This window comes from Suncus etruscus, chromosome 8, assembly GCF_024139225.1.
Source record: "Suncus etruscus isolate mSunEtr1 chromosome 8, mSunEtr1.pri.cur, whole genome shotgun sequence".
In the NCBI taxonomy this organism is placed as follows: Eukaryota; Metazoa; Chordata; class Mammalia; order Eulipotyphla; family Soricidae; genus Suncus; species Suncus etruscus.
The window spans coordinates 22,041,853-22,162,979 of record NC_064855.1 but is presented as its reverse complement, the minus strand read 5'-3'; the positions used below and the strand labels follow the sequence as shown (position 1 = coordinate 22,162,979).

The following is a 121,127-nucleotide window of genomic DNA, read 5'->3' as shown; positions in this document are numbered from 1 at the left end:
GATTTTGGCCAAGGGAAATGCCTATTACAAAAACTTTAAAGATGGGAACTCAGCTAGGAGATTGAGCTTCCTTCAGTATACACTAACAGATAAAGTATGAAATATATAAACTACACATATGTATTAGAATATAAGAAGGCAGAGTGGTTAATAAAAGTAGAGAAATTTATGCATAGATTTGTCTTAAATGCACTTGGCCAAGAATTGACAGACTTTTTTCCATAATGATCAAACAGTGAGTCAGGCTTCAAATACCATGTTCTCTAAGACTGTTTACCACTGCCCCCACCTCCACCCTGTGGAATGAAAACAGCCATCAGCAATATGTAAGTGAAGGGATGGATGTGGCTGTATGCCAATAAAGCTTTATTTACAAAACGTCAGCTGGCCTGATTTGACCTGTTGGCAATTTGTTGACTATTGCTCTTAAGGGAAATGAATAGTTTATTAAGCAGTAAATCCTGGTATAAATATAAGAAATAACAATTGTACTTCAGTAAACTTTCAGAGAAAATCTATTAGTTACTGTTGGTCTTTCAAATATTTTGATAGTCATACGAAAGCATCTTACTTCGTTTTTTGTTTTTAACTTGATCCATTACTTAGTAGACATTTCTTGTTTGGCCATGCCAAAGGATTCAGTGAGAAATGTTTTAATAAATATTGAATTTCTTCCTGAACATTACATTTCTGTTGATAAGTGAGAATAACCCTTACCTGCCTTTGTTCTTTAAGGGTCTCAGAGATTTTTTTAAAATTCTGTACAATCTGAGAACATAGAACCACAAAATATTTCAAAAACTTATCAAGTTATATTATTCTGATGCTCTTTTGTACTTCTTAAAAATAACATCTGCCCTTCTTCCAAAATGATTTTAAAGAAGATACTTTGTAGTTCCAACATATTAACTTTGTTCTGTAAGATTAAAATACTGAGTAGTGTGATTGTAAGCTATGATGTGAGTGCATTTGCTGTCTTGTGGATTTCTATAAGAAACAAAGTATAACCCTGCTTTCTCTGTTTAAACTTCTACTAGAGATTTCTTTTACTACACCTTAAGACTGTCCGTGGTGAATAGTATTAACATGATCATGTGTAATTTTTAACTCACTGGAAATACACACTGCTGAGCATGTTTATTATAACATACAGTGCTTTATAAATTGTGTTAACATCATAACTTTCCATAAATACATTAAATAGTTTTGAATATTGCTACTCACTTAAGTAGTTATGCTTTCTTTTAAATTGGAATAAGACTCTAACCTTTTTACAGTACTTTTTTAAATGGTTTTAAATGATTACTTATAAAATTATACCTGCTAACTTCCTTTTCTATTTCTGTTACATCATAGTAATAGCTTTTTCACTAAGATCTTTAAGCTTTCGGAGTTTAAAAAATGTAAGAACCATTTGGCACTTTTTGAAAAGTCCGTGCATGCTTTAGTTTTATGAGATTTATAAAATATAATATTCCTTAAGCCATGTATCAAACAATTTCCTATCCAAATATTTCAAACAAGTAACATTTTCCATTTATTAAATTTTATGACCCTTTCTTAAAGCACTTTGTCTCAAAGTTAAAAAACACTGAATAATAGAAATTTGTTTTTATAAAGAAACTGTTTTAGATTTCCTTCATGTTTTTTTTAATTATAAATGTTCTGGTGAATATTGAAATAAGACACAAACATTTCTGCAACGATAGCATTACAAATAAGGAAGCTTACTTATTTTAAGTTTTTTCTCCCAAATTTAACTGTATGCTGATAGTCCTTTCTGATTTAAAAGTAAAACGAGATAAAATGAGATATCTATTGATAAACTGGTATGATTGTATTCTCTGGCGTGTGTATTTCTTATGATTCTTACAACACCAGAAAACAAAATGTTAGACCTACAGAAAATCATATTAAAACAGGAATATGATTCTGCCATGGAGAAAAAAGTATTAAAATTTCATTTTTGTTATAGTTGTTTCTGTTTGCTAAAGAAAATGGCCCTCGTGCAGCAGCACAGGTGCTAAATAAAAGCACCCTCTAATTTAAGGCTTGCTTGCAGTGAGTTCTTATGAAATTATTCAGTATCAATGTATTAGACCTCTAGGTTGGCCAAAGCAGTAGCTCAGCATGTAGGTTGTTTGTCAACTTGGGTTTGATCCCCAGCATCCCCTTTGGTCTCCCAAGCCTGCCAAGAGCAATTTCTAAGCACAAAACCAGAAGTAACTCCTGAGCGCTGCCAGGTATGGCACCAAAAAAAAACTAATAATTCCCATGAAGTCCTTACTGTTCAAATAATTTTCTATTTGTGATTTCACCTATGCTGTTTCTGGCTTTGCTGTAAAGTAGTGCTCCATGTCCTGAGACTTTCTAGTTTTCTTTGCTTCTTGCATGAATCAATACCTTAATTAGTAAGAATTTAATATCTTGGGTCTAAGAGATAGCACAGCGGCGTTTGCCTTGCAAGCAGCCGATCCAGGACCTAAGGTGGTTGGTTCGAATCCTGGTGTCCCATATGGTCCTTCATGCCTGCCAGAGCTATTTCTGAGCAGATAACCAGGAGTAACCCCTGAGCACTGCCGGGTGTGGCCCAAAAACCTAAACAAATAAAAAAGAATTTGATTTCTTACTAATAGTTCCCTTGAGTTGGTTCACTTCCCATCTTTCACCACCTCCAAGGAACTGAAAATATTGTATTTCAGATATAGTCACATTCCAAATTGGAGGACTGGAGACATAATACACAATTAAGGTACTTGCCTTCATGTGATTGACCCAGGTTTGATCCCCAACACCCCATATGGCTCCCCATGTCCTGCGATTCCTGAGCACAGTCTGATATGGTGCACAAAAAAAAAATCTGATAGGGTCTAACAGTTATCATGATTTCACATACTTATGCTTCTATGCTAGAGATAAAAGTTTTGTTTTGACCTATTAAAACTTTTCAGACTTGCTTTCCTGGGTTACATATTTTTCTAAAATTGCTGTTAGCCATGTCCCAATTTTCCTCCTCTGCATCTTCACCTTTTCCCTACCTCTCTACTTTGCTTCTCTTAAGTTGCTTAAATTAACCAGGTATTATATTTATATTGGATAGTTAGTGGACAGAAAACTAGCTATCAGATCTTAATCCGAAGTCACTCAACTAAGGAGAGTGATTCAAGAATCTAGAATATTAGCTTGGGCTTCAAGAATTACTTGACACTATAATATATACTATCTCCCCCAACGTATATATTATACTTGATACTATAATATATACTATCTCCCCCAACGTACTACCTTTGTCTAAAAAGGAAGAAGTCACACACATTGATGAACCAAGTAATATTTGGGGTGGGAGAAGACTATAGCATTCACAGAGATGAATTAATTTAAAACAAAAATTCCTGGTTAGGCCTCATTAGTTAAACATGTATATGTATATATAATATCAGTGTCTCAATCTCAGGTGGAATTTTTTGGTTTTGTTTTTGTTTCTCTTGGCTCTGCACTCGGAAATAAATCACTCTTGGCAGGGCTCAGAGGCTCAAATCTAGGTTGGTTGCATACAAGGCAAGTGCCCTACCCACTGTAAATGTTATCTCTCTAGTGCCTCCGACAGAATTTTAAAATTATGAAAGTTCATTGGTTTTCTTAAAGAATTTTGTTTTGAAGCAACAATTCATAGTGCTCAAAGGCTATTTCAAGTGATTCCCAGCAGTGCTCAGAGGATCATGTGATTTTGGGTCTGTATGTGTATGCATGATGCTGGAGATGAAAACAAAGACCTATATGGCTCTGGGTGTGTGTGTGTGTGTGTGTGTGTGTGTGTGTGTGTGTGTGTGTGTGTGTGTGTGTGTGTGATTCTGGAGATGAAACCAAAGGCTCAAAATTGCTCTGCCACTAAGCTGTATCCCCAGTCCCTAAATAAGAAATTTTAAAATGACATTTTAAAACATACGTTTCCTTTATGCATGCAGCCATCAACCTAGGCATTAAAAATATAGCCACATAAAGATAAGAAAGTCAACCAACACAGGTCATAATTTTATCATCTCCTAGGTTGTTATGACTAAGTCAAGCCTTATAAGCTAAGGCAGTTTCAGAGTGTATTAGTCATCTTTATGTAAATATTGGGTAGCTAGACATATAGTGATTTTCAGATGTCCTCAACAGACCTTTCAGCATCTGTATGGCTATGCTATGAAAGAGTTTGATTTCTAACAACCTGTATGTAGTGCGACATTTTAAGGTTCTTTCTAAACTGATATTTTTTTTATAATTTTTTATTTTTCATTATGAGAACAAAGATGCAAAGAAAGAGGACAAGGTAAAGTTACAGTGGAAAGACAATCATCCATAGCATAATTCTCAGAAGTCCCCTTGCTGATATCTTAACTTTGAAATTTCAGTCAAAGAACATTAAGATAAATAAGACAGAATCCATGTACAATTACTTTGTCCCTCAAGTCCCCAGATTGTAACACATTATAATATTTCTTAACAGCACACAAGGCAATCTAAAGCCATACAACTTATGTAACTCCTTAAACATTACAGGCATAGTATTTTTCTACATTTCCATGTACATGCATATTAGCTTAAGTTAACCTCAAATTTTAAGTGGGTTCTTTTTAAGGTTTAGAGTCAAAGGAGCACAGTAAAAATGGTGTTAGAGTGGCAATTGTTCTAAACTGATATTTTAACTCCTAAAGACTCTTCTTTTTGTGGAGGAGTGGTGTTGCTTTGGGCCACACTGAGTGATGATGCTCAGGTGTTATTTCAGGCTCTGCACTCAGTAATGTATTGTGTTCAGGCATCACTCCTGGAGGGGCATTGGACCCATATGGGGGTGTCCCTTAAGGATACATCCTGGCTAGGCTGCATGCTCCACATGTCTCTGGTCCTTTTTTTCATAGGTTGATATTTTTTAATTGTTTTATTTAAGCAAACTACAAAATTGTTCATAGTTGGGTTTTGTCATATAATGTACACCATCCTTCACCACTACACCCTTCCCCATTGTCTCCCATATCTCTCCCACCCCCACTTGACTCTGGGGTAAGCAATCTGCTTCTCCCCCCACACACTCTCTCTCTTTCCTCTTTTTAACACTGGTTCCCCTATTGTTAATGAAGGGGTTCCTTGCTTGGCACTTTTTCCCCTTCCAGCAACAAGCTCTTGTCCAGAGTGATCAGTTCTAACTAACATTGTCCTAGTAGACCCTTCTCTAGTCTAACTGCACTCACACTGCTCTTTGTGGCAAGCTTCCTGCCCTAGGCTAGACCTCCCTGACCCTATTGTCTCTGTTGTCTCTGGAAATTATCACCATACTATTTCTTCTCACAAATCAGTGAGATTGTTCTATGTCTATCCCTTTACCTCCGACTCATTTCACTCAAATCTCAATGTCCATCCATGTATAAACAAATTTGTTTCATTTTTCTATGAAAATTAACTAAGACCTTGATGTCATACCTAAAACTATAAGGTACATAGAAGAAAACTTAGGCAGAACACTCCATGACTTCGAAGCTAAAGGCATCTTCCAGGATGAAACACCACTGGCCAAGCAAGTGGAAGCAAAGAAAAACAAAAGGGACTACATTAATCTGATCCTGCAATACCACTCCTAGTGCTATAATTTAGGAACACAAAAACACAACACAAAAAATACCTTCTGCACACCTATATTCATTGCAGTCTACTTACAATAGCCAGAATCTGGAAACAACCCAGGTGCCTGACAACAAATGAGTGACTAAAGAAACTGGTACATCTATACAATAAAATACAATGCTGTTGTCTTGTTCTTCTTTTTATGTGTAAACAATCTTGACAAATACAAAATCTCTTTTAGTAGAGGGAAGGATAACCCAGATATCCCAGGACTCAGGCTAGTTAACCATGATACAGTGGTGAGAGCGCATGGAAAACCCATATCCCATAAACTGTTAGAAAAACTAGCCAGGGGCTGGAGTGGTAGCACAGTGATAGGACATTTGCCTTGCACGTGGCTGACCCAGGATGGACACAGGTTCAAACCCCAGCTTCCCATATGGTCCCTGAGCCTAAGCGCTGCCAGTGTGGCCAAAAAGAAAAAAAAAAAAAAAAAAAAAGGAAAAAGAAAAACTATCCCAGGATTTGGTAGGAAACTAGAGTCTGGACTTTGGTCCCTCTCCTTAGCATCTTGGCAGTTTTGATAAAAAGCTAGGGTACTGAGGGGCCAGAGAGATAGCATGAACATAGGGCATTTGCATTGCATGCAGAAACACGGTGGTTCGAATTCCCGAATTCCGGCATCCCCTATGGTCCCCCAAGCCAGGAGCAATTTCTGAACACATAGCCAGAAGTAACCCCTGAGCATGACCGTATGTGGCCCAGAAACCAAAACACACACACACACACACACACACACACACACACACACACACGGCAGATGAAGACAAGTTGGTTGCATGCTTTACATATGTGAAGCCCAGGTTTAATCCCTGACACCTAAAGGTCTGGGCACCAACAGGTGTGACCCCAAAAGCAAAATATCAATTTATAATTAGAACCCCTGCTATTGAAAATGCTCTCCACAAACAATACCTTCATGCTGAAGGATCTATCATTTATTCTTGCCATATTTTGAGTTAAAAATACAAAAACTAGGGCCCGGAGAGATAGCACAGCGGCGTTTGCCTTGCAAGCAGCCGATCCAGGACCAAAGGTGGTTGGTTCGAATCCCAGTGTCCCATATGATCCCCCGTGCCTGCCAGGAGCTATTTCTGAGCAGACAGCCAGGAGTAACCCCTGAGCACCGCCAGGTGTGACCCAAAAACAAAAACAAAAACAAAACAAAACAAAAAAACTAATCAGGTGGATGAAACAAATACCTTCCTTCTCGGTTTCCCAGGAGAGCTAGTAAGACTAATTCCCAAATCACAAGAGAGACAATGTTTAAAATGCACTTCCTGGGAGGGAGCAGTGTGGAGATGCTTCAATGACTCAGCAGGAAGGAGCACAGGCTTTACTTACAGGAGGTCAAGTAAGATCCCTGGCACCGCCTGGTTGCCTGACTACCACAAATGTGGCCCCAAAATTCAAACCAAAAATAAAATGCGCTTCCAATTTAACAAAACCTGTGTCCTTTGTTTTTTACTGAATTAATCCCTCTGGTTCAAACACCAGAACACTGGGGAGACAAGGATCTGGAAGCAAACATTGACGCAAGAAATAACCCACACAATGAAAAGGTACAAGAAAGGTTTCAGGAAATTCAGCACTCAAGCCAGGAATCCAACCACACAAACTTTCTGCTCCTAAAAGAAACACAGCTCAGTAAAAGAACAAAGAATGAGCCTCTCCCTTCCTCAAGACCCCTGCTTTTATTGACAAGAATCAGGCCACATTCTGGGGTGGGAGAGGAATACCAAGTAGAGAACAATCCAATATCCCATCACCAGATCACACCCTAGGGTGGTGTATGAATACTGATTAGGGTGGGACCAGTAAACCAACAGTTTTTATTTTACTTGTTTGGAACATACTCAATGATGCTTACTTGGTCACTCCTGGCTCTGAACTCAGGAATCACCCCTGGCGGTGCTTGGGGGACTACATGGGATGCCCAAAATTGAACCCAGGTTAGCCACATGTAAGCCAAAGCCTTACCTGCTATACTATAATTCTGGGGCCCAAAGCCTATACCCTCTCTTCCAGAGGTGAATTTAGTACAATCTCAGAACAAACCAGTCATACTCATGTATCTCAACAATGCCACTGCTGGCACGGATGACACTTGGTCTTTTAATCATCTCAGTCTTCAAAGTTACTTCCCAAGTGTTGCAAGTCAGCCCCTGAAAAGGTTGACTGATGGAGGGATGGAGGATGAGGTCTTTCCCCTCCAGCTCGGAGCACGCGTCGGCCACCCTGTCAGCCGACGGTTCTGAGGTGAAATGGTGGGTAAACAGCTCGCAGACAGTCAGGCTTGTGGAAATATTAGCTTTATTCAGTAGACAAGACTGAAGTCCAAAGTCTCAGCCTCAGTTCCAGCCAAAAAGCCCCTCGCCTTCCATAGACCCTTGTTTTTATCCCCCCGAATCAGCTACCACCCAATGGTGGGATCAAATACCACCCAATGGTGGAAGCAGAATCAGGTACCACCCTAGGGTGGGGGCAGAATGCCAAGTCACACCCTAGGGTAGGCCACAATCACCAATCAGGGTAGGGTCAGTAACATTATAATCCCATCAAATGTTTTCATGCACAACACCCAAGGATGTAATTATTCAACATAATAGTTTCCATGTCCATCCATGTATTCTGAGTGAAATAAGTCAGAGGAAGAGAGATAGACACAGAATAGTCTCTCTCATCTGTGGGATTTAAGAAAAATAAAAGACAGTATGGTAATAATACCCAGAAATAATAGAGATGAGGGCAGAAAGGACCAGCCCACAATATGAAACTTACCACAAAGAGTGGTGAGTGCAGTTAGAGAAATAACTACACTACCAACTATCATGACAATGTTAATGAGTGAGAGAAGTAGAATGCCTGTCTCAATTACAGGCAAGGGGTGTGGGAGGAGGGAGATGGAGGGCATTGGTGGTGAGTAAGTTGTACTGATGAAAGAGGTGTTCTTTTTTTATAACTGAAACCCAACTACAAACATGTTTGTAATGATGGTGCTTAAAGATATTATTATAAAAAGGATGTAATTATCCATTTGAATAAATTTCATATATACATGTGGAAGTCAAGAAAAATGGAAAATAGAATTTTGTGACTACATGAAGAGCTATTTAATAAGCTCCAGAGATTTGAGTTTGCAGTGTATGTAATTATATTACTCAGATTAAGACAAACACAGGTGCACTGGTGAGAACGCAATAACATAAGAACATCACTATGCACATGCTCCTTGGACCCATGCACATGGTGTCCATATGTGCATGTGCATATGGACACATATCTTCTCTCTTGAGATGTGGACTTTCCTACTTTCATCCTGGGCCATCTTTGGGGATCTTTACGCCTTGGGAGAAGTTCACATTCTCTCAATCTTATCCTCTCCTTTCCTTTCCTCAGTACCCCTGAATAAAGCCTGTTTTAACTTTAGGGAAAGAAAACGGGGGTGGGGGGCTCGAGAGATAACACAGCAGTTAGGCATTTATTTGACTTGCACACGCCTACCCTGGATGGACCTAAGTTCAATCCTCAGCATCCCATATGGTCCTCTGAGCCTGCCAGGATCGATATCTGAGCGTAGAGCCAGGAGTAAGCCAAGTGTGGCCCCAAAAAACAAACAAAACAAAAAAAGTGGCTATGCTCACTTCGATTTTTTTCTCTGGTTGAGTAATTTATTCAGCAATTATTTAATTAACAGTTGCTACAGTGATAGCTGCAAAATAATAATACTGGAAAAGAACTATGATTAGTTCCATTACATAGGCAAGGGATATGTTAGCTATTATCATACATGACTTCAACCCTGGAGATCACAGTCTAAAGAAGAACCAAAAATGTCATCCAGGAAATTTGCAATCAAGTGATAAAAATTTTGCTCAAATGGGAGGGTTGGACAGAGAAAATAGCTTTGGTTCTTTTGGTCATGGAGACTGATTGTTTTTTCGAGCATGAACTGTAAAGCAAGGAATGGTAACTAAGACGGAGGTTTAGAATGGTCACATTACTGAACTCAGGAAGAGAGATGGAGATGAGCTAATGGCTCATTCCTTGTTTCACTTTTCCCTAACCCTCACCCTGATTTGTTCTCCATGCCTGTTTCCTGTAGGTAGGAACATGATTATCGCTCCTAAAGTTATTTAGGTTTGCCTCCCCTTGAAAATAGGCAAGTACAATTTTTATGAAGACCAGTAAAAATACCAAAAGATTTTCCAATAGCAACCAAATGGCAGACCACAATTTTATTGTTTATGGGAAGAAGTGAAGTGTTTGTTTCTGGGCCAAACCCTTCTGTGCTCAGGGCTTACTCCTAGCTCTGTGATCAGCGGTCACTGCTAACAGGGTTCAGGGGTGCCATATATTGTGCCGGGTCTTGAACTCAGGTCCACAACGAACTATCACTCTAGCTCCTCAGACCACAATTCTGAAGAGGAGAAAACCAGAGGTCAGCAGTTTTTCTTTTCTCTTTCGCTCTCATTTCTGGGCCACACCCAATGGCACTCAGGAATCACTCCTGGCAAGACTCTGGGGACCATATGGCATGCCGGGGTTCGAACCTGGGTCTGCCGCATACAAGGCAAAGCCTCAGCCACTTGAGTCCGTGGTCCCCAAGATAGTTCCCTTTCAAACATCCACGGGGTGTCAGAGTATCTGACTCGCAGGAAGAACCAGTTCCACCCTTGTGGCTGAAAGTGACCCCCAACACAAGGCGTTGAGCCCCCCCCCCCCAAAGTCGGTCTGTCGATGCCCTCCTGAAAACCTGTCTTTGCAGACCCGGCCCTGAGGCCCGGCGGAAACTCTCCAGGAAACTTCGAGGCCCAAAGCTCAGCCTGGCCTTGGCCTTGACCAGGGCTCTCACTAGACGGCCCACACAGGTTCTCCAAGAACAGCACCCAGAAGAGAAGACCCAAGTCCTCTCAGCCCTTGGGGGAATTCTGAGGAACCCTCAGAGTTCGCGCCTCACAGCCACGTCCACTTCTCAGCCAGGCACCCACCCCAGCCCTTCATCCCCTTCCTCAGCACCCCTTCCCTGACTCTGACCCCTGGCCCATCTTAAAGGGTGGTGGGTGGGTGCTGTCTTGACCCACAAGAGGAGGCCAAGTTAAGGAAGAGTTGTGTCCTTGGTGACTGCAAGAAGGTTGGGGTCAAAGATGGAGCACATGCAGTTCATGACAAAGGAGAACCCAGTGAGGTGCAGGGTGCCTGTGAGTGGAAGGTGGCAGGGCAGTTTGAATGCGAATGACTTTTTAAGAATTGATGAGTGTTAGGGCTTGAACAAAATTTGCCTGCGCATGGCCAACGGGGTTCAATCGTCTGCATCCCGTATGGTTCCCAAAGCCACTGTCTTCACCAACCCCATCCCACCTCCTTCCCAGAAACACAGAGCCAGGATTAATCTCTGAGCACCTCCAGGAGTGTTGCTCCCTCACAATTTTTTGTTTGTTTTTGTTTTTTGTTTTTTTGGTTTTGGGGTCACACCTGGCAGCGCTCAGGGGTTATTCCTGACTCTACCCTCAGAAATTGCTCCTGGCAGGCCTGGGGGACCATATGGGATGCCGAGATTCAAACCACCAACCTTCTGCATGCAAGGCAAACTCACTACCTCCATGCTATCTCTCCAGCCCCCCCAATTTTTTTTAATGTTGAGGGTATTGTGTAAATGAAGCCAAACACTAAGAATTATCCACTGTGCGGCTGCATTCATGGAAATAAGCAAGCCCATGAAATTTCTCGCCTCCTCAGAACTTCAGGTACTGCTCGATCTTGAGCAAAGTTGGTTTTTGGTTCTATGCAGGCAACACTGATACAATGCCAATTGTGAAGATGTGTCATGCTGTGCACTGACCTATCAGTGAATTTTATTTCAGTGCAAAAAACATTTGAATTTACTGGATTTGCTCTATTTAAAAGTCCTAGTTAGATGTTAGCTTGTGCAAAAGATAATAACTTCTACCCACAGCAAACTGCACCTCTTAAATTGTTTTAAAAGCCAACCTTTTGGGGGCTGATTTATGGCTGGCATTGATTCATCTTGTGTTTTTTACTTAGAATAGAAATGAGTATACTTCATAACCATTTGTTCCCTCCCCCCACCAAGACTGTGGGTTAGGAGAAGATATTGATTTATAAGAATTACTCATACTGTCCGGCTCCAGATTAGCAAAGGACATCTAGCTGACTCACATAGCCTTGAGAACATTCAGTGCTAAGACTGAGGAAGCCAATAAATAGAACTTATCTCAGCAAGTACAGATCAAGGGACTGCACAGTGCATATTTCTCACCCCACCATCAGCCACAAGCTGATGAATTTGGTAGAAATGCAGACTCTTGAGCCTCGCTCCTGACCTGAGAATCAGAAGTTCTGCTTGGAGCCCAGCCTATTTTTTGTTGGGTTGTTTCTCATTTTCATTGTTATTGTGGGAGGATCATATCCTACGCTGCCCAGGCACCTCTAGGGCTATTCCCTAGGAATGTGGGACATGCAGTACTGTGAAAAGCATTGTGTTATCATTTGAGGCCCATGACAGCCCTATTTGGATTCTATTTGTTTGGGGGTGGGAGTTGGCGCAGCCATACCCAGCAGTGCTGAGCAACTATGCTCCTGGCTCTACACTCAAAAATTAATGGCCCCCAGCGGTCCTTGAGGGACCATATGCAGTGCCAAAAACGTAGAGTTTGTCCCATGCAAGGCAAGGCAAGCATCATACTTTCCATACCCTCTCTCCTGTCCTGTCAAGATTTTATTGACCGAACATTCATTTGAAATATTTTATAAATGTTTCAGCATTATTATATAACTTCTCAGCATCTGATTTCACAAGTCCCCGGATTGTTCTGATGTTCTGTTGTTCTCACAAAGCGAAAACCACTCCACAAAATCAATTGACAATCAAAGCAAAAGAATACTTCTCAGCCATAACATCCCCTCTATTTCAATTTATCCAGTACTGGAGAATATGTGTTTAGACATGTGTTAGCTGTGCTTATAATTCTGAATTCCACATTAGTCAGATTTAATCTTTTCATGAGGGAGCCCTCTAGCCCCAGAGCACAGGATGGTGAGACCATAGCATGTCCTTCCCCCGAAAGAAGCAGAAAGAACAATGAGAAAGGACTCCTCTCCGAAACACATGTTAAGCAGCTCACATCTTCCAGGGTCATGCGCCATGCTCCATGTGCAATGCTGAAAGTGGGGAGGGCTTCCACCAAGCCAATTCTCAAGTTCAAATGTAAATTCTTAGGGATCAAAATGATTTATTGTTTTCCCCCCTTTGGGACCATATCTAGCAGTGTTCAAATCTTACTTCTGCCTCTAAGGAATCACTTCCAGTGGTGCTCAGAGGACCATATGGAGTGCTGGGGATGGACTCTAGGTCAGCCATGTGCAAAGCAAGTGCCTGCTCCAACTTCCACTTTCTCTTTTGTCTTGCTTCACCAGAGCTGAAGCAGGCCTGTCAATTTGGAGGAACTGGGATACTCCTGTTCATGATCCTGGCTCATCTAGTGAGAATGGATATTTGTGTAAAATGACTTCTTGTGCTAAAGAATAAACTCTTCCATAACTCCATCTGTCCTAATGACAGTGTGAGCCACCAGGTATCTGCCCTGTACAGAGAACCCGAGAAGAAATCCAGCCTATTGAATGTAAAACTTGAGACCTTGTGTATTAATGACCTCAAAAGGCCTTTGATCTGTCTTTGTCTTAATGTCTTAGTAACTAAAAAGTGGACTTAGTTCCTCACACACCCTTTTAGACTACCAGAAGTCTACTCTTTTGCATTGAAAATATGCTACTAGGGGCCCGGAGAGATAGCACAGCAGCGTTTGCCTTGCAAGCAGCCGATCCAGGACCAAAGGTGGTTGGTTCGAATCCTGGTGTCCCATATGGTCCCCTGTGCCTGCTAGGAGCTATTTCTGAGCAGACAGCCGGGAGTAACCCCTGAGCAATGCGGGTGTGGCCCAAAAAAAATAAAAGAAAGAAAAGAAAATATGCTACTTGTCTGAAGATACAATGAATCAGAGGTCCAGGGAATCAAAGTGACTCATCCTGGGTCTCACCGATAACTAATAACAGAGCCTTCCCAGGTTTGATCCATAGTCATGTACAGGTCTACCAACATGCCCATGATCTTCCAGCTGTACAGCATGATATTTGGGATTCTTCCTTTTCAGTATAATTGAAAATAACTGATAAGTTGCCATGTCTTTTTAAGTAATTTTCTCTGACTCATCAGTCATGGCCAGACTGATGTGTTGAAAAGGTTTTCTGGTGGTGTCAGCTAGAAATGTGGTACAGGGTGGCCACAGCCCACACATATCACTGACCATGAGTCGAGGTTTATCTGATGGGTCTATTAAAAGGTGAAAGTAAGAACAGAGTTGGCAGACTGGGCACCGTCACTGAGATGGTTATCTGATCAGGGTTCAAAGGGATCCTCAGGACAACTTCCTCCACTACTTCCAGTCAATGATGATTTTTAGTCATATAAATCTTTCAAAGACTGACAACCCTGCTGAAAGTCCCTCCTTACATCATGCCCCCAATGTATACTTCTGTTCTCCAAAATGAAAAGGTTTATAAGGAGACACCTGAGAAACAACTCTTGGCTAGAAACCAAGGTAAAGTGTGTAGTTATCACCTAAGTTCTAAAAATGCCTGACAGCCAAAGATTTCAAACAAACTATCCAAATAGTTTAGAAATAAACACTCTTTTGCCAGAGTAAAAACAGTACCACTGCCAATGAAGATGTTTGCGTATGATTAACAGTTAGACTTCATACTTATTTTTACTGAGAAAAACATCAGACCAGATGTTCAATGTCATATTATATTGTGTGCTGTTTTTTTTGGAAACTCACTAAGGGATAGTCTCATTCCCAGAAAGTAAGTATCCGCCACTGATCCCAGCCGAGAAAATTATTAAAGGATGTAAGAGTGACTATTAAAATAGCTGTCACCCAATTTTCCACACCTCAGCCCTTGGACATTCAAGACACTTCAGAGTGCCAGGAATAGTGTCACCTGATGAATTAATAATGCTACTTTGCATCCCAGGTCTACCACTGTATTCTTCCAACTTCTTTCTCTGCAAAAAAGCTATCTTCAAATCAATACTTTAGGTGTTTTTTGAGGGATTCAGTTCGTTGGTTTTTTGGGAAGGAGGGTACTTGTACCATACCCAGAAGTGCACAGGGGCTGTTCCTGATTCTCTATTCATGAACAATGCCTGGCAGTGATCCGGGAACTATGTATGGTGCTAGAGACTTGAAGCAAGATTGTGGTCACAGTCACATGCAAGGCAAGAGCCTTACCCCTATACTATCTCTCCAGTTCTCAAACCAACACTTTGTGACCTCAGAGAAGGTAAGAAACTGAGATGTGGAGAACCAGTGCCTAGGTGATTAGAACAATACCTTAAGAAAGTGATCTCTTTCTATTTACTGTCAGGATGCAAAACTAAGTGGAAAGGACGGAAGCACCAGGCTGATGTTAGAATATATTTATTGCTACATTTATATACAAGTATACAAACAGCCCAGACAGGAAAGGGAATGTGGCATTGATACCTCCAGATTCCACAGATGTGCAAAAAGTGATCAGAGCCATACATCACTTGAGTATGCTTTCAGTTCTAAGCCCAAAAGAAGTCACATACTTTTGTTTTTTAGTGAAAAATTCTTGGAAATTCTTTCCATATATCCCTCTTTATAAGCTAGTCATGCAAAGAAAAAAAAAAGTAGATTCTGAAAAGCTGATGCCTTTATTTGAGGATGAGGTGGGGATGGTGCTGTGAAAAAAAAAAAAAAAAAAAAGAATGCTGACTTGGGACTGTAGGGTTCAGTCAATGCAGAAGTCCCAGGTCCATGCCCATCTTTCCAAGGTCTTACCTTAGGAAAGGCAACAAAGAGAGTTAGCTAGAAAGGGAAAAACAACAGTATACTGAGATGTGGAAAGAACCATCTGCAAAAGCCCTGGTTGAGGGAACACTCATCCATCTGCCGCAATTCTAGACTTGGGAGATACACATTCAGAGCATCAGGCATGTCTTGGTAGGTCTTTATATTCAAGTGGCCAAGTCAGGTGCCAGAGACCTGCATGAAACACAGAAAGTAAACAGGAAAGTTGAGGCAGAGAAAGGAAAACACAACTTGAATATTCCCCTAAAGGGTTGGAAAGGATATGACCCTAAAACACATTTCCACCCCATCATAGGAAGAAAGGATGAAATGCTGTTGAAGAAATAATGACAGGAGCTGAAGAGAGAGTACAGTGGGGGCTCTTGTCTTGGGCAACCCAAGTTCCTATATGGTTATTTAGCATTATCAGGATTGATTTCTGAGAGTAGATCAGGAGAAAGCCTGGAGCACTGCCAGATGTGCTCTTCCCTCCAAAAAATAAATTTTTTTTTTGGTTTTTTTTTTTTTTTTGGTTTTTGGGCCACACCCGGTTGACGCTCAGGGGTTACTCCTGGCTATGTGCTCAGAAATCGCCCCTGGCTTGGGGGGGACCATATGGGATGCCGGGGGATCGAACCACGGTCCTTCCTTGGCTAGCGCTTGCAAGGCAGACACCTTACCTCCAGCGCCACCTACCCGGCCCCAAAATTAATTTTTTTAATAAAGAAACTAATGGGGCCAGAGAGATAGCATAGCGGTAAGGCAATCCTTGCACGTGGCCAACACAGGACAGACCCCAGTTCAAATCCTGGTACCCCATATGGTACCCCAAACCTGCCAGGAACGTTTATGAGCATAGAGCCAGGAGTAACCCCTGACTGCCAGGTGTGGGAGAGTGGGAGGAGTGGGAGTGAGGAAGGGAAGGAGGGAGGGAGAGTGGGAGGAAGGAAGGAAGAGAGGGAGGGAGGAAGGAAGGGAGGAAGGGAGGGAGGGAGGGAAGAAGGAAGGGAGGAAGGAAGGAAGGGAAGGAAGGAAGGAAGGAAGGAAGGAAGGAAGGAAGGAAGGAAGGAAGGAAGGAAGGGAGGGAGGGAGGGAGGGAGGGAGGGAGGGAGGGAGGGAAGGAGGGAGGGAGGGAGGGAGGGAAGGAGGGAGGGAGGAAAGAAGGAACGAATGAACAAACTAATGACAACAATGGGAATGAACTGAAAATGCACTAAAAAAGCCTTTTTTTTGGGGATCAATACATCAACTATGGGAGGGAGTAGGGCGTGAGAGTCCCTCAGAAGTTACAAATGACATGACATTTCAAGCTGAAGGATGTATATACTGCCAATTCTCTTGATCCTTTAATACATTTATCTCTGGATTTTAAGCCTCTTCATTTGATCTTGACTTTTCTGGTGAATCATGCAGAAAATTTTCTTTGCCTACTCCTGACAACAATAGCACAGCATCAAACTGAAAAGATTTGTTCCCCCCCAAAAAAAACAAAAAACAAAAAAAAACAAGAACATTATCAAATGAAAATCAGAAAAAATATAATAAGTAGAGCCTATGGCTGCAGCAATAGCACAGTGGATAAAGAACTTGCATTGTAGGGCCCGGAGAGATAGCACAGTGGTGTTTGCCTTGCAAGCAGCCGATCCAGGACCAAAGGTGGTTGGTTAGAATCCCGGTGTCCCATATGGTCCCCCGTGCCTGCCAGGAGCTATTTCTGAGCAGACAGCCAGGAGTAACTCCTGAGCACCGCCAGGTGTGGCCCAAAAACCAAAAAAAAAAAAAAAAAAGGAGAGTTGGGACCGGCGAGGTGGCGCTAGAGGTAAAGTGTCTGCCTTGCAAGGGCTAGCCTAGGAAGGACCGCAGTTCGATCCCCCGGCGTCCCATATGGTTCCCCAAGCCAGGAGCAACTTCTGAGCACATAGCCAGGAGTAACCCCTGAGCGTTACCGGGTGTGGCCCAAAAACAAAAACACAAAAAAAGAGAAGGGTTAAAGATGGGTAGCTAATGGCGCTGGAAAGATAGTACAATAGTTAGAGCCCTTGCCTTGCATACAGTCAATCTGGCATCCCATATGATCCCTGAGCTCTGCCAGGAGAAATTCTTGAGTGTAGAGTCAAGAATTACTCCTAAGCATCACCAGGTATGCTAAAACTAAAAATAAAACTAAAAACAAATAAAAATAAAGATGGTTATCAAAGAGTTTTAGTTTTATCTATGGAACATGATTTAACCAAAGATAAAATTCAAATATCAGAAATATGAGTAATTAGATTCTGTGCATTCAGTCAACTAAATCCCTTTCCAAACCAATGAGTTTGTTTTTATTTATGACATAAATACATGTCATACACCCTTCAAGTGAATTTTGAAAAATTTTTTTGTTTTGTTTTATTTTTGGGGGGCCACATCCTTTTGACACTCAGGGGTTACTCCTGGCTATGTGCTCAGAAAAGGCTCCTGGCTTGGGGGGACCATATGGTATGGCAGGGGATTGAACCATGGTCCATCCTCTGAGGTCCATACTAGGCTAGCACTTGCAAGGCAGATGCCTTACCTCTAGTGCCACCTCTCTGGCCCCGAATTTTTTAATTCTTGACAATGTTTTTGGTTGTATGATGGTAAATTTATTACAGAATAAGCACCTTTCAAGTCAAAAAAGGCAAATAACTTTTATTTTAAAATCCTACATCAACATTCTGACCATTTTGCCACATAGAACTTTAAAAATTTAAATGGACATGTATTCCATATCATAACGTTTTTTTCTCAAATACATTCAAAGGGGCCGGCGAGGTGGTGCTAGAAGTAAGGTGTCTGCCTTGCAAGCGCTAGCCAAGGAAGGACCGTGGTTAGATCCCCTGGCGTCCCATATGGTCCCCCCAAGCCAGGGGCAATTTCTGAGCGCTTAGCCAAGAGTAACCCCTGAGCATCAAACGGGTGTGGCCCCAAAAAAACAAAAACTAAACTAAACAAAAACAAAAACAAAATCAAATACATTCAAATAAAGCTAGAGTTAAGTTTATAAAACTATGGGAGGCTTAATGGTAAATTGAAGGAACTCAAAAATTCGATTCAAAAATCTATATGGCCAACTTCGATTCAAAAATCTATATGAGATGCATAAAAAATAATATCTTTCAAGGGTTGGATATAGAAATCATTAAGAATATTTGCCTTGGGCCGGGCGGTGGCGCTAGAGGTAAGGTGCCTTCCTTGCCTGCGCTAGCCTTGGATGGACCGCGGTTCGATCCCCCAGTGTCTCATATGGTCCCCCAAGCCAGGAGCAACTTCTGAGTGCATAGCCAGGTGTAACCCCTGGGCATTACTGGGTGTGGCCCAAAAACCAAAAACCAAAAAAAAGAATATTTGCCTTATGTGTATGAAACCCTGAGTTCACACCTAGCACTGGGAAGGAAGGAAGGAAGGAAGGAAGGAAGGAAGGAAGGAAGGAAGGAAGGAAGGAAGGAAGGAAGGAAGGAAGGAAGGAAGGAAGGGAGGGAGGGAGGGAGGGAGGGAGGGAGGGAGGGAGGGAGGGAGGCAGGGAGGGAGGGAGGGAGGGAGGCAGGGAGGGAGGGAGGGAGGAAGGGAGGGAGGGAGGGATGGAGGGAGGGAGGGAGGGAGGGAGGGAGGAAGGAAGGAAGGAAGGAAGGAAGGAAGGGAGGGAGGGAGGGAGGGAGGGAGGAAGGAAGGAAGGGAGGGAGGGAGGGAGGGAGGGAGGGAGGGAGGGAGGGAGGGAGGGAAAAAGGAAGGAAGGTAGGAAGGAAGGAAGGTAGGAAGGAAGGGAGGGAGGGAGGGAGGCAGGGAGGGATGCAGGGAGGCAGGGAGGGATGCAGGGAGGCAGGGAGGGAGGGAGGTAGTTCACTAAGATTCCAGATAAAACTTCATTTTATTTATCAAACTATTCCTCTTAAAATCATTCCAAGGATGAAAATATCCTTGACCGGCAAAGACCCCCGGGGAGCTAAACAAGGGAGGAAGGCCTAAAAGAGTGAAATCCAATGCTGTTATGGCAGGTGTTACTCAGAGTCAGCTCCTTGGGAATGGACTCAGACCTAAATTGTGGGTGAACAAATGCAGCAGTGCTAGGTTCCTCCCAGCATAATGGCCTGAGATGAGCATGGCAAATATCCTGATAAACTGGGCCTGCTCTGGTCACAGCAACTAGTTGTACTTACCTCATGAGGGAAGGAGGCTTTTTCTTCCTACATTTGCTTTATACTGCTTTGGCAAGAACGCATCTGGAACAACGCATATAGTTTGGGTCCCCACCTTTCAAAAGAGACATTAAGAGGTTAGACATGATATAAAAAGAACAGAAGGGAGCCAACTAGTATGTACTAGTACGGCAGAAACATCCTCATCACAGAGGTTTGTGTAAGGTCTCCTTGGTTACCAAGTTCCAAAATGACTGTCTCCCTAATACCGAATGCCCACCTTGTTTTTCTAAACTACTTTTGAATTTCCAATCTTACAATGTAGAATTCAGAATAATTTTAAGGTTATGGATATGGCTCAAGTGGTAAAGCACATGCCTAGCACGTGCAAGGTCCTATGTGCAATTCCTGGCGTCGCATGATTCCAGAGCACTGTTGGGTCCTGGTAGTCCCCAAGCATTCCTGGACGTGGTTCCTATTTAAAAACAACAACAAACAACTTTAAACCCACTTTTAAATAGATACTAGAATTCGAGTTGTCATAACTCTACACAAATTTCACAAGAATATCGAATCCCAAAGCTATATGCACTAAGTTTTGCAACTATTAGATAATGATCAAATTTTATATGAGGATTCTCTTCTGATTAATCAATGAACTATAAAATATGTCTTTCATGCACTAGACAGACTCATGAACCCAATTATACTGTGGTGCTAACTCTGAAATCAAGAGCTGCTATGTTTGAATAAGCAAATTCTTTTATTTATTTATTTATTTATTTATTTATTTGGTTTTTGGATCACACCCGACATCGCTCAGGGGTTCCTCCTGGCTTTATGCTCAGAAATCGCTCCTGGCAGGCTCAGGGGACCATATGGGATGCCGGGATTCGAACCACCGTCCTTCTGCATGCAAAGCAAACGCCCTACCTCCATGCTATCTCTCCAGCTGAATAAGCAAATTCAAAGGATTCAAGTTCTATGGACTAAAACATGGGGGAGGGGTGTTAAGAAACAAAACTACCTCCCTTGCAGCCATATTGGTACTACAGTGGTTAAAGACTTAAAGTCTCTCAACCCTGTTTTCTCTGGCTTGTCTATGTGAGCTGACTACCCTGCCACTCTCATTTATAGGTCTTTACTGTTTGTGCAGTCCCATCTCAAACCTCAGTCACAGTTAACATAAAATGCCAAATCAGCCATGCTTTTCTATATGTCAGTTTTCTGGGGATAACATTTCTGTGTTATGCGATTAGAAATTAAGTTACTGTTCTCTCTGTCTTTTTTTTTTTTTTGGTTTTTGGGCCACACCCGGCGGTGCTCAGGGGTTATTCCTGGCTGTCTGCTCAGAAATAGCTCCTAGCAGGCACGGGGGACCATATGGGACACCGGGATTTGAACCAACCACCTTTGGTCCTGGATCAGCTGCTAGCAAAGCAAGCATCGCTGTGCTATCTCTCCGGGCCTGTGTTCTCCCTGTCTTATAGGAAAAGGGTGTCTGTAGGGCATGGTTTTCCCCTTGGCAACCATGAAAGCAATGATAGTTCTGTCTCCAAGCAATTTAACCCATAGTGAAAAACTAAATCTTTGCAGTAAAGTATAAGCCAACCCCAGCCCCAGATTTTTCAAAGCTAGAAACAAAGAGACAATGAAATTTCCATTTTTAATCATTTTTATTTAATATTTAAGCTTGATATTCAGTGGGTGGAATTAGTTAGAAGATGATTAAGTAGGAACAAAAATTTAAGAACATCTGCAGGGAACTTTAAGTATTTTCAAGGACCTTGAAAGTAATCAAAGCTGCTACATATTGTGTTAATGTCATTTTTGAATGTATTGCTGTATTTTTTTCCTCTCTTAGTCACCAATACTACTCTAGCCATGAGTAATCATAATTAAAGTACATTTATACTCAGAAGAACAAAGGAAGAAAATGAATTATTTGTATTAAAATAGTGAGAAATTTTGGAGAGCAAGAGATATAGTATGGGTATCAAGTGGGTAAATAGAAGGTACTGGAAAAAAGAGAATTAAACAAGGGATTACAAGGAAAACGACAGACGTGAAAGAAAATGAAGTTCAATAATTGATCAGAAATTCCCCCTAACTGCCACCAGGTGGTGCCATGACATTAGAATACGTAGGTTCAAGACAAATCCCTGAAAGGGAATTTGGGAAAACACCTAAAGAGGGGCGGAATAGTCAAAAAAACTAAACTCAGGATTAATGGAAGTGGGGACATATATCGTTATCCCAGGAACACAAACTTGGTTTACTATTAGCAAATTTAGCTACTCCAATATTCTAGTAATCAAAAGAATACACAAGGACTGGAGTGATGATAAAGTAGGTAGGCATTTGTCTTGCCTTATGTGGTCGGCCTGGGTTCAATCCCCAGCAAATCCATATGGTTTCCCGAGCCTGCTGGAAGTGATTTCTGAGTGCAGAGCCAGGAGTAATCCCTGAGCGCTCTCAGATATTCGCCCCGCCCCCAAATAAGCACATACACATGGATATACATTTCACAAGTTTTTTTTTTTTTTTTTGGTTTTTGGGCCACACCCGTTTGACGCTCAGGGGTTACTCCTGGCTATGTGCTCAGAAATCGCCCCTGGCTTGGGGGGGCCATATGGGACGCCGGGGGATCGAACCGCGGTCCTTCCTTGGCTGGCGCTTGCAAGGCAGACACCTTACCTCCAGCGCCACCTACCCGGCCCCTACATTTCACAAGTTTTAAGTATTTTTAGATTTAAAAATAAAAGCTCTTGGGGTCGGGAAGGTGGCGCTAGAGGTAAAGTGTCTGCCTTGCAAGCGCTAGCGTAGGACAGACCGCAGTTCGATCCCCCGGCGTCCCATATGGTCCCCCCAAGCCAGGGACGATTTCTGAGCGCATAGCCAGGAGTAACCCCTGAGCGTCAAATGGGTGTGGCCCAAAAACCAAAACCAAAACCACAAAAAATAAAAATAAAAGCTCTTAGGGTTTGAGGAAATAGCACACAGGTTAAGGTGCTTGCCTTGTACATGGTCAACACTGGTTCAACCACCAGAACTGTTTATGGTCTCCCAGGGGTACCTGAGCACTGCCAGATGTGGTCCTATAACAAACAAAACTCTTAGCAAAATATTCCTGTTGCTTTGTTTCTTTGGGGGACATATTTGGAAGTCCAGGCTTACACCTGGATCTGTGCTCATGGATCACTCCTGTCAAAAATGAAGTTCTAGAGACAGAATCTAGGTTCACTACATGCAAGGCAGGCATCTTACCCATTACTATCTCTCTGGCCCCCAGCATATGGATTTTATTAAAAGAAGTCCTGTTAACATGAAAGGAAACAAGTACCAACATTTACAGCAAAGAGAAGTAGCACATGATAAGGTGTTAGAAGCAGTCAGTAATGTCTACAGCTAAAGTTTAAAGTCAGTAATGGGTTGCTACTTACAGTCAATACTGTACCGCAAGTGAAGTCAATCATTAAGATGAGAAAAAGAAGTGCAAAGTGCAAGTTATACAAATTAAGAACACAAATAGCTGTGATTATTTATTCAATCTGGTCATGTAGAAGACCTAGAAACTACACAAACTGTGATAATACTAAGAATTAAGCAAGGTCCCTAAACATAAGGTTGGCAAACAGAAGTCAATTTTATATCTATGCACATGGACAGTTTTAAAATGTAATTCTTAAAAAATAGAATAAAAATTTAAAAATCAAGCTTTGTAGTTAAGCCTAACAAAAAATTTATGGAAAATTTTAAAACAGCTTTACTAAAAGTGCTAATGATATAATGAAACCAGCGTATTCTAACTTGGGAGTACAGACAGAATTTCTTTTGCTTTGGATCACACCCAGCAGTGCTCAGGGTTTACTTCTTGCTCTGTACTTAGGAATTAATCTTGGTGGTTTTGTAATCATGGTGCTTATGTAAATATTTTAATAAAAAATATCTTGGTGGTGCTTAGGAAACGATTTGGGATCTAGGGACTGAAACTGGGTCAGCCTCATGAAAGGCAAGAGCCCTACCCACTGTACTTTCTCTCTAGTCCTATAGATGAAATTTATTCCCATTTCTTGGGGTCAGAGCGATACAAGTAAGAGTGTTTGCCTTGCATGTAGCTGACCTGAGCTTGATGCCTAGCATCCCATATGGTCCCGAGCCTACCAGGAGTAAATTCTGAGAGCAGAGCCAAGAGTAACCCCTGAATGCTGCTGGGTATGGCCCTCCCCCCAAAAAAAAATTTATTCCAAAATAATCTATTAACTCATTTCCAACCAATTTGAATTTCATTCTTACATACAATTTGATTTTTCACATATAATTCAAACTCATTGTTAAGTTTATATAAGGTCAAAACAAAGCAGTGAGAGGTCGAAGTGATAGCACAGTGATAGAGCATTTGCTTTGCACACTGCCAACCCCAGACAGACCTGGATTTGATTCCCACCATCCCATATGGTTCCCCAAGCCTGCCAGGAGTAACCCCTGCAAGCCGTCAGGGATGGCATAAAAAAAAGGGGGGGGCAATAAACTCTGTCAAGTTCTAAGATTCACTGCAAAGCTAAAGCTATAAAAATGAGGACAAGTGTATTGACACTAGGGTGGACCAATTGGCAAAAGTATGGAATAGAGTATATATGCACCCTTGATATAGGTAAGAAGTAGAAATGTAACCAGGGTAAAAAGGATAAATTGTCAATGTATTAAGATATCATAATAGATGGGAAATTATTAGTTATGTTATGCTACCTCTTAAGATATTTCAGATCTGACCGGTGAACTTTAATGAAATACTCTTATCACATGTGTTCAAAGTAACCAAGAAGCCTCCTCTTACAGATATTTACTCTTGGTGAACTGCAACAAGAATTCAGTCTTGACTAATACCTTGACTAGCCCAGGAGATGGCTCCAAAGTCTGGAGCCTATTGTGAGCAGGATTCTAGGGTTCAGTTCCAAGCAGTGACTCAAGCAGCACTGGGCGTAGCTCTTAAACAAAAATGTGAGCCATGACTTATTTCCAAAGGCCTTCCCTCCTGGAACTTCTCCAGGAAGGAGACTCTTTCTCACTGGTCCTCAATCCTCAAGATTTTTCCCCCAGAGAGATTCAAATCATATTATTGAAGCACTGCTTACTGGGTTTCTGAAATATTTTATTCAACACCTACTGAGTGACTCTAATCCTCTTTTCTTCATTCTACTTGCTTCTTGAATTTCCTTTTCCTCTAGATTTCTGAGACCATTTGAACATCAACAGTTGTTGTAAAGGATTCCAAAGGGCTAGTTTTTGTTTGGTTTTTTTTAACAGTCAACAAAAAGAAACATAAGTGCCCTCACCCCAAACGCAAAGTAAACCATTTGTGTTAACTATATAACTTAGGTCCACCTTATCCTGAAAATGACTCTTGACAAGTTGGCTTTAATACAGCTGAATTTGCATTTGGTCTAGCATTTGGTGGAGCTTGCTCTCTAGGTAACTGTTACTCTACATTCAACCCAAATTCCTTTAGTCAAAAGTATTTAAAGCAAAACTTCTAATTTTTCTTTGAATTAATTTATCTCATCTCTTCATTTAGTTATCCAAAAATAAACAAACTCTCAGAGGGCATTTTCAGGGAAGGACACTCCAGTTGGTAAAAGAGCATTTTGTGGTTAAAAGAATACAGGCTGGGCCAGCGTGATAGCACAGCAGTAGGGCATTTGCCTTGAACACGGCTGACCCAGGACGGACCTTGGTTCGATTCCTGGAGTCCCCATATGGTCCTCCAAGCCAGGAGCGATTTCTGAGAACTGAGCCAGAAGTCCATGAGTGTTACTGGATGTGCCCCCCCCCCAAAAAAACCCAAACAAAACAAAACAAAGGCTTCTAGGGGGCCAGGAAGGTGGCGCTAGAGGTAAGGTGTCTGCCTTGCAAGCGCTAGTGTAGGACCGACCGGACCGCAGTTCGATCCCCCGACGTCCCATATGGTCCCCCCAAGCCAGGGGCAATTTCTGAGCGCATAGCCAGGAGTAACCCGAGCGTCAAACGGGTGTGGCCCAAAACCCAAAATCCAAAAAAAAAATTAAAAATAAAAAAATAAAAAATACAGGCTTCTAGTTTAAAGAAGACCAAAGAAGACTACCTGCCTTTGGGCTCTCTACTGGCTTGTAAGTCAACAGAAACAGAACATGGAGAACAAGTGCCTTTGCGGCATCTGAGCAGTCTAGGTGGCTACAGCCCAAAGAGGACCCGGAAAGATACACTGAATATGCCCTTTTGTTTGCTCCCATTTCTTGCTTCATCTTATTTCCATCATATCTTCTTCTAACTTAGTTATGATAGCAATTTTTTTTCCCTCCAGTCAAATTATTCCAGGGACCATAGAGCCTCCAGACTTCTGACAGCAGCAGAGGAAACTCATGGCTCTTCTCCAGTTCTGTCTCACATATTTACTGCCTGATTGCTGGAAATACTCACCTCTCTATTCCTTAAGTCAAGCTTGTTCTTCGTTACCTTTTAAAAAGAATTGGGGGGGGGGCAGGAGCAAGTTATTGCAAAGCGATAGGGCATTTGCCTTGCACGCAGCTGACCCAGGCCAGATCTGAGTTTGATCATCAGAATCCCATATGGTTCCTCAGCCTGCCAGGAGGGATTTCTGAGCACAGAGCCAGGAGTAACCTCTAAGTGTTGCTGGGTGTGGCCCAAAAACAAAACAAAAATATGTTTAATGCTGGGGATTGAAACACTGAGTCACACAAATCCAGTCCCCCTTGCCTCCTTACTTAAGGATATGCTGTTCCTCTTAAAGCAAAAATTGTAAATTGGGATCTAGTGGGCTAGTTATGGCAAGCAGATACAGCATTTGGCTTACAAAACATTGTCTAACATTTTTAAAACAGGTGACGTGAAATTTTGGAGATTTCAATTTTGTTTATAATTATTTTATGGAGGCTGGGAAGATAACTCAGGAGTCTTTCAAAATTCTGTCTCTAGCACTGCACAACCCCCAGTACCGTCAGGCATAGTTGATACAGAGGTCAGGGATGATTGAATACTGGCAGTTTTATGATTTATCATGCCTTTTTGTTTGGGGCCACACCTAGCAGTGCTCAGGAGTTACTCAGAAATGGCTCGTGACTAGGGAAACCATATGGGATGCCGAGGATCGAACCAGTGTCTATCCTGGGTCAGCCGTATGCAAGGCAAAACACCCTACTGCTGTGCTACCGCTCCAGCCCTTATCCATGTCTTTTAATTATTTTTAGAGGAAGTAAGCCCTTAATATAAAAATGTAGTCTTTATTTCTCAACAACTAATTCATAGTTTCTGGTATGAACTATGTACCAAAATATGAGTGGAATAAAAGGATTTTTTTCCCAGCAAGAGACTGTCAGTAACTCAGAAGCATGCACAAAATCTTCCCTCCCTATCCTGATGTCTGTATAATCAGCTTGATCTAAGTGGACTTCATAGATCAGGCGATCATAACATTAGTTAGCTCTGAAAATGAGTTTAGTCCCAGACTTCATAAAGCTCAGCTCCCACAAGCTAAATAGCTACACCTAGTTTAACCATGTAGTTGAAAATTACCCAATAGTGTGATTCTCCTTGTTTTATGTGTAACCAGGGCTGATACCAACAATGACATCACCCTTCAGCCCTAATGAGAAGCCAGGAGCCAGTGAGCAACAGTGAGCAAGTGAGTACAGTGAGCAAGGTGCTTGCCTATCATACAGCCTTATCTAGGCTCCACTCCAGGCAGTCCCTAAGGTCCTTCCTACAAGCACCACCTAGGGTAACTCCTAAATGTAGAGCCGAGAATAACTGAGGGGCTGGAGCGGTGGCACAGTGGCAGGGTGTTTGCCTTGCATGTACTAACCTAGAACGGACTGCGGTTTGATCCTCTGGTGTCCCATAAGGTCCACCAAGCCAGGGACAATTACTTTTTTTAAAAAATATGAACACTTCAAGAATTTGCGTGTCATCCTTGCGCAGGGGCCATGCTCATCTCTGTATCGTTCCAATTTTAGTATATGTCTGCCGAAGCAAACACCAGGGCGATTTCTGGGCGCATAGCCAGGAGTAATCCCTGAGCATCGCCGGGTGTGGCACAAAAAGCAAAAAAAAAAAAAAAAATCACTGAGCATCCCTCAGTGTGACACAAACTCCCTAAAAATAGAGAAGCCCGGTGGTATATTTTTAAAAGAATGGTTGATTACTGCCTAGATCTTTGCTTACTTGATTCAATTTCACAATGTTTTAACAGAGCCAGGAACTGAACTCAGGACTTCATACATGTAAGGTAAATACGCCACTGCTGAGCTACATCCCTTCCCCCAAAGCCACACTAGTTCTATAGGTCTCTTTAGGACCTAGTATGCTTATTGTGTTTTTTTTTTTTTTTGTCGTGGGGCCACACCCAATGGCGATCAGGGGGATCTGGGCTCAGAAATCACTTCTTTTTCTTTTTTTTTGGTTTTTGGGCCACACCCATTTGACACTCAGGGGTTACTCCTGGCTATGCGCTCAGAAGTCGCTCCTGGCTTGGGGGACCATATGGGACGCCAGGGGATCGAACCGCGGTCCGTCCTAGGATAGCGCAGGCAAGGCAGGCACCTTACCTCTAGCGTCACCGCCCGGCCCCTCAGAAATCACTTCTAGTAGGCTCGGGGACCACATGGGCTGCTGAAAATCGAACCAGGGTCCCTCCCAGGCTGGCTGTGTGCAAGGCAAGAATCCTAGCCCTGTGCTATCACTCTGGCCCCTAGACCTTGAATGCTTTTAAAAATTATTTTAAAATGTTTCAAAGACCCATTTACAAATCCTCTAAACTCAACTCTAGACACTAATGCTGAATGAATTTGTATAAATTGAATGATATACAAAGGTCATCTTGATATTCCAGAATTTTATTTTATTTTTTTTTTTGGTTTTGGGCCACACCCAGCATTGCTCAGGAGTTACTCCTGACTCTGCTCAGAAATAGCTCCTGGCAGGCACGGGGGACCATATGGGACACCGGGACTCGAACCAACCACCTTTGGTCCTGGATGGGCTGTTTGCAAGGCAAACGCCACTGTACTATCTCTCCGGGCCCAGAATTTCATTTTTTAAGGTTTATTGTCATGGATCTGAGTGAGGGCCTGGGATCAAGTTCACAACATCAGCTTCAGGTATCTGGGATTTACCTAGAATGAGCATTTTCCTGTTCTGTACATTGTTCTATGGGAAAAGCTAATTAAGCTGACTGAAATGATCCAGATTCCAAGGACCTGGTTCTAGGTTCTAAGTTTGTCTGGTTTTTTTTTTTTTTTTTGAGGGGGGGGTGGGTCACACCCGCAGCGTCCAGGGGTACTCCTGGCTCTGTGCTCAGAAATCGCTCCTGGCAGACCAAGGGGACCATATGGGATTCCAGGATTCGAACCATCTGTCCTGGATCAGCTGCATGCAAGGCAAATGCCCTACCTCCATGCTCTCTCTCCAGCCCTGCAGGGATAATCCCTGAGCACTGCAGGGCATGCCCAAAAACAAAACAGCAGTCTCAATGCTAAATCCACATTCTCTCCTGATGTTTCCCCTCATGACATTGCATCAGGATTCCAAAACTGTTCAAAAGGAAGTATCACAGACACACTGTTGTTTCTTCTCATGATCTTCACATTTCACAGCATCATCTTCTTTCTGAAGTTCCAAATATCTTCAAGTTTTCAACACAAATCACTATCTCCAGAACAAGTGAGAAGTCTTTTTGTGCCTTGATATATTTGCAGTTTCTTCTCTGTACACCCTGATCAATTCATTCTTAAAGAGTTAGATAGGTAGGGATCATCTCTTCCAGAAAGCTTAATCTGGCACCCTCCAGTGAATGTCTTCTTATAAACTCCCAGACTCATCTATCTCACTCACCTTACAAATTATAGCAAACATCTGTAGTGTAAAGACCCTGCTTGAGACAGAGCATATCAATGCACAAACATTAAAAAAAATTTTACTGATTTCATGGAGCTTACATTCTAATAGAAAATAACAAACAATAAAGCAGTTCAAAATAATTGGAAAACTTCTTAGTATGTTAAGTGACGAATGCTATAAAAAGCAAAATTAAGATTAGTGATGGGATGGAATAATGAAGAAAGTAGAAGTTTAAAGAGGATGGTAAGGAAGCCCACATTAAATTGATATGGAAGCAAAATCCTAGAGATGGCAAAGAAGTCATAAAAATATCTGGGGCGGGAGAGGAGATTCTATGCTGGTCTAAAGGGTTCGAACAAAGCCAGTTGGTTTCATTGAAGTAAAAAGAGAAAGCAGAGGATGAGGTCTAAAAATAGTAAGGGAACCGTTAGGCTCTGAATGACTACTGATGATACAATTCTGTGACAGGATTGTGATCAGAAAGGACAGAACAAAGGCTGATGTCTTCCTAATGAGCTGTGGAGAGCAAAAAGAACCCAGAAAATCACTCAGAAGGCTGTATCAGCATTCAAAGTATAGAGGTGGTATGAAATGGTTATATTTGAGATATTTTATTCTCTATCTTAAATGTTGAACCACTGGGTGTGGTTATGGTTAATGAAAGGTAATAAAGGAAAAAGAAGAGATTTGCCATTTGCTGATGGAGAGTTTTAAAGCAGGCAAGAACAAGTTTGGAGAGAAAGCTCTTGAGTTTGATTTGACATAAGGTTGAGATACTTTAGATACAAAGTTGAAAGGCCAAGTAGGTAGTTGGGAGACACAATCTGAAATTAAGGTGGAGATATTGGGCACTTAAAAAAAGAGTTTTCAGGCACAAGATATTTAGAGCAATAAACGATGGCTAAGGGCATTAAGACAGCTAAGTATAGACAGAGAAGGCTGAATTATGCTCTAATATAATTAAAAGAGGGATACACAGACACATTAATATTATTTAGCTCGTCTACTTGAAATAACTATGTCTAGACCTTTGGCATAGGGCTGACACTATCAGCAAACATACTCAGCAATAGCTTCAAAGAAAATTACAAGTAAAATCTTAAAAAGGAACCAAGACTTTAACAATGGAATCCAAAGGACCTAGACACAAACATTACATTCACAGTGATAATGGAACAAAGTATTATAAAAAAGAACAAGAGTGCTATTAACATCTATGATAGGCAGTAAAGAAAGTAGTCATAAATTACACAAACTTGTTTTGCTCACAAATCGATCTTGTTATACCATCAGTGGAAAGATGGGAAAATTTAAGCTAAAAAGTGGCAGGGCCATCAAACCCAGATGTTGACTCCAAAACCATGCCATAAGCCTTATATGATGCTGCCTCCCAACTGTCCCAATATTCTCTGTGCTAAGGAAATTTGGACCTTGGGGCCTTGTTCTGAAAATAAAAATCGAGGGGAAGGGGTGCGCAAGATAGCACAGCAGGTAGAACATTTGCCTTGCATACAGCCAACCCAGGCCCAATACCTAGTAACCAATATTTCTGAGTCTGCAAGGAGTGATTTCTCAAAAGTAACCTTCAGGAGCGTCACTTGGTGTGCCCCCCCCCAAAAAAAAAAAGCTGGGAGTTAGAGATGAGTGCTGTGGGGAAGGCATTTGCTTTGCATGTGGTTGTAGCCATAAAATGTTCAAATCCTGGCACAACTGTGCCCCAAGCATAGCTGGGTATATCTTCCCACCCCAATATGTGCTTACGTAAAAAAGTAGAATATCAAGGGAAGAATCCTGTGTGCGTATATTGGGATAGAGTACCGCCTGTAATTTGTTTCTGAGCATATATTCAGAAATGGATTGCACAGAACAGCTAAGAAAGTACAAGACCCATGGGAACCATATAGATTTTTGAGTAGCTCTGGTCAGTAAATCTCCAAGTCAATATTTCCTCTAATTAATAGAGTATCATTAGCATTTTAGTATCAAATTTAGGCCACACTCACTAAATTTTTCGTGGTACAAGAAAACCACTTAAAAAAAAAAACAGGACAGGGCCCGGAGAGATAGCACAGTGTTGTTTGCCTTGCAAGCAGCCGATCCAGGACCTAAGGTGGTTGGTTCGAATCCCGGTGTCCCATATGGTCCTCCGTGCCAGGAGCTATTTCTGAGCAGATACCCAGGAGTAACCCGAGCGCTGCCAGGTGTGACCAAAAAAAAAAAAAAAAAATAGGGCAAACTTCAAGTCTTGTTGGGGACGGAGGAAGCACAGATGACCCAAGACGAACCAGGTTCAATTCCGGCATCCCAGGAGCAATTTCTGAGAACAGAGCCACCAAGTGTGACCCAAAAAAAGTAGGGAAAACACAGACTGGAAATAAAGAGTGTTGAAAGGGTTGTGGTGAAAAAGGAACTGTCATTCATTGCTAATGGGAATATCATCTGGTTTAACCTTTATGGAAAACAGCATCAAAAACTTCAAAGAGAGGATCTGGAGAGCTACTAGTTCGATCCTTGAAAATCCACACTGTATAACCTGGTCAGGACATGGAAACAATCCAGATGTCCATCGAAAGATTGATTAATAAAGAAGCTAAGGCTTACATATAAATGGAAATATATGTAGCTATAAAATAAAATCTTGCAGTTCACTGCAATGTGGATGGAACTGGAGAACATCATGTTAAGTGAAAAAGGTTAGAAAAGGGTGGCATTTATTTGTGACATATAAACAAAAGAAAATCAAATGATGACAAGCCCTTGGCCCGCAGGAGTCTGATCTGGCCCGCCAGCAGTGAGCGCTGTTTGGTTGCCAAAATACCTGCCAGCATATACACTCAGTGTATATCCAAATATCAGGAACCATGCACTCAAAATGGTAAACATCTTTGGTAGCACTTATGCCTATGAACAGACTTTTTCAAGAATGAAATCTCCAACCAGATCAAGATTAACTGATGCCCACTTGCATCACTAGTTACAGCTGGCAGTGACAAATATGGAACCGGACATTGACCATCTCTTTAGCCAAAAGCAGGCCCACAGTTCCCATTGAAATACTGGTGCGTGATCTGTTTATTTATAAATGGTTTTCATTTTATTTATATAAGATATGTGCAGTGTGAGTAGGAATTAGTAGCTCATATAGTCCGGCCTTCCAGCTCTCTAAGGGACTTTAATATGGCCCCCACTTTAAAAAGTTTGAAGACCCCTGCATTAGAGTTAAGATTCCCCAAAAGATACAGATTATTTGTACATCAATATACATGCAGTTCACAATGCTTAAAATGTGTGGAAACAGAGGGGGGGGACTGGAGAGAAAAAAAAATGTGTAGAAACAATTTAGTTACATCAACTGGTATACAAACAAAACGTAGTACATACAAATGTATGAATTATTCAGCTTCTAAAAGATTTCTAATATGCAATGAACCTTGAAAATATGCAAAGTGAAATGAGCCAGAAAAAGATAACTATATTAATTCATTTAAACTAAAATAGTCAAAAGAGAAAAAAGTAGGAAAGTGGGTACTGAGAATGGAAAAGAGAGGAACGAGGAATCGGTGTTCTTTGGGTATGAAGAATTTTTTGGGATGGTGGAACTATATGGAGATGGAGAGTGGCTAAGTTGTATAACATAAGTGTTACTGAACTTCACAAGAATAACTCAAAAGGGTAAATTTTGCTCCATATATTTCAACAAATTGAAGTCAGAATTCAACTGAAGAAATCCTAATTCCAACAAGTTTCTCAATATTTAATACAGCTATAATTAACTTGACTAGCTTGTCAGTTGGATATAGAATGACTCCTTCTAAAACTGTACACTTCATAGAATATCTTTAAATAATAACCATTGTCCAATGAATTAAAAATTTAGTAATTTAGCAACAAGCATATCAAGTATATTTATTTTCTTATAAATTTCCCTCTACAGCTGTGGTAGCAATCACACAACTATCCTTTTATCCAAAATAGTGAAAATTTTAAAAATAGTATATAAATGGAATGACTACGAATACAAATGCTGGACTTAAATTACAGTCTTTCGCTAATGCAACACACACACACACACACACACACACACACACACACACACACACACACACACACACACAAAGGAAGGACAAGTATTGTTTTATAAACCTAAAACATATAAGCACTTCTAAGTCTAAAACAAAAGATAAAACATCTTCATTGGCTTGTTCTTCAAACTCAGGTTCTCCAAATGTATCTGGCATGCTTTTCTGTATCTCTGCTTGCCTATTTCCACTGGAGAGAAACCGGAGTTCTCTTTTGAGCACATACTTATCTCTACCTCACATCTTTTGAAATGTTTCAATTAAAAAACTATCTTATTTTATATATATGCACACAAATCTGAATTTCACTTGTAAAACTTTTGAAAGGATATCATAGCAAACATAGCACAATGCAAGAAATGCATATAACCCATGTTAATCACAAAGGATCGTCACCATAAACTTAAATTCTGATCTCATACATAGATTTAGTAAAGATAAACTAAACTAATACCAATGTAACTATTTTTTTAAAATATACTATATTAGGCATGCTTAAGTGTCAGAATAAAGCTAAATTTTTTCAAATGATTATTAAATAAAAGTAAACAACAAAAAAATGCATGCCTTTAAGCAACTAACAAGACACAAGCACGGAGCAATCTGGGCATCCAAATAACATGAATCAGCAAAATGGTGATAACTTTTCTTTCAAAATAAATCTAACATTGCAAAATAAGTGCAAGTAATCTGAGAACTATAATAAATTATTTAAGGCATTATTTTAAGATAGTCATTCTACTCTTGTTTCCATCTCCTAGAAGATACCATTTACTTAATTTTAAAAATATGAAGGGGCTGGAGAGATAGCATGGAGGTAAGGCGTTTGCCTTTCATGCAGATCATTGGTTCAAATCCCGGCATCCCATATGGTCCCCTGAGCCTGCCAGGAGCGATTTCTGAGCGTGGAGCCAGGAGTAACCCCTGAGCACCTCCGCGTGTGACCCCAAAACCGAATGAATGAATGAATGAATGAATGAATGAATGAATGAATGAATGAAATACGAAGTAAGTAAAGGTCATTAAATAAGAACTTGGAATAATTTAGTAGTTAGGGAAACCTGAATTTAAAAGATGTGTAATGGGGGTTGGAGATATAGTTTAGCAGGCAGGGTGATTGCCTTGCACGCAGCCAACCTGGGTTCAATCCTTAGCACTGCTCCCATATGCAACCCAAACCCACCAGGACTGATCTGAGTGCAGAAATAGGAGTAATCCCTGAGCACAGCTGGGTGTGACCCCCCCCCAAGATGACAAACAACACCCCCCTACAAAACAAAATGAAACAAACAAAAAACCAGATGTGTCCTGGAGTAATGCTCCATTTATGATCATGTATGGAAATAAGAGTACTTCAATATTTTCACTTTGAAGGGTGCTCAGGACTTACTCCTGGCTCTGAGCTCAGGGATCGCTCACAATTGTAAAGCATCTTGATTCAACTCAAACCATAAAACTTGAATTCACAGAGCAGAATGGAGGTAAAATATTGAGGTCATAAAATAAGAAATCAGATCTTTCCAGAGAAAAATTGAGCATATTAGTAATTAAGTCCAACTAGGAAAAGTAACAAATTAATTTCTGTGGATGGAAGGCAACAAACTGTCTACAAAAACCACCAGAATATTTGCTACATTATATTCTACTTAAAACAATAATGACAAAGTACAGACTGAGAAAATGCTAAATATGTTTATTCAGAACTTAAAGGCAGCAAATGTCAAAAAACATAAGTTTATACTTAGATGTTTTACCCAAATCCTCATTATAGGTATTAAATCCTTATTAAAAATTTAACTTTAGTTTTCTAAATTAATACTAAAGGGAATACTTCCTATATTTCGATTTTAAGCATTAGATATTTTTAAAAGACTAATTGTTTTCTCATCAGTAATACATAAAGGATGCTCTAAAAACACCACTAATACAAAGCAATCAAAATGGAAAAAGTGGCATTTTAAATTTATAATTACAACATTAAAACTAAAGTCTTGTTTATTATAAGATAACTTTGTGAGTTCTAATTCTAATGTCAAAGAAAACGAACATAAAATAAATCTTATATAAAATTCCCCTCTTCATTAATAGGATTAGAATTTCAGAATAAAAATAGGATTAGAATTTGAGAATAAAAATAGATTTCCATTAAAACATTACCATAAACCCAAGATATGCTGACTTTGCATGTTCCTCAAATAGATTAATCACTTAAGACAATCTTTACACTAAAAATTAGAAGCTTTGATAAGCTAATTTACATTCTAGATTTATGGTAACTGCTCTCAGTACTAGCACTTAAGTATATATATCAAAATTAATCAATGATAACAAAAATGCATAATCCTTAGGAAAAAGAAACTAAGTATTAAAAAAAGCAATGAAGAAGTCCTAAATGATTTAATTTTTTTTATTTTGGGCCATACCTGGCAGCTTTCAAGAGACCAAATGGAGTCCCACGGATCACACCCACATCAGTCATACAACTGACCACTGTATGATCTCTCCAGCCCCTCCAATCAATTTCTTAATCAAAAAACTAACTCATATTAAAAGAGGCTTAATTTGGAAGAATAATTCTGAGAAATTTGAAAATTTCCCCATATACTTCTCATTTCTAAAATGTGATGATTCATAGGTCCAACAGAGATTATGATTACTAGATATATACAAAAATTTCATAGTTAAATAACAACAGTGGACCTTGAAGGCATGAACTTTCATCACTTTATTGTTAATCAATGAATGTTATCCAAAATTATAGAAATAACTGTAACTAAATTGTACAACACAAAATAATGTCTATGGTAAAAGCCTGATGGAATTTACCAAATACTGTATTTTTACACTGCTATATGAACATGTGCTCAACTTCGAATAATAAAGTCATTATTAGTTTAATCACTATGAAAACCCATACTGCAATAGTCGTTTCTGTTTAGAAAAAGTCACACAGCCTTAAAAAAAATGGATAAAATCCATTTCAATCCTAATCTACATATAGATTATAAACAGCAAATATAACTGGTAATTTTCAACACTGATACCAAACTGATGTAGTAATGGTAGTGCACACAATTCAATTGAAGACTAATAAAAATCCAAGGAAAGTCCAAGGTTTCTCCCATTCTGGCAATTGCTTAAATGGTTTTAGAAGTGAAGGCATCATTTAAAGCATGCATAGAAGAGTTCAGCTCTGTTCCTCTAATATGCTGCATGTAGAAACTCTTCCCCCAGTATTTTGAAGCATATGCACAACCACTATACAACAGTCACTTCAAGATTAACCAGTTTATTTTTGTCTTATTAAGTTGAAAAATATATTAAATGCAATTTTCCTTTTTATAATGCCTGCCCAGATTAATCCTTTTAAAGCCAGCAAAACCAAAAGCCCAAGACATTTTCAGACTCAACTTAGATCTACTATGCAAGAAAAATGTTTAACAAAATGGCAATTTTAATAGATAAATGTAAATTTGACTGCATAATACCAAAATGGAAAGTAGCTGAACCACACAGAGAAAACAAGGCTTTCCTTATCTTCAAATCTTCATGTTTTACAATTAAGATGTTAGAACATAGGAATATTTAAACATCTCCCAAACTGGAAAGATTTCTTTATATCACATAATTGAAATGAACATAATCTAAAGTTATAACCCCCAAAATAGAATCAATAAATCCAATTTAAGTATTCTTAGACATTTAAAAAAAAAAACAAAAACAATGATTTAGAAACCAAATATACTAAAATGATTATGTAACAATTAAATCAAGAAATGAAGGTACAGACATTCTTCGTATGCTACAAGGGAAATCTCTCCCCCTCTCACGCTCATTAACACACTCATACAGTCGCACATACACACTTTCTTCGAGACACAGAAACACACACACACACACAAACACACACACACAAAATACCAGCTGGAAGAAAATATCCCAAGGATATCTGACAAGCGTAATGGAATCACAACCCCACAATTCAGCTCAACAAAAAGGCAGTTAAAAATTTAGCACTCAATATATTCTGAAGGAAAAAGTAATCTCTCAAAAATATTCCTCATGACTGAAAGTGTGATGTTTTGCAGAACAAACAGGTACAGACTTCATTGTGTTTGGACAACCAGTAATCTCAGGTGCAGTTGAGTGAGGTAGTATCACTGTTCCCTCCTGGGACTTATGCTTTCATATGCTGTCCTTCTAAAAACGGCTTTTAATGATTGTAGATAGCCAATTACTAGCAAATCCATACTTGCTTTTATTTAGTATCAGTTTTTCTAAATTAATTTCTAAACTAATCTATCTCTTTCAATATCTTTCAGAGACAACTGTTATTTGCAGGTAGAGCCGTCATTCATAAATTCTTCTAGTAAACCACATGTTTGTCTATACACATGTGGATAGGCAGGCAAAGAAAACCAAAGGAAGGTATGAGAAAAAATGCTAATCAATTCAGCAGTAAGTGATGACTTTAATTAAACAAACATATCCAGTAATATGGCTAATTGTGGATTAAAAAATTAGCCACCAGCTGCATACTGTACTATTAAACATTATCATCATTTTCATGATTCATAGCTACCTTGTACATAATCAAAGGCTGTCACCCTGCCACCTACCCCGATTTTAAATGCTGCCAAAGCTCCGAGGAGGAACAGTGGCTGTCGGCATGAGAAAATGGAAAATATAAATGAGAGAAAAATATGGAAATACATACAGGCAGAATATGGAAGGGGCAAGGGAACAGAGTGCTCCAACATAACTCCCACCACCAAGTCACCATCATCCTTTAAAATGTACAAAGTGCTTAAACACACAAACACATTTAGACAGGATAGTTAGTGTTAATCCTCAAAACAACAACAAAAATAAAAGGAAATGAAAAATGTGAAAGGGGGTGATGAAACATTGTTCTCCATTCCCTGACCCTAAAAGAAAAGAAAACCAAGCATGGTATCACTGCCTTAAAGCTGAAGAACTTTCCCTTAAGTATGTCTTTCAGCCACCACAGTCAAACTGGTATAAGTGCTTTGGCAAGGTGGGATGCATTCCATCACATCTGCAAAGGCCTGCTTTTCTCTGTTGGTGGTTCAGCTTATGAAGAACATGTATGCAAAATAACAGCTCTCACATTGCTTCAAACTCATCAATACGCTGCTTTGTATTGCCTTGTCGAATCTGCCGCAGAGTCTTGTACTTATCACGACCTGCTTTAACATTCTCTGCATGAAGAACATCATTTTGTGTTTTCTTGGTTTCATCTCTGGCTTGGGCTAATTCTGAACTTAATGCCTATGGTTTGAAAAAACAAATATGAAAATATAGATTTAATATAAAAACCTTAAGAAACACAAAGTCAAAAAGCACAAATAACAAATCAAAATTTTCTGTATATTAAATTTCCATCATTAGATTTTTTTTCCCTTTATATGAAAACTCGTTTATGTTTTGTGTGTTTTTTTTTTTTTCCTTGGGGCGGGGGGGTAGGGATTTGTGCAACACCAGCAATGCTCAGGGATTACTTCTGGCTCTATACTCAGGAATCACTCCTGACTTGCCAGGTACAATGCAAGTGCCCTATCTGTGGTACTAGGGCACCAAGTACCACACAAGTTTTTACATTCCATAATGGTGAGGATAATGGGTTAGAGAAGAATAGCCATGTTTTGTTTTGTTTATATTTCTACACTCATCACTTATGGCAATTTTGTGTATTATTCTAAATATCCTTCACTTTCTTCTTTGGGAGTAAGGGGGTGGCAACATATACAGTGAGGCTCAGAGATACCTCCTGGAATCTCAGAAATTAATAATGGCGGTAATCGGGAGAACAACCACATGGGATGGTGGGGATTAAACCTCGTTGACCGTATGCAAGACAAGTGTTCTACCCACTATACTACTGCTCCAACCCACACACTTTTCTTAACCAATAGAACATTTTCAAATGTTTTGTGTTTAAAGAACATTAAGAACTAAAATCTGTATCATTTAGAAAGCTTTATCCAAAAATTCTAACATAGTTATCCCAACTATAAATTAATTTTCTCTTCCTTATTAATAAAAAATACAGCCAATTAAAATTTAGAGAACTTATATAGAAAAAAAGGTCTAATATTAACATGTTCTATACTGAGTATGGGAGAATAGCATAATAGCTCAGAAACCTCCCTTACACCTAGTAAGCATATTAATTACAAGTTCAAATCTCTGGGGTCTCCAAGTGCCAAGCATAAGCCTGACAGCCCTGTTGTCTGAACACTAATGCCACCAACAAAAGTTGTATATTCATATGATTTTGTATACCTAATATGCTAGCCTTCAGTAATTATATATCTGAAAATGCAACACAAATCTTAAAAAATCATGGTTGTAGTCAATTAAATTATCATTATTTGTTTATTGTTTGAAAAACAGATTCATTTGATCCTTAAACACAGCATTAAAATACTTTAACATAGGTCAAATTGTAATTAACTTACTTGTTAAGGGATGATTACACCAAATTAGCATGTGCTCATGAGATGATACAACAGAAGAAAAGAAATGATGTGACTGTAAGCCTAACAACCAAGAACAACCTACTAGGTCAGCACATTTTAAAGACTCAAAATTTAAATATTCATTTTCATGTTATCATCGTTAATGAATGAAAACAATGTAAACCATACTGTAAATCTGCAAATTAAATGTGCAACTAGCCCTTGCCACAAGTGATTTCTTCTTTTTTTTCACATAAGGAAACATTTATTTGAGGTTTAACATAAAATCATACAAATAAAATTTGTATAAACACAAATCCACACCGAGTCATAACACAGATAGCAAAGACAAAGTGAAAACAAAGTAAACTAATTGGCATCTATATACAGACAAATATGGAACGCTTCACGAATTTGCGTGTCATCCTTGCGCAGGGGCCATGCTAATCTTCTCTGTATCGTTCCAATTTTAGTATATGTGCTGCCGAAGCGAGCACCACAAGTGATTTCTAAGTGCAGAGCTAGGAGTGACTCCTGCACACCAATGGGTGTGGCCCAACAACCAATCAATCAATGAAATCAATCGATAAATAAAAGTAAATTTTTTGTGCAACCAACTACAAAGTATAAATACCTGGAGTTGCTTCTTAACACGCTCATTTTTTTGTGTTTCTGTTACACGTTCCTCCTCACTTCTATGGTTCATGACCCCGTCATTTGATAATTCAGCACTAGCCTCAGCATTATTCTCATCATGTTCATCATGCTCATTTTCTGTCGGAGGAATAACTGGTGGAGGTGGAGCAGACATTACTGTCTTTAACTCCTCTTTGGTCTTTTCCAAGTCTTCCTGGGCTGCAAAAGCCTGCACATTAAAAAGAAATCTATCAGCAATTGTTGAACTGTCCACCAAAACAACCAAACTAAGGGATGAAAATTTAGGAAGAGACTGTGGGGTCCTCCACTCCCATTCTCCCTCTATATACACATCCATATCTCTCTGTTTCTCTTTCTCTGTCTCTCTCACTCTGTGTGTGTGTTTATGTTTGTTTGTTTGGTTTTGGTTTTTGGGTCACACCCGGCATCGTTCAGGGGTTACTCCTGGCTTTAGGCTCAGAAATCGCTCCTGGCATGCTCGGGGGACCATGTGGGATGCCGGGATTCGAACCGCCCTTCTGCATGCAAAGCAAACGCACTACCTCCATGCTATCTCTCCAGCCCCACACATCCATCTCTTTTCTTTCTGCTCCCCTCTCCCTCTCCTCTCTTCCTTCTACTTCTCTCTCTCTCTTCCTCCCCCCCCCCATTATTTCAAGATCATAAACAATCCCAGTCTATCTTTATTGACAGAAGAAATGTCAGCATGTAGGAATGACAGATTTAGAGAACATGACTTTGCAAGCTTCAACAAACTTAGTTCTTGCAAGGATTATCAATTGCTGTTAAAAGTTTTTAATCAAAGTTAACAAAAAATGATATTGATATAATGCCAAAGGATGCCACACCTAGGAGATGACATTTTAGACACAAGAGGAAAAATACAACCACACAAAGGAATCAGATTGTCATTACTCCATTAAAACCATGATTAGTTGTTAAATAAATATATTTATTAACGGACACAACAGACAGTATCCAATATCGAGTTTGAGTGATCAAATTGGCTTGTTTGACAGGAAAAAGAATTGCTTTGAACTCTTGTGCTGCTTTAATACTCCCCCTTTCACTCTCAAAGTACTCTATCACTGAGGAGTCATAGCCCCAAAATGAATGTGAATTGTCCCAATTTTTAGATTTATATTCCGGTTTATAGGAAATACAGCTGATACTAAAATAAGCTAAATGATACAAAAAAAAAAAAAAAGACAAAGGAGCAGGGACAATCTGCAGGTATTTTTAATAGGTGAAAATTACAGGAAAGACTATCCTCCTTTAGAAGAGATAGTGCAAACACATGCAATGAAAGTCCTCATCTGGAAAATCAGTTGTAAAAGATTTTGGGAGGGGCCTGGCACAGTGGCGTAGAGCACCTATCTTTCAAGTCACATGTTCAAATTTCCCATTTTCGTATGTGAGGAGAGCAATCCAGATAATTCTGTTGATTGAACCTGGTAGCTCTGTTCTCAGTGACCCCAAAACTGCACACAACTTCTCATCAAATAGCGGTCATTGAGTGGGAGCACTTCAATAAAAGGAAGCGACAGCGCCACAGCCAGGAAGTGTGACCTTTAGAGAGCACTGGGTGAACACCAGTGGCCCCCAGCGAGCACCACTACAACTTGTGTGCCTCGACTAAGAGTGGAGGCCCTGGTGAGCACGTGTGCAAGCACCACAACTAAAGGAGTGCAAACCTTAGTGAGCACTGTGGCCGAGGGTGTAAGCACCACAACCCGATGTTTGAACCCCAGCACGCACAACAGCTAAAAAAAAAAAGAAGGAGAGCACCACAGCCAGGCATGTGTGCAAACCTTAATCACACAACATCAAGAACAAGGGAAAAGGAACTAAATAAAAACCATTTTAAATAAGGCTTTTCAGGTCCATTTTGATTAGTAGCTACTATTTAATACAAGAGATGGAAATTAGGGCCATGGTGGAACAGTCTGACCTCATTATGAACATATATTTATACACACATCCATGTAAACAAGGGAAATCCAGGAAGAATATGCAATGAAGTTTTAACACTTTTAACAGTAAAACTAGTATATGGGGGGCCTGGAGAGATAGCACAGCGGCGTTTGCCTAGCACAGGACCAAAGGTGGTTGGTTCGAATCCTGGTGACCCATATGGTCCCCCGTGCTTGCCAGGAGCTATTTCTGAGCAGACAGCCAGGAGTAACCCCTGAGCACCACCGGGTATGACCCCCCCAAAAAAAAAAACAAAAACAAAAAAAAAACAAAACTAGTATATGGGGATGATTTTTCTTTCGTGTCTTTTCATGTGTGTGTATGTGTGTGAGTGGGGATTATTTTTCTTGTGTGTGTGTGTGTGTGTGTGTGTGTGTGTGTGTGTGTGTGTGTGTGTGTGTGTGTGTGTGTGTGTGTGTGTGTGTGTGTCTTTTCTAATTTCTATGAAACACAGAATTTTCCCAATGATATCTATTTTGGTCTTTGGGCCATACCTGATGTTGTGCTCAGGGACCATATATGTATATGGTGCCAGGAGGGACTAAACTAGTGTCACTAGTGCCAACGCAAGGCAAACACCTTAACCCCCATACTATCTCTCTGTGCATGCAATGGTGGGGAGAGGGGGGCCGATGCTCAGGAGTTATTCCTAGCTCTACATTCAGGAATCACTCCTGATCGGCTTGGGTAACCAAAAACGCTCAGGATCAAACCTGGCCCAGATTCATGCAGGCAACTGCTTCTGTGCTATGGCTTTGGTGACTTTGATGCTATTTTTAAAAGGATATGTTTTTAATGGCAGCTATAAAACCCAAATAAAGACGTGTAACAGCTTAGCAGAGGTTTATTACTTTTCAAACGTATATACATACCTCACAACCTATTAAAAGTAACTTCTCACTGAAAAACTTTTGGGAGAATTTTGAGCTACAACCTGCTGTGCTCAGAGCTTACTCCTGGCTTTGTGATCGGGGATCACTCCTGGGGAGACTTGTGGGGGACAATTTGTGGTGTTGAGGTATTTTTCAACAAAAACTGTTTTCTATTTAAAGTAACTGGATAAGAGTATACCAGGTAGGGCTTGCACACAAATCACTCAGGGTCAATTCCTGGCATCCCATATGGTTCCCCAAGCCCTGCCAGGAGTAGTTCTTGAGTGCAGAGCCAGGAGTAGCCACTGAGCATTGTGGTGTAAGGCCTGAAGAACAAAAAATTTTATAGCAGAAAATAACTATGTATGTAATTATAATCATGCATCTACACACCCTGGAGTATAGAAAATTATAGTTGCAATTAAAAGCTTCAATTTCAACAGCCATACCCCATCACTGCTACCTTGTTCGTTCATGGGAAGCTCTATACACTCATTTTATTCCTGAGAGACATGCAAATGAAGCCACAAAAAATGAATACACCAGTTTCCCACCTGAAAACTGGTGCACTCTTGTTCCCTGCCCAGCCAAAGACTACACAATTGCATCCACAAGCCACAATTCCTGCCAGGCCAATGGTACTTCACTGCTTTACCTGGAGAGATCTCTGGAGAGATGACTGACAAAAACTCCAGGTATGCCAATGTTAGGGCTGATTATCTCCAAGGTTCTGCCAGAGCGAGTGTGGGCCCCATTTTGCACCCGCACTTCTCCATCCTCTGTACTTCTGAAATCCTTGCAACCACAGTCCAGCCCGATCAATTACCATATCAATCATAAAACTTGGAATTTTTCGACTATGTTGTCACCACAGTAGGAAAAACACCAAATAAGATGTTAAAGTAGGGCCGGAGATAGCATGGAGGTAAGGCATTTGCCTTGCATTCAGAAGGTCAGTGATTAGGATCCCGGCATCCCATATGGTCCCCCAAGCCTGCCAGGAGTAACCCCTGAGCGCTGCCGGGTGTGACCCAAAAATCAAAAAAAAAAAAAAAAAATCTGGTTTCTGTGGCTGGAGATAGCACAGCGGTAGGGCATTTGCCTTAGACTCTGAAGGATGGTGGTTCGAATCCTGGCATCCCATATGGTACCCCAAGCCTGCCAAGAGCGATTTCTGAGCATGGAGCCAGGAGTAACCCCTGAGTGCTACTGGGTGTGACCAAAATAAACAAACAAACAAACAAACAAATAAATAGATGTTAAAGTAGTACAGAAGCCACCTAAGGTTAACAAACAAAACCAATAACAGAATAATCAATTAGTAACAAAATGTGTAGTAAGCCTTTCAGACAATGACTTAATGACCTCATATAGTGAGATATAATAATTTTTACAAATTTTCTTTTGTTTTCTCAGTAATTACCACATAGAATGTGAACAAGTAATATAAAATAAATCATTTCATATTTGTCAAAGTGGCAGGCTTGGAATAAAAATCTGGAAACTGGTAGAGGGAATTTTACACTAGTGGTGGGATTGGTGTTGGAGTTGAAACGTAAAATAGCAGAAACAAATATATTATGAGCAACTATGTAAACCACTGTGTTTAAATAAATAAATATTTTAAATAAGTGCCGAAGCAATAAAACAGAGGGCAGGATGTTTGTTTTGCATGCACCCAACCCATATTTGAACCCTGGCATCCATATGAGCACTGCCAGGAACAATTCCTGAGTGCAAAGCCAGGAGTTTTGGGGAGCCAGGAGGCCACACTGAGCATTGCCAGGTACGGTCCAAAAAAGAAAAAAAAATTATTCTAATAAAATTCTAACTTTCCAGTTATTACGGCCTAAGCTTTCATGCTTATTGATTATTCTCAAATATGTAACTACTTGCATATTCCAGATACTCATTTAGCTTCCTCTGCATGACTACCTATTTAGTTTCTTAATAACTCTAAATATATTCTACATTAAATATTAAAAATTAAAAATTCTACATTAATATTTTATACAAAATCCTATCAGTTTCCCAAACACCTACCTCATTTCCAGATTAATTACTTCCCCTGAGTTTCCAAAGAACTTAGCTCACACCCACAGATTAATATTCAGTACAAGACATTCAAATTCACAAACCGGTATCTATCCCCCTGCTTTAACTTCACAGTATTTTTTTCTTCTTCCCTATAAATCAGTGAAGGTAGGTACAACATAGCGTTTCAATAAATGACACTAAGTAAAGCAAAAAAAATGATTACTTTGTGCTGCCACTCAGAAGCTTCCTCCTCCTTTTTCTTCTTGGCTTCTTCTAGGAGTGCAATCTTGGCAGTAAATTCAGCGAGTTCTGCTGCCTAAAACAAACATAATGAACACTAAAAAACTGCATCACAAACACTTACTTTATTATGTCAATGAAGCTTTAGATATACATGCCTGGGTGATTTTGTGCTTTTTGATAGGCCAACTACTACTTTTAAAAAGGTGCTATCTTTTTTAAAAAAAAAAAAGTCATAATTCTCTTTTACAGTTAAAATAATAACCTAATAATGATGTAAGAAAATGAGAACTAAGGAGAAAAATATCTGACTGTTCTATACACAAGTTTCTACTCCTGCTCAATAAACAGAAACTTAAATTATCTTAGAAACTTTCTTTTTACCTTTATCAATAAAGCAATTTTAAATCCTACACAAGAAATATATTGCATATATGTTAATATATACACACATATATACACACATATATATAATGGTTTAGTCCTTAAAGATATTACTTTAAATAGTTCCATTTTATTTTCCAATATTGTTAGAAGATATTATGCTTTCATTATTCTCAACAGTATTCATTTTTTAAAGAGGGTTAACGGCTTTAAAAGACACAAAGATACATAGTAATTGCTTGAACTTATATTTAAACATGGAATATTTGAGTCATTATACTCTTTATTTGCAACTGTAGTAAATAAAAAACCCTAATTAATAAGAAGAGTTGGGCCCGGAGAGATAGCACAGCGGCGTTTGCCTTGTAAGCAGCCGATCCAGGACCAAAGGTGGTTGGTTCGAATCCCGGTGTCCCATATGGTCCCCCATGCCTGCCAGGAGCTATTTCTAAGCAGACAGCCAGGAGTAGCTCCTGAGCACCGCCGGGTGTGTCCCCCACCCAAAAGAAAAGAAGAGCTGTGGGGCTGGAAAGATAGCACAGTGGTAGGGCATTTGCCTTGCACATGGCTGACCTAGGTCTGAAGGTGGATCTATTCCCAGTATCCATATAGTCCCCTAGGCCTCCCAGGGGTTATTTTTGAGCAGAGCCAGGAGTAGCCCAAGCATCACCAGGTGTTACCCAAAAACAAAGCAAAACAAAACAAAATAGACAAACAAAAGGGCAAGTTTTTTAAGATATGCAACCAATTTATCCAAAACAAAATATAACTAAGTATGCCTAATTATGTCTAAATAAACGACTTTTATTGGCAAAGGTCATTTATATTTTGGGGGGGGGCCACACCCGGCAGTGCTCAGGGGTTAATCCTGGCTCTACGCTCAAAAATCGCCACCAGCAGGCTCGGGGGACCGTATGGGGTGCCGGGATTCAAACCACCGTTTTTCTGCATGCAAGGCAAATGCCTTCCCACTGTGCTCTCTCTCTGGCCCATCATTTATTATTCTTTATTTAGGTTTTATTTTTTTGGTTAGGAAGAAAATAAAATTTTATGGTTTGTTTCCAAATTAAGTAATATATACACATATATAAAACACATATATATTACATATATATAGCATATATATTTGGGGGGGGTTGGGGTCACAACAGCAGCGCTCAAGGGTTACTCCTGGCTCTACATTCAGAAATCGCTCCTGACTGGCTCGGGGGACCAGATGGGATGCCAGGATTCAAACCACTGTCCTTCTACATGCAAGGCAACTGCCCTATCACCATTCTATCTCTCTGGCCCCCAAATTATTTATATTTTTATTCATAAATTTTTTTCCCTGGTTTTGGGGTAATACTCAGTAGATGCTCAGCAGTGTGCACTCAGAATTACTTCTGATTGTGCTCAAGAGGCCATGTGGAATACTGAGGGTAGAACCGGGGTTGGCTGTATGCAAGGCAATATGCTATACTATAGCTCTGGTCCTACTTTTATTTTCAATTCACTTTACAGAACTAAGCTTAAACTTAGTTTAATAAGACTCAGTCAATACTTTTGCCTAAACTTTTTCTTCTTTTTCTATGGCAGAACAAAAACAGTTTCCTTACTAGTTGTTCCTGATTTTTCATCTGATCAGCAGCTTGTTTTGCTATGGCTGATTTTGCCTCTTCAGCAGCTCGACGCTCCTTTTCAAGTCTTTCTGCTTCTTCTTTTGCTCGTTTTCGTTCCTGGTCCAGTTCTAGGGCTTTCCGAGTTTGTTCTTCTAGTTCTGTCAAAAAATAAATATAGTATGTTAGACAAATTTCCACTGATTTTCACAAAAAAAAAAAAAAGAAGAAGTTTAGGTAGCAGGGCATCGAATCTTTACAGTCTCTAAATATTAGCAGAATATATTTTGGTGAAAGCTAAAACAATACAAAAGAAACTATCACATAATTAAAAACTGTGAAAACAAAAATTTTAAACTCAAGCTATGTCATAAAACTCTAATTCTATTTTTTAAAAATCTATCCAAAGTTTCTATCTAAAAATACTGCTATTATACAGATCTATAAAATATACTTTGAGGACCAGAAAGACTATACACAGAATACGGTGCTTGACCACAGAGCTGACCAAATGGATTTGATCCCTGGCACCCTACATTTAGTTCTGAGTCATGCAAGAAGTGATTTCAGAGCACAGAGTCAGGAGTAAACCCTGAGCACGGCAGGGTGTGCATACACCTTTGAACTCACAACTCTTCATCTTTTGGAACTTAAATATTTTTTTTTAATTTGAGGGGACCACACCCAGTGATGCTCAGGGGTTACTCCTGGCTATGTGCTCAGAAGTCGCTCCTGGCTTGGGGGATCATATGGGACGCCGGGGGAGCAAAACGTGATCCATCCTAGGCTAGCGCTGGCAAGTCAGACACCTTACCTCTAGTGCCACTGCACCGGCCCCAAGGAATTTAAATAATTTTACTGTGTTAGAAAAAAATACTACGTAATTCTGTTTTAGTGTGATGTGAATTACATGACATTGAAAACTGAGCTATTGGTGAACTTTTTTTTTTGTTTTTGTTTTTTTGTTTTTGTTTTTAGATCACACCGGCAGTGCTTAGGGATTACTCCTGGCTCTATGCTCAGAAATTGCTCCTGGCAGGCAGCAGGCTCAGGGGACCATATGGGATGCCGGGATTCGAACCACCGTCCTTCTGCATGCAAGGCAAGCACGATACCTCCAAGGCCATCTCTCAGGCCCCGGGTGAACTGATTTCTTACACACCAACATAATTTAGAGATAAATTAAAGGAACAGCAACCCTAAGTCAGAAGGAAAACTGAGGACATTGATGGAAAGAAGACGACACTGGTGGGGCCCGGAGAGATAGCACAGTGGTGTTTGCCTTGCAAGCAGCCGATCCAAGACCAAAGGTGGTTGGTTCGAATCCCGGTGTCCCATATGGTCCCCCATGCCTGCTAGGAGCTATTTCTGAGCAGACAGCCTGGAGTAACCCCTGAGCACCGCCAGGTGTGGCCCAAAAACCAAAAAAAAAAAAAAAAAAAAAAGACGACACTGGTAAAGGGATTTGTGATCTACAATGTACTCTAACTTCATAATTCAGTGATTCAATAAATTTAAAAATCTAACATGAAACAAAATTCCTCCTATAAGAAAGTGCTGTCACACAGAATATGATTCTCTATATATAGTCAGAGAAAAAAAGAAACTATCCTGAGTTTTAAAGCTAATCATAGTACAGAAAATACTGCTGTTCTTAATTTTTTGTCTTTCTCAGAACCAATTAAATAATTGCAATTGGGTAGATTTTAGAAGGTTGGAAGGAAAGAATTATTCTAGCTAGATTTTTTTTTTTTTTTTTGGTTTTTGGGCCACACCCGGCGGTGCTCAGGGGTTACTCAGAAATAGCTCCTGGCAGGCATGGGGGACCATATGGGACACCGGGACCTGAACCAACCACCTTTGGTCCTGGATTGGTTGCTTGCAAGGCAAACGCCATTATACTATCTCTCCGAACCCCTAGCTAGATTTTTAATTTGAAGTGGGTACATTATAATGAAGATGAAATATAACATGTAGAAAGCCCCAAAGCAAACAAATAAATGTTCAGTCAGCACGCCTTGCATGGAACTGACCCATGTTCAACAATATCCCATTATGGTCCCCAACCTGCCGAGTGACTCATGAGCATTCCAGGTGTGTCCCAAAAAAACAAAAACAAAAGCAGAAGAGATTCTAAATTACTCACTGAAAAAACTACTTTAACCATCTGTCTTTGGAGGCTGGAGAATTAGTACAGCAGATTGTCTGTTGCCTTGCATGCACCTGACCTAGGTTTGATCCACTGCATCCTATATAATTCCTTGAGCATCGCCAAGAATACCGTATTTGCCGGCATATAAGACAACTGGGCATAAAAGACGACCCCCTAATTTTGCAGTTAAAACATAGGTTTAGGCCTATATTCACTGTATCAGACAGAACGTTCCTGTGCTACAACTGTGTGTACCACAGTGAGCCAAATACAACAAGCAAAGGTTCAAAGGTTATACTGCAATAGACTTCCTCTCTGACTCTGGCCAATCTGAGCAGGCTCTTTACAGTGTAGATTCGGGTCCAGAACATTGTCTAATTTGCATGCATAAAAAGCCTGCTTGGATTGGCTGAGTTAGAGAGGCGGTCCGAGCAGCCTTGAAGTGATTGGTGCAGGATCGAGTTGGAAAATTCGTTTTGTGGCAATATGCAGACAATTTTCGTTTAGCGGCATATTGAAACATTTTTCGGGATATACTCGGCATATAAGATGACCCCCGATTTTCGGTTGACTTTTTCTTGTTTCAAAGTCGTCTTATACGCCGGAAAATATGGTAATTTCCAGAATGCAGGGTGATCCCTGAGCGTTACAGGGTATAACCCCAAAGATAAAAAAAAAAATCTTCTTTATATATAATGCAACTTACTAATCAATGCCAACATCATAAAAGACCTCTAAAATACATAGCAATTTTCAAGACACCATTAATGTGTGTGTGTCTTTGTGTATGAGATAAAGTAATGTGCATGGTACCCTGTCAGTAAGAACACTGTTGGAGCCAGAGCAGTGGCACAAGCAGTAGGGTATCTGACTTGCAAGCACTAACCTAGGATGGACCGTGGTTGATGGACCATGGTTCGATATCCTCCCCACCCCTCGCGTCCTATATCCCCCAAACCAGAAATATTATCTGAGTGCATAGCCAGGAATAACCCGAGTGTCATCAGGTATGACCCAAAAAAGCAAAACAAACAAACAAAAAAAACACTGCAAACTAGTCTAAAAGAAAAAAAGGGGGTTTCGAGTGACAGCACATCAGGTAGGGCCTTAACTCCTGAGCACTGAGTGGGTAGGTTGAGAGAGGAGATGGGAGATGGGTCATAGAGCAAGAAACAACTGTAATAGTGGAAAATCTGTATTATAAACAATCTTATAAACCACAGTGTTTAAATAAAAGTAGATTTTAAGGAATGTTATCACATGAATTATGTATTTACTTTGCCTTTATACAAAAAAAATAAGGTACTTACTACTCTAATGATATGAAACAGAGATGGCAGATCAGAACTGCCATCAAGTAAGGAGCTATTTATTTATTCAATATTGTACTAGCACAATGTCTAATGCATGCCAAGTGCTTATGTAATAATCCTGAATGAAATTATTATTATATCTCAAGTTGTTCCTCAAAAGATAGCCTTGGTTTTTTTCCCCCATGTCTTTGAATCACACCTGATAGTACCAGGGAGAGCATACAGCGCCAGGGATCAAACTCAGGCACCTAGGACTGAATAGCATGGAGGTAAGGCATTTGCCTTTCATGCAGAAGGTCGTTGGTTCAAATCCCGGCATCCCATATGGTCCTCTGTGCCTGCCGGGGTGATTTCTGAGCAAAGAGCCAGGAGTAACCCCTGCGCACTGCCGGGTATGACCCAAAAACAAAAACAACAACAACAAAACCCGGGAACCTCACACATGCAAAGCAAGTGGTCTACCACCTCAGTAGATCTAAAATAGTCAGTAAGAATCCTCTCTTTACTACTGTTGGAACATAATGCAATAATGGTTATGTTATATCCTAAGTGTTGTCATCAATACATCTTTAAAGATGTTTAAAAAATAATAAATAAGGGCCAGAGTGGTGGTGCAAGCAGTAGGGCATTTGCCTTGCACATACTACCCTAGGACAAACTGGTTCGATCCCTGGCTTCCTATATGGTCCCCCAAGCCAGGAGCAATTTCTGAGCACATAGCCAGGAGTAACCGGAGTGTCACTAGGTGTGGCCCAAAAAACAAATCATCATCATCATCATCATCATCATCATCATCATCATCATCATCATATAAATGACTAAATAAATTACAGAAAGGTTAAACTTTAAGAGTGTACTAATGATTTCTGGCTACTTTCAAACAGTTACTTCAGTAGGACGTTTGCCTTGCATGCGGCCAACCTAGGAGGGACCCGATTTGATTCAAAGTGTCCCATATGGTCCCCCAGCCTGCCATTTCTGAGTGCAGAGCAAGGAGAACCCCTGAGCTCCACAGGGTGTGACTCAGAAACCAATCAATCAACCAATCAATGAAGTTAAAAAAAAAAAAACATGGTGCATGGAGGGCGGGCAGATATCTGGCTTCCGGTTTCCCCTTAGATTCTGGAGGTCAGCTCTTGCCAGGTATGGGGTTTGGGGGGGCCCATGCCGGAGGCCTTCTCCCTAGCCTGGAGAGTGCTGGGAGGCTTGGCAGGCCCCCAGCCATTCCCCTCTTTCTCCCCTTGACTCCAGGCCTTCCCTGGGTGTCTGTCCAGGTGGATTCTATAGGGGTCATCAGGCTTTCCCCCTACCTCTCCCTAACTAATGGGAAAGCGCTTTGGGAGGAGGGCCGGCCATTCTAGCACTGGTTTATGTTGGGACAGTCACTGAAAATTTTTTCTCCTTGGTCTCCATTTCAAAAACCATGCAGGGGCTAGTGCCCCCACACATACAATATATATTGATAGTATTATATGCATATAGTTTATATATGCATTAATTACCATCTTGTATTGTGACCTTGATACTGCCCTACAAAGTTCATTTCTAATCTTATACTGCCTCAGTCTCAACCATTATTTCCCCCCATTTACCCATGTAGGTGCAGCTCATGACATGAAGCTCACCACACAGAGTAATGAGTGCAGTTAGAGAAATAACTACACTGAAAACTATCATAATAATGTGAGTGAATGAATGAGGGAAATAGAAAGCCTGTCTCGAGTACAGGTGTGGGTAGGGTGGGGAAGAGGGAGATCTGGAAAATTGGTGGGGGGAATCTTGCACTGGTGAAGAGGGGTGCTCTTTACATGACTGTAATCATACAACTACAATCATATTTGTAATCACGATGTTTAAATAAAGATAAAAAAAGAATAAATTGAGTATCTTTTTGCCTCAAGAAGATTTGACTTAAAATTGTCTTGACAGGGATGCGATATTCTTTAAGTTCTATCTCCCTCATATACCTTTTGTTTTGGGGACATGCCCAGTGACTCTTAGTAAGCTCAGAGAAACAGGGAACTATATGAGACACCAGTGATCACACCCCCAGGTTGGCCATCTGCAACACTACACACTGCACTATCTCCCTGGCATTCCACATATTCTTTAATGCTTCCTTCCTTACTTGAATAGTTTTCTATATGTAAATCATTAATATTATTCATATACCCAAATAATTTAATATTCAAAGATTCAGTAACTATTCTCCAAAAAAGGTGTAACACTTTATAACTTAATCTTTCCTATAATATCAGATAGATAATATAATTTAAACATTCCTTAAAGAAACACTAACTACGGGGCCGGAGCAGTGGTGCAAGCAGTAAGATATCTGCCTTGCCCATGGCAATTTTTCATTTCTGAGAAATGAAATGAACAGGCAAATGTTTTAGGCAGGAGCAACAACTTAAAAAAAAAAATACAATAAAAGACAAAGACAGAACAAAAATATCTTTGTTAAAAATACTAAAAGTAGGGCCGGAGAGATAGCATAAAGGTATAGGCATTTGCCTTGCATGCAGAAAGATGGTAGTGTGAATCCCGGCATCCCATATGGTCCCCTGAGCCTGCCAGGAGCAATTTTTGAGCAGAGGGCCACGAGTAACCCCTGAGCACTGCTGGGTGTGACCCAAAAGCAAAAAAAAAAAAAAAAAAAATAACAACAAACACCACAACAAAAAAAAAAAAACTAGAAGTAGGGGCCGGAGAGATAGCATGGAGGTGCTGTGTTTGCCTTGCATGCAGAAGGACAGTGGTTTGAATTCCGGCATCCCATATGGTCCCCTGAGCCTGCCAGGAGCTATTTCTGCGCGTAGAACCAAGAGTGGACCCTGAGAGCTGCCGCGTGTGATCCAAAAACCAAAAATAAAAGAATATTAGAGTCAGACAAATTAAATTGCTGCCTTGCAAGCAAATGACCCTAGAATCCCTTAAATCCCCAAGTAACACAAAAGGTGGCCCCAAATCAAAAAGAATTTTTGGATTAATGTATACAAGTTATATCATAAAAGCAAACAAGGAAGTGTTTAGAGTCTAGGTAAGTAAGAGAAGAATATCTGGGCCCAGAGAGATAGCACAGCGGTGTTTGCCTTGCAAGCAGTCGATCCAGGACCTAAGGTGGTTGGTTCGAATCCAGGAGTCCCATATGGTCCCCCATGCCTGCCAGGAGCTATTTCTGAGCAGACAGCCAGGAGTAACCCCAGAGCAACGCCAGGTGTGGCCCAAAAACAAAAAAAAAAAAAAAAAAAAGAGAGGGAAGAATATCTAAGAACATTATATAGTAGAATATATCTTAGTTTAATATGATAGTGAAGTGGTTCCACTATAAAGTAACAATTTTAAATCCAAAGTCCAAAACACATCTGCTTACCTTTCTGGGCTTTCATTGTCTGCTCTTCAATTTGCCTTAGTCGTTCCATTAGCTCCTCCTTTTCCCGTTCTATTCTTTCCTTTTCCTTTTCTGCTATTTCTCTTTTCTTCTTTTCATTTTCTAGTTGTGCCCTTCAAAGAAAGTGTGATTATTTTGTCACAAATCAGTTAATAAAAATAATATCATGAAAACTAATTATAGACTACTGATCAACTGAGAAGAAACACAACATAAATAATTTAAATATTCACTATATTCAGCAACATGCAAAACACTTAGTTATAAAAGAAATATGCTGGGCCGGAGAGATAGCACAAATGTAAGGGCATTTGCCTTGCACGCAAAAGACGATGATTCGAATCCTGTCATCCCATATGGTCCCCCAGCCTGCCAGGGCAGATTCCTGAGCATAGAGCCAGGAGTAGCCCCTGAGCACTGCTGGGTGTGATCCAACCCCCCCTCCCCCAAAAAGAGATATGTTATTAAGGGTACATGCACTAAATTATAATGCAAATTTTATTGAAGAGTTACAATACATACAGCCAATAGTTGCTTTAGAAAACTGGGGGAGGGGTAGGCTCCAGAGAGAGCACAGCGGTAGGGCATTTGCCTTGCATGCTGCAGACCCAGAAGAGCCTGGGTTCAATCCCCAGAATCCCATATGGTCACCCGAGCCTGCTAAGAATGATATCTAAGTGCAGACCCAGGAATAATCCCTGAATGCTGCCTGGTATGGCCCAAAACAACAAATAAATAAATAAATAAATAAATAAATAAATAAATAAATAAATAAAATACTGGGGAGGAAGGGCACAGTGAAACAGCACAGCGTGGGGCGATCGCCTTGAGTGTACATCCGAATAGGGTTCAATCCCTGGTAACTTAAATGACCCCTTGAGCCACCAGGAGTGATTTCTGAGTGCAGAGCACCACCAGGTGTGGCCAATCAATCAATCAATAAATAAATAAATAAATAAATAAATAAATAAATAAATAAAAGCAAACAAACAAGAGCATTATTCCTATATGTATCTGGTCCAGTATCAAATCCCTGGGAAAAACCAGGCAAATATTTTGGAAAAGTGTGATAACTCAAAGTGTGCGCTTTACATTTACTTTACAAAGTGTGCAGGAACCCCAGATTTGTACTACATGGTCTCAGAGAAAATAGAAAGCAATGAACCAGGAGTAACCCCTATGGGCATGATCCCAAATTCTTAAAACATTATAAACTGTTTTACAAACACTGTTAAAGGACAAACAGATAAAACTCTTTAAAACATAAAAATGTCAATGATATCTCTTTTGTGCAAAGCTTGTTTTTAATGTAGTCTTGAGTAGGAAGAAAAAGTGAGTCATTTGCACACTGGAAGAACTTTGACAAATTTTGGGGGCCGGAGAGATAGCATGAAGGTAAGGCGTTTGCCTTTCATGCAGGAGGTCATCAGTTCGAATCCCGGCGCCCCATATGGTCCCCCGTGCCTGCCAGGAGCAATTTCTGAGCCTGGAGCCAGGAATAACCCCTGAGCACTGCCGGGTGTGACCCAAAAACCACAAAAAAAAAAAAAAAAAAAAAAAAATAACTTTGACAAATTTTACATCAGCACAAAAGGTATTAAATGCACAGATGCCTCACATCAAATTAACTTGTTTAGATCAACATAAATCCTTTGCTGGGAAATATGATAAAGACTTGACCATTCAAAAGTAGTTTGACTTTTAAACAGTAAAATAATGTGCGGCAAAAGTGCATGCACAACCATTTTCAGTCATAACAATGAATTAAACTACTATGAATTAATACAAATTATACAGGTTTAACTCCTCAGGTATATTTAGAAATGTCTACTTATCTGGCCTCCTTAGACCATTCCACATGGAAATTAGGAAAGACTAGTTTAGAGTTCCTGGTGCAGAGCAACTTCCAATCTTAATTGCATCTGCCATGGGTCTGACACAACTTCCCTTTATAAGACAAATGAGAACATCAGACCTTGTCAGACTCCATGGCATAGTTCAGAAATACACACACATGAATAAAAATTAGAGGGACCCCTAAATTATTAAATAATATACAGTTAATATTTAATAAACAACCAAAATGCTATAATGAGAACAATAATTCTTTTAAACAACAGACTTGGAGAGGGGGAGCGAGTCATAGTAGAGCAGGTAAAGTGATTGCCTTGCACACCATCTGACATGAGTTTGATCCTGGCACCATATATGGTCTGCCAACCACCATCTATGAAAACCATGACACAGAATATCCCATTGCTACTTACAGTTGGCATGTGGGTATCTAACTCTTCAAGCTCCGTTTTAAAATTGGCCAACAATTTAACCATGTTAAAAATGTTCAGAAATTGGGATTGAAAAGAGCACAGCAGGGTAGGATAGTTGCTTTGCATGAGGTCACATCAGGCTTGATCCCCAGCACCCCATGACCACAGGCGCACTGCCAGGAATGCTATATGAGTGCAGAGCTAGGAATAACCCTAACTATCACCATGTGTAGTCCAAAAGCACACCAAACAAAATAAGTATCAACATTGAAAACAAAATATGAGAGCATACAAAGTGAAGAGCATAAGATACAAACAATTTCTTATTAACACTCAATAGAAGACATTTAAGATGGGACAGGATGGGAAAGAAGGGAAGGAAGAAAGAATAACAGTTGAACAACAGTTGAGGGCAGGAGGCAGAAGGGTGGGAGGAAAGGGAGTAAGTAGAAAGGAGGAAGAAAAAGTGTCTTTGAGAGTTACAATGAGGGGCTGGGTAGGTGGCGCTGGAGGTAAGGTGTCTGCCTTGCAAGCGCTAGCCAAGGAAGGACCGCGGTTCGATCCCCCGGCGTCCCATATGGTCCCCCCAAGCCAGGGGCGATTTCTGAGCACATAGCCAGGAGTAACCCCTGAGCGTCAAACGGGTGTGGCCCAAAAACCAAAAAAAAAAAAAAAAAGAGAGTTACAATGAAAGTCTATCTACAAAGTAACAATGCAAACTATCTCTAAAAAGTAGCCCTAAAACACAAGAAAACAGTAAAGCATGACAGAGCCCAGTCAAAGCATTAATTCAATTTAGGATGTTTTCATAGGCTCAGAAATTACTGGAAAATTTCATGCCTACATTAAATAATTGTAAGTTTGTGGAGGTGGGATAGTAAGTTAGGACTCATGCCCAGAATGCCAGACATGTCCATGGCCAGGGTTCCATGCAGAGCACCCATGGTTCCTTCAAGGACTGTATCGTGTAGACCTGGAGGCACCCAGCACTAAATCTTGCACTGAACTTCTGGCCCAGATGTTTGAAAATAACTGGTGCTACATCCCCATCCCCTAAAAGATTTTTGATACAGTAAGCTTCCGTTAGTGCATATAGTTAAGAAATCTGAACAAACAGTTAAATTACACGAAACTTTTCATATATTAAAGCTTTTCATATACATAAACTTTTAAATACAAAATTCAGAGTACAGGTTAAGAAAAATTACTCTATCTAGCAGAATGCCTAAGTTTTTCCTATTAAGTAAGATCTTGTTTATTTTTTGATTATGGTGCTATTCTACAAAAATTCTCAGTAGGAGTAACTTTATAGTAAGGTGTCAATTTTTTAAAGATGAAGTCTAAACTAATCTCAATTCAGATTTGGGAATCATGTTGCTGTTCCCAGTAACAAAGTCCTTGGGTCACTGAGAATTTTATTTAGTAACTTTCCGTTTCATATTTAGCAGTATTATTTTTGAAAGTATAACAGAATCATATCATGATGTAAAGATTAGTGAATACTGGTATTATTCTATTTTGTGCAGAGATTTAAGAGTCACTAACTTTCAAAGCACATTTTCACTCCAAAAAGAATGCTAATTACAAGAAAAACAAACTTAAAAATTTGAAACTACTATAACAAACTCAATGTTACTTAAAAGTTAATAAAAGGAAAGTACATTGATACGGTCAAAAGGCTATTTTCTTAGAAAAAAAAATCTCAGATTTCCAACTTTATAATCATATATACGCATTTTAGTATAGTGCCAACACTACTGTTGGCTTTTATACAATATAAAATGTAGAAAACAAAGGTAAAATGTATATAATTTTAGGGGCCCAGAGAGATAACACAGCGGCATTTGCCTTGCCAAGCAGCCGTCTCAGGACCAAAGGTGGTTGGTTCAAATCCCGGCATCCCATATGGTCCCCCATGCCTGCCAGGAGCTATTCCTGAGCAGACAGCTAGGAGTAACCCCTGAGCACCGCCAGGTGTGGCCCAAAAACCAAAAAAAAAAAAAAAAAAAAAGTATATAATTTTAAATAGATTATTCTACATCAGTCAGAATGAAAGGCCATAAATTCCATACCTTTCTAACTGCTTCTGATGTTTCTCTTCTCTGGCCTGAGCCTTCATTTGCTGTACTTCAATTGTATCAGGTTTCCTTCTTCGCATGTATAGTTCATGGTTTCCCATACATAAAGCCAAAATTCGCTTATTGATTCTCAGACGAGGTGCATAAAATACAAAATCCTAAACAAAGCAACATGAATTCAAAGTATTTCTGAAGGATAGTGAGTCACAACAATAAATTTCAATATGTGGTATGAGTTCTAAAACTATACTCCTTACACATAAACTTTTCACCCTAACCAATTTTGTGGACAGACTCATAATGTTACTTAAATCCATTAATTCATTTGGTTACTTTGAGCATTTTTCTTCACCTCTCAGGAAGCCACTTTTGCCATTTACCTCCAATTTGGCTCTTTGTTCAAAGCAGTCAAATTTTATAACAAGATGCTCTTATCTTTTGTCCTTTTAGTAAGTTAGAATAAATACTAAGCATACTTAACACTAGAATTAATGAATATACTTAGAAATATTTCTTAAAGAAAAGGCTTCAAAGCATTAAAATGCAAAAGTTCAAGATAAGAAACTTTTAACAGTTTATTTAGAATAGTGCTAGATATACAGGATAGTCTACCTATTAAAAAAATTCTTCTAAAAAATTGCTTCTTGGGACTAGTGTTTAATTTTTTTGGTGGTGGCACAGGTTTCACATTTCCTAATAAAATTATTGCTATATTAATATCGCTATATATTATCAGCGATAAAATATAACATGATATTAAAGATTAAATTATAAATGATAGACAATGTCAACCTTCCGTGATAAATTGTCTGCAAACAAATTTGAACAGTTAATACATAAAACTTAAGAAAGATCTTTACTTACAGGTGCCTTCTTGTCAATCGGCTTTATAACAAATTTTTTGTCATTAAATGAAATATTTCTGATTTCACTCCAGGGAAAACCAATTTTTGGAGTCAACCTTTAAAAATAAAAGGAAATTTTAATTAATAGCAAGAAACAATCCATAATTTGGCCCCAGTTAGCTAAATAGTAAATTTTTCAAAGAGTTTTAACTTTCTCTTGAATTTTTTTTTCTCTTGAAATATTTTTAAGGAGATATTTGACCAATTGAAAAAGCAGTTAAAGCCCTGAGCACAGGGGCTGGAGCTATAGTACAGTGGTACATATGACATTTGCGTTGCATGTAACTGACCTGTGTTCAATTCCCAGCATCCCATATGGTGCACCGAGTCTGCCAGAGTGCAGAGCAAGCAGTAACAGCTGGGTGTGACCCAATACAACAAAAACAAAAGAGCCCCAGCACAGTCAGGAGTGTGTTCTCCACCTTCTCCCCTGCCCCTCCCAATCAACTAAAAAATAAAGGTACTAGTGGTAGAGTTTAGTAGTACAGTTTAAGCTTCAGATGTGGAAGGGCCTATATCACATGCCCAGCCTTGCCCCAACCCTTATATGTCAACTAAAAAATAGAAAACCAATCCAAACAATTCACATAATTACAATGAATCTTGAAAAGTTTCTAGAAACAGATAAAATAAATTTTAGATTAATACTACTTAAGACCTAGGCCACTATTAAAACCATTAGTTTAAATATGTTTAAGATAAAAAAAGAAAAACAATGTCTTAAAAACTTTACTCTAGGGGCCGGAGCAATAGCACAGGAATAGGACATTTGCCTTGCACATGGCTGACCCAGGATGGACCTCAGTTCGATCCCCTCGTCCCAAGCCAGGAGCAATTCCTGAGCACATAGCCAGAGATAACCCCTGAGCATCACCAGGTGTGACTCAAAAACAAAAAAAACAAACAAAAAAAAAGACCTTTATTCTTAATTATGGTCAAAAGTTACTATATAAACAATTTTATTTATGTTTTCTTGTTTGAATATGTTTATACTAAAATAAAGAATGTAGTAACAGTGTTAACATATGACTATATATTTTATTAAAATAAATGAGGGATCGGAGCAATAGCACACAGAGGTAGGGTGTTTGCCTTGCTTGCACACGGCCAACCCAGGACTGACGATTCCCGGCATCCCATATGGTTCCCGGAGCCTGCCATGAGCGATTTCTGAGCGCAGAGCCAGTGTGTGACCCCAAAAAACAAAAATAAATAAATAATTTAATTTGAACATTTCTACACAGATATTTGGTAAATACTGGAGCTGGAATTTCAACTCTACAACACTAACGAAAACATGGAGATTCAAGAAATTAGACTGGAACAAGTCACTTTGTTTCGCTTTTCGTATATTTTACTATTTCAGATTACCCATCAAATACATGTAAGTGGTCCAAAAACAGGAATGAGAACTGTGATACAGAGACCAAAAGAAACCTTTTAGCCAATCCTACCTATTCCTCTATATTTTCTTTGTAGTTTAAGGTAGCATGGTTCAATAGTCTTAACATTTATGGTTTAATGTATAATGCTGCTGTACTGCCATTACTGCCAAAATTGTTCAAAACCCTCCTCTACACACTCCTTGTGTTGCTTAAATAGACTATGGATTGCAGCAGAGCAGAGTTTTTCTACAGGGGCTGTTGTGCAATAGCACACTATAGGTAAGTGTGTTTGCCTTACACAGAGCAGACCTGGATCTGATCCCTGGTATCCCATATGGCCCCTCAAGCTGCCATAAGTAATTTCTGAGTGCAGAATCCGGAGTACTCTTTAGCACCACTGGATGCGGCCCCCAATACACACAAAACTTTTTTCTATGGAATGCTTTTCTCATTAATGTATGCATTATACTGCCATCTAGTGGCCTATTTATTTATTTATTTATTTATTTATTTATTTATTTATTTATTTATTTATTTATTTATTTTGGTTTTGGGTCACACCCGGCAGCACTCAGGGGTTACTCTTGGTTCTAAGCTCAGAAATCACTCCTGGCAGGCTCAGGGACCATATGGGATGCCGGAATTTGAACCACTGTCCTTCTGCATGAAAGGCAAAGGTCCTACCTTCAGGCTATCTTTCTGGTCCTTTACTATTTTTTTTTTAAAGTGGCCATTTTAAAGCTGAATTTTAAATCTGACATTATAAGACAAATTACTGCTTTAAAAGGCTGTTAGGATTTTTTTTTTTTTTTTATGTTTTTGGGCAATACCCAGCAGTGCACGGGGCTCACTACTGGCTCTACAATCAGGAATCAATTCTGTCAAGCCTGAGACTAGGAATGGGATGCCAAGAATTGAATCTTGGTCAGTTGTATACAAGGCAAATGTCCTACCCACTGTGCTATTACTCTGGCCTATTAGAATATTTCTAACGGGGCCGGGAAGGTGGCACTAGAGGTAAGGTGTCTGCCTTGCAAGCGCTACCGTAGGACGGACCGCGGTTCGATCCCCCGGCATCCCATATGGTCCCCCCAAGCCAGGGGCGATTTCTGAGTGCATAGCCAGGAGTAACCCCTGAGCTATGTGTGTGGCCCAAAACCAAAAAAAATATATATATATTTCTAAGGTGGTACATATTTAAAATTTCTGAAGGAATTTCCTCACATCCTCAAAATAATCTTGGGAAGTAATCCTAGTAATTATTTTGTTTGCAGTTAATCATTTGAGTAGGATCACAAAGGTAAAAAGAACCTAAGCTTTAATATTTTAATTAAAAAAAAATTGCAAGGGCCAGAGCAGTGGTGCAAGCTATAAGCGTCTGCCGTGCCCACACTAGCTTAGGACAGACTGTGGTTCGATCCCCCGGGGTCCCATATGGTCCCCCCAAAGCCAGGAGTGATTTCTGAGCTCATAGTCAGTAGTAACCCCTGAACGTCAGTAGATGTGGCCCAAAAGCAAAAAAAAAAAAAAAAAAAAAACCCACAAAAACAAAAAAAATTTGCAAACACATAAACACACTGTAATAATAAAAAATTGAACCATTACAAATAAAATCAAATTGCTCTTGTCCACAATCCTTAAACTTAGTCCTTCCTATCTGTATCTATATAAACAGGTACTCAATTAATTTTATAAAACTAAGGGATATCAACCTCCTTTTCCCCTTCGTCTCTCAAATCTAGGATGAGAGTCTCCAGAAGGACTCCGCCCATTTTCGGCATATTTGATTTCTTTTCCCCCACTTTAGTACCTTTCTCTTCTTCAAACAAAACCACATAACTTGAACTATCTAGTCCCGCCTCCCAATTAGAGCGGGAAATAAGGGAGGTACCAAGACCAAACAGGTGTAGGACCTCTAAGTAGTAAGCTAGGCATAGAGGGGACCACTTATTCTAGCAGCCCCAGGGGTGAGGGAGGAGGATATGGGAGGTAGGACGGGAGCGGAGATGGAGGGAGGACCATTCGGTGATGGGAACTCCCCTGTTTTTATGTTAATATGTACCTAAAATAGCGTCAATGATATATATGCCACTATGATTAAAATAAATATTACATTAAAAAAATACATTCTCAAAAAAAAAAAAAAAAAACTAAGGGATACATCCTGTATTTAGCTTCTACATTTTGAGGCCAAGTGACTCATGCCAAGAACTGTTGGAGGCCATCCAGACTGGCCAAGTAAGTTGGGTTATACCAAGTACTGCTGATAGAAAGTGCATCATGTGGCACTGGGGGTTGAACAAAAAGCTTTGCTTGTGCTCAACCACTTGAGCTATCTCTCCACGCCCCCTCCCCAATAATAAAGTTTTGAGTAATGAAAATTAGTCCTCAGGGACTGGAGAAAAGGCCAGAAGATACTTTGTACATGGGGTGTACAGGTTCAATCCCTAGCACAATGTGGTCCTCTGAGTACGCTAGCAGTGGCTCCTAAAGACTACTGCGTGTGCTACAAATTTTTTTAAATGTTTAGAGCACTCTTCAGGACATTTCTCAGAATTTTTCTAACTTTTTTTCTAAATGATACAGCATTTAACTAGCTTTAAAATATAAATATAAAAGAGCAAAAGTGATATACAGTGAGTAGGGAACAATGCCAAATGCAGTTTAATTCCCAGCATCCCATAAAGTCCCATGATTCAGCCAGGAGTAATTCCTGAGTGCAGACCCAGGAATAACTCTGAACAAGTTGGATGTGGCCCCAAACCAAATCAAAACAGGGATAAAGGGGGAAAAAAAAAACCACAGGGAATAAAATTAACAACATGTTCTATTTTAAAGTTACAATAGTATACTAAAAATATGTATTAGATTCATGTGATAATGAAAAAGCCAACCCAGAATAAACATAAATTACTTTAGGACAAGGCACTACTTCCACATACTTGCAATGGTAGAAATGGTAAAGAGAAATCTATGGCAATTTTACTTATTTCTGAAGAACGGTGTAAGAGCATGGTGAATTTAGTAAAAATTAAAAAGTTGATTTTAGGGGCTGGGGCAGTGGCACAAGTGGCAAGGTGTTTGCCTTGCACAGCTGACCTATGATGGACCATGGTTCGATCCCCCTGGCGTCTCATATATTTCCTCCCCAAGCCAGGATCGATTTTTGAGCACATAGCCAGGAGTGGCCCCTAAGCATCACTGGGTGTGCCCCCCCCCAAAAAAGAACTTTACCCACGGAACTAACTCTCTGGCCTTGATAATTTAATATTTATTCTATATGCAAGGCATCACATTTAAACAACTTTCACCTAAGAAGAAAACAAATGTAATCATAATTAGAAAAAATTCATCACTTCACTTGATAAATAGAGAAAGTATAATTATGAAACTGCATTAAGAAAATGGAAAATGGGGCTGGAGAGGAGGTATAGAGGTGTCTGCATTGCAAGCGCTAGCCAAGGAAGGACCACGGTTCGATCCCACGGCGTCTCATATGGTGTCCGTCCCGTCCCCCCCCCAAGCCTTAGCCAGGAGTAATCCCTGAGCATCAAATGGGTGTGGCCCAAAAATAACTAAAAAAAAGAAAAGAAAGAAAAGAAACTGGAAAGTAATCTTAAAAAAAGAATTAAAAAAAGGAATGGAAAGATACACAAAAGCCTGTGACATAAATCTTTTAATTTAAATGAGAAATAAAAAAACAGAAATAAAGCCAGAAAAGAACTCTATAATAAAGCTAAAACATAAAGTTCTAGAGAAAAAAACTTAATACTACTTAATAAAAAGTAGATCAAGGTTAGAATCCTAGAGATTTTACTTACTTGTCATCATGCTCATAAATATTCAGACCCAAAGCATCAACACCTAACCATAATTCCGTTCCCTTCTTATTTTTTATTTCAAAATAGTTAACTCCATACATTTCTAGATCTTGTGCAATCTTCAGGTATTCCATCATAGAATCTTCCCTGTTAAAATAAAGCTATTTGTAATACTTTAGAGTGAAATAATTGAAGATCAAATTACAAAAGTAAACTGAGTATGAAATTTAGCACTTTAACTTTACTTCATATTAGTTTGAATAATTTTCTGGGGAATAATTTCATAAAACAGTACTGGGACCAGAGAGATAGCATGGAGGTAAGGCCTTTCATGCAGAAGGACAGTGGTTTGAATCCCAGGATCCCATATGGTCCCCCATGCCAGCCAGGGGCAATTTCTGAACATAGAGCCAAGAGTAACCCCTGAGTGCTCCCAGGTGTGACCCCCCCCAAAAAAAAAAACAAAACACAACAGTACTGCGTAATAAAGATAGCTTAATTTGAAGAAAATAAAAATATTTTAAAAATAGTCACTCCATACCTTAGCATTCCTCTATGTTCTTCATGCCAATTTTGGATTCTTTCTTCCCACTGTTCTTTTGTTAATTTGTGCTGCTCCAAAACACTGCAAAGAAAATGAATAAATAAATACTATAGAAATGTCTGATTCTAGGACCAGAGTGATAGCACAGCGGGTAGGGTGTTTGCCTTGCATGTGGCAGACTCAGGTTAGCTCCCCTACATCCCATTTGGTTCCTGAACCTGGCATGAGCAATTTCTGAGTGCAGAGTCCTGCAGTTGTGGTTCAATAACCAAATACCAAAAATTAAAAAAAAAAGTGCAGAGAACTAGAAAATTTTAGATGTGCACAAATAACATGTAAAACTGAAAAAACAAATAAAATGGATTATATCAACAATATATTTGTTTTAATTATGTATTAATTTTATCCTAGACTAGGTAAAGTTTCAGATGCTGGAGAGAGATGGTACAAAAGGTAGGGCACTTGCCTTGCAACAGCCAATTCCAGTTTGATCCTCAGAATCCTATAGGACTGCCAGGAATAATTCACAACAGAGCCAGCAGAAAGAGAGCAACACTAAGTCTGTTTTGCCTCCCTCCCCAGCCCCCACAAAAAAGACTAGAGTAAGCTGGCAGATTACTACAATTAACCTTTTTTTGGTGAATCTACAATATCTCAAAGTGTTTTAAAGGAACTTGAAATTAGACTTTTTAATATATATATTTGGTTTTTGAGCCATACCAGGCAGTACTCGAGTTTTGGAGTTACTCCAGCTATTTGCTTTAGCCTCTCAATTAGACATTTTTAAAGGTCAGGAGAAAGACAAACACTATGATGAAATATAAAGAAAGTAAATAAATGACAAATTGCAAATTGCAAACTTACCTAATGTTCATTAAATTTAAAACTAAGATCAATAAAAATTATTTTAAAAATATACATATAGTAACTTACATAAATAGCTTATGGAAATCAAATATTGAAGAGAGTGGGAAGAAAAACGGCTTTCTAATTGGTAATCACCAGAATTATTGAGCCTTAATTCTAACAAGTTTTCTTTTTCAGGAGCCACACCCAGAATAACTAAGGGGCAGCTCCCAGCTCCATTTCCTTTATTTTTGGTCACTAAATTTAGCTTTGAAAAGTTGCTCGTAGAAATATTTAAGAAAGCATACAAGTTGAGGAGTCAAGTGGTAGAACACATGCTTTGCGTGTGGAGCCATGGCTTGGATCCCTGGAAGAACCTGAGCATCACAAGGAATGTCATTGGTCTCAAGCATCACCATGAATGATCCCACCCAACACACAAAGAAAAAATAAGCATACGACTGAAAACACTTTTCCACCACCCCTTTTTGATTTTCTTTTTTATATTCTTTAGAAGTATTGTCCTGATAAGTAGATGAAAGCAAACAAATAGTTTTATTTTGGACCATAATGCTTAACACCAATTAGCAAATTAAATGAATCTTTTGGAGACTACCAATTAGAATACCTCCTGGATCGTCAAAATTAAACAACTCATCTATCATACTTTTCTTAAAGGAAACCTATTCTTAAGAATAAGTTACAACACATTATGCATTTAATTTAAAATTTAATTTAAAATGTACTTAAAAGAAACAAGATGAATTGTGAGTAGGTGTGATTCTGATTCTTAAAGAATTTTAAAATCCCATGACTATTAAAGTAAACCAATTACTACTTCACGGACTGCTCATTCAGCAAAACTGAACGAACAACTTAAAAGTATACTTTTGATTAATCCATGATATTTACCTATGTACTAATTAAACAACCTGTATAGGTGAATTTTACTTCAATTAAAAAGACTTAATTCTGGGACTGGAGAAATAGCACAGCAGTAGGGCGTTTGCCTTACAAGCAGCCGACCAGGATGGATGGTGGTTCCAAACCCGACATCTCCTATGGTCCCCCGAGCCTGCCAGGAACGATTTCTGAGCCAGAAGTAACCTCTGAGTGCCACCGGTATGACCCCCCCCCCCACCCCCAAATAAGACTTAATTCTTTGTTTACCACAGCTGTGCTCAGTGTTCTCAGCTCAGGGATCATTCCTGGCAGGGATTTGGGGAGGGGAGAGATGTAATACTACTTACTGAAACCATACTTTACAGTTAAAATTAAATCAGAACCAGGAAGATGGTTCAAAAGTTAAAAGCACAGGACCGGAGAGATAGCATGGAGGTAAGGCGTTTGCCTTGCATACAGAAGGATGGTGGTTCGAGTCCCAGCATCCCATATGGTCCCTCGAGCCTGCCAGGAGCAATTTCTGATCATAGAGCCAGGAGTCACCCCTGAGCGCCACCGGGTGTGACCCAAACACCAAAAAAAAAGTTAGAGCACAAGCTTTACATGCAGGAGGTCCAGGTGTGATCTTCTATACTGGATGGTTCCCTAAGCACTGTGCCAAGTGCTAAAACCACTGGTGGTGGCCCCCAAAGAACAAAAATAAATTTTATAAACTAGGAACTGTACAAAAATCATGAATTATAAGGCAGACAGAAGAAATCAACCCCCTCTTTTAGAATGAAATACTCAGGCTCAGAGATTTCATGTCACACACCGAAAACCACGTAACTAGCAACGGACCAAAAGTCTCCAATCTAGATCTTCTTGTCAGTTGATTTTTTCCCTACTTTAAAGTAACTATTAGAACCAGAGCAATAGCACAGCAGGTAGTATGTTTGCCTTGCATGTTAGGCTAACCCAGTACCAAACCTAGTTTGATCCCCAGCTTCCCATATGGTCCTCTGAGCCTGCCAGGATCTATTTCTGAATAGGTGCCAGGAGTAAATCCAGAGTGCCACCAGTGTAAAAACCAAAAACAAAAATAATAACAATAATAATAAAAACTGTTAACAGGGTCAGAGATAATATAGCATGTAAGGTGCTTGTCTTGCACAATGTCAACATAAGTTCCATTCCTGGTACCACATAAGGTTCACTCCCTCCCCCAAGCATTGTGAGACATGCACCTAGTGCAGAGCCAGTAACTCCTGAGCATTGTCAGGTGTGATCCAAAGTACAAAAATTAAAGAATAGCTGCTAAAGAGACCTGGCACAAATAGAGCAGAAGACCAGATTGTGAATTTGAAAACCAATGTTAAAAAAGCTTTTCTTGGGGCTGGAGCGGTGGCGCAAGTGGTAAGGTGTCTGTCTACCTTGCATGTGCTAGCCTAGGACATCCCATATGGTGCCAAAACAGAAGCAATTTCTGAGCGCATAGCCAGGAGTTACCCCTGAGCGTCACCAGGTGTGGCCCAAAAACCAAAAATAAAATAAAATAAAAATAAAAAGCCTTGGGCCCGGAGAGATAGCACAGCAGTGTTTGCCTTGCAAGCAGCCGATCCAAGACCAAAGGTGGTTGGTTCAAATCCCGGTGTCCCATATGGTCCCCTGTGCCTGCCAGGAGCTATTTCTGAGCAGACAGCCAGGAGTAACCCCTGAGCACCACCGGGTGTGACCCAAAAACCAAAAAATAAATAAATAAATAAATAAATAAATAAATAAATAAATAAATAAAATAAAATAAAATAAATAAGTCAGAAAGTTAATGAAGAAATTTCATTATTTATGAAGGAAATAGAGCCCAATACTTAGTATTTTCAAAAACATATATCAACCTACATGAAACATTTTTATCAAGCAGTAGTCACATTCTTTCCCAAACCTAAGTTACCATTGCCCTCATTTACTACTCAACTTGTGGGAATAGAGTGGCAAAAAGTTAAGGTAATTATAGAATATACAAATCTATTCAACTACTATATCATGATTCCTAAAAGTACATTCTAAATCCAGCTAGCAACTTAAAAACTAAACAACAGGGGCCGGGCGGTGGCGCTGGAGGTAAGGTGCCTGCCTTGCCTGCGCTAGCCTAGGACGGACCGCAGTTCGATCCCCCGGCGTCCCATATGGTCCCCCAAGAAGCCAGGAGCAACTTCTGAGCGCATAGCCAGGAGTAACCCCTGAGCGTCACAGGGTGTGGCCCAAAAACCAAAAAAAAAAAAAAAAAAAAACTAAACAACATCTATTTACAAACCTCTGAAATATAATTTTTTTGTCTAATTTTTAGGTTTTTTTTTTTTCCTTTTTTTCGGTTTTTTTTTTTTTTTTTTTTTTTGGTGTTTGGTTTTTGGTTTTTGGGACCACATCCAGTGATGCTCAGGGGTTACTCCTGGCTACTTGCTCAGAAATTGCTCCTGGGATGCCGGGGATCGAACCGAGGTTTGTCTTGGATCAGTGCAAGGCAAATGCTCTACTGCTGTGCTATCACTCCGGCCCCTGAGATATAAGTTTCGAGTGATTATAACATAAAAGCATTTCACTTACCGCTGGGGAAGCAGTCTGTCATTAGCCAGGTATCCTGGTTTATGAATCTCTTTATTATAATCTCCATACTTGGCTTGGACAGCATAGGAAGCTAAAAGCACTGCTGTTTCTGGTGGGCAATATATGTCATCATTTAGGATTGCTTCTTTGACTTGCAAGAAGAAAAGTCTCTGAGTTATTTCTTGAATTAATTCTTCAGAAACATCTTCAGGAAAGAATTTAGCTCTGAATTTGAACTGTAGAGGATTCTCCTTTTTAACATCCTGTTGTGTTACCTGGAATAATAATTTCAAGTAGAGTAAACAAAGAGACAAAAAAATCAAGGGTCTCATACATAAAATGACTGACACAGAAGAGGTCTGTTCTTGGTCCCTGAAACTTCTTAGGAAGTCTTTCTACAAATATTTAAATCGACATAAATAAGTTGTGACCAATATGTTTCTTAAGTGCTATGTTTACAAGTAAGAAAGACAAGCATCTCTTTTTAGTAAGTTTGATGATGCCCTGATAAATTAAGAGGCATGTCACTGCTAATCATTCACTAACATAACTGCAAAGGGAAACTTCAAATCAGTTCATGGGCTTTGCTGGCAAATTCAATGAGGCATAAATTATTCATGAATGTACTACATTTACCTTTTTATTTAGTTTAAGCCAGGTAGAATAACCTTTGCTGTCCACATACTGCAGCCCAAAAAACCAGACTTCACGCAAACCAACTGTTTTCACCACCTAAAACCAAAGTTAATTTCAGTTTAGAGTTCACATTATAGTTAAGAGAGCACAATACTTCAAAAGAAATATGAAGTTATGGGGCTGGAGCGATTGCGCAGCAGTAGGATGTTTGCCTTGCACTCGGCTGGACCTAGCACAGGTCTAGGATCTCGGCGTCCCATATGTCCCCCAAGCCAGGATCTATTTCTGAGTGCATAGTTAGGAGTAACCCCTGAGTGTCACAGGGTGTGGCCCAAAAACAAACAAAAAAGAAATATGAAGCTACATAAGCATTACTGGATAATCCTTTGCTATAGAAAAAAATGTTCTTTATCTCAACAAAGAAATAATTCTGAAAAACTGAATTCAAATTTTTAAGAAAACATTTTAGGGGCTGGAGCAATAATACAGTTGGTAAGGTATTTATCTTGCATGTGGCTGACCCAGGACAGAGAGGGGTTCGATCCCAAGCATCACACATTGTCCCCGAGCCAAAAGTGACTTCTGAGCACAGAGCCAGGAGTACCCTGAGCATCATCGGGTGTGACCCAAAATACCCACCCCTCAGAAAAAAAGAATAAAAATATTTGGGGCCAGAGCAATAGCACAGTGGGTATAGCATTTGTCCTGCACATGCCCAATCTAGGTTCCCAGAGCCCACCACGAGTGATTCCTGAGCACAGAGCCAGGATATATGTAATGCATGGTGTGGCCCCAAAACCAAAAATAATATTTAATCATATTTAGAACCAAGGAGTCTCTCTCTCTCTTCCTTCTTCTCTCCCCTCTCCTTCACTCTCTTTCTCTCCTCTCTCTCTGTTCTGCTCTTTACTGTTATAAACCAGGAATTCTCTGATATGACCCCAAACCGTTTTAAAAATTAAACTGAGGGGCCAGAGAGATAGAATGGAGGTAAGGTGTTTGCCTTTCATGCAGAAGGTCATTGGTTCAAATCCTGGCATCCCATATGGTCCCCTGTGCCTGCCAGGAGCGATTTCTGAGTGAGCACTGCCAGGTGTGACCAAAAAAAAAAAAAACAAAAAAAAAAAAAAAATTTTAAATTTAATACAAGCTATTTTCATTTCATCACAAAAGCATAAAAGGTATCCTCCTTTTATCTAATATCACCGTCCTCTTCTTTGAAATCATTTTCTCTGTGTGTGTGTGTGTGTGTGTGTGTGTGTGTGTGTTTTTTCTTGGGCCACATCTAATATCACCGTCCTCTTCTTTGAAATCATTTTCTCTCTCTCTCTCTGTGTGTGTGTGTGTGTGTGTGTGTGTGTGTGTGTGTGTGTGTTTTCTTGGGCCACATCTAATATCATCGTCCTCTTCTTTGAAATCATTTTCTCTGTGTGTGTGTGTGTGTGTGTGTGTGTGTGTGTGTGTGTGTGTGTGTGTGTGTGTGTGTGTTTTCTTGGGCCACATCTAAGTGCTCATGGGTGCTCATGGTTATTCCTGGCTCTTAACTAAGGGACTACCCTAACTATATGGGACACTGGGGATAAAACCTCGATTTGACTGCATGCAAGGAAAATGCCCTACCCTCTGTACTGTTGTGCTGGCCCCTAAAATCATGATTTTCTTGACCTATGATGTCAAGGCTTCAATCTCTTTTCCTTTTCCTAATAAAACTTTATTATGTACATCATCACATACAGCCTTGCCCAGGAGCTCAAATTACAAAATAATAGTGAAACTGTAGCAGATAAGTACAGCGGGTAGAGCATTTCTCTTGCAGGAAGCTGACTTAAATTTAATCCTCGACACCCCATATGATTCCCCAAGCATCATCAGAAATAATTCATGAGTATAGGGGCAGCAAAAAGCCCTGAGAATTAGTGGGTATGGTCCCAAAACAAAACAAAGATTAAAAATAGCATTTCTCAACTGGGAATCATAGGTCACTTGTGATCCCCAGGATATTCTTAATGGGTCACAGGTGAAAATTGTGTAAATTGAGATCATGGCACAAGACTAGAAGATCAATCGGCAGGGGTGTGGGTGTGGATGTAGAGTAGGTAGAGTCACATAAAAGAAATAAAACTAAAAGGGGACACTGGTAGAAAAGGGTTGAGAAAAATGGGATCAGAGAAAACCAAATGAATTAAAATCTCTGCAAGCAGTTTCTAAACACTGCCTTAAAGAAACAAAATAATAATAATAATAATAATAATAATAATAATAATAATAATAATAGCTCCACAAAGCAATTTAAAATAATTTGAAGGAGAAAAATTAATTGGAGACTGGTGGGGCCATTCAATAATATGGTGGAGGGGGCTGGAGAGATAGATAGCACAGTGTATGTGGGTCAAACCCAGGTTCAATTCCAGACATCCCATATGATCCCCCATGCACTGCCAGAATTAATTCCTGGGTGCAGAACCAACCCAGAGCTAAACCAAGTATGGCCACAAGAGAAAAGAAATATAAATATGAGATTAATAATCCAAGTTCCATAGCAGATTATCATGTTCTAAACCCAAGCCAGAGAACTGGGGGCCTATAACACTGTTTTTCTGTTAGGTACCTTGGTATTGTTTAGAATTAATTTTCTCTTTTTTTGTTTTTTGTTCCTTTGTTTTTGTTTTGGGGCCACAAATGGTGACACTCAGGGGTTACTCCTGGCTATTCGCTCAGAAATCGCTCCTGGCTCAGAGGACTATCCTAGGCTAGTTCGTGCAAGGCAGACGCCTTACTGCTTGCACTACCACTCCGGCCCCAGAATTTTCTAAACCGTTGCTCCTAGCATTCCATTGGCAATGAATCTCGCTATTATACTCAAAGGTTATGTAGAGTATCTTTTTATTGGGTAGATTCATTACAATCATTTGCACAGCAAACTTTAAGTAAATACCAGCTATTAACTATTTCTTTAAAGTTCTATTAAATCCAGTATTGAGAAAAAACAAAAACATCACTACATTTGGTCAAGATACCTAGAGATAATGCAAAAAAAGTTTAAGTGCTATGTTGTTGCATTATCAGGGAAGGCATGGGGAAAAAAAATGTAGGCAGGTGTAGACAACAGCATCTGCATAATGGTGACAAAAATTACGTATTTATGTAGTACGATACCTGGTCAAAAAGTTGTTTGCCAGTTGTATTAGGCTGAATGGCAAATTCCAGTTCAGCATCCATAGTGGTCACTCTTACATTGATCTACAATGAAAACAAAAGGGGAAAAAAAGTCAGTAAAATGTATTATGCACAGAAAGTACTCTTATCTGATTATAAATAAATGATCAGCTCCACAACTGTCTCCACTTTTGTTTATTAAAATAATAAAGTAACACAATAAAGATTCATCTAGATCACAAGAAATCTTAAGTCTATTTGAAAAATACAAGAGCGCTTTTAAAAACAACACTAGATACTTCAGTTTCCCGAATTCTCCTTTAGTCAGTCCTTTGAAACAATACTAGGAGATATAATCATTCCCCAGAAAACATTTTCATTTCTTGCCCATTTACATGTATGAAGTGATAAAGCAGATATAATTCTAAATACTTTAAATATCACTATTCAAAATTTCTTACAAAAATTAAACTTAATTTTGATTTCATATTCTTCACTTTATAAAAGCATCCCTGTATGGTCCTTTATTATGGGACTCTACTTAAAATTATACTTTTTATGTGAAAATCTCTTTATAGTTACATGCAATGCCAGAGTAGCATTTTCATTAAGAATTCATCTTGGTGGCCGGAGTGATAGCACAGCGGTAGGGCGTTTGCCTTGCACATTGCCAACACAGGACTGACCCTGGTTTGAATCCCAGCATCCCATATGGTCCCCCAAGCCTGCCAGGAGTGATTTCTGAGCACAGAGCCAGGAGTAACTCCTGAGTGCTGCTGGGTGAGAGACCCCCCCAAAAAAAAATTCATCTCGATTTGATCTAAATATTTCACTTTAATTCAGACTATTAGACTTCTAAATTACTTTCCCTTTTTTTTTTTTTTTTTTTTTTGGTTTTTGGGCCACACCCGTTTGATGCTCAGGGGTTACTCCTGGCTATGTGCTCAGAAATCGCTCCTGGCTTGGGGGACCATATGGGACACCGGGGGATCGAACCGTGGTCCATCCTAGGCTAGCGCTTGCAAGGCAGACACCTTACCTCTAGCGCCACCTTCCCGGCCCCACTTTCCCTTATTTTTTCTATTTTTCCTTTTTTTTTTTTTTTTTTTGGTTTTTGGGTCACACCCAACAGCGCTCAGGGGACCATATGGGATGCCGAGATTCGAACCACCATCCTTCTGCATGAAAGGCAAACACCCCACCTCCATGCTATTTCTCTGGCCCTATTTTTCCTCATTTTTTTTCCTGTCTCCAAGACATTACCCTGAAAGCTTAGATAAGTCAGTCAGAGAAGGGTCGTGGGACTTTCTGTTGCACTGGAATGGAACCCATATGCCACAGGAGACTAACAGGTTACGAACAGTGCTTTTCCTCATTTTAGCGAACATTATCTCTGCATATTTTATCTATTCTCTATTCAAATAAATAATATTCAAAATAATATTCAAAAAAATATTCAAATAAATAAATCTTACGTTTCCTTCTTCAGAATAGTATCTTTTAGAAATATTGTTACATACAACACACACAACAGATATAAACTAAAATAATAGAAAAAAAAATAAAAACCTATTCTCCCTCACAGAGAGCTCTGAAAATCTTTGGAATTTCTTAAGGCCTAAGTATGAAAGGAGCATCTTTTTTCTTACATGTTCAAAATAATTACCTTTGTGAAATAAAACCAAAGCAAAATTAGAAGACATCAAAGGAAAAAGTTTCAGTATGGCAAAAGAAACCATAAGAATGAAAAGGCAACCAATTGAATACATGTTGAAAACATTAGCAAATAATTTACCTGATAGGAATTAAAGAAATATAAAAAGAGGGATCTGAGTGATAGCACAGCGGGGAGGGTGTTTGCCTTGCATGAGGCCAATCCAGCTCTATCCCTGGCATCCCATATAGTCCCCCGAGCCTGCCAGGAGTAACTTCTTCGCACAAAACCAGGAGTAACCTGAGCCTGGCCAGGTATGACAAAAAGAAAAAGAAAAGAAAAAAGAAACAAAAAGAAATAATACAACTTAACAACAACAAAAATATCAAAGGGGCCAGAGCAAGTGGCACAAGCGGTAATGCATCTGCCTTGCCTGCACTAGCCTAGGACGGACCGCGGTTAGATACTCCGGCATCCCATATGGTCCCCCAAACCAGGAGTCATTTCTGAGCACATAGCCAGGAGAAACCCCTGAGCGTCAGTCACCGGGTGTGCCCCCCCAAAAAATAAAAAGAGCCTGATTACCAAAAGATAAACAAGTGTTGGCCAGGATCTGAAAAAAAAAAACAGCCCTCAAAAACTATAGCCATAAATGTAAATTGATAGTCACTGTAAAAAATAGTATGGAAATTCCTAAAAAGTTTAAGAGAATCATGGGGCCGGGCGGTGGCGCTGGAGGTAAGGTGCCTGCCTTGCCTGCGCTAGCCTAGGACGGACCGCGGTTCGATCCCCCGGCGTCCCATATGGTCCCCCAAGAAGCCAGGAGCAACTTCTGAGCGCATAGCCAGGAGTAACCCTGAGCGTCACAGGGTGTGGCCCAAAAACGGAAAAAAAAAAAAAAAAAAGTTTAAGAGAATCTTTATGATCCAATCATTCCACTATGAATATTTATCCAAAGAATATAATCTGATGACTTTTATTATCATCATAATAAAAAATTTGCATCTAGGGCCCGGAGAGATAGCACAGCTATCCAGGACCAAAGGTGGTTGGTTCGAATCCCGGTATCCCATATGGTCCCCCGTGCCTGCCAGGAGCTATTTCTGAGCATACAGCCAGGAGTAACCCCTGAGCACCGCCGGGTGTGACCCAAAAAAAACAAAAACAAACAAAAAAAAAAAACAAAGATAAAAATAAAATAAAAAAATAAAAATTTGCATCTAACTTATAGTCACTCCTCCATACCAACTAGTTCGTACTCAGATTCAACTCGTTGGCTAACCTAGTGTATGAATGAATGAATAAGTCATGAATAAGTGCATCTTGTAGTTGAAAACCATGTTGTTCAACTGTGTATTCAACAATGGAATACTACTCTGCTTTGTGAACACATGTTTTGCAACCTGGTGGTACTGCAGTTTACCCATTTGCTGCCAGGGTAACCTTGGAGCAGAGCCAGGACTGCATACAACAAACTAGAACAATGAAATTGTCACTTATGACAACATGAACAAACCTAGAGGCTATTATGCTTAGTGAAGTAATAAGGAGAGATGCAGATACTATTTACTCTTTTTTTTTAATATGGAATACTTCACAAATTTGTGTGTTATCCTTGCACAGGGGCCATGCTAATCATCTCTGTATCGTTCCAGTTTTAGTATATGAGTTGCCGAAGCGAGCACTACTACATACTCTTATGTGAAATAAAAACCAAACAAAAACTCAAGATTATAAAAACAAAATGAAGAGTATCAGAGGGATACAAGGGGCACAAGGGGCGAATGGGTCAGAATGATGGCAAAACTAGACTCTTGGTGATAGTCATAATAAAGTACATAAAGATACTGATATAAAATCTTGCATATCTAAAACAATGCCATAAACAATTGTTATTTCAAATTAAAGTAAAAAAAAAAAGATAATAAGCACCTTTCAACTGTACCTGAGTTTACGGCTAATGAGGTAACTGCCCAGGAAGGGCGCAGGTAGTCAAATAAATCACCATTATTAACAGACTGGCAACCTTCACTTACTCACCCAGCATGATCATACCAAAACACTCCCATCAGTAGTGCATTAAGAATTTCGGGGCCCGGAGAGATAGCACAGCGGCGTTTGCCTTGCAAGCAGCCGATCCAGGACCTAAGGTGGTTGCTTCGAATCCCGATGTCTCATATGGTTCCCCGTGCCTGCCAGGAGCTATTTCTGAGCAGACAGCCAGGAGTAACCCCTGAGCACCACCAGGTGTGACCCAAAAACAAAAAAAAAAAAAAAAAAAAAAAAAAAAACAAAAACAGGAATTTCTGGGCCCGGAGAGATAGCACAGGGCGTTTGCCTTGCAAGCAGCCGATCCAGGACCAAAAATGGTTGGTTCGAATCCTGGTGTCCCATATGGTCCCCTGTGTCTGCCAGGAGCTATTTCTGAGCAGGCAGCCAGGAGTGACCCCTGAGCACTGCCGGGTGTGGCCCAAAAACAAAAACAAAACAAAAAAAAAGAATTTCTATATATTTGTATTTGACCACATGGGAGTCATCATAATTCCAGAGTACAGAGCCAGGAGTAACCTGAGTACAGCCAGGTATGGCATAAAAAAATCTTGAATTTTGGGGCCAGAACAATAGCACAATGGGTATGGTACTTTCCTTGCATGCAGCTGACCAGGGTTCAATCCCCTGCATCCCATATGATCCCCTGAGCCTGCCAGGAGTAATTCCTGTACACAGAGCCAGAAGTAACCCCTGAGCACTGGCAGGTGTGGCCCAAAACCAAAACCCAAAAACCTTGGATTAATGACTTTATATATTGGGGGACAGATACCTAGAACTGGGTCAAATATATGAGCTTCCTTCTTACTCTGTTCCCACCAACAGTGAATGATGATTCCTTTCCTGTTTTACAAAATCCCCAATTTTTGTTGTTTTTTGCTTTTTTTGATGTATCATTTTTACTGATGAGTTAGATGTATCACTGTCATTTTGATTTGTATTTTCTGATAACAGCACTTTTACTATTGGCCATCTATATATAGTCTATTCACCTCTCTCTGTTGCTTAATAGGGTTAGTTTTTTCTTTTTCTTTTGCCTATCTTTTATCAGTGCATTTTATGATTTCTGCCAAGCCATAAATTCAATGTTAAGGACAATGTCACCTATACACATCTCTTCTTCACTGGTCTATAAATGTTATATTCTAGCCATTATAACCAAAAAGCAAAACAAAAATATTTTTTTCTTCTCAACAACTCTACAATATTTTTCCTTATTGTTAAAGGAATTTAATATTCTTGCTATTTTATCAAATAATAAAGGTTAGAAGATTCACTTACTGGTTTCGGCATTTTTGTTCTTTTTGTTGACTTCTTTAAAAATCTCCACGTTTATAAATTGTTAACTCTGTTAAAAAAAAGATGGTTATTTACATTTAGTATGTTTTTATAATTTTATAAAAGAAAATAAAAGCCAAACATTTCCTTGGTCCCAGATATGGTATGAAGACAAGAAACTGCGTAGAAGAAAAGAAACCCAAATATAAAAGAATGGGGGCCAGGGTCCAAGTGGTCTCAGGTGTATTGGTAGTGTTGCAAAAGGAAAGAACTAAATATCCAAGCCAATGGCAACAACAATGGAATCAAGAGAACCAAACTTCAATCTAAATTTAATCTAAATTTAAAATAGACCCGTTATACTGGCAGGCTGGGAGATGATATGGGATGCACTTGGGGAACACTGGAGAGAGGAGGTGGACAACAGCAGTGGGATCGGCCCTGATTCATTGTATGTCCAAGACACAACTATGAAGGACTTTGTAAATCATAATGATTTCCATAAAGTTAAAATTAAAAAATCAAAAGCAAAACATTTCAAATGAGTTTCAAGTAGCAAAAAACGTTTTTAGTCTCATTTTCAGTAATTTTATTCTCTAAAAATATTTACATCTGGGCCAGAGGCATAGCATGAAGGTAAGGCGTTTGCTTTGCATGCAGAAGGATGGTGGTTCAAATCCCAGCATCCCATATGGTCTCCAAAGCCTGCCAGGAGCGATTTCTGAGCATAGAGCCAGGAGTAAACCCTGAGCACTGCCGGGTGTGAACCAAAAACCCACATAAACAAACAAACAAATAAATAAATAAATGATAAAAATATAATGTACCTCAAATAACAGTATAAAACATACTAATAATGAAGCTTCAGTTTAATTTTAGCTAATACATAACGATGAAACAAGCCTACTATAGGCATTAATACTCTCTCTAGAGCCAAATTTCATTCCTATTCCCAGACTGGTAGAAAGAGACAGTGTGGCCCGGAGAGATAGCACAGCGGTGCTAGCCTTGCAAGCAGCCGATCCAGGACCTAAGGTGGTTGGTTTGAATCCCGGTGTCCCAAATGGTCCCCGTGCCTGCCAGGAGCTATTTCTGAGCAGACAGCCAGGAGTAACCCCTGAGCACCGCCGGGTGTGGCCCAAAAACCAAAAAAAAAAAAAGAAAGAGACAGTGTAAAAGAGGAAAGATGGGGCCGGAGAGATAGCATGGAGGTAAGGCGTTTGCCTTTCATGCAGGAGGTCATCGGTTCGAATCCCCGGGGTCCCATATGGTCCCCGTGCCTGCCAGGAGCAATTTCTGAGCCTGGAGCCAGGAATAACCCCTGAGCACTGCCTGGTGTGACCCAAAAAACACAAAAAAAAAAAAAAAAAAAAAAGAGGAAAGACAGTTTCAGTAGAGGGAGTCAGGAAGGAGGAAAGGGAGGAGAGAGAGGAGAGAGAGGAGAGAGAGAAGAGATGAGAACAGAGAGGAGAGTGGAGAGGAGAGAGCGAGCTTGTTCACCTTTGGTGTCTGAAACAACCACTTAGGACCAATTTCTGAGCACTGAGCCAGTAGTAACCCCTGAGTGCCAAAATAAATAGATCAATATTGAATATTATCTTCTCCTAACACAACAGAAGTAAATCTTAATTTAAGAAAACTAGCATTCGGGCCAGAGAGATAGCACAGAAGTAGGGCATTTGCCTTGCATGCAGGACAGAAGGATGATGGTTAAATCCCAACATCCCATATAGTCCCCAGAGCCTGCCAGGAGGATTTCTGAGTATAGACCTCTGAGCGCTGCTGGGTGTGACCCAAAACAAACAAAACAAATAAAAACTAGCATTCTATCTTAGGGTAAGCATTCTTACAAACATCCAACAAAAGGGCTGAAGCAATAGCACAGTAGGTAAGGAGTCCGAGTTTGCCTTGCACGTGACTAACGAAACTTCAATCCCCAACATCCTATAGAGTCCCCATGAGTACCACCAGGAATGAGCCCTGAGCACAGAGCCAGGGAGAATCCCCAAAAACAGCCAGGTGTGGCCCCAAAACAAAACACCCTACAAAAGTAGATGCTGCCCTTACAAATAAAAGGGCAGATCTAATTTTCCAAATCGTTAGTTGTCCAGAAAAAAATGTATAGGATGAGGCTAGAGTGATAGCATAGCAGGAAAGGAAATTGCTTTATGAATAATAAAACTGAAAAGTTTCCAAATTGAAATAAAAAAAACTCAGAATAAGATAATTTATCTAAATTGTACTCAACCACGCACCAAACAAGAAGCCTCAACATTGGTAATTTCCCAAAAAAAAATTTTGGAAGGGGGGGATAGTGGATCAATTTGCCCCTCAGCCGTATTCAGAGCTTAGTCCTGTCGGTGCTTGGGGACCATATTTGGAGTCTGGGATTGACCAGCGTCAACTGCCTGCAAGCAAGTGTCTGAACCCCTTTACTATCTCTCTGGCCCTTCCTGATAAAGTTACCTATCAGACTAAAATTTCGGCTGAAATATTAAACTCCTTATTTCTTAACTCAGCTATTCTTTTTAATTTGGGGGCCACACCCAGAGGTGCTCATGTGTTACTCCTAGCTCTGCACTCAGAAGTTACTTCTGGCAGGCTTGAGGGACCATATAGGATGCCGAGGATGAACCCAGGTTGGCCACATGTAAATGTCCTTCCTTTCCACTGTGCTATCACTCTGGCCCCCTTAGTTTTACATTCTTATAATCCAAAGCTTTAAAAGAAACTAACTTATTTTTCATGTCAATTTTAACTTATTAACTCCAAATCTCTCTCTCTGGACTTGCTCAGCTAGTTTACTTCAAAAACATCTCCTATCCATGACTAAAACCTTAAATTCCTAATAATCAAATCGATTTTCCATGAGTTCAGGTGACATTTTTTCTATTTTGGGTTTTTTTTTTTTTGAGGGGGGGCACACCCAGTGATGCTCAGGGCTTACTCCTGTCTATGCAATTGGAAACCACTCCTGGCTTGGGGAACCATATGGGAAGACGGGGGATCAAACCGAGGTCCGTCCTATGTCAGCCATATGCAAAGCAAACCTACCACTTGCACCACAGCTCTGGCCTCAAGATAACATTTTTTTTTCTAGAAAATGATTATTCTTATAATTTTGCTGATATGTCTCCTACTTTCATCCTTAATACCATTATTCTTTGCTTTCTTTTTCTTGATAAATCTTGCCAGTATTAACAGTTTTATTTGTCTAAAAACCAACTTAGGGGCTGGAGCGATAGCGCAGTGATAAGGCGTTTGCCTTGCATTCAGCTGACCCAGGACAGACCTGAGTTCGATCCATGGCATTCCATATGGTCCCCCCACCCCCCAAGCCAGGAGCGATTTCTGAGCACAGAGCCAAGAATAACCCGAGTGTCACTTGGTGTGGCCCAAAAACAAACCAAAACCAGCCTAAAAACAAACTAGTTTATCTTATTTTCATTTTACTTGTTTTGTTCACACTATCCTCTACCTACTTACATTTCTTACCAGTTGTTTTAATTTTGCTGTAGTTTGAATCTGAAAGTCTAAATTTGAACGCCTAAATTTGAAAGTTTAAATATGTTATTTTCTATCTTTTTTTTCCTTTCATAAAGTAAAATAGGTACCAGAGTGATAGCACAGCGGTAGGATATTTGCCTTGCATGCAGCTGACTCAGGACTGACTCGGGTTCAGTTCCGGGCATCTCATATGGTCCCCGGAGCAACGCCAGGAATGAACCCTGAACACCACTACGTAAGGATCAAAAAAAATTAAAATATATAATACATAAATTAATGTTTCTGAACCTTTCCTCTCCCATGGCTTCTTTCCAACTTTGTTTCCTTCCAGTAACACCCCTGCCCTGAGGGGTATTAGCACCAAACCTCATTATGCCCTGACCCCCAATTTAAATAATTTTCACATATGCCCCTCCTTAGAATATCTTGGGATCCACATGGAACCCTTTTCAGAAAGGCTAACCTGGATCATATCAAAAATACATAAAAACAAAATATTCTCCCCTTGACCTCAGAAAACATGATCACTGAGAGGGGAGAAAAAAAAAAATCACTCCCTCCTCTCCATCTTCTTAACTAGCTGAAAGTGAAACCTACTCTGCCCTTTCTCCATATTGACCCCTTCCCCCCAGTACAATCTTAACAGCAGATGCCATAGGTAATCAGAGGAGCTGCCAACACACACATCTTCCATTTTCAGGACATACATGTATGAACAAGAATCCAACCCCAAACTGCTTCATTTCAGTGGTAAATATTCATGTAATACACTTCCTTTGTCCTTTAACTGAGGGTGACTCTAAACATCCTTCTCTACTTCATACAATGGAAAAACAGCCTCATGCAAACACCTCGAGCTCTATTAAGTCAGTGGCACAACAGACTTCCCACCTGACAGGTGGTAAAACAGGTGTTAAGTCTAGTCCATACTGGGCTTACATGAAAGCTTCAATAATTTATACTTGGCTGCCTTACAATATTCTTTTAATTGGTTTAACAGCAATATTTATCTGACATTGGAGTCACAAGAATATTTGAATCAAAAATTAAAGAAATTGCAAACCAATATTTTTAGAAATTAGGAAGCAATATTTAACAAAGTATAAAACTAAATTTATTAGGTATCCAGCTGTCGTACCAACATATTGACAACCAAAGGTTTTCTGTATTTTCTTCCTATACGGGCCGACCTGGGAGGAACCTGGTTTGGTTCCCAGCATTCCATATGGTCCCCCAGCCTGCCAGGGGCGATTTCTGAGTGCAGAGCCAGGAGTAATCTGAGCGCCACTAGGTGTGGCCCAGAAACAAATCAATAAATTAATAGTTTAAGACATATTTTTAAAAACTTACATTTAAAATCATACTAGATGAGGCTGGAGTGATAGCACAGCAGTAGGGCATTTGCCTTGCATGCCAACAACCCAGGACAGATCCGACAACCCAGGGCAGATCCGGGTTCCCTCCCTGGCATCCCATATGGTCCGTCCCCCAGGCTGCCAGGAGTGATTTCTGAGCACAGAGCCAGGAGTAAAGCCTGGTGTGGCTCCAAAACCAAAATAAAATAAAATTATACTAGATGGGGCCTGAGCGACAGCACAGCAGTAGGGCCTTTGCCTTGCATATAGCTGACCGGGTTCAGTTCCCAGCACCACATATGGTCTCCCAAATCTGCCAGCAGTGATTTCTGAATGCAGAGCCAGGACTAACCCCTGAGCACCACCAGGTGTTGCCCAAAAACCAAAATTAAATAAAATCATACTGAAATACAATTATCAAAATGTAAAAAAGCAAAAATACAGATAGTAATGTTAGTGTCTCTTGTTTAATCTTTAATATGTTAACAAGTAGCCTTAATAAACTTCCAAATGATGAAAAGTTAATTATTTTGAGCTAGCTCAATAACTAGTGTATTTTAGAAAGTCTCAGCCACTGATAATACCATTGCTGCTCATACATCAAAGAAGAGTAACTTGTTGCCTTATGCAATTTTCAAAGATACATGGGTTTAAATTTTCTTGCATACAAATAAAGTTTAATATATTTTGTACTTGATCATTAACTAATATTGAACTGAACAGCAACTTTTTAACCTATATACTGTCATGTGAATCCCCTAAGTCTTGAGCAAAATAAATTTTGATTCACTGTGAAAAATAAGGCCAAAATCAAGGTGAAGGACAATAAATTAAGCAAGAACATCCACAGTGCTCACTTGTCACTCATCTACATTCTCTACTCTTTGTAACAGCTGTTTTTCTCTCCTTGCTCAAAATAGTTAATACAATTCCCCATTCTTCTAATAGGGAAATTAATTTAAAAAAAAAAAGTATCTGGGGGCCCGGAGAGATAGCACAGCGGCGTTTGCCTTGCAAGCAGCCGATCCAGGACCAAAGGTGGTTGGTTCGAATCCCGGTGTCCCATATGGTCCCCTGTGCCTGCCAGGAGCTATTTCTGAGCAGACAGCCAGGAGTAACCCCTGAGCACTGCCGGGTGTGGCCCAAAAATCCAAAAAAAAAAAAGTATCTGGGTCCTTTTGGCCTGCTATCCTAGCTTACCATTTTTTACATTGGTTTTTGGGGGGTGTTCGGGGGACCATAGGGGATGTCAGTGATTAAATCCAGATCAGTAGAACACAGTTCAGCTGCATGCAAAGCAAATGTCCTATCCACTATATGGTCACTCTGGCCCCTAGCTTTTTTGTTTTCTTTTTTGGTCACACGTGGCAATGCTAAGGAGTTACTCCTGGCTCTGTTCTCAGGAAATATTCCTGATGTTATGCGGGGGGGGGGGGGGGGGGGGGGCAATATGGAATGGCAGGGATTGAGCCTAGCTTGGCTGCTGTGTGCAAGGCAAGCGTCCTACCCACTGTACTATCATTTCAGTCCCCACTATCTTTTTCTTTTTAGGGTTTATTGGGGGGGGGGTCACACCAGGCAGTGCCCAGGGGCTACTCCTGACTCTATGCTCAGAAATCATGCCCGGCAGGCTGGGGGACCATATGGGATGCCAAGATTCAAACCACCGTCCTTCTCCATGCAATCAGATAAGTTCATCCCAAATCAGTACTAGAGCTTTTAAACAAACAAAAAAAAAAATTTAAACCTCCTCTCCCTGTTCTTTTCAGGTCAAAAATCCATCTCTAACAATGTTCTAAATGAAGCTGTAGATCCAGAGACCCAGGTTCAATTCTCTCAACACCCCAAATGGTAGGTACCCTCAACACCACCAGGTTAATTCCTGAATAGAGAGCCAGTAGCAACCCCTGAGCATTGGTGGGTGTGGTCCCCAAAACAACAACTATAAAAGATGTTCTAAAGTGATACTGATACTCTGCAAGTGTATTTCCTATAATGGTGATTTGCAATCCCGTTTGTTTACATAGAAACTGATTTCTGTTCAAAGATATTTTCAAGAAAATAAAATAATCAAAGGGTTTTTTTGTTGTTGTTTTTCTTTTTTGTGGTGAGACACCAGGCAGCACTCAGGGGTTACTCCTGGCTCTGCACTCAGAAATAGTTCCTGGCTTAGGGGACCATATGGGATGCCGGGGCTCAAACCCATGTCTGTCCTGGGTCAGCAGTGTGCAAGGCAAATGCCCTACTGCTGTGCTACCACTCCAGCTTCAATTTTTTATTTTAAATCTTAAACCACACCCAAGCAATTCTTAGTGATTACTCCCAGCTTTACATTCAGAAATTACCCTCGTAGGACCACATGAGATGCCAGTGATCAAAGCCAGGTTGACCTCATGCAAAGCAAGCACCCTATCTACTATACTGTAGCAATATAAATATGCTGCCAAAAATGCAGAAATATGAAGAAGTACAATATTGAAGAAGAAGAAAAAAAAAGGAGACAGAGGGTTAGGCCATACTTGGCTGTGGTCAGGGTTATCCCAGGCAGTGCTCAGGAGAAAGTATGTGGCACTAAAGATCAAACCCAGGCCTACCAGGCAAACGGCAGCCAACCCTACCAACTATAGTATTTCTCCAATCCTACAAATAAAAGTTTATATTGAATAACAATTCTCTTCTAAACAATTTGTAAATTGTTTTTGTTTTGAGATCAAACCCAGAAACAGTACTCAGGGCTTAATCCTGATTCTGAGATCAGGAACACTCCTGTAAAGGCACCAGATGGTGTCCTTGTGCAAGGACTGAACCCTTGTGCAAGGCAAATGCCAATCCACTGCACTATCTCACTGGTTCCAGTAACTTATAAATTTAAAGCACCAGGGGCTGAAAAGAAAGTGCAGGAGTTAATGTGTCTGCCTTGCAAGTGGCTGACATTAATTCTAACCCTGAGCACAGAGCAGAAAGTGGTTCCAAAAGTTAGAGAGGAAAGGGGGAAGAATATGGCAGGGATCTTTGTTTTGGTTTCAAAGTGGGTAGAGAGGGCCCGGGATAGCACAGCGGTGTTTGCCTTGCAAGCAGCCAACCCAGGACCAAAGGTGGTTGGTTCGAATCCCGGTGTCCCATATGGTCCCCCGTGCCTGCCAGGAGCTATTTCTGAGCAGACAGCCAGGAGTAACCCCTGAGCAACGCCAGGTGTGGCCCAAAAACCAAAAACAAACAAAAAAAAACAAACAAACAAAAAAAAAGTGGGTAGAGAAACATAGAATTTGCTATTATTAAATTTAAATGTTAATTCTAACTTAGTCCAATTTATTCATTTTACACCTGAGATAATTTCAAATAGTCATAAAATAAACATAAAATAAACATTTTAAAAGGAAAATTAAGGGTCGTACAGCACATTACTTGCCTTGTCCAAGGCCCAACCAAGTTTGATAACTGGCACCCCAGAGTCCCCCAAGCCCTCCAAGAGAGACCTGAGCACAGAACCTTGAGGAAACCCTGAACATTGCCCTGAGCACTAGGTATGCTAAAAAGTGGGGGAACCAATGCTTCAAAGATAGGTTCATGTCATCACCATCTGAACAGGACTGGGCTACTTGTAACAAGAATCAAGAAGTCTCTACAATTCTTCCTTCCTTTCTTCCTTCCTTCCTTCTCTCTTTCTCTCTCTCCTTCCTTCCTTCCTTCCTTCCTTCCTTCCTTCCTTCCTTCCTTCCTTCCTTCCTTTCTTTCTTTCTTTTTTTTTTTTGAAACCCTTGGTCGACTCAAGGAACTTATAGGATGCTATGGATAGAACACAAGTCAGCTGCATTCAAGAATCCAGTCCCCTGAGCTGTTGTTGCTTTGGCCCCAGTTTACATGCTTTTCTAGAGACATTCTCCATGATAGATATTTCTTATTGAAGGTCCAACCACCTGATATTATCATTAACTGCAAGAGGAAGAATTATGAAAATTTGGTTATATTCTTAAAATTCAAGACTTTATTTTATTTTATTTTTGTTGTTCTTTTTTTTTAAAGACCCTTCACCAGTGCAACATTCCCATCACCAATGTCCCAAGTGGGTGGGGGAGGTGGAACACTTGGGATCTCACAATTTTCACTTCCTGTTTCTAGCTACCAAAATAGAGATATTGAGGTGATTGTTATGGGGCCAAAGAAATGGCACAGCGGTAAGGCGTATGCCTTGCATGCACCATCCAGGACAGACGGTGGGTCGAATCCTGGCATCCCATATAGTCCCCAGTGCCTGCCAGGAGCAATTTCTGAGTGTAGAGCCAGGAGTAACCCCTGAGCACTGCTGGGTACGTACCAAAAAAAAAAAAAGAAAGAAAAAGAAAAAGAAAAAAAAATCATTGTCAAAAGCAAAAAAGGAGCATGAGCGATTGGGAGTTTGCCTTGCATGCGGCCAACCTGGGTTCCATCCAAGTATCCCATATGGTCCCCCAAGACTACCAGGAGTGATTTCTGAGCACAGAGCCAGCAGTAACCCATGAGCACCACTGAATGTGGCCCCAAAACCAAAAAGTTCAATGGGGTGAGAGCAATAGCACAGTGGATAGGGCATTTACTGTACTTGCATGATGAGGCTGACCCAATTCAATTCCTGGCATCCCATATGGTCCCCCAAGCCTGCACCGCCAGGTGTGCCCCCAAAAATGGCAAATAAAGCCCTCTTTTCTTTGGGATTGTGGGGCAGGGTCAGTCCTGTGATGACTGGGGGGACTCAAACCTGGGGATTTACACAAAACATGTACTTCAACCCTGCATGTCTCCAAGCCTAGTGCTTCTTAAACAGCTTTAAAATTAGACAATATTCTCTAAGGCTCTATGACAGTTGTTACTATAAACATTATTAAGCTTCCAGTTTTTAAAAATATACTTAATCTCCCTTTTAAGAAATTAATTGCACCTGGTTCACAGCAGAAAACTCAATGTTGATTTTGTTGGTGAATTAGGTTTATATGTAAATTCATTTGAATTTTTCCGCTGCTTATTTTCTGCCAAGGGCAATATTTTCGTCTCATTTTTTGAACATGTTTTTAATTAGCCTGGCTAATTAATCAGCAAGAAATAGCAACACAAACATGTAAAGGAAAGAAAAACACAGAGCACAATCCACCTACCAACAAACTCCATGCTTAGTTGGAGCTTTTCTTCTAAGCCATTTCCAACTGTAGTTGACTCAAGGGCTGGGATGTGGCTCAAGCCACAGAGTACTTAGCTACTTAGTGTATCACAAGCCTTCCATATAAGGCCCTGGATCCCATTCCAGCACAGCATGGTCCCAGAACACTGGTGGTGTCCCCATAACAATCAAAAAATATATTGGACAAACTCAATTTAAAGGCCATATGACATGCTTAATATTATTATAATTATCATACTTCTTGTCTACATGAAAGTACTAATTTTTTTTTCTTTTTGGGCCACACCCATTGACACTCGGGGTTCACTCCTGGCTATGCGCTCAGAAATCGCTCCTGCCTTGGGGACCATATGGAAGCCGGGAGATGAAACCGAGGTCTGTCCTAGGTTAGCTCGTGCAAGGCAAAATGCCTCACTGCTTGCACCACCATTCAGGCCCTGAAAATACGAAATTCTTTAGTTATGTTTGCTTGATAACCAAAGTAAGTTTTCAGAGCGTATCTAAGTCAAATCAGTTAAGTATTACAAATGTCTGCGGTCTTCTCAATGGCTAACAAAGTTTCTAATCTATGTCAAGTTCAACTGAAGCTAAAGGGTTCAATTAATAACCACTCAAAGCTCCTATTTACTTATTCCCAAATCTTCATGTAGTACTTCTCTTGCATTCTATTCACGTATATCCATATTACTATATAATCTAGCTATGATTTTTAGTTAAAAACATCACTTACTGGGCCAGGAGCAATAACGCAGCCATAGGGCATTTGCCTTGCATGCGGCTGGCCCAGGATGAACCTGGGTTCAATCCCCGGCATCCCATATGGTCCCCAAGCCAGGAGTGATTTCTGAGCGCATAGCCAGGAGTGAACCCTGAGCATCACCAGCTGTGGCCCAAAAACAAACAAACAAACAAACAAAAATCACTTATTCTTGTTAACTTATTTAAAAGTTAAATAATAGTGTTGGGTTTTGGGGGGGCTTTTGTTGTTGTTGTTGTTGTTGTTGTTTTTGGGCTACACCCGGTGACTCTCAGGAGTTATTCCTGGCTAGGCGGACCATATGGGACACAGGGGATTGAACCCAGGTCCATCCTGGGTCAGCCACATGCAAGGCAAGTGCCTTACCACTGCGCTATCACTTCAACTCCAAGGAACGGTTTTGTTTTTATTTTTTATGGTTTTTTTTCTGATAGTAAGAAATGCCCAGAACTCCAGAGATGATACTTAATACTTTACTGGACTGGATATAACTTTAGTTTATACATATACTAGCACTCACACATTATACACTTTATAGTATACAACATTACAATTTATCTTCCCAGGGGAGTATGACAATATCTTACTCATCAATTATATGGAATAAGTAGGATATAATTTTAGATGTTTGAATGATATCAAAGAGGCTGACAAACTTTCTGTAAAAGGCCAGATAAGTCAACTTTCTGGATTTTGAAAGTCATCGTCTCCGGTACAATGATTTGCTGCAGTCGCATAAAGAGGTCAGAAGTTTTGTTTCTTTGTTAAAAAGAAATAAGAAAAGAGGTCAGAAGTTTTTTTTTTCTTTGTTAAAAAGAAATAAGAAAGAGGTCAGAGGCTGTATGTGAACATGGGAGTTAAAAATATGTTCAAACAGCATACCAGTTACTAATCCAAGCAGTAGGTTGGACTTGGCTCATGGGTGGAATTAAAATACTAATTCAAGTATTTTAGCATGAATCAACATTTTCTATCCTATTTGGGGGGGGGGGTCCACCCAGCTGTGGAATTACTACTGCTCGAACTCAGGGATCACTTCTGCTAGGCTCAAGGAACCACAAGGGGGTACCAGGGATGGAATTAAGTGTCTGTCAAGTGCAGGACAAACATTCTTCCCCCAGTAATCTATCTCTAGCCCTGCCACTTTCATTTCTTTTTTTTTTTACCCCCCCCCCTTTCATTTCTTAATTTACCTATCTTTGGAATACAAGAAGATACAGAACTTGTATATTCAAGCTAGATTATGTTATGTAAAGACTATATCTAAACTAGCCTTGACTAAGAAATTGATAGAACTGATAAGATCAACCTTAGATCTGATTTTGGGCAGGGGTAAGAAAGGACTCAAAGGCCAGAACAACAGTACAGCAGGGGAGGCACTTGCCATGCATGTGACCATCCCATATGGTACCCCAAGTACCACCCAGAGTAATTTCGGAGGGGCCAAAGTGTTAGCACAGCAGTAGGGCATGTGTCTTGCAAGCATAAGACTCGGGACAGACCCAGGTTTGATCCCCGGCATCCATATGGTCCCCCGAGTCTGCTAGGAGCGACTTCTTTTTTTTTTTTAATTTTTTATTTTTAATTATGAGAACAAAGATGCAAAGAAAGAGGACAAGGTAAAGTTACAGTGGAAGGACAATCACCCATAACATAATTCTCAGAAGTCCCCTTGGTGATATCTTAACTTTGAAATTTCAGCCAAAGAACATTAAGATAAATAAGACAGAATCCATGTACAATTACTTTGTCCCTCAAGTCCCCAGATTGTAACACATTATAATATTTCTTAACAGCACACAAGGCAATCTAAAGCCATAAAACTTATGTAACTCCTTAAACATTACAGGCATAGTATTTTTTTACATTTCCATGTACATGCATATTAGCTTAAGTTAACCTCAAATTTTAAGTGGGTTCTTTTTAAGGATTAGAGTCAAAGGAGCACAGTAAATAGGAGTGACTTCTGAGTGCACAGCCAGGATTAGCCCCTGAGCACCACCAGGGGTGGCCCAAACACCCCCAAAAGAATAATTTTGGAGTTAAGAGTCAGGAAATCCTGAGCATCATTGGGTATAAGAAAAAAAAAAAAAACATTTGGTATCAAAGGAAATAATCATCTTATGGGAACAGCAAAGTAAGAGAGAAGGGGCAATTACATTAGCTTTTCTAGTGACTAGTTAGATCTGAAGTGCAGACTAGTTATGGCCACTGAACTAAGACAAGTGTGGGGAAACTTCTTTAACTTCTTCCTTTGGATATGCCGGAGTCAGATTCCAACAAGTGGAAAGCAACGCTACATAAAGGTTAAGAAAGAAGACCACAGGACAAAGAACTGAAAAGAAAATGGGTCTTTTTGAAAGTAATTTACTATATATTGCATTCCTCATTTTCCTAGTAAGTCTGACCATTTTTTTCTTATTTCAGTCAAAGCATCTTAAATGACTGGGAATGGAAGAGTACTTATACTTCACAATTCTACGTGTGAATCGTCTTTTCACAAATGAATTAAAATATTTAACATCCTGAAAGTCCACCAAGATTATCTACAACTCAGAAAAAGCAATCACTGATACTAAAACTCTTATCATATAATTTCTACAACAATGGAGAAAATAATGCAGTTTCACTTTCTTACACTCTAAACCAAGAGCTGGGAACCCCCAGTGGTGTTAGTGGAGAGAAGGGATGCCAAAGGGGCCTTCCCTGTGATTCTCCACCTGGAAGGGCAGGTCTGACTATTCTGTGCTCAGTCTTACACAAGTTAAAACTGTGCACTAGAACTTGGGCTATTTCCTGAGGCCAAAGGCTTGCAAAACTATCAAAGAAAGCATATGCAGTATGTCACTGAATGGGTAACACTGTATTTTGGTGAAGAACTATCTACAGTACAAGCAAGTACACAATTTGAGGACCTCCTGTCCCATTAAAAGAAAAGTAAAAAAGTATCATTCTCAGGGCCAGAGAGATAACACAGCGGAAGGGCGTTTGCCTTGCAAGCAGCAGACCTAGGACCAAAGTTAGTTTGAATCCCAGCATCCCATATGGTCCCTGGTACCTGCAAGGGGTGATTTCTCCAGCTAAGCATAGAGCCAGAGTAACCCGAGTGCCGCCAGGCTGTGACCCAAAAACAAACAAACAAAAAAACCAAAAACAAACAAACAAAAAAGTATCATTCTCTATGGGCAGGGGCAATACAAAGACAGGGAGTTTGCCTTGCACAAGGCTGACCAAGCAGGCATCCCATGGTCCCTATCCAGGACCATTACTACCCAGGAGTAATTTCTGAGTGCAGTCTGGAGTAAGGCCAAAGTATAGCCAGATGTGACCCAAAAACACTAAATAAATAAATAGTACCATTCTCAAACTAACTCAATGATTTCTTTTCGGTGGTTGAAGCAATAGCACAGCGGCAAGGGCTTTTGTCTTGCACGTGGCAGTCCTGGGACAGAACTGGTTCGATTCCTGGCATCCCATATGGTCCCCAAGCCTGTCAGGAGCAATTTCCGAGCGCAGAGCTAGTAATAACTGCTGAGCGCCAGGTATAACCCAAAAACAATTAATTTTGAAATATACAAAGTATGTAGAAAAGTATCAAATATTTAATGCATTCAATTCATATGCAATAGATCACACCATCTTATAAAAGTTCTAGTTAACTTATTTAGCATTAGGGGCTGAAGCCAGCATAGCACAGGAAGCAGAGCCTTTGCCTTACAAGCACCCGACCTGGGTGGGGTTTGATCAGGTATCCCATATGGTCCCTGAACCTGCCAGGAAAAATTTCTAAGTGCAGAGCAAGGAATAACCCGAGTGCAGGCGGTGTGAGACCATACCCCCTCGAAAAATAAAACTTACTTAGCTTTAGATTTTCCTTAAATGCTGAAATAAGTTAGCAATAGGATGGACCTGTTCATAAGTAAGTTTACAATATCTACTAATGAAATGAATCTCATATTCAAGCTTTTCCAAAATACTTAATTTAAAAATTATTATACACAAAGAAATAATGAACTGTATTTCCCAAACAGCTCCCAACTATAAAAAATATGCATATAATGTTGCATATTACCAAAGCCACAGTACAGTGGGTAGGGTGCTTGCCTTGAACTCAGCCCAAAGAATTCCCAACATCCCCATAAAGTCTACCAAGTACTGCCAGGTGTGATTTTTGAGAGCCTAACTAAAGAAATGCCAGGTGAACCCAACTCTTTTAAAAGAACTCCCAGCATCAAGGGCAAGTCACTTACTTTACATGAGGCTGACCAGTTTAATCCCTAGTATCCCATATAGTCCCCCAAACTGACTGTCAGGTTTGATCCCTAAATGCAGACAGAGGCAGAAGTGCATAAACTTGACCATCCTGGGTGGCCCCAAAACTAAATAAAACAAAGGACTCCATTTCTGGGGCTGGGCAAATGGCTCAAAGGGCTTGATCATCACATGCTTAGTAGGTGAGAGCCCAGTTAATCCCTGGTACAACAAAATAATTTCAGCCCACCTACCTAATCCTAACTCCTTTCCCCTGCCACTCCCCATGCACTGCCAGCCAGGAGCAATGTTAAGGTCCCAATCGAAAAAAAAAAAAAAAAAAACGAAACAAATAAGGCTTTTTCACTAAACATATACCATACTATTAAGAAAACAAAGTCACCTTCAAACTTAAATCAAGAAAATCTTCAAACACAGATATAAACACTTTTGGTATTACAGGAAATTCCACTGTGTAATTTCATTTAATTCATAAAATGAAAAACATTAATTATTCAATACTTTAACATCTTTTCAATGTTTGCTACAAAACACTTGTTTTTAGACTTTAAAGTTATAATTAGGGCTGGAGAGAATATACTAATAACGTCTTCCCGCATTAGTATTACATATTCTCTATGCAAGGAACTGCTAATAGTAATCACATAAAAAACAAAAACAAACAAACAAACAAAAAAAAACCAGCAGGGCCAGAGCTATATAGCACTGCAGTAGGACATTTGCCTTGCGCTGCTCAGCTGACCCAGGACGGACTTCCATTCCATCCCCCCTCCCCCACCTCCCCACCTCCATCGTCCCATGTGGTCTCCCAGACCAGGAAAAATTTATGAGCACAAGGCCAGGTGTGGCCCAAAAACAAAACAAGACCAAAACAAAAAAAGAGAACAGTCTGTGGCAGGGAAAGACAGTGCAGGAGTTTAAGGAGTAAGGACAACTTTGACTTTTCCCTTTACACCCTTTCTGAGGTCTTTATCATAAAATGTAGTAACTTTTACAGACTTAAAAAATGGTTTGAGGGGCCGGAGAGATATCATGGAGGTAATGCGTTTGCCTTCCAGGCAGAAGGTCGGTGGTTCGAATCCCAGCATCCCATATGGTCCCCCAGCTTGCCAAGAGCAATTTCTGAGCATAGAACCAGGAGTAACCCCTGAGTGTGACCCAAAAATCAAAAAAAAAAAAAAAAAAAAAAAGGTTTGAAATAGGGGCCGAAGCAATAGTACAGTGAGTAGGGAATTTGCTTTGCGAGCAACTGATCATCCTCAGTAGGATCCCCACAAGTGAGTAAGGAGTAAAAAAAGCCAGGAGTAACCTGAGTGCCACTGGGTGTGGAACAAACAGTCCCCCCCCCCAAAGAAAAAGTTTAAATATGGTTTAACGTAAGTTAATTCTGAGAACTGTACCAGGAACTAAAACACAAAAGACAAGAGTTCTCTGAAAGAGGTTAGGAAATGAGTCATTCTCTAGGGTCAGACTTAGCCACATGTACCACAGGAGGTGAGAATATACTGCCAGCACAAGTTAAGAAGCTTCCCGAGGGGCACAGCAGCGGAAGGGCGTTTGCCTTGCTCGCGGCCAACCCGGGAGGAAGCCGGGTAAGATCCCCGGCATCCCATAAGGTTCCCCAAGCCTGCCAGGAGTGATTTCTTCTGATCACAGAGCCAGGAGTAACCCCTGAGCACAGCGGGGTGTGGCCCAAAAATCAAAAAAAAAAAAAAAAAAAAAAAGAAGAGGAAGCAGCAGCTTCCTCCAGAAAGGTCCACAATTCCCAGAAATACAACCAAAATAATGATGAAAGAGTGAAGTCTCTGGCAACCGTGTCCAGTCCCATATCCCAGGGTAAGAACAGAAAAGTGGGGCCGGAGAGATAGCATGGAGGTAAGGCGTTTGCCTTTCATGCAGAAGGTCATCGGTTCGAATCCCGGCGTCCCATATGGTCCCCCGTGCCTGCCAGGAGCAATTTCTGAGCATGGAGCCAGGAGTAACCCCTGAGCACTGCCGGGTGTGACCCAAAAACCACAAAAAAAAAAAAAAAAAAAAAAAAAAAAAAAAAAAAGAACAGAAAAGTGCCCACTAGTATTTTGATCAGCAGGAGGCCCTAGCCTAGCAAGAAAGGGTGATTTTTCTAGGCCTCCCGGATTCACAGGAAGAGAGTGAAACCATTGGCTCCGCACTATCACATATGCAACCACAGCGTGGCTCAATTTCACAGCCTTAACACAACCTTGTTTCAGCTTGGTCTACAGGAAGTATTGGTTAAGTTTAACTGCAATACATTAAAGACAGATGTTTTAAAAGCTTTTCCATTATCACTCAACATTTATTTCTTATTTTATTCGATTATACATAAAAAGATTGAGAGAATAAAAAATGTAAAACTTACAAAGACTTTCAATAAAACCTGTCAGAGATTGTGTTTGTTTGTAAGTCACAACCAGTGGTACTCAGGGCCTTTACCTTACTCTTGGATCTGTGCTCCAGATGGAGCTTGGGGAAAACCATATGGGACATGCATGGGGTGCAGAGGATTGAACCTAGGTGGGCAGCAGGCAAGGCAAGGGCCCTACTCGCTGTACTATCCCTTGGCCTTGCCAAAGGTTTTAAAAGAACAATGACGGAGAGATAGCACAGCGGTGTTTGCCTTGCAAGCAGCCGATCCAGGACCAAAGGTGGTTGGTTCGAATCCCGGTGTCCCATAGGGTCCCCCGTGCCTGCCAGGAGCTATTTCTTTTTTTTTTTTTTTTTTTTGGTTTTTGGGCCACACCCTGTGACGCTCAGGGGTTACTCCTGGCTATGCGCTCAGAAGTTGCTCCTGGCTTCTTGGGGGACCATATGGGACGCCGGGGGATCGAACCGCGGTCCATCCTAGGCTAGTGCAGGCAAGGCAGGCACCTTACCTCCAGCGCCACCGCCCGGCCCCAGGAGCTATTTCTGAGCAGACAGCCAGAAGTAACCCCTGAGCACCGCCGGGTGTGGCCCAAAAACCAAAAAAAAAAATAAAATAAAATAACAATGAAATCCAATTCTGCTCTTGAGAATAAAAATACGGAATAAGTCCAGTACTGCTCCTTAAGAGTCAGCAAGGGAGGAGAAAGAAGAGCCAAGTCTACCATTTCTTACCACTACAGAAAAAAAAAAAAAAAAAAAGGCCTGTTTACTTTCCAGTTAAGAAATCATTTCCAAAAGAAAGGGCAAACTCAATATACTTGCCCCACACAGACCGGACTGATTCTACAAATATTTCTGAGCCTCTCCTACAAGCAGTTTCAAGTATGGGAGGGAGGAGAGGGAGGGAGGAAGACACAAAACAATGTATGATCCACTGGAGCAAGAATTTACAGCTCCTGAATGCCGTAATCAAGCGGTCCCATTGAAATAGAACTATTTAAAAAAAAAAAAATCCCCAAGTACAGGTTTACTCCTTACGCGTTCATTAAACCCCATCCTATTCGAAAAAGCCGAGATGAAGCTCTTAGAAGAGCACGCTAACAACTTGTAGGTGAGCTCTCCTTGGGCAATTTTTATCAGTCGGTTAGACTTTCTCAAGTCGAAAGTTGTACTCTTGGCCAATGGGTCGGGCCATCATATTATTTTATTTTATTTTATTTTACCCAGCGCCATGAAAGAGGGCGATTGTTCCATGCAGAATTCATCCACCCCATAAAAGTTATTTAGTGTCCTAAAGAAAGAAAAACAACCACCACACTGCATGCTCCATAAACAATAGATTGCAATGTCTACGTCCAAGGACTCGTTGATCGAGTTTAAAACCCTTCTTCATCTCAAGGCTCTTAATATATCTACACATCCAGCAGCCAGCCAGTTTCGGGGTCCTGGTGGGGGTATGGGGGGAGGCTCCTCGGGAAACATCTTCCACTCAAATCTCTCAAGTCTCAGGGGCTGGAGAGATAGCATGGAAGTAGTAATAGGGGCGTTTGTTTGCCTTGCATGCAGAAGAACAGTAGTTCGAATCCAGGCATCCCATGGGGGGGGGGGGTCCCGCCTAGAACCTGCGAGGAGCGATTTCTGACTTCAGAGTCAGGAGGAACCCCTGAGTGCATCGGGTGTGACCCCCAAAAAATAAACCAAAGGAAATATATATATATATACCAAGTTTCTTGCAAAATATATATATATATATATATATCAAGTTTCTTGCAATATCTTTTGGACTTTGAGGCCGACTTTATACCTCAGTTCCCAACTTGCGAAAAATGCAAGAAGGAGCCCCCCCCCCATTCCAAGTCGCTGCTCCAGTGCCAAAACGGTGCAAGACAAACTGCGCCTAGCGGAGCCCCCCCCCCGACCCCCATAGGTGGGACAGAGCGAGTTCCAGGGGTTGCGGGGGGGGGGGGGCGACTGCAGGCCGCCGGCTTAAGCAAGAGCAGCAGCAGGTAGGGCGGGCGGGCGGGCTGGCGGGCGTCCCCACGTCCGCGCGCCTAACGGGTGCGGGTGTCCCCGGGAGGGGAAGGGCTCAGCGCCTCGAACCCCGCGCCAAGCAACATCCTGGGGGCCTCTAGAGTCGGGGGACCCCTTCGGCGTGCGAAGCGGAGCCCGACAAGTTGTACTAAAGCCGCCTTTCTCGAGCAACGGCGGAGGGGGTTGCAAAGTGCCAGGGAGGGGCGGACGCGCCAGGCCGCGCCCGGGCGGGCGGGAAAGCGCGCGGGAAACCCCGTCCCGTCCCGTCCCGTCCCGTGCCGCGTCCTCGGGGCCGAGCAGAGGCAGCGGCGGGCAGCGGCGGGCAGGGGCGGGTGGGAAACCCCGCGCACGCCGGGCCTCGTCTCCCAGCGTCGCGTGAGGCCGGTCGGGGCCGGGCGGGCCCGGCAACTTCTCGCGCCACCTCAGCGCAGCGCCCGGCGGTGGGGGCGGGGAGGGCCGGCGGCGGCGGCGGCTTACCGTGCGCAGGCCCGAGCGAGCGGCGCCTTCCCGCCGGCGGAGCGGCCGAGGCGCCTGGGAGACACGCGAGGAGGAGACGAGGCCGCGCGCGAGAGCCGCAGCGCACCGCAGAGCGAGCCCAGGCGCCGCCGTCACCGCGACAGCTCCCTCCGCAATATGGCCGCCCGGCGGCTCCTCCGGGGGAAAGCGGGGCGGGGCCCGGCCGGGCCGGCCCGCGCGCCCCCCGCCTCCCCCTGCCGGCCGCCCGGACTCGGCGCCGACGCCGGACGCCCCGGCCCGCCCCGCCCCGCCCCGCCCCGCGACGCCCGCGCCCGGCCTCGCTCCGCCCTCGCACCCCGCGCCGCGCCGCACACGCGTGCTGGGCCGCCCCGCGCCTCCTTTGGGGGTCCCTGCGCGCCTCTCGAGCTCGCCCTGACACACACACACACGCACCAGACACTCTGGACACACACACGCTCTGGGGAGCCCCGCGCCCCCTTTTGGGGCTCCCTAGGCGCCTCTCAAGCTCGCCCTGACACACACACACACACACACGCTCTCTGAGGAGCCCCGAGCCCCCTTTTGGGGAGCTCCCTAGGCGCCTCTCAAACTCATCCTGACACACACACACACATCACACACAATCACACACGCTCTGAGCACACACACGCTCTCTGGGGAGCCCCTCGCCCCCTTTTGGGGCTCCCTAGGCGCCTCTCAAGCTCGCCCTGACACACACACACACACACACACACACACACACACACACACACACGCTCTCTGGGGAGCCCCTCGCCCCCTTTTGGGGCTCCCTAGGCGCCTCTCAAACTCACCCTGTCACACACACACACACACACAGCACGCTCTAAGGAGCCCCGAGCCCCCCTTTTGAGGCTCCCTAGGCGCCTCTCAAACTCGCCCTGACACACACACACACACACACACACACACACACACACAACACAATCCCACACACGCTCTCTGGGGAGCCCCCCGCCCCCTTTTCGGGCTCCCTAGGCGCCTCCCCAGCTCGCCCTCCACGGAGGGCCCCCGAGTCGCCCGAGCCCGAGCTCGGAGGGCGCCGCCGCTTCCTTCCCCCGCCGGAGAGGAAATTGGAAACCCCGCCGCTGCCCGAGAGGAAACTCACTGGGGTGCTTCTGCCGCCCTCCCCCAGGCAGCCGGGCGCGCCCCGGAACGTGCTCCCCGGTTCTGGCTCCCAGATTCCCCGCCTGGAGGGAGACCCGGGGCCTAGCAGGCTGGAGGCGCTTGGGGCTGGTTTTTAGCTCACTTCCAAAGCACTTCCTTTGGGCGGTGGGAAGGCTATTTTATTTTTATTTTACTTTTTTAGGTTTTTTTTTGGGGGGGGGGGGATCACATCCAGCAGCGCTCAAGGGTTGCTCCTGGCTCTACGCTCAGCAATCGCTCCCTAGCAGGCTGGGGGACCAAATGGGATGCCGGGGTTTGAACCACCGTCCTTCTGTATGCAAGGCAAATGCCTTACCTCCATGCTATCTCTCCCCAGCCCTTCTGGGGCTGTTTTTAAGCCCCCCGCCAACACCTCGAGGGAAGTGGTTCCCAGCCCAGAGTGTAGGGTTCTGTGCAGGCCATGAGTTTTGGCCTTATTTTTTTTTATTAGTTTTGATAGTCTGGGCCAACTGGGCCTAGCGATGGTATAGCTACCAGGACACTGACCATCCGGGTTCGAGCCCAGATTCCCTGTAGCATCCCTCAAACCCCTCCAGGAGAGCCCTGAGTAGGGCCCAGGGCGACCCCCCCCCCCACTCAAAACATGTTGGGTTTTTTTGGGGGGGGTGTTGGGCCACAGCCAAGGGCACTCATGGGTTACTCCTCACTCTTTCAGAAGTCACTCAAGGCAGGCTCAGAGGACCATATGGGATGCCAGGATTTGAACCACCGTCTGTCTGAATCAGCTGCATGCAAGACAATGTCCTACCCGCTTAACTATCCCTAGGCCCTGGCCCCCAAAAGAAAAGAAAACAAGAATCTGTGGGAAGTACCCTCCCCCGCCAATGCAGTCAAATCTAAATGACTATACACTTAGAGAAAGGTCAACTTTTTTTTTTGAACTGTTACGTTTATTGGGGACATAAAGGGAGGAGAGAAAGGTCCATTTTTTTTCATCGCACCCTAATTATTGTGCTCCGCAATGTGACAGATAGGCCAGGTAGGTCATTGCTGAGCATTTTCTAAACTTCAAAAAGCAAAACTTGGGCTGGAGTGGTAGTGCAGCAGTGGGGCTCTTGCCTTGCACACAGCTGACCAGATTTTGACCACCACCACCCCCCCCCACCAAATCCCTTGGTTTCCCCTCTCCCCAGCCTACCAGGAGTGAGAGATCCCTGAGCTCTGGCAAAGCCTGGAGGAAATCCAGAGCATAGCTAGGAGTGGCCCCAAACAAACAGCATGTACACAAAAAATCAGATCTGCCTAGCTTGCCCAGTTAACAATTTAGTTTATCCTCTAGGAACAAAATTTACATTCCTATCAAAGCCAAAGGCAAGAACTTTTTATGTTCAGGGAGTTACTCCTGCTCTGAATACAGAAATTAATCCTGCCTGGCAGGCTGGGGAACCATAGGAGATATCTGGGATCAGACTCAGATCAGCCAAGTGCGAGGCCCTAATGCCCTACTCATTGTACTACTCTCTTCCCAGAGAGCACTTAACTTTTATAGAATAATCCATATCCTTGCTTTCTCATTACCCTCCCTGTGACTGTATCTTTTTCAAGAACTCTCCCAGATCCATCACTTTCACTATACTTAGTCTACAGTAAATTTCCACCATGTGTTTGGAAAACTCAACAATAAAAGCCCCAAAGACTCTAGGTTACAAATTCCTCAGGGGTGGGAACCAGATGTGTGCTGCCCTTCATCCTGTTTTGTTTTGTTTTTTAAACTAAGACTACTCCCTACTATCTCCAAGCGCTAGAATTATTCAGGTAATTAATTGTACAGCCTTCCATATTAAGTTCTCTGAGTCAAGTTAAATACCTCAAAATTAAGGGTCAGGAGATAGCACAGTGGTAAGGCTTTTGCCTTGCCCACAGCTGACCCAGACAAACCCCAGACAGACTGAGGTTTGATTCCCGGCATCCTATATGGTTCCCCAAGCCTGCCAGGAACGATTCCTGAGCGCAGAGCCAGGAGTAACCCTTGAGTGCTGCCAGATGTGGCGAATAAGCCAAATAAATAAATACAGAACATACTTTTGCAACAGCAAAAGAAGTTGGCTATTTATAATGTGCCCAGTACAGCTGTGAAGATGATTTTTACAAGATTATTTCTTTTTTTCAGGTCGGGGTATGGGATAGGCAGGGGAATGTCACTGGGTTGAAGCCAGGACCTCCCTCATATATGGAAAGTATTGCATCATGGTTAAGCTACAGACCCTCTTTCAGTGGGCCCACACCTACTTGTGCTGTGTATTGTTTTGGCTTGGTTTGGTATAGGGGAGTTGTTTTGGGGGCCACTCATGGAAGCGCTCTGGAGTTACTCCTGGGTCTGCGCTCAGAAATAGCTCCTGGCAGGCTCGGGGGACCATATGGGATGCCAGGGACTGAATCCGGGTCCATCCTGGCCTCATGCAAGGCAAAAGCCCTACCGCTGTGCTATTATTCTGGTCCCTGTGCTGGGGATTTTGGAACAGAGACATGGGACCACTATCTGGGTTACTTGCCCAATATGCCAGGCCCTATTCTGGAGGGGGCGGGCCAAGAACTGCCTTGGCATATGCTAGACATGTGCTCTACCATTGTATGATCTCCACAGCCCCATGACTATTTCTTTCAGTAATTACAACAATCCTGTGTTTGAGGTAAATATTATTAACCTAAAAGATGACTAAAGAATAATGAATAAAGAGCCTCAAAGGAGTTAAGTAATTTCCTCAATGTAGCACAAGCAAGGAAGTGCCAGAGCAACGACCAGACCTAGTTATATTTAACTCCATTATTTGATTTTCGCCTCTACTCTCCAACCGCAAATAGTTTTAAATGTGTAGCATCTCCATTTTATGCAAATAGTTTAAATGTATAGCATCTCATTAACACATTTAATGTTTTCCATTTTAATAGTAAATATTTAAGTAAAAGATAGTATTCAGAGTCAAAGTGATGGCACAGTGGTAGGGCGTTTGTCTTGCATACTGCCGACCCTGGGACAGACCAGATTTGATCTCCGGCATCTCATATGGTCTCCTGTACCTGCCAGGAGCGATTTCTGAACGTAGTCAGTAGTAATACCTGAGTACTGCCAGGTGTGGCCCAAAAATATATTAGAAAAAGAAAAAAGAAAAGAGGGCCCGGAGAGATAGCACAGTGGCATTTGCCTTACAAGCAGCAGATCCAGGACCTAAGGTGGTTGGTTCAAATCCCGGTGTCCCATATGGTCCCCCATGCCTGCCAGGAGCTATTTCTGAGCAGACAGCCAGGAGTAACCCTTGAGCACCACCGGGTGTGGCCCAAAAACAAACAAAAACAAAAAACAAAAAAAAAAAAAAGAAAGGAAAGAAAAAAGAAATATTCAGGGGCTGGAGAGATAGCATGGAGGTAAAGCATTTGCCTTGCATGCAGAAGGACAGTGGTTCGACTCCTGGCATCCCATATGGACCCAAAGCCGAGTCTGCCAGGAGCGATTTCTGAGCGTAGAGCCAGGAGTAATCCCTGAGTGCTGGTGGGTGTGATCAAAAAACAAACAAACAAAAATATTCAAGGCTGATGAGATAAAAAGGATACCCCCCCCCCCAAGACACTCTGGGAGTGTAAACCAGAAAGCAGTTTGGCACTGTGATTCAACCTATAAAAATGTTCATATTTGGGGCCAGAGAGCTAGCATGGAAGAAAGGCATTTGCCTTGCATGCAGAAGGTCAGTGGTTAGAATCCTGGCATTTCATATGGTCCCCTGAGCCTGCCAGGAGTGACTTCTGAGCATACAGCCAGGCGTAACCCCTGAGTGCTGCTGGGTGTGACCCAAAAACCAAAATAAATAAATAAAGAAATGCTCATATTTGGGGCTTGAGAGCTAGCACAGCAGCAGGGCGTTTGCCTTGCATGGAGCCAATCTAGGACAGACAGTGGTTCAAATCCCGGCATCCCATATGGTTCCCCCCCACCCACCCATGCCTGCCAGGAGTAATTTTTGAGCACAGAGCCAGGAGTAACCCCTGAGCAACACTAAATGTGACCCAAAAATCAAAAAAGAAAAGAATTTAGACAGAAAATAATGTGAAAACTGTGGGGTAAGGAGGCAAAAAAACTCTTGGACTGAGAGCCTTGACTGTCCTTCATATTCAGTATTGATTGCTTTGATTCAAAAATTATTGGGGGAGGAGAACAACATTCTTTGATCATCTACCCAACTATCTTAATCTAGTAGGATTTTTACACTGAGAAGGGTCTTGGTGTATTGGGACAAACATATTTGTTGTGAGCTTGTCCAAAGGGATTAACTCTTGGGGTTGGGAGTGGTAAGACCAAACATAGATAAGCAGTCACAGGACCTTGCTTCAATGGCTTTCCACTTTAGGGCCAGTTTTTCGAATGTCAGGATCTAGCCCATTCTGCTTTTTACCTTCATCTGTTCATCTTATCACTTTGTCCCCAACAGTATTTATTATCAGTCATTACATATGTTGGGGTGAAAGGGTTGGACCACACCCTGTGATGCTCCTGATTTTGCTCAAAATTGATCCCTGAAAGTTCTTGGAGATTATGTTCTAGGGATTTGAAACAGTGTTAGCAGGATGCAAGGCAAGAAAGAGTCTTACGGGGCCGGGCGGTGGCGCTGGAGGTAAGGTGCCTGCCTTGCCTGCGCTAGCCTAGGACGGACCGCGGTTCGATCCCCCGGCGTCCCATATGGTCTCCCAAGAAGCCAGGAGCAACTTCTGAGCGCATAGCCAGGAGTAACCCCTGAGCCTCACAGGGTGTGGCCCAAAAACCAAAAAAAAAAAACAAAAACAAAGAAAGAGTCTTACTGAAATATCTCTCTGACCTTTACCATTTTTTAAATATAGTACATAATGTGAATTCTAAAAAAATAACAAAGCCAAATTATTACAATCTATTGTTAGGGCCTCTGTGCTCTAGCCCCTGTCCCATACCACCACAATATATTGACTAAATGATTAGTTCTGGATTTTGGGATTCTGGTGATAAATATCACAAAGGATGTAACTTAAAATTTTTTTGAAAATCAGTTTTGCAAGCAAAGTTTTTAAATGGAAAGCTTTTACTCTAGAAGAAATATTCATTTTCTAAACCTTCAATAGTTTGAGTAGGACACTGTCCCTACACATATTCAATTCAATAGTGAAAAAAAAAAAACAAATAAATAGCACTGTGCAGCAGAGCTGCTGTAAAGACAGGCACATAGCATCAAGGAAGACAGAAAAGAAGGCAAGGCATTCTGCCCGGAGAAGCCAGGCCAAGGAGGAAATGAGTGGCAGTTCTCTAAGAGGGAAAGTGAAGGAAAGCTCTTCAACTTTGGAGGCTGTATAGCAAGATAAAGTTTGTTTATGATCAGTTGTTTTGTTTTGTTTTCTTTAAGGTAAATTGAAGTACATTTGGAAAGTTCAGAATGTGTCCTTTCTGCTTGCTTTGCCGGTGATAAACCAAGTTTAAATCTCCAATACAGTGAGCACCACCAAGAGTGATCCCTGAGCACAGAGCCAGGAGTAAGCCCTGAATATTTCTGTGTGACCCACGACCAAACAAAATCAAACAAGCAGTAAAAAAATAAACAAAATGTATCCTTCCTTCTTAAAAGAATAGGAATCTGTAAGTAGTATTAAGAATAGATACAAAGGTGGTTGGTTCAAATCCCGGTGTTCCATATGGTCCCCTGTGCCTGCCAGGAGCTATTTCTGAGCAGACAGCCAGGAGTAACCCCTGAGCACCACCGGGTGTGACCCAAAAAACCAAAAACCAAAAAAAAAAAAAAAAAAGAATAGATATAGGGGCTGGAGAGATGGCATGTAGGTAAGGCATTTGCCTTTCATGCAGAAGGTCATTGCTTCAAATTCCGGCATCCCATAGGGGCCCCTGAGCCTGCCACGAGCGATTTCTGAGTAACCCCTGAGCTGCTGGGTATGGCCCAAAAAACAAAACAAAACAAAAAAGAATAGATATAAAGTGGTTTGGCTTTTGTTAGTTGAGTGACTGGCAGTCATCTGGATTGCTTGCGAAGAAGGAGGTTTGGTGATAATGAAAGGGGACATGAGCTCACCAATGACCCTTAGAGAGACAGTTTTGTTCAAAGCCCCGGCATAAAATGAGAAGCTAAAGAGGAAGGGCATGAGGAGGAGGAGAAGGAAAACAGTTAAAAGATTAGAGGAAGAAAAAAGAAAATGTGAAAATAGTTTTAGTTTCTCTCATTCCAAAATAAATGGGGAGTTTACAAGAAGTAAAACTGAGGGATCACAATAATTAGGCATGCTAATAAGATGCTGAATTTTAAGTCTGTGTAATCTAGGCACAAATATATAGTCAGAAACTGGAAATAATTGAACTCCTAGCAACATAGTAATTGATACATTGAATGTATTCAATTTGTTGGATGAACATAGACTATACAAAACAAGCCTTTGGTTTCTAAATATTTCCTTGGAAAATACAGCTTTATTTAAGTCAAGGATTTTACTAAAATGTTATACATATTAAGCCAAGGAAACATACCAAAATGTTTTAGATAAAAATATTTGGGGGGCATATGGTCTCCTGTGCCTGCCAGGAGCAATTTCTGAGCCTGGAGCCAGAAATAACCCCTGAGCACTGCCGGGTGTGACCCAAAAACCACAAAAAAAAAAAAATATTTGGGGGGGGGGGGCTGAAGAGATAGTACAGCGGTAGGGTGTTTGCCTTGCATGTAGCCGATCCAGGATGGATGGTGGTTTGAAACCTGGCATCCATATGGTCCCCCATGCCTGCCAGGAGCAATTTCTGAGCACAGAGCCAGGAGTTAACCCCTGAGTGCCACCGGGTGTGACCCAAAAACAAAAATTTTAGGAGGCCAGATTAATTTCATAATTAATATTGAGAAGGCACATGGCAAGGTTCAATCCCCAGTATCCCAGAAGTAATTCTGAGTGCAGAGCCAGGAATAACCCCTGATCATCACTGGGTGTAACTCCAAAATTGAAAAAACTTTACTTGTGTAAAAATCTATTGGGGGGGGTGGGGGCCCGGAGAGATAGCACAGCGGTATTTGCCTTGCAAGCAGCCAATCCAGGACCAAAGGTGGTTGGTTCGAATCCCGATATCCCATATGGTCTCCCGTGCCTGCCAGGAGCTATTTCTGAGTATAGAGCCAGGAGTAACCCCTGAGCACCGCCAGGTGTGGCCCAAAATACAAAAAATAAATAAATAAATAAAAATTTATTGGGGGGGGGTGTTTGGAGAAGAAATTCCCAATCAGTCCCAGGAGGCCACATGTCTACTCCTAGTTGTGTTCAGCCTAAATGTGCAACCTGACCAGCAGTCTTCAGAAGAGAAATGCAGTGCTGATGGATTCAGCAGTGCTGGGGGCTACCAGGGCCACATCAACTGGTGCTTATGGAACCATGCAGTACTAGGTTTAAATGCCAGGCATGCACAATATATCTATGCGCTATCTACTTTCTCCCATTGCTATTCTTAAAAGCTATACATAGAAAGAAAAACAAGGGGCCGGGTAGGTGGCGCTGGAGGTAAGGTGTCTGCCTTGCAAGCGCTAGCCAAGGAAGGACCGCGGTTCGATCCCCCGGCGTCCCATATGGTCCCCCCAAGCCAGGGGCGATTTCTGAGCGCTTAGCCAGGAGTAACCCCTGAGCGTCAAACGGGTGTGGCCCAAAAACCAAAAAAAAAAAAAAAAAAGAAAGAAAAACAACCATTATATCATTAAAAAAAGCTGAAATTTCATACTGTTCACACTATCTGGAATATTTAAGTACATATTCACAATATTTAAGTACATAGACACAAGAGTGTCTAATAAAAATAGACAGAGTAAACAAACTGTCTTATCATCTGCTTTGTATGCTTAGTAAGCTATTCAAATTAAATTGCTGATATAAGCTATAAAATTTCAGTACAGTCAATAGAGGGTTGATAGCGAATGTATGTAGACTAAGAATCGTGAAACCGCAGGTCTGTTCCTACCTTTATTCTTTCCCTATCTAACATCAAATTACATAAGTACATAATTCATAATGTGTTCAGAGATATGAGCATATTAGTCTTCAACAAAGACCAGGTAAAAGTTATTTCTTAATCCTCCCTGTTTATATAATACAGCCAATTTAGTTCATAAATGGCAATTACGGGCAATAAAACTTCAGAAATAAGTAATGAAGGAGAAAGAGTGCAGATGAGGGAATCTCTAACCTTGGCCAGTTTCCCAATTCTTACAATGTGCTAAATAACCTTGAGAGATCCCATGTACCAACTGGAGTGGACTTACAGAGTTAAAGGAAGGAAAGTGTTCTCACCTGTGGTGTCTTTCCCTGAAGTTTTTTGAAGATATTTAAGATTTTTCAGGACCAACGAGGACCTCAAAGTACACTCAGTCTCTCCACTCAGATCATGAAATAGGGACCCCATCAATCACTATGTGAGTGTTAGGAAAAGCTAAAAAAAATTTTTTTTTTTTTTTTTTAGTTTTTGGATCACACCCAGCATCACTCAGGGGTTATTCCTGGCTCTACGCTCAGAAATTGCTCCTGGCAGGCTCGGGGGACCATATGGTTTGCCAGGATTCGAACCACCGTCCTTCTGCATCTAAGGCAAATGCCCTACCTCTGTGCCATCTCTCTGGCCCCTAGGAAAAGCTTCATTTTTTTTTCATTTTTAATAGTCTTGCAGTTTTCTCACCTATTAAATAGTCAAAATAGGCCATCTCTAGACTATATGCAAACTCAACACTGAGTCACATGCTAAAGAGAAGATTCTCAAGTCCAGGAATGTGTAATTTTTAAAATTATGTTTTGCCAAAATTGTGTTTGTTTTGGGGCCACTCCTGGTGATGCTCAGGGCTTACTCCTGGCTCTGAGCTCAGTTATCACACTTGGTGGTGCTTGGAGGTCTAGACGGCATTCCAAGGGTGGAATCTGAGTTAGCTGTGTGCAAAGCAAATGCCCTACGCAGGAGCCGGAGAGATAGCATGGAGGTAAGGCATTTGCCTTTCATGCAGAAGGTCATTGGTTCAAATCCCAGCATCCCATATGGTCCCCTGAGCCTGCCAGGAGTAATTTCTGAGCCTGGAGCCAGGAGTAACCCCTGCACACTGCCAGGTGTGACCCAAAAAACAAAATAAAAAAAAATGCCCCACCCACTGTACTATTGCTCATCCCCTATTTTGCAACATTCACCGAGATATTTATGTGTAGAGAATCAACATCATATTATTTTTGATGCACTTATTAATGTTTTGTACATTATTAGGTTCAGTATTTTGTACATCATTAGGCTCTTTTTTGTACATTATTAGGTGTCCTTGCCTCAGTTTAAAGATGTAATGAATAAATATACTCCCTAGGCGACCTGAGCAGTGGCGCTAGAGGTAAGGTGTCTGCCTTGCGTGCGCTAGCCTAGGACAGACCTTGGTTCGATCCCCCGGCGTCCCATGGTTCCCCAAGCCAGGAGCATTTCTGAGCGCATAGCCAGGAGTGGCCAAAAAAACAAGAACATATATATACACACAAACACACTCTTTAGATTTCGGCACTGAGTAGTCTCGTTGGAGAGGGCTTGGAGACATAGTACAGTAGTTAAAGCAATTGTCTTGCATACTGCTGACCCTGGTTCAAATCTCCAGCACCACATAGTTCCACCAGGCACCAATAGGGGTCCCTCCTGACAGAACAAGGGATAGTCCCTGATATACTATCACGTGTGACCCAAACCTTTCCTTGGGTCTGAAGCAATAGTATAGCTGGTAGAGCTTTGACATGAACACAGCTTACCCCTGTTCAATCCTCTGCATCCCATATGGTCCCCAGAGTCTTCCAGGAGTGATTTCTGAGCTCAGAGCCAGAAGTAACCTCTGACCACTGCCGGGTCCTTCTCCAAAAAAACAAGCCTTCCCATTCCCCACCCCAAAATAAAACTCAGAAACATAAGCTCTTTTACACTTGTGGGCCAGTATGGTTTTGTGCACTTTTTTCTCTCTCTGGGATCACTTGATTTGGGAAAGTTTGTACCATGTCAAGAGCACACTCAGCAGATGGTGAGGCCCATCTGGTGGAAGAGTCATAGGGGTGAGGCCTTGTGTTAACAGCTAAGTGAACAACAGAGTGAGCTACTTTTTAGGTGCCTTTTCTAGCCCCTGTCCAATCTTCTGCCCCAGCCATAGCCTGAATGCCACCATGGGGAGACTTTGAGTCACAGTCTTCCAGCAACACTGCTGCTGAATCCCTGCTCTATGGAAATTGTGAAATAAATGTTTGTAGTGTAAAGTCGCTAAAGTTTGGGGTAGTTTGGAAGGGAGGGGAGTACCTGGAGGTCCTTCCAAGTAATTCTCAGAGGACATTATCAGAGGATGCCTTGACACTTGGACTTGAGAGAAGAGCCTGAGGGACCCGAACCTTTTGGTGGAGGGACAATCTCCAACAGTGTTTTATCCAGGGATCAATCCAGGATCACCTGCATTAAAAGCAGGCATCTTAACACATATAATATCACCCAGGTCATTGAGAGCAATGTTGTGTGTGTGTGGGGGGGGGGGACACACACATACCTGGCAGTATTCAGGAGTTACTCCTGGCTCTTTGCTCAAGAATCACTCCTGATAGGCTTGGGGAACAATATGGGATATGTGGGATAGAACCTGGAACAAGGTTCTTTTTTTGTTTTTTTTTTTTGTTTGTTTGTTTGTTTTTTTTTTTTGCAAGGCAAAAGCCCTACTGTCTGTGCTCTCACTCCAGCCCCTGAGAGCAATTTTTAATATAACAGTATTTAGTTGATACATTTGCCTGTATGAAATTTTCACCCTAATGAGACCACTCCTTATTTTAAAATGATGAATCATCTAGAGCAATCAAATTATGTTTGTTTTTGTTTGTTTGAAGGCCTGTGGCAGTGCTCAGGGCTTACTTCTGATTGTGCTCAGGATTCACTCCTGGCAGGACTCAAGGGGCCATATGTCATCCAGGGACTGAACCCACGCTGTCCACATACAAGGGAAGTACCTTGCCCACTATCTCTCCAGCTTCCGAGCCATTTTCTTTAAGGTGGGTTTCCTCCGGGACCCCAGTTTAGCACTGAGGCCCTAGAATATTACAGTACATCGGTTATCTGGCTACACTGGCGGTGATGGGGCTTCCAAGGGCTACACTGAGCAATATTAGGTAAACCACGTGTTGCCTGGAGTGGAACCCAGGTTGGGCTCAAGTATACAAGTGCTCTAACTGCTGTCCTATTTCCTGACTTCTTTTTTTGTTTTGTTTTGTTTTTGTTTGTTTGTTTTGTTTTGGGGCCACACCCGCTCAGGGGTTACTCCTGGCTGTCTGCTCAGAAATAGCTCCTGGCAGGCATGGGGGACCATATGGGACACCGGAATTCGAACCAACCACCTTTGGTCCTGGATCGGCTGCTTGCAAGGCAAACACCGCTATGCTATCTCTCCGGGCCCCTATCTCCTGACTTCTACCAGACTATTTTAGAGCTATATAGGATCTTTGATCCTTGCCTTGTAAAAATAGAAACTTGAAACTTGAGTTTTTCTAGTTCAAATTTGGTGGCTTATGTTGTTCCAGATATAATGGAAATGTAGTTTTCCCTCCCTTATCTCTGCATTTTTATTTATCCTCCCCAAATTTCAGCAGACTTCAACTTCCTAATCTGTCTTCACATGTTGATGTATCTCCCATATGATTAGTGCTCATTTGGTTTCATACATGGGGTGAAGAGATCTGCCTTTGCCAATATGGGCCAGCAAAACCAGCCTGAACATAGCAAAATAATGGAAAAGAGGAGGGAAAGGTGAAATCTCTTCCTTTTTGAACAGGGTCCTTTCTTCTACCTCAGTCATCAGTGCTCCTGGTTCTTGGTTCTTGGGTCTTCAGCCTCTGGACTTTATACTACCAGCCACTGGTTTTCAGGTCTTTGTTCTCAGAATGATCCCCTTGAATTTTCTCAGTTTTCCAGAGTTTGAAGGGCAGATTATGAGAGTCTTAACCTTTATAACCATGTAAGCCAATTCCTGCAGTAAATTGTCTCTTATATATCTCTGTATCCTATTGATTGTTTCTTTAGATTACCTCAACAAATACAATAGTCAATACATGAAACAATTTAAGATCATCTTGTGGGGCCCGGAGAGATAGCACAGTGGCGTTTGCCTTGCAAGCAGCCGATCCAGGACCAAAGGTGGTTGGTTCAAATCCCGGTGTCCCATATGGTCCCCCGTGCCTGCCAGGAGCTATTTCTGAGCAGACAGCCAGGAGTAACCCCTGAGCACCTCTAGGTATGGCCCAAAAGCCAAAAAAAAAAAAAAAAAAAAAAGATCATCTTGTAAGCTAAATTGCTCTAGACAACTTGAAACTTTAATTAGGAACAAATGATTTATGTGTTTTGTGAAGGAAGGGGTGCCTCCAACAGCGCCTAGGGACTACTTCACTACAGTGCTTGGGGGGCCCTAACTGATGCTGAAGTCTGAATCTGTGTCAGCTGTGTGCAAGGCTAATGGTTTGTCAGCAGTACTATTTCTCTAGCCCTAAAAAGAATGATTTAATATTCAAGAAGTTAAGTGAACCTAGAGCACCTGCCTTGCAAGAATAAGGCCATGAATTTGATTCTTGGCACCACCTCACCTGCTCAAGGTAATCCTAGTGGTATTGTCATTTGAGATTTCCAGCACCCGATAAAGTATTTTATGGATCAGTACACTGCAGCCAATTATATGACTCTCCACATGCACCAGAACTAAAGTGTGAGCACCACCGCTGAACACAAACACACAGGACACCTGGTTTTCACTCAAACAACAGATAGAAAGGGAAGGTGAGAGCAAATATATGTGTTATGATTTTAGAAAAGTTGAAGGTAATGTCTTAGTTAGAATTGGTTACTACAGTGTCGGAGAGATAAAATGGAGGTAGGGTATTTGCCTTGCATGCAGAAGGACGGTGGTTCAAATCCCAGCATCCCATATGGTCCCCAGAGCCTGCCAGGAGCGATTTCTGAGCATTGAGCCAGGAGTAACCCCTGAGCACTGCCGGTTGTGACCCCCCCCCAAAAAAAAACAAAACAAAAAAACAAAAAAAGAAAGAAAAAGAATTGGTATTACAGATATACCTAGCTGTTTTTGATTACTTTATTATTGTTTTTATATTCCCGGTAGTGCTCAGGGGTTACTCCTGGCTCTGAGCTCAGGAATCATTCCTGGCAGGCTTGGGGAACCACATGGAATGCCCGAGATTGAACCCGGGTCCATCCTGGGTTGGCCCCGCGCAAGGCAAAGCCCTACCCTATGGAGATAGCTATGCTATCTCTCCGGCACCTGTTTTTGATAACTCTATGTGAACAAAGGGAACAAAGATCTTTTGGGTCCTTGATTAGTCCAGTAATTAATCTCTGGAGTCCTCAAGCCACCAGATGGTGCCTTTGTTGTTCTCTTTAAAACTCCTTCTTTGGGGAGCTGGAGCAATGGCGCAAAGTGGTAAGGCGTCTGTCTTCCACACGCTAACCTAGGACAGATCACGGTTTTATCCTCTAGCGTCCCATATGGTCTCCTAATCCAGGAGTGATTTCTGAGCACATAGCCAGAAGTAACCCCTGAGTGTCATCATGGCCAAAAAAGCAAAAGTAAAATAAAATAAAATAAAACTCCTTTGGGCTTGAATGATGTGTGCCATTTATCCAGGTTTGATCACCGGCACCCAATATGGTTTCCTGAACAATGCCATGAGTGATCCGTAAGTATAGAGCCAGGATAAGTCTGAGCACTGTTGGTTTCTCTCCACAAAAAAAAAAAAAAAAAAAAAAGTCCTTTCTTGGGCATTAATATGATCTGATTGGGGCCGGGAAGGTGGCGCTAGAGGTAAGGTGTCTGCCTTGCAAGCAGACGGGCCGCAGTTCGATTCCCCCCCCCCCAGTATCCCATATGGTACCCCCAAGCCAGGGGCAATTTCTGAGCGCTTAGCCAGGAGAAACCCCTGAGCGTCAAACAGGTGTGGCCCAAAAACCAAAAAAAAAAAAAGATCTGATTGATTCCAAAAGAGATTGACTGAGGGCACTAAATCCTTGAAATTCTGACCACTCAGTTCTCTGCCTTGCTCTCAGTTGTAAGAAAAAACATGTGCGGGGCCGGGCGGTGGCGCTGGAGGTAAGGTGCCTGCCTTGCCTGCGCTAGCCTAGGACGGACCGCGGTTCGATCCCCCGGTGTCCCATATGGTCCCCCAAGAAGCCAGGAGCAACTTCTGAGCGCATAGCCAGGAGTAACCCCTGAGCGTCACAGGGTGTGGCCCAAAAACCAAAAAAAAAAAAAAAAAAAAAAAGAAAAAACATGTGCATGGTGTTAAAAATTCCCTATTTTTTTTTCTCTTTGTATACACAAGTGGTATTCCAGGACTACTCCCAAGTCTATATTCAGGACAGCTCCTGGTGGTAGTTGGAGGAGCCGCGTGGTGTTAGAAACCAAATCCAAGTTTCCAGCTACAAAACATGTACTTAGTCCATTGAGCTATCTCTCCAGCTTTTATAATAAGTTCTCTATGGAAAATACGATTGAAAGACATTCCAGAATGAAGGGCTTTTGGATTCTTGTCTGATATAAACCAGGGCTTCTTTCTCACTTGCAACGCTTTTTAACCTGAGAAATCAACACTGATGACTGTTGTCAGAAACACATCAGACTCCTTTCACATTTTATTTAACTTTTGTTTGGTTTGGTTTAGTTTTGGTTTTTGGACAACACCCAGCGTTGCTCAGGTGTTACTCGTGGCTCTAAATTGAGAAATCACTCTGGCAGGCTCAGGGAACTATTTGCGCTACCGGGGATTAAACCCAGATCTCTCCTGAGTTGGCCACATGCAAGGCAAACAATGATTTTTTTTTTTTTTTTTTTGGTTTTTGGGCCACACCCGTTTGACGCTCAGGGGTTACTCCTGGCTATGCGCTCAGAAATCGCCCCTGGCTTGGGGGGACCACATGGGACGCCGGGGGATCGAACCGCGGTCCGTTCCTTGGCTAGCGCTTGTAAGGCAGACACCTTACCTCTAGCGCCACCTTCCCGGCCCCACAATGATTTTTTTTTAAGCAAGAAACTTTTTATTGAAATTTATCTACAAAGATTTAAGTGGAGAGAAAGGGAAAAGTACATGTTTGAGAGAGAGTACAAGCTTCTCCAGAGTGTCAGTATAGAGAAAAACAAGCGAGATATGTATTTATGGGCTTGAAAAAGCGAGCCTGTGGAAATGATTTTGGAGTCTATCCGAGCTGAAGCTGGCCTTACTGCAGCTTATTATGTGGCTGAGTCAAATGCACCAGACAAATAAAGGTTTTAGTCATGTTTCCATTGGAATATATATTGGGGCTTCACTTTGAGATGACAAAAACTCAGGATTTATTCTTCGTTTGAATCTCGTATGCAGTGTTAGGTGACGTGGGTGCCCCATTGCTTATTCTCAGCCAACTGGGCCAACAATTCAATTCCAGGCCTCAAGGAGTTTAGCCCTAAAGTGTTGGGCATTACCCAGGAGATCCCATCAGTCTGGGATGCTCCAGGGCCACATCTGGAGGTCCTTTGGGGCCTCTGGAGCCATAACGGTAATGCTAAGGGGACATTGTGGTATGAGAATCAAAACAGGCTTGGTCACCGAGGCATGTTTCATAGGCATACACCTACGCATACACCATACATCATAAACACGATCTCCTGGCCACTGAGTCATTTTTTTTTTATGAGTCACTATCACTGAACAGACATTTAATCCATTAAGCCTTAGCTATATTATAGATTTTGTTCTGGGGGTGGAAATATAAGATGAACAAATGCTTCTCCCCCACCAAGAAACTCAGTCCACTGGAAGGAACAATAATGACACAGGCAGAAAAATCACAAAATGGGGTCAGAGAGATAGTACAGTGATAGGGTATTTGTCTTGCACGCAGCTGACTCAGGACAGACCTGGGTTCTATTTCCAGCATCCCATATTGTCCCACGAGCCTGCCAGGAGCGATTTCTGAGCACAGAGCCAGGAATAGCCCCTGAGCATTTCTGGATGTAAACACCCCCCCCCCAAAAAAAAAAGAAAAAGAAAAAAGAAAATTACAAAATCCTCCATCTGAGCTCATTTCATTTTCTGAGCTCCAGGTTCATACATGTCATATATGTTCATATATGTCAGTCATCCTGACATCTTCACTTTGGTGCCTCTAAATATCTTGAAAAATGCTTATTTGCTTGCTTAACAAGATCTAAGCATATTTGTGGCAGATATATTAGCTAAAGAGAAAAATTGAGATTCACAGGAAATACGTTACAGTATAATGTAATGCTAATAAATCTGACACTGTAAAATAAAAGATTGTGAGATCACCCCACATACCATGTTTCTAATTCCTTATGTGGACAGGTCTGCAGAGGCAGGGTACCAGTGAAGAAATAATAAGCCAACTCAGTCAGGCAAGGCCCATAGAGCTAGTCTGCACCTGGTGGTATCTCTGAGCACCAAACCAAAGCTGACTTTTCTTTTATTTATTTATTTTTTTTTTTTGGTTTTTGGGCCACACCCGGTGTTACTCAGGGGTAATTCCTGACTGTCTGCTCAGAAATAGCTCCTGGCAGGCACGGGGGACCATATGGGACACCGGGATTCGAACCAACCACCTTTGGTCCTGGATCGGCTGCTTGCAAGGCAAACGCCATTGTGCTATCTCTCCGGGCCCAAAGCTGACTTTTCTTTATTATACCAAGACCCATCCACCAGGAGGAGGAAGGTTGAAAGTGAGACAAAATATCTATCCAGAGGGCTTTTACATATCAAAGGAAGAGGTTTAAGGATGGAGGAAATTGGGGGAACACTTTTGTTTGAGGTTGATAGCTGGGTGTCATCTTACATGACACAATATTAGTCTAATTAAATGAGACTGACTTTCACTTTCCTGCAAAGCTGACTCATATCTTTTAAGTAGAGTATCATATCAGAATAATAATTTCCTTCAAGGAATTTCCTTGTTTTCTTAAACAGTAAAGGGGGAAATGTTGCTAAATTTTAAAAGCTCTACTAGTTTCAATAGGATCTATTTTGCCCATTTTTAGTAAAGGTTTCCTCTGATTTATAAAATGTTAAATGAGTGAGAGAAGTAGAATGTCTGTCTCAAATACAGGTAGGAGGTGGGGAGGGAGGGAGAGAGGAATTGGTGGTGGGAATGTTGCATTGGTGAAGAGGGTGTTATTTTTATGACCGAAACCCAACTACAAACATGTTTGTAATCATGATGCTTAAATAAAGCTATTATTTAAAAAAAAATAATAGGGGCCAGAGCAATAGCACAGTGGTATTTGTTTTTGGCCTCCAAGCAGTAGTCTTTAGGGGTTACTACTAGTTCTATGCTCATGAGTCACTTGACCACAAGTGGTGCCAGGAATCAAAGTAGGTCCATCTGAATGTAGGCAAGAACTTTAATCTTTGTTCCTCTATTTGTGCTAGGCCAATTCATGCCTGGATCCAGTGTTGTGGTGCTGCTCAAGCCTGGACCTCCTGGGCTGAACTTGAGTCTGGATTTGGGGCCTCTGTGCTCTTATACTTTGAGCTATTTTCCAAAAGGCTCGACTACTTTGTCTTTCAAATTGTTTTGACAATTGCAGGGACTTTGCACTTTCAATTGAATATTAGAATAAGTTTCTGAATTATTAGAATTTTGATTGGAATTTTACTGACTCTAGATATCAATGTCTTGGTCTTCAAATTCATTAACATAATGTATTCCCCATTAATTTAACTTAATTTTTCTCTTATTTTTCTCAACAATGGTTTTTTCATTTTATTTTGTTTGGGGGCCACACCCGGTGGCATTCAGGGGTTATTCCTGGCTCTGCCCTCAAAAATAGCTTCTAGCAGGCTAGGAGGACAATACAGGTTGCTGGAAATAGAACTCAGGTCCATCCTGGGTTGGATGCATTCAAGGCAAAAGCCCTACCACTGTGCTCTGGCCTTTCTCTCTCTCAGCAATGTTTTATAGCTTTTAGTGTCTAGGCCTTAAAACATTGCTATGTATTCTTAAATATTTTATATTTTGGTGCTATTATAAACGGTATTGCTTTTAAAAATTGCCTGTTGTGATCATCCCTCACTGTTCTGTACAGACATAATTGATTTTTATGTGGTAATCTTATAAATGCAATATTACTAAACTTGATTTGTAGGATTTTTCCACCTTTTCTGTCCCTTTGTTGTTTTTATAACCTGTTTCCATTCCACTCCACCACCCCCCCAGGGAACACACTTAATTGCTATGCATTGGATACTTGGTGTTGGCACCAAAGATTATAAACAGCAATTCCACCAGGCTCATAATTCAAATATGAGACAGTATCATGAGCTGAATTTGCAGCCTCACTCTCCTTACTCTGGAGAGTAACTGACTCTACTACTGAGCTGTCTCCTGGCCCCCTCAGTTTAAAATCAAACAGCTTTTTCCTAATTCTATTTGATTTTTCTATAGATTGCTAATGGTGCCTGTGAATAAAAATAAATTTTCTTCTTCCTTTTCAAGCTGTATACTTTTGCGGGAGAGTTGGGAGACCACACCAGGTAGTACTCAGACATTCTCTTAACTCTGTGCTCAGGAACCACTCCTGTCAATACTTGGAAGATCATATGGAGATCGACCCTGGGTTAACCATGTCAAGCACCTTGCCGAATGTACTATCCTTTTAGCCTATATACATTTTCTTCCTCAACCTAATTTTTACTTCAACCTAAGACTGAACATACACTTTTGAATACAAGTAGTAAGAACATATAACCTTTCTTCATTCCAATAAACAAATAACCTTTCTTCATTCCAATATTAAGAGATGCTTTCAATTTCTACAATTAAAAATGATATCAGGGAGCTGAAGAGATAGCACAGAGGTAGGGTATTTGCCTTTTATGCAGCTGACCCTGGAGAGATCCAGGTTTTTGTTTTGTTTTGGTTTGGTTTTTGGTTTTTTTGGATCACACCTGGCGGTGCTCAGGGGTTACTCCTGGCTGTCTACTCAGAAATAGCTCCTGGCAGGCACGGGGGACCATATGGGACACCGGGATTCGAACCAACCACCTTTGGTCCTGGATCGGCTGCTTGCAAGGCAAATGCCGCTGTGCTATCTCTCCGGGCCCAAGATCCAGGTTTGATCCCCAGCATTTCATATGGTCCTCAGAGTCTGCCAGGAGCAGTTTGTGAGCACAGAGCCAGGAGTAGCCCCTGAGAATTGCTGGGTGTTACCAAAACAAAAACAAAACAAATAAATAAATATTTTTAAAAAAGAATGCTTGGGGGCCCGAAGAGATAGCATGGAGGTAAGGCATTTGCCTTGCATGCAGAAGGTCGTTGGTTCTAATCTCCGCATCCCATATGGTCCCCTGAGCCTGCCAGGAGCAATTTCTGAGTGTTGAACCAGAAGTAACCCTGAGCACTGCCAGGTGTAACCCAAAAATAAAAAATAAAAAAAAAATTAAAAAAAAAAAAAAAAAAGAATGCTATTGGGAGCCAGAGTGATAGCACAGCAGTAGGGCATTTGCTTGCTTTCTGCTGACCCAGGGCAGATTCGGGCTCCATCCCTGGCATCCCATGTGGTCCCTGGAGCTTTCCAGGAGTGATTTCTGAGCACAGAGCCAGTAGTAACCCCTGAGCACCTCTGGGTATGGCCCAAAAATCAAAGGAAAAAATGATATTAATTGTGGACATTTTGTAGTGTTTTTTTGTTTTATTGTGACTGAAGTGCATTACACAGTATTATTTACTGTACATTGTAGTTATTTTTTTTTAAGATGAGAGAGTAACTTTCAGCTTTTTTGCTAATAATGTAATGGATGTTGAATTTATTTTTGTTTGTTTTTGGGCCACACCCGTTTGATGCTCAGGGCTTACTCCTGTCTAAGCGCTCAAAAACTGCCCCTGGCTTGGGGGAACCATATGGGACGCCGGGGGATCGAACTGCGGTCCTTCCTTGGCTAGCGCTTACAAGGCAGACACCTTACTTTTATCGCCAGCTCACAGGCCCCGTGGATGTTGAGCTTTTAAGTATCTTGAGCACTCTTTAAAATTTGAGAATAAATATTTGAGAAATTGATAATTTGGAAAAATTGCAACAGATATATAATTGAAAGCATCATATTTTAATTATATTTCTAAATTTTTCAATTAATATAAATGGAACTTTTTTTTTTTTTTTTTTTTTTTTTGTTTTGTTTTTGGGCCACACCCGGTAACGCTCAGGGGTTACTCCTGGCTATGTGCTCAGAAGTCGCTCCTGGCTTGGGGGACCATATGGGACACCGGGGGATCGAACCGCGGTCCGTCCAAGGCTAGCGCAGGCAAGGCAGGCACCTTACCTCTTGCGCCACCGCCCGGCCATAAATGGAACTTTTTCTTTTGTTTTGTGTTTTGGGTCATATCTTACTGAGCTTGGGACTTATTCATGGCTTTGCCCTCAGGGATCACTCCTTGTGATGATCAGGAAACCATGTGCAGTTCTGGGTGGGGGGGGGGTCAATGACAGGTTGGTTACATGCCAGGCAGGTACCTTATCCTCTATACTTTCTCTTCATCATCTCAAAATGGGCATTTTTAAATATAAAAATGTATATTTATTTATTTATTGTTTTGTTTTGTTTTTTTTTTTGAGCCACACCCAGCAGCATTCAGGGATTACTCCTTGGTTTTGCACTCAAAATCACTCCTGGCAGGCTGGGGGACCATAAAGGATGCCAGGTATTGAACCTAGGTAGGTTGCATGTTGTGCTATAGCTCAGGCCCCAAGTTATTCGTTATAATTTAATTAATAAGTATGACCATAAATAATTTGGAGATTATTTTACACAGCCAATGAAAAATGTAAGTATTAATTTTTTTTTGTTTTGTTTTTGGGTCACACCCAGCAGTGCTCAGGGGTTACTCCTGGTTCTACACTCAGAATTGCTCCTGGCAGGCTTGGGGGACCATATGGGATGCCAGGATTCGAACCACCATCCTTCTGCATGCGAGGCAAACGCCCTTGTCTCCATGCTATCTCTTCGGCCCCAAGTCTTAATTTTGATATAGTATGTAAACCTATGATTCAGTACCCTAATAAATCTAATAAACCTAATTAAACCTAGTAAACCTAATTCAGTAGCAATAAT

At 41.2% G+C, this 121,127-nt stretch overlaps 1 protein-coding gene, 3 non-coding genes and 1 pseudogene across 5 annotated transcripts; all 5 read right to left on the bottom strand.

The window, feature by feature from the left end:
- Positions 1–15,146: 15,146 nt before the first annotated feature.
- RDX (radixin) lies at positions 15,147–78,928 on the bottom strand. 2 transcript variants are annotated; one of them, XM_049778662.1, is made up of 15 exons: positions 78,893–78,928; positions 73,909–73,992; positions 70,753–70,848; positions 70,117–70,391; positions 65,782–65,865; positions 65,241–65,387; positions 59,994–60,090; positions 59,124–59,287; positions 54,767–54,897; positions 47,929–48,089; positions 45,930–46,022; positions 40,801–41,031; positions 38,816–38,976; positions 19,736–19,829; positions 15,147–15,755 (listed from the first exon to the last, which is right to left on the bottom strand). In XM_049778662.1, the coding sequence occupies exons 1-14, from the start codon at positions 78,902–78,904 to the stop codon at positions 19,763–19,765; spliced, it is 1,803 nt and encodes a 600-aa protein (XP_049634619.1). In that variant the 5' UTR covers positions 78,905–78,928; the 3' UTR covers positions 15,147–15,755; positions 19,736–19,762. The 2 variants fall into 2 exon arrangements, with proteins under 2 accessions (XP_049634619.1, XP_049634618.1); XM_049778661.1 differs by lacking the exons at positions 15,147–15,755; positions 19,736–19,829; positions 70,117–70,391; positions 70,753–70,848; positions 78,893–78,928 and having other exon boundaries at positions 36,386–38,976; positions 73,909–73,967.
- On the bottom strand, positions 27,644–27,744 carry LOC126016987 (uncharacterized; annotated as a pseudogene).
- LOC126016883 (U6 spliceosomal RNA) lies at positions 40,557–40,663 on the bottom strand. Its single transcript, XR_007498568.1, has one exon. It is a non-coding gene; the product is annotated as a U6 spliceosomal RNA (small nuclear RNA).
- Positions 75,152–75,276, bottom strand: LOC126016483 (small nucleolar RNA SNORA54). The gene has a single exon (XR_007498280.1). It is a non-coding gene; the product is annotated as a small nucleolar RNA SNORA54 (small nucleolar RNA).
- LOC126017074 (U6 spliceosomal RNA) lies at positions 77,141–77,247 on the bottom strand. Its single transcript, XR_007498750.1, has one exon. It is a non-coding gene; the product is annotated as a U6 spliceosomal RNA (small nuclear RNA).
- Positions 78,929–121,127: the final 42,199 nt, after the last annotated feature.

Coding starts and splice junctions, on each gene's coding strand:
- RDX (XM_049778662.1), bottom strand. Junction 60,091..65,240: donor ATTTATGAGCATGATGACAA/GTAAGTAAAATC, acceptor TTATTTTTAAAG/GTTGACTCCAAAAATTGGTT. Junction 38,977..40,800: donor GTGTTAAGAAGCAACTCCAG/GTATTTATACTT, acceptor TTCAAACCATAG/GCATTAAGTTCAGAATTAGC.